Consider the following 135,343-nt stretch of genomic DNA (forward strand, 5'->3'; position numbering starts at 1 on the left):
GGTGCCGGGCCAGGCCATGCTCATCCCAGTTGGCCAGGGCCTCCAGGCCTCTGCCTGAGAGCCTGGCACCCTAACCTGGATGCGCAGCAGCTGCTGCCGGGGCAGGTTTGAAGGCCTGGAGTCCTTATTTCCAGAATGTTCCGGATGCTTGGGGAACAGTAAGGGAGGTGGCCTCTCTCTCTGTGGTGAGGTCAAGGCACACTCTGGGCCCCGGGCTCTGGGCTTCGATCTTCAGCAAAGAGGTGATGAAACCCGGGGAAAGGGCTTCTGCGCTGCTGTGGAGGCCATGATGTCACCGCGCCTCCCGCCCGGGACACACCAGAGCTCCCGCCTCCCGCCGTACGTAGGAAAATCCCCGCAGCTCCCCCCGGTGGGCGGGGCTTATCTCCTTTCTTTGCGTCTGGGCGGGGCCTGCGCTGGCTCTGGCCAGTGGGACGCAGCGGAGGAGCTGTCGTGCGGGACCTCGCCCTCACCCTCTGGCCCTTTTCGCCCGGGCTGGGGACGCTCTCTCCTGGATCCAGGTGCTCACGTGTGACCTGCTCCAGCCACACGGCGAGGCCACAGGAGGGCGCTCTGGATACAGCCGCCCTGGCTCTCAGCTACCACGGGACCCGCCAGAGAAGAATGAGGGTCCCTCAGAGCCACGGGGAGATTTCCAGCAGCCGCGGGTGCGCGACGCACTGGGGACCGAGGCTCCTCTGATCTGATTGGCAGAACCCAGGAGGCAGCCGGGCTGAGGACCACTCAGGTGGATCTAAGGATCTGGGGACGTTGGGACACCATCAGTGCGCACGGCCGCAGAGTCAGGGGGCCGGAGGCGCTTGCTCCTGGGCTTCAGCCGAGTTGGATCCGGGGAGCCTTGGTGTGATGTCTATGCCCAGGAGCTGGCGCGGTGGCGCACGCCTGTCACTCGGCCACTTGGGAGGCTGAGCCAGCCTCAGCCATGTGGTGAGGCCCTAAGCAACTTAGTGAGACCCTGTCTCAAAAATAAAAAGTAAAGGGATGGGGGTGTGGCTCGTGGTAAAGTGCCTCTGGCTTCAGTCCCCTGTACAGGGAGGAGGGAGGGAGGGGTCCCATGAGCCAGGCTGAAGTCAGAGGCGGAGGACCAGGTGGAGTTGTCGGGGAAGACGGGGAGGAGGATTTGGAGGTACCTGTCCTTTCCTTCTCAGTGTTCTTGTTTTGCTCAGGTGGTGTCCACCTTTTGGGGGTCACTGCTCTTCCAGGGCCTGTGACTGATTGATGAGGTGCTGACCCTGCCCCCACCTCCAGGAAGGGAGCAGGTGAGGAGTCCTGGAGGCTGTGCTGATTGGTCCAGGAGTCATCATGTGACTTAAGCAGGTCCAAGGAGATTCAGTCCTGGGACTTTTGTGGGAATAAGGGGGGGGCAGTGCCAGGGGAGACAACTCCTTTTCAGCTGTGGGGATGGTGCAGGTCTGGAGTTGCCACCAGGAGGAGCCCAAGCGTTATTATGCCACACACAGCAGAGGACAGTGAGTTGGAGGTGGCCAGCAGCAGTGGGGGGCAGGATGACATCACAGGGCTTCTGGATCCACCCCTGCCTGAAGCCTGCCGACTTGATTACATGAGCCAACTCACTCTCTCTGGCCACGGCAAACACTCACAACAGGCTCACCCAACGCCACCCCAATCCCCTCCCACTCTACTAGAGCCCGAAAACCTCAATTGTTACTTCCCATCCTCCTCTGCAGCCAGGATGTCACGTGACCTTTATGGCCATGGTGAAGTCCCCGAGGAGGATGTGCCTTCCTGAATGACAGGAAGCCCTCTCAGGGGACCGCAGGCTGGCTTTCCCGCTTCTGGCCCTTCCACTTTCCTGCTGCTTAGAATGTGGAGGGGCTGGGAGGTGCCACCATCTTGCCGCTCCAAGGTGACCCAGCCAGCGCGAGATTCAGGACAAGTGCAGACTGTGGCGGGACCAGAAGGAGCTGGGAGCCCGGGGGCATTCTTGGCTGTCTGCAGTGGGGGGCTCAGTGGGCGGCTCCTGGCGCCTGCAGAGGAGGGCACACGCTGGGGCAGGGGGGTCAGGCCAGGGCGGGGGGCCTTTGAAGGGGAAGTGGCCTCCCACCCTGCCCAGCTCTGCCCCCTTCCTTCCCGAGAGGCTGCCTGCCTCCTGCCCCCTGCAGCGGTGCTCCAGGGGCCCTAGAGCCTGAGGGCGGATCCGTGGAGATGTGGGGGTGCTCTTCTCCTGTGGTCGCTGCTGGCAGGAGGGCCTGAGAGTGGGCCACAGATGGACTGTGTCCCGGCGCCAGGGCACCTGCTCCTGGGGAACGGCAGCAATGGCAGGGTCCTAACCCCTGGGGGCGGTCCTAGTGGTGGGTCTGGGGCGGCCCCTGACTCCTCTCCCGTGTTGCCGTGCCTGCAGCCGCAGCCCCAGGTCAGCTCGGGGGTCTTCTGGGAGCCATGCCTGTGCCCACCCCAGCGGCCACCCCCGGAGCAGGTCGCAGGATTTTTCGAGCACCCAATCCCCTGTGTCAAATCTCCTCCTGCTGAAGGTACCTGGGAGGTGGTTTCTAGTTCCTGCACCCGAACGTTCGTGGCAGAGACCCAGAAGGACCCAGAAGGACCTGAGGTTTAAGAACCTGGACGTCCTAGGTGAGGAGGGGGCACCTCCACTGAGCAGGGGTGAGGGACGGTCACAGTTTGGAGCCCCAATGGAACCCTTTGGCGGTCACAGACTGAGTGGCTCCAACACAGAGTCGCACCGTCCACTGCCCTGGAGGCTGGACGTCCAAGACCAAGGTGTCACAGGGCGTTTCTTCTGCGGCTTCTCTTTTCGGTCCAGATGGCCATCGGCTCCCTGTGTGGCCTCACGTCCCTTCTCACCAGGACGCGGGTGAGACTGACTCGCTCCTCAGTGGGGTGAATCCAAGGTGGTGGGTCCCTGAAGGGGCGGGGCTTGGTGGGAGCTCTTTGGGTCTTGCTGGGGGAGGGGGTGCTACTCTTGAAGAGATTAAGGTGGTCCTCATGGGACCCTGAGCTCCCCTAGGCTCCAGAAGAGCCAGCCTGAGCCAGGCGCGGTGGCACCTGCCTGTAATCCTCGTGACTTGGAAGGCCCAGAATCCCAAGTTCAAGGCCATCCTCAGCAACTGGCAAGACCCTGACTCAAAATAGAAAATTAAAAAGGGGCTGGGGGTGGCTCAGTGGTGGAGTGTTCCTGGGCTCCATCCCATTACCTAAAAAAAGGCCGGCCACTGCCTGGCTGCTCTGACCTCCTGTCTGGCCCTGTGATGGTCCCTTCTTGCATGAGCTTTCACTGTGGTGCCATCCGTCATGAGGCGATGCAGCCAGGGGGCCCTCACGAGAGCTGGTGCCATGCTATTTGGACTTTCAGCCTCCAAAACTGTGAGTCAAATAAACCTCTTTTCTTTACAAGTGCTCAGTGTCCAGTTATTTCGTTATAGTAACGGAAAAGGGCTAAGGCAATGGGAGAGCCAGTGTGTGAGGGGCAGCCCCCCCCCAAAAAAAAAAAGTCGAAGAATATTGGAGAAAGAGCAGAGCAGCCCCCTAGAGAAGGGGAGAGAGATTCAAGACGAAAAGGGAAACAAGACTCAGGCCAACCAACCACAGCCTGACAGTTCGCAACGTCTGGGACTTGCCGGGCTCCTTCTGGGTGTCCACGTCACCTCAGCTCCTTGGGGAGGTGCCGCTGCTTGTTGTGGCCCCACAGCCGGAGAGAGGAGGCGGCAGATGTGAACACAGCCTGCTCGGCCCTGAGTGGGCGAGGAAGGAAGCTGGAGGCTCCTGGGAAGGGTCTGGATGGCGGGAGCCCGTCCGCTCTGCAGGAGGGAACCGGTGGGCGGGGTGGGAGAGCGCCCCCTGCGGGTCAGCGAGGGCCTTGCAGAGGCGGAAGGAGCAGGTGGCCCCGGTACTTCGTCCAGCCACGGGGGGCAGCCGCCCGGGTGCGCGGGAGTGTGCAGGTCTGGATTCCAGGGCAGGGCCCGTCAGCCTGAGGTTGGGCAGGCAAAGAAGTCAGCAGGAAGGGTGACCTGGGAATGGGCTCCTGGCTGGGGTGGAGAGGAAGGGCGGGGAAGGGTGGACCTGGGTGTGGGGCCAGTAAACTGGGGTGAGGGGCGGGGGCTGAGGGCAGGGCTGGGAAGTCTGGAGGGGACATGGATATACTTCCAGGCGCTTCAAACGCTGGGCAACAGGTGTGCAGTGGGAAGCATCCTGCCTCCTGCCCTGGCAGGCCTCAGGTCTGGTATGTGGGGGCTGGTTGTGTCAGGAAGGCCCTGGACAGCCAGCTCAAGGCACAGAAAGGGAGGCCACAGGGCCAGTATCTTCAGCCCTCCAGCCTCTCAGTGACTGTATTTAGTGAGGTTTGTGTAACTATAACAAAATACCTGAGGCAATCAATTTATGAAAAGAAAAGGTTTAGTTTGGCTTCCAGTTCTGGAGATTCCAGTCCAAGATCAGGTGGTTTCGTGACTTTGGGCTTTGATGAGGGCAGGGGTCCCACCATCCCTTTTAAGTCCACATCTAAAACCTCCCCCAAAGCCTCACTTCTCAAGGGCCCACCACCTCCCAGTCAGCCAGAGCAGTTCTGAGCAGCACGAGCCGAGCCGGAGGCCTCAGCCTACCTGAGTTCCCCACCCTGCAGAGCCACTGTCACGGAAGCATGGCCTTAAAACCCCACACCAGGGCCGACAGAGCACCGCGGGGGCCTGGGAGGAGGTCCGTGCATCTGCAGTTAATCGATTTTCCACAAAGTTGCCAACAACACAGGACAGGGCCTCTTCAGTGATGGGGAAACTGGTCTCCACCTGCAGGTGACACGGGAACTCACCTCTGGTGATGCACAATAACGGGCTCCAGGGGATGACAGACTTAAACGTGGAAAACCGCTGGAAGAAAACAGGAGGAGGGCTTGCGGCCTCGGTCTGAGCAGGCCGCGACCCCAAAACTCAGGCAACAAAAGAAAAAAAGAGGCCGATGGCTCTGCTCCAGGATAAAGGGCTTCTGCCCAGCAAAGGGAGGAGCCGACAGAGAGGCCACCTGTGGAACAGGAGAGGGTGCCGCCAACCCGGGCTCATATCCACACACACAAGCCTCACAGTCAGCCGCAGAGAAGGGCCTGAGGAAACGGAGGAGAAAGACTGAAAAGACAGGCCGCCGCGGGGGCGCCCGCCTGTCATCCCAGGGGCTGGGGAGGCTGAGGCAGGAGGATCTCGAGTTCAAAGCCAGCCTCAGCAACAGGCTCTAAGCAACTCAAGGAGACCCTGTCTCTAAATAAAATACAAAAAGGGGCTGGGGACACCGCTCAGTGGTTGAGCACAAGGGGAGAGCCCTTCACCTATGAGAATGGCGATTACTAAACTGATACAGTGTAACAAACGGGCTGAAGGATGTGGAGGAAAGGGGAGCCTTGGGCACTCAACAGTGGGAGTGTGAACTGGTCCAGCTGTCACAGGAAACAGTCCGGAGGTTCCTCAAACTGAAGACAGAATTCCCTTGTGATGCAGCAATTCCACACCTGGGTTGTATCCTAAAGAACACGACATCAGTATGTCAGAGAGACATCTGCCTCCCGTGGTCACAGCTGCACTGTCCACGGTGGCCAAGATGTGGCAGTAACCTAAGTGGCCACCCACTGAAGCCTGGAGGAAGAGAATGTGGAGATAGTGCACAGTGGAATACTATTCAGCCTTAAAAAAAGAAAGACCTCTGTCCTTTGCAACATGTGGATCAACCTGGAGGACACTGGGTCAAGTGAAATCAGCCAGGATGAGAACCCGTGATTGGTATCTGTGGAATCTAGGGAAGAAAAGAGGTGAACTCACAGGAAAAAAGTAGAAGGTGGCTTCCAGGGGCTGAGTGGGGGAGGGAAGGGGAAATAGTGGTCAAGGATGGTACCAAGTCCCTCAGACAGGATGGACGAGGGCTGGGGCTATATTATACATATGGCAACTATGCTTCTATAAATGTGTATTTGAAATTGCTAAGGGATTAGATCCTCACAGAACTCAATATGAGGTGACTGGTATGTTAATGAGCTTGAATTATTCACCTCACTGTGTGTACATATAGCAAAACTTCACAGTGTCCTCTGAAATTAGATACTATTTTAATTTGTCAGTACCTTAATAGAGCTGGGGTAAAATAAATCCCCAATATTATGCCATTTCAATCAATCAATCCGTCAGCCAATCAACACTGTATTAGTCCCTTCAGGCTGCTGTGACAAAATGGCTGGTGGCTCATCAACAACGGAAATTCACTTCTCGCTGTTCTGGGGCTGGAAGTCCAAGATCAGGGTGTTGGGAGTCTGTCTGGAGTCTGTCTGCGAGGGATGGCTGTCTTCTGTCAGTGTCCCCTGTGGTGCTCTTTATGCCAGCACCAATTCTGTTCCGAGGGCTCCATTCACCTCCTGGTGACCTGATCACTTCCCAAAGCCCCTCCTCCAAGTACCGTCCCCTTGGGGGCCAGGTTTCAAGGTGAATTTTTGGAACATAAACATTCAGTTCATAGCAAATGCTCTGCTACCTCGCAGGCTTCTCAACCCAGTGTCCAGGATGGAACCTTGAGACCCCCTCCCTCACCGTCACCGGCTCCTGGTTAGGTGACACCTGCATTTGTCAAGTTGTCAAGAATGAACCTGGAATCGTTCTAGATCCATTAGCAAATCCTTTAGACGCTACGAAATGTATTCTCGGAGCGACCCCATCTTCCGCGGCCAGCTCTGCTCGGGACCCTGCAGCGGGAGCCGCCTGCTCGACCCTCGCACGGCCGCCAGAGGGCGCGTCCGGGTCCGGGCCACGCGGGTTCTCTGCTCCCGGCCCCGGCCGCGCTCCGCCTCGGGCACGTCACCCGGCCCGCCGGGTGGGACCCTGGGGACCCCCAGCTCTTCCCCCCTCAGGGCCTTTGTCCTTGGCAGTTCGGCCGCTCGCAGCGCGGTCCCTTGGCGGAGCTGGAGCTCGGGTTGGTCTCCGCCCGGTCTCCCCTCCGCCGCCAGCCCGTCTCAGCTTCCTCTGCTGCTTCCTTCACGACGCCTGTCCCCGCGGGGCGTCGTCACTGTTTGCCTCTGTCCTGTTTCTTGTCTGTCGCCAGCTGCAAAGAGAGCTCCGCGAGAAGGGACTTCGTTCTGTCCTTACCACGTCGCCGCCAGGGGAGGTGCCGGTGACCAGCTCGCTCCCTCCGCCCAGGCCCGGAGGAAGGTGTCCCCCTCCCCTCCGGAGGCCCAGCCCGCGACCCAACACGTGCACAGGGCAGGGGGAGAAAGGCAGAGCCGGGGGTCCAATGGCCTGGGTCGTCGGGGGGGAGGTCGTTTGGGAGACCAGCCGAGGCCTGGCTCAGCTGTCGGAGGAGACGGGCGCCGGTGCCGGGGCGGAGCCCACCCCAGTCTCCCCGGGCGGCCCAGACCCGCAAAGGCCGCGGTTTCTGGGCGACATCAAGGTTGACAGGAGGCTGGGGCTCTGGGCTGTGCCCCTTGCTTCCTCACGGGGGCCGGGCAGGGCTTAGGGGTGCGGAGGGGCGGGCCCACCGTGGAGGGGGCAGGAAGGGGGCGGGCAGGAGGGGGGCTGGGGGCACACTGGCAGGTGCCGGGGCCAGGTGAGGGCGGCGCCAGGTGAGGGCGGCTCGGAAGAACTTCTGGGGGCGTGGCCAGGGGGTGGCGCCGGGAAGCTCGAGGTGGGGACTCCTGGGGGGGACCTCCCGCCCTAACCACGACAGTGCAGAGGGGGCTTCGCAGAGGGCCAGGGGTCAGCGGAGCTGTTCCGCTCAGGAACTCAGCCCACATCCCCGCGCCCGGCGCCTCTACCTGGAAGGGAGGCGGGCTCCCAGCTGAGGCGGGAGGAGGAGGGGAGGAGGAGGACGAGAGGAGGAGGACGAGGGAGGAGGACGAGGGAGGAGGAGGAAGGAGGAGGGGAGGAGGAAGAGGAGGACGGCGGGAGGAGGAGGACGGGAGGAGGAGGAGGGCGGGAGGAGGAGGAGGAGGACGGGAGGAGGAGGAGGACGGGAGGAGGAGGAGGACGGGGGGAGGAGGAGGACGGGAGGAGGAGGAGGACGGGGGGAGGAGGAGGACGGGAGGAGGAGGAGGACGGGGGGAGGAGGAGGACGAGAGGAGGAGGAGGAAGGAGGAGGGGAGGAGGAGGAGGAAGGAGGAGGGGAGGAGGAGGAGGACGGCGGGAGGAGGAGGGCGGGAGGAGGAGGAGGACGGAGGAGGAGGAGGACGGGAGGAGGAGGAGGACGGGGGGAGGAGGAGGACGGGAGGAGGAGGAGGAAGGAGGAGGGGAGGAGGAGGAGGACGGCGGGGAGGAGGAGGGCGGGAGGAGGAGGAGGACTGGAGGAGGAGGACGGGAGGAGGAGGAGGACGGCGGGAGGAGGAGGACGGGGAGGAGGAGGACGGGAGGAGGAGGAGGACGGGGGGAGGAGGAGGACGGGAGGAGGAGGAGGAAGGAGGAGGGGAGGAGGAGGAGGACGGCGGGAGGAGGAGGGCGGGAGGAGGAGGAGGACGGGAGGAGGAGGAGGGCGGGAGGAGGTCGCAGGGTCAAGAGCTACTTAGGAGAGAGAAGCCCCAGCGCCCTGAGGCTGCCTGGATGTTGGGTCCCCAAGGAGGAAAAGAGCCGGGAGCCCAGCCCTGCCCAGAGCTCCCCGCCACACGCCCGCACACGGTCCGGGCAGCCAGCCGGGCTTGTCGTGGGTGGGAGGACACACGTGACGTTGGACCTGCCCCCGTGGAGGAATGGGACCGTGAGGGAGCGCCAGGCCCGTAGGTGTGGGAGGCCAACCCAGAGAAGAAGCCAGGGAAGGTCTCAGAAATACACCTTCCCAGGGAAGAAGCCGTCTGCGAGGCCCAGTGACCCCAGAAGCCACCGAGAAGGTGCATTCGCTGAGCTGCAGCCCGGGCCTGAGCCCCCCTCGGCCCAGTGGGGGGCGGGGGGCTGCGACTGTCGACAGAAGAAGCGGCTCATTTCCCTAGTATGGAAATTAGTGCTGAGGAGAGGGCAAAGGTGTGAAAACATCCTCCAGGAAGAGGGAAGCACGCTCCTGATCCTGGGCTCTTAGCCCTCCAGGAGACGCTGGCTCCCAGGGAAAGAAATGCAGATGAAGTCACCCGAGTGGCTTTGCAGAGTCAAAAACAGTGCTCCTCCGAAGCTGTCGGTGGGAATGGGGGAGAGGAGTTTCCTCACCCGCGGTGGGAGGACGCACGGCGGCGCGGCTCCCCCAGGGCCATTAGCCACACACCCGCCCCCAGGGCACCGGGTGCGAGGAGCCGCCTGGGCCAAGCGGCGCATGCGCACTGCTAAGCGCAGCTGAGGCTGGGGTCGGGCGGCCCCTCTGCCTTCAACGGGAAGCCCCCCGCCGGCACCGTGGGCCGCTGATCATAGCTCTTGATTCAAGAATCGGGAACAAACTCCAAGGCCCGGGCTAACAACGGAGGCAGAACGCACTGGGGAGAGAGGAAGGGAATAAAGGAGACAGATATTTTCCCTCCGCCGCTGGAAGAGCCCTGGAGGGACAGGACAGGTGGGTAGTGGAGGTGGCGGGAGAGACTTTGTTCCTTTACTTGGAGACCTGCGACCCTACTGTCATTTGAGTGTATTGTGGAAATACTAAAATGTTACCAAAAAACGTTTAGAAAGTATTTAATGCGTGCTGTAGGTCCCAGCTTAGGGGACTGGGCTGGCTGTGTCTGCTTTGCTGGGAGAGGGGGAGATGTTGAGTGTGGGGTGTGGGAGCCACCAGAATGGGGTGGCCTTGGAGGACTGAAGGCAAAAGGCGGGCCCTGGGTCTTGAGCAGCAGGTGGAGGAAGAGGGAGGAGGGGAGGAAGGGGGAGGAGGGGGAAGGGGGGAAGGGGGGAGGAAGGGAGGAGGAGGGGAAGAGGGGAGGAGGAGGGGGAGGAGGGGGGAGGAAGGGGAAGGGGAAGGAGGAGAGGAGGGAGGGAGGAGGGGAGGAGGAGGGACACCTGCTGGGACAGGAGGCTCTTCCTCTACTCCTCACCTGGCCAGAGGTGCCAGTGGAGCTCCCGGCGCTGGCAGAGAGGGCTCCTGGGACCTGGGGACAAGAGGAGCTGGCTGGGCCTGGTGACTGGGCATGTTGGGGACAGAATGCTGGTTTTCTAGATAGGAAAGTCCCTGATGAACAGAGGCCACATTCATGGGGATCTCCTGGGACAGAGTCCCCTCTCTGAGCCCTGAATTTGCCCCAGCAGAGCCTCTCGGGGGAGGGGGAGGTCAGCTCCCCATGGGAGGAGGGAGGAGGTGAGTGGCACCGAAGTGGGGTCTGAGGCAGTTGGCCCAGGGAGCAGGTTGGGGGACAGGGATGTCCCCTGGCCAGTCACACTGGAGAACTCTGAGGCTGGGACCTGACTCCGCCACTGTTACCACTGTTGACCACTGTTGACCAGAGTCCTTGCTTCCCCGATGTTGAAGAATAACACCAAAGAAGCACGCCGAGGCCAGATCAGAGTAGAAATTAGAAGTTTCTTAAAGGTCAGCAGAAAAGACTTCTCCTGGAGGAAGAAGGGGACCCAAGAGGTGGAATCCGTGGAAGTGCGGTTGTTTCCCCTTTTTATAGTTTTGGTGATGGAATGTAGGGGGAAGGGTTGGGACACAGGTGGGCCAAAGAAGTCATCTGGGCAGGAAGGACTTCATTATCACTTCTTGGGATGGGCTATCCCCAAATCTGTTGGGGCTGTTCCCAGGGTTCCATTAACATTTCTTTAAGTGCCAGCTCCCTGTTGGACCTTGAGTATGGTAAAGACCTAACAGGAGTTGGCTGCCATTTTAATGAAAAGTTAAAGTCTTCAGAGAGATGGAATGACGCTCAAGGCGGGTGCATCTGATGATCCCGCTGAAAGGTTTATAAAGCAAAAATCAAAACGTGGTAGAATGATCAGGCGCATAGACTCCCATCATGGCCGCAGATTCAACACGCCGTTCTCCGGAGCTGATAGATGGAGCAAGGTGAAAGTATATCTGTAATAATGTAAAAGTTGTGAAGAGCAAGTTCACATCTCTGATGTGTTAGCCATATATGGAACACAGAATTCATGTCCATTTATGATAAAACAAAAACAACAATAACCACAAAACTCATGCTGGGTCAGGAAGCAAGTCACAACCCACTTCCAAGGGCACTGTCCACAACACCAGTAAATAGCATCCCTTAGACCGCCTGTATTCCTAGAGGCTCGGAGTTCAAGTTCAAAACCAGCCTTAGCCATTTAGCGAGGCCCTAAGTAACTCAGTGAGACCCTGCCTCTAAGTTAAATATAAAGAAAGGACTGGGGATGTGGCTCAGTGGTTAAGCACCCTGGGTTCACTTTCTGGTACCCAAATAAATAAATAAATAAATAAATAAATAAATAATAGAAGCTGTTTCTTCAAAATCAGAAATAAGAGGAGGACTCTGGTCAACGCCAATTCCATTCAGCTCTGTAACAAAGAATTCAGTTGAGCTAAGGAGTTAGATTTATAATGGGAAGGAAGGGGAAAAAAACCAACATTTTCCACAAATGATAAAAACGTCTACATGGTAGTCTTGGATTTACAATGTTAATGGCAAAATCTCTGGGTAAATTATAAGAGGGCCGGGGGTGGAGGGTAGTGCAGAGGTAGGGCCCCAGGCCCAGCAATCACGAGGCCCTGGTGTGATCTCCAGCACGGGGGGCGGGGGACGGGGGGTGTGTGGGGTGTGGGGGACGGGGGGGGGGGTGTGTGGGGGGTGGGGGGGATTTTTAAAGATCTGATGAGGTTTTCATGAGAATTTCCATCCAGATTGCCTTGTGAGTCCAACATGTAAAATGTGACATTTTCCTTACAGAGGGAACAAGCAGAAAATCCATTTTTTAAAAAAGTATGAGTTATGGGCTGGGGTTGTGGCTCAGCGGCAGAGCACTTGGCCCAGCATACGCGAGAGGCCCTGGGTTCGATCCTCAGCACCACGTAAAAAATAATAAACAAAATAAAGATATTGTGTCCATCTACATCAAAAAAATTTTTAAAAAGTATGAGTTATAATGACACTGGGAATCTTTTGAAAAATGTGCATGAACTTTCTGGGGAAAATTAGGAAACTGTACTGAAAGACATAAGGAGAATTTCAGCATGGTCCCGGGCAGGAAGGGCCAGTGCTCCAGAGACGTCGATTCTCCCCGAATTCTGCTACAAATCAACTACCATTTTGATCTGAATCCTGACACCGATTCTTGGAACTTTGATGAGCTTATCTGAAATTTCCATGGACGGCAAAGTGATGAGCGAAGGCTAGAACGATTTTGGAAAAGGCCAAGAGAGGCTGGTTTTCCCTGCTGGATGTAAAGCCCGGATATAGCACCGGGGTCGCTGAGGCTGCTGGGTGGACAGTAGACCCACAGACCCAGCGGCTCGGAGCCAGTCCACACTGCACACTCCTGCAAAGATGGGGGGTGCCCCTGTCCGTAGGTGGTACTGGAACCCTTGGCCATGGGGACCGTTAAACTAAACCCACGTCTCTCAAAAAGTCAAACCCATCCCCGTCTCCCCTCAAATCCACCCCAAGGGTAAGCCCTCCCTATGCAAAGCCAAACGGTAAAACCTTTAGAGGAAAGTACACGACATCTTGATGACCTTGGCTTGAAGTCCTAAGCAAGACTTGCTTTCTCCGTCAGTAGGGAGAACATTTGCGTTTGATACCAAGTTCCGCCCCAAAGTAGCTTCAAGGCCAAGTGTGGCCAAGGGCTCCTGGAGCAGGAGGTAGGACTGTGTGTTGAAGTGAGAGACACAGGTGCCCTTCGGCTCTGCCATCCTCTCTCAGAAACTGTCACATCAGCCCCAGGAGCCCACAGATGTTCACAGAGCGGTTTATGGCTCAGACATCGAAAGTCATTAAGAATTCTTTTGTATTTTTTAGTTGGACACGATATTTATTTTAGTTTTACATGGTGCTGAGGATGGAACCCAGGGCCTTGCATGTGTTAGGCGAGTGCTCTACCACTGAGCCACAACCCCAGCCCTCATTAAGACCTCTTAGCAGCAGGTTGGGTAAAGATATTTCGATACATTCACAGATGGGAATATTATACACCAGAAAAGACAACTCCACGAAGTCCAACATGGACCAGCAAATTCCCCACATCCTAAGGTCTGAGTTGGGAGGAGAGTTAACATTCCGAGTGGCCCCAGGACAAGGACTAGGATCTCTGAGGGCCGATCCAGGGACGTGGATCTGGGCTGAAAAAGAGGAAGGGTTTCTAACAGATGGGGCTAGCCAGGGATGGAAGAGGCTGCCCCGTAAGGGACTGAGCTCCCTGTCACTGGAGGTGTGTGAGCGGGGACGGTGGAGCCAGGGCAGGTCAGGAGTGGAACCAGGCCAGCCCAGGGGCTGCGGTTCTGTGATTCAGTGAATTTGATCAAAAGAAGACAAATAATGAATAACCAAACGTGTCATGTCCGCACTCGGAACAAAACTTCCTAAGAAACGGGCCGGAGAGGCGCAGGCAGCCAGCTGGGCGCTCAGAAACACCTGAGCCAGGAAGCTTCGTGCTGGGGCTGAGCTCCGCCCCGGGCAGCCCACGCCTGTGTCCCACCCTGAGCTGTGCCCCCGGCACGTTCTCTTTTTCTTTAAATAGAGGAGCTGTGCCCCCGGCACGTTCTCTTTTTCTTTAAATAGAGGAGATTTGCCAGGTTAGAAAGAGAGTTCACCAAGGTGAGCTGCACCCAGTGCCCCTTCCTGTGACCACCGGGTGCCCTGGTGGAGACCAAGAAGGGAGCGCTGGTGACAACACTAGGGACCAAGCTCAGACTCCCTCTGGACCCCACTTTCCCACTGGGGTTCGTTTTCCGTTTGCCGCAGTCCAGGAAACCACATGATTAGGCGCCTCCTTTAGGGGTTGGCGAGGGGTTGCTCGGGGTCTGGTAGTGGATGGGAGCAGAGGTGGGCACAGAGGCCAGTGCAGAAGGCCGGGAGGGAGGGTCCCTGGGAGGGGCACCTGGCACCCGCAGGCCCCGCCCTCTGCACCATGCTGAGGGTTTCCTGGCTTGGGGGGGGGGGCTGGAGGCTCCGTCTCTCCCTTCCCTTCTCTTGCCCCTTCTCCTGGAGTTGGAAAGAGGCTGGCTGTGAGCAGTGCCAATAAGGGGGACACACCCTCACCCCAAAGCCTTCGTCCCCACCAGACAGCAGCTCGGTGCCAGAAGTGCCTGGGGTTTGGTCTGGCTTCTCAGACCCTCGGTTTCTTCATCCATGAAATAGGCCGCCGTGCCTTGCTCCAGAGCCCCTGGTCTCCAGGGCAGGCCTGGGCAAGCAGGACGCGCAGCCGCTTTCCTTCCGTCGCTTCTCCACCAGGGACCCCAGCCTCCCCTTCTGGCCTCCTCTCCCCACCTCTCATCTGGGCCCTAGTTTGGGGGACGCCCTGAGTAGGCCCAGGCAGCCCCCACCCTAATTGCTCTCTCCTGGACACCACATTTCAAAGGCAGGCTCAGAGCCACCTGTAGGGCCCCTGCTGTCCCTGTCCCGCCTCTCCCTCTAGGTGAGCCTGAGGTCCCCGCCCTGTAGATCCCTCAGTCCCGTCCTGCCCTGTTTACAGACGCCTGGGGCAAGGCACTTCCTTCTCTACTGGGACGTGCTCTGCCTCTGGCCCCTGGAATCACCAGCTCCTGGTCTTGGGCCTGGTATACAGTAGGCACTCATTAAATGCTCATGCTTCAAACCAAGGCAAACTGAATGTTTGGAAATCCCCTGTTCTTGGAGAACAACTTTGGCCCTGGCCCTGGGTCGGGAAGCCAGTCTCCTGGTGGAGAAGGTACCCAGAGGTGCCCGCGGGGTGGCCAGGGCTCAGCCCCGCACCTGAGGGGCCCCTGCTCCTCTCAGGCTGCACGCCCCGCCCCCTGCAAGGCTGTGGGGGCAGCGGCTTGGGCAAGTTCCCCTTCCGCTTCCTCCTGCTCCTGGGCTGTGGGTGGCTGCTCCTCGCTGCTGCCGGGGCACCTGCCAGCCTCTGCACACCCCTGGCGCCTGGGGAAGCTCTCCTGCCCTGAGCTGTCACTGCCGTCCCTCAGGCCCGGACACAATGCAGGCCATCAAGTGTGTGGTGGTGGGAGATGGGTAGGTACCTGGCTGAACTTCCTACAGCCCCTACCTGCAACCCTCCTGCCTGGTGCCCCGCAGCTGGAAGGAGGCCTCTCCCAGGGTCCAGGGGGCCCACCCCACCCCACCCACCCCCAAAGCCACCTGGGTGGGGTTACAGGACAGTGGGGGGTGCCCAGGGCTGCTGGCCTGCACCCCAGGATCTGGGGGCAGGTGTCCAGGGATGCGAGCCCCTGTCTCCAATTCTGCAGATTGCGGCCAGGAGGAGGGAGCCTGGCTTTTGTCCCCAGGCTGGTGGGGTCTAAGCCCGAGATGGGGGCCGGTGAGGGGATGTGGCCTTGGGCAGGTCCCAGCCCTTCCCTGAACGGCCCCAAGCCCCCTGGGAAGAGGAGGGAGAGGAGCCGGCTGGGTCACTGTGGTGCCTTCCTACCTCCCCGAAGCTTGTAGTGGGGGAGAATGTGCGTGGGGGTGGGGGGCGCAGAATGGGGGGCGCAGGGGGGCGGATTTAGGGAAGGAGAGCGGCAGGAGGGGCAGGGTGACTGTGGGGACCCGAGGGGCCAGCTGGGCCAGGCCCTCCGCAGCGGTTGGAACTCGGTGACCTTGGGCTGTCCTGTCCCTGTGCCCTTCCGTTTCCTCATCTGTAGAATGACAGTTCCCCTGTGACTCACAAGCCTGCCGCACAGGTTGGGAACCAGCCCCAGGTGGCCCGGGTCCATCCCAGGTGTCTGGCTGGCCCTGGCCTCCTGCCCAGCTCCCCATGCAGGGGCCGCCTGGGGATCCTGCCTGGCCCAGTCCTGCCCGAGGCTCCTGGGGGACGGCGTCCACAGGCGCCCTCAGCTGACTGGAGGCCGGTGGCCGTTATCTGGCCGCAGCCGCCGCTCACTTCTGCTTTGCATCTGATCTGAGCAGGCGGGCGGAAGTCAAGGGTAACATTCAAAGGTACTTTGGTGGCAGGCCCCGAGGGCCAGCAGCCTGCTCGGAAGGAACAGGAAGTGACGGAACCAGGCAGAGCTGGGGAAGGCCCAGAGTGGCCCCTGGCCTTTCTGCTCCTGGCTGAGCTACATTTGCCGTCTGCTGGCCCAGCAGGATGGGGGACACCCCACAAGGGCTGTGGCCAGTCATTTTCCGCTGGGTGCCAGCCCTGGGCTTGAGCAGGGCCCCTGCAGACTAAGCTCCCTAATATCAAGTCCACTTTATAGGTGGGAAAACAGAAGCTCAGAGAGGTTAAGTCATTTGCCAAATCTTGCACAGGAATTGGTCCCAGGTCTCTTTGACTTTAAAAAATTCTGTGTCCTTAACTGCCTTGTTCCATGGCAAGGAGGGAGGTACGGGGGTAGTTTCCCTAATGGTCACCACCTGCCGTGGCTGTGACATCTTGCCCAGAGGCTCTATGGCATGGTCCCCGGGCATCCCCCGCTCCTGCTCCTCTGTCCCCATGACCCACACCTCGGGGGCCCCAGCTCCGCCCACACCGTGGACCAGAATCTCCGGGGTCCGAGAGTCTGCACGCACAGGCACCTCGGGGACCCTTGCAGGCTCTGGGGTTGACACTGACGGGGGTGTCACGGTGGGAGACTGAGGCTCAGAGGTCGGGGCTTGGGCAGACTCTGGGCCTTCTTGGGGGACCAGGCAGGCCCCAGACAGAGCCTCGACACGCCCTCTCGCTTCCTGTCTTGCAGAGCCGTGGGAAAGACCTGCCTCCTCATCAGCTACACCACCAACGCCTTCCCAGGAGAGTACATCCCCACCGTGTGAGTGCCAAGGCCCCCCTCCAGGCCCCTCCCATGGGACAGGCCCCTGGGTGCATCCACGGCTCAGGCAGTCAGGTGGCATCAGAGCCAGGTCCCCCTGGGGAGGCGGCAGCCCACGCCAGGCCTGTGGAGGCCCAGGAGGGAGAGACGGAGCGGACGAGGCGGGTGGTGGGGAGGGTGCCAGGGAGCACGTGGGCTCCCCACAGAGGGGCAGGGAGGACAGGGCTGGATGGAGCGGGAGGCAGGGGAGCTGTTGGTGAGGAAGCAGAGGGCGGAGGAGGAGGGCGCTCTGGGCCTCGACACGGCGGCCTGCAGAGGCTGCGGCAGGGGCTGGCGCGGGAGCAGGGCAGTGCCCGCGGTGGCCGTCGGAGGCCACCCTCTGCTGCTAGATGTGCAGGCAGGGCTGCCCCGCGCCGTGGAGGGAGGAGCACGCAGGTGTCAGGTGTCCCTCAGCCAGGCAGCTCCCGGGGCCCAGCATGGCCGTCAAGGACCTGTCTCCACCAGCCGCCCACTCTGTCCATGAGCTCTACTGTGGCACAGACGTCCCGGGCACTCCTACCTCCGGCCTTTGCTTAAGTTCTTCTGCGCGTGCAGTGCCCCCCACGCCCACCTGCCCAAGCCCCCAGGGCCCACCCAGGCCCCTCCTCCAGGAAGCCTCTCAGATCCACTGTGCCCAGGCCTCTCACCCTCCAGAGCGGCTCCCCACCTCTCCATGACCATGTGCAGATGGGCAGCACATCCGGTTCTTCCTGGGCCCACCGCTGTCCCAGCGCAGGGTCCCCCACAGCGTGACATGCACAGTGCTCCACATGCGTCTGTGTGTTGTAAGCTGGCCTCACTGGGCCCGTGGGAGAGGCTGGGAGGACCCACTGAGGACCTACTGTGTGCTGGGAGGACCCACTGAGGACCTACTGCGTGCTGGGTGGACGGGTGCCACAGGCATATAGCACTCTCTGGAGGTGGGTGTTACGGTGGCCAGTGCACCCCTAAGGGACTTGCCCCCAGAGTCAGCCAGGCCTGTCTGGCTTCGGAGTGGGGCTGTGGACAGCAGGGCTGGGCCCTCCCTCTTGGCCTCAGTGTGACCCCCTTTCAGGAGCCGGTTTCAGGTTCTTTCCCGTAGGTGGAGGAGGGGCAGAAGGGAGGACAGTGCCCAGGGGCAGAGGAGGGCCAGCTGTGCCCCTGAGCAGAGAGGCAGTCGGGACCGGAGAGGTGGCTCCCCCGGAGACCACTGTCACCAGGAGTGTGTTGTCCCTGCCGGTGTCCCCGTCCCTGCCTTCTGGCTGGAGACCCTGTCGGCCCCTGTCCTGGCTGGGTTGGAGGACGCACTTGCAAAAGGACTTTGGAGCAGCTGCTCCCCCTTCGGAGCCTGTCAGCCGCAGGTCCCATCTGTGAGAGGCAGGGACAGGGCAGGAGGTCCCAGCCAGGCGGGCACCCTCCCTGTGCAAGGGAACAGGACTGAGGTCGCCGAGGTCAGGCCAGGCCCCCTGCTCTGAGCAACTTGAAGTCCCTGTGGCCCCTAGAGGACTGGGCTGCTGAGGACACTCAGAGGCTGGGCCGGGGCACACCTGTATGGTTCCACAGGCTCCATGCTCAGAAGGGTCCTGCACCTGGTTTAATGCTCCAATGTCCCCTCCCCCATGAATCTCGTGATTATTTTTGTCATCGGGCCCTGAGTTTTCCTTGTCCACTGGGTTCTGCATATTATCTGGGGGCCCTGCATACCGCCCGCCTTCCAGCAAAGTGGCTCGGTCCTGGACAAGACCCCAGAGGGTCTCGCTATCACCAATGCCCGAGCGCCCGTGACAGGAGGGTAAAAGAAGGCACGCTGGGCACTCGGCATTGGAGGGGGTGAAGGAGAGAGGGTGGGTTCGGAAGCGGCCCCAGAGAGCGCGAGAGAGCGCTGGTGCTCGCCAGAAGATCGGGGAGTACTTCTGGGACGGGGGTGGGGTGGGTGGTGGGGTGGTGGGGTGTGGTGGTGGTGTTCCTGGGACCGGCACAAGATGCGATGAGCCTGGGGACTGAGCTCGGGTGGCTGCCAGCGGCTGGGGGGTTAACACCCGGAGGCGACCTGAATCTGTGGCCTCGGAGTGAGTTGCGAGGGCAGCCAGCCAATCAGGAGCCAGGACCAGCAGAGCTGCCCCCCGATTGGCTCCTGCTACCCCCTCCTCCGCATTCCCCTAGAGGCGATCCGCTGCGCGGTGTGGACAGGGACTACAGGGGCAGCCTGGGCGCTGGTCGCCTGGTGGCCGGAAAGGTGGATACTGAAGCCAGCAGGGCCCCTGAGGTCTTGGCACGTTTTCACAAACAGGGAGACTGTAGCTGCTCCCTGGATGGTCCCAAGCTGGGAGTTGGGGACACAAAGACAAGGCAGGACCCTGGCCTCGGGGCCTGTGATGTAGAGGGTCCCGCCCGCGTCACCCCCTTAAGATCACTCTGGAACTGAAGGCCAGGCCAGCTTTCAAAGGTGGAATCCCTCCTGGGGCCCCTTCACACTTAACACCCATCTCCTGTCCGACCCCAGCATCTCCCACCTTCCTCCTCCAGGTTTCAGGCTTCTTTGATGACCTCACAGGGCGGCCTCCCCCAGGCCCTGCACAGGGGCTCCCGACACCCCCTGGACCTTCCTCTGGTCCCCATGGAACTCCATCTCCCTGCTCGTGGGCTGGGCGGCCTTGCTGGGGGGCGCTTCCTGAGGACGGGCCCTGAAACGGTCCAATTTCCTCTTGATTCTGGAACAGAGTAGTAACTTCTAGAACAATTGAGCGCATCACAGGTGCCAATGGCCCGGCACCTGGCAGGGTGGGCAGGCAGAGCCCTGAGAAGTCACTTCGGCCGACTGGTCGGAACCTGGTTTTACCTCCCCCATGATCCTCTCTGTGAGCTGGCCAAGCAAACCTGGGCTTCCCATGGGCAGCAGGACGTCCAGCCTCCAGGAGCCGAGTCCTTGCTGGTTTGATGCCCCTGCTTGCCTGGTCCATCCTCCCCAGTCCCCAAGTCACCAGCCTTGTGTGACTTGTGGTCTTTGGGTTCCTGGAACACACCGTTGATCATACTCAGGGGAGGCTAGGGTGGTGGCCAGGTGACACCTGGCTGCAGACCCCTCCTTCACCTACCCTCCTTCACTGCATGACAGTGGCAGGTTGGGCTGCCGTCAGAGGCCAGGCCTCCGAGCCTGTCCCCACTGTCCTCACTGTCCCCACCTGTCTCCAGTCGTGAAATAGCAGAGATTCTGAGTTGGGTAACAGGACTTTGTCCTTGCTCGGTCACCAGTTGGCTGGGAGACCTTGGGCCTGTCCCTTCCTGCTCGTGAGCCTCGGTTCCTCATCTGGAGAATGGGAGTGGGGTCGTCCAGGGTCCTGCGCAAGGGTCCTCTGGTCCTGGTTGCCTGTGGACCTCATGGGGGGACCCCAGGGATTCACATCATGTCACATCCCTACAGCTGTCCCCTGGGAGGGCCCATGGGAGGCACTTAGGGACACGAGGAATGGCATCACTCAGCTCCCAGCTCCTCCCGGTGAGGGCTACCCGCGGTCCCTTGGGATCCTTCTGTTGGCCCAGGAGGTGGGGACGGGTTGGTTCCCTTCCAGCTGCGTCCGCTGGGCTCAGCCCAAGACAGCGGGGTGAGCAGACCGGGCCTGGCCGACAGGGAGCCCGGCCTTGGAGGGTCAGAGCTGTCACAAATGCCGGCTCATGGTCAGGGTCAAGCCGGGCAGTCAACGAGGGAGGGGTCCCTGGCTCCTTCAGGCTGGGGCAGGGAAGGTCCTCAGGCAGGGGGCAGGGCCTGGGAGGGCTCTGAAGGGGGAATGGAAGCCAGTGCATGTGGGGGGGCGGATTCCAGAGGAGGCCCAGGAGGGAGGCCTGGAGGGTGTGGGAGATGAGGACACTCAGGGCTGTTTGGACCAGCTGAGGCAGGGCTGGGCGTTCTGGGCAGGGGTGCTACCTGGACGGGCACAGGGAGGCGGGCCGTGCGAGCCTTGCCCTGGGAGCAGTCTGGCTGCTGTGCCAGGGGAGACAGGTAGAGGCCAGAGGAGGCCAAGGCCTCAGTGGGCAAGCTCAGGAGATGAGGAGCAGGGCCTGTGTGGGGGACCTCAGTGAGGTGAGGGTGGTCCCCAACCCTCAGGGGCAGGTGATGAGGGCATCCTTGGAGGCACAGCTGGGGCCCGGGGCTGGGAACACTGGATGTGGAGTTATGCCAACGTGGCTTCTCAGCTCGTTGGGTCTCTCATTGGCTGGGTGACCTTGGGCAAGTTGCTATGCCTCTCTGATGCATTTTCTTCTCTCTGGCCTGAGGATTCAGCGTGATCTAGTCGCGTGTGTATTGGGAACTTGCTCTCCCAAGCCTGCCCCAGACACGCTGGAGGCCCCAGGCTGGACCTCCCAGGGCCCCAGGACTTCCCCTTTCCCATCTTCTCAGGCTCCCCACCCTGCCTGGCCTCCTGTCGGGCTTTGCCATGGACCCGTGACTGGGGGGCTCTGTGCACTGCAGGGCCCCAGGGCAGCCCTCTGCCCACAGGAGTCCCAGGTTCCTGCCCCTCAAGGAGGCCCTGCCCCTGGTCCCCACTGTCCCCAGTGTCCCCAGCAGCCTGAGCACCCGAGGCCACGGCGGTCACAGCCCCTGGCACCTCCCAGGCGGCCGCGTCCTTCCTCCTCCTGCGGCTCCCTCCCCACGTCTCCCGGGGCCTCTGCCCCAGGTCGTTGTCTCTGGTGGCTCCTGGGGGTCCCAGCCTAAAACGGGGATGAACATTCATTCAACAGGCACCAGGTGACAACCTCGGTGTGCGGCACAGGAGGCGGGTGACGCTTACACGGATGGAGACCAGGAGGGAGTTTGTGGGGATCTGTCACAGTTGAAGGCAGAGAGACAACGGAGAGGCCATGTTCTCTGTCAGGTTTTGGAACCAGGGGTTGAACTCGGGGGCCCTCGGCCACTGAGCCCGTCCCCAGCGGTACTTTGCATTTATTTAGAGACAGGGTCTCACTGAGCTGCTTACCGCCTCACTTTTGCTGAGGCTGGTTTTGAACTCGCGATTCTCCTGCCTCAGCCTCCGGAGCCGCTGGGATGACAGGCGTGCGCCACCACTCCCAGCCCAGAAAAAAATTTTTTAAATATAATGAATCAGTCATGAAAAAGATCAAGAAAACCCAACTGCACAGTGCTGTGTGACAATGGGCTAGTCGCCGCCCCTCTCTGGTGTTCATCCTCTGAAGGGGACGATGCAGGGCTTCAGTGGATGTCGGGGCTCTGGACTAGAGGCTGACCTGGTCCTGTCGTACCTCCTCCCACAGGTTTGACAACTACTCAGCCAATGTGATGGTGGACAGCAAGCCCGTGAACCTGGGGCTGTGGGACACGGCTGGCCAGGAGGACTACGACCGACTGCGGCCACTTTCCTACCCCCAGACGGTGCGCGGCCCCCGCCCTCCTCGCGCTCCGGGCTCTGTGCTCCCCACTCCTCCGCGAGGAGGCCCTGCCCCTCTGGCCTGGTGGCCCTGGAGGCCGGTTGGTGGAGCCTGCCGGGGCGCAGCTGGGGACGCCCACCGAGGTGCCCAGCCCTGGCCCTCGGCTCTCCCTCCGGGGCAGGCTGGGGACGGGCAGGAGCGTGGACTCTGGGTGGTGACACCCCTCCCTCACCAGGGGCACCTGGGCAAGACCTGGCTCTGCCTTGCTGTCCCCGCCCCGGGCACCCCTCAGCCCCCAGGGCCCGCCCTGCTCCTCCCTCTGGGGGGGCCGGCCGCTCCATGGCTGCCAGGTGGGGCCAGTGGACGCCGTGGCTCACCGGCCTCTCCCTGCAGGACGTCTTCCTCATCTGCTTCTCCCTGGTCAGCCCGGCCTCCTATGAGAATGTGCGCGCCAAGGTGAGCTGGCCAGAGGGGCCTGAGGGGCCTGAGGGGCCTGAGGGGCCGGGGGGGGGGACTGGCAACGGAGGCCCCCGGGCAGCAGAGGCCGGGGCAGAGGCAGGAGGGTCTCTGGTGCCAGCCAGGGCTGGCGGGGTGGCACCGGGTGAGACTGAGGGGCCTGCAGGGGCTGGGCCAGTGACCTCACCCGACCCCCTGACCTGGTCCTGTCCCCGTTGGCCCCTCTCACCTTCTCCCGATGTCCCCTGGCGCTCTTCCTGCTCCCTGCACCCCGCCTCCCGCCACCCGCCCAGTGGTTCCCCGAGGTGCGGCACCACTGCCCCAGCACCCCCATCATCCTGGTGGGCACCAAGCTGGACCTGAGGGACGACAAGGACACCATCGAGAGGCTGAAGGAGAAGAAGCTGGCACCCATCACGTACCCACAGGGCCTGGCCCTGGCCAAGGAGATAGGTACGGGGCTTGGGCTCCGAGAGGGGAGCTGGGTGCAGGGGGCACCCCAAAGCAGCCTTCCCTGGGGCCAGGCCACGTGATCTGAACTCTGGCTGTGCTGTGTGGCCTGGGGCTAGTCGCTTAGCCTCTCTGTGCCTGTCAGACATGGCTCCTGCCTCATCTGGTGGTTGGAACACTGAGTCGAGCAGGCTCCTAGTGCGGCCCCACAGGCAGCAGGCAGTGCCATGTTGGACGATGACCGTGACCACAGGAAGGCCCTGGAAACAAGGGGGTGTGCCAGCCCCAGACAGCAGGAGTGGGTGACGTGGGCTGTGGTCACTTGGGGGACAGGCAGCCAGTCACGTTGGCTTCCTGGGGAGGTGACACATTGCCCTGCTCCTCCTCCCCCCAGCCCTGGCTGCTCGGCCGGCTCCTCTTTGCCCCCAGAGGGATCACTGGGCAGAGGGGACACTGCGTCCTCAGAGTGGCCCCGCCCGAGTGGCCGCGCGGATCTGCAGATCAGATCCTGAAAGGACAGACTGCTGTCCAGGGTGGGGGCGGGTGGGGGTCCTCCTCATGGAGGGCTGCCTGCACCTTGCCCCCGGGGCCAGGCCTGGTGGCTCTGCCCTGTCCCTTGTTGTCCCCGACCAGGCCACTAGCTGGACGGGCCCTCTTGGCCTCGGCCACAGCGTCCTCCGAGGCCCGGGGCTGGCACCTCCCCCTGCCCCTACCCCGTGGGCGGAAATGGGCGGACGCCGTCTTCACAGGAAGAGAAACCGCAGTGGCCCCCCTCCTTCCTGCGCCTGTGGGGACGGCCACCTCCCCCGCTCCGCCACCTCCCCGGGCTCCGCCTGCTGCCCGAGGCCTGGTCTCTGCCCGCCCTGGGCACTAGGCTCTCTCACCATGCGGGGACTTGGCCCTGCCTTCCCCTGCCCCCGGTCCCCGCCCCGGCTGTCCCCTACAGTGCCTCCCGGCTGTCCCCTACAGTGCCTGTCCTGCGTCCTCTCCTGGAGTCCCTTCCCAGAGGGCCCTGGGGGCTGGGTTCTGGTCCTGCTTCAGTGCTGACTGGCGGTGGCCGTGGGCTGGCGGCTGCCCCTGGGCCTCGGTCTGTCCATCTGCACCTCTGGACAGTCCCCACAGGGCCTTGTCCTGTTCAAGGAGACGAGGCAGGGCTCCCCTTGGCCTCCAGCTGGGCTCGGGAGCTGACCCTGGGGGGGACAGGGAGGGGCCTGGGGCCCACAGGGCTGGCTGCCTCTGGCCGCCAGGGTGACCCGGGGACAAGCCCCAGATCCCACTGCAGAGCATGTGGACGCGGGCTGAGCATCGGTGGGTGTCAGGCCTCCCAGCCGCTGGGGGAGGACACTGTCACCCCCCGGTACAGAGGGGACCCTGAGGCTCAGGAGAAGGCCCTGGCTTAAGGCCTCCCAGCCAGGATGTGGCGGGGCCCACCCTGAACCTGGGCCGCCTGGCTGCCCACCACCTTGGCCTGGCCCCTGCCCTGGGCGGCTCCTGTCCCTGTCCTGGGTCAGTGTGTCCTAGAGGGAGCAGGGGCCTGGGGTTGGGGCTGGCCAGTCCTAGGGCGCTCCAGCCCTCTGGCTGGTCCCCTGTTCTGTCCCACTGAGCTGGGGGGTGGGGGAGCGTCCAGCCCGTGACTTGGGGTGAGCGGCGACCCTCTGCAGGCCTCAGTTTCCCTCTGCCGTGGGGACAATGCCAAGGACGCTGTCCCGGGGCCTGGCGGTGGGGGCACAGGTGCCTCCGACTTCCTGGGTGATTTGCATCCTGGGGCGGGACCCAGAGGCCTGCTGTGTAGGTTACAGTGCACAGAGAGGCCCATGCCCTGCCCAGGGTCACACAGCGCCCAGAGGCCTGGCGGGGACTGCACCCCACACTGGACCCCCGGGCAGTTCCCAGCCGGGCGGCCTGGGCGGGGTCGTCAGGAGAGCCCCCCACCCCGGCTCAGCCTCTGCCGTCCCTCCCCAGACTCTGTCAAGTACCTGGAGTGTTCGGCCCTCACCCAGCGGGGCCTGAAGACCGTCTTCGACGAGGCCATCCGCGCCGTCCTGTGCCCCCAGCCCACGCGGCAGCAGAAGCGCCCCTGCAGCCTCCTCTAGGTGAGGCCCTGCCCAGCGGGCCCTGGTGGAAGGGGACGTCCAGCCCCTCAGCGGCGTCCCACGGGTCACTGAGGGGGCCTTCAGGCAGGGACAGCGGGCAGTAGGTAGGGCGGAGCCTCAGTTTCCCGTCCATGTTGTCACTTGCCGGAGCCCAGCCTGCCCTGGGCACTGTTTCCAGGAGGCCTGAGGGCCAGGGCGCCAGGTCGCTGCCCGGCTCAGCGGGCTCTTGCACACGGGGTGGGCGGGAGGAAGGAGGGACGCCGGGTCCTGCCCCGGGAGAGCGTGGGGAGCCCTGAGCTCCAGTCGCATCGGGCGGAGGTGGGACAGGCTGAGCAAGGAGACCCCGGGCGGGGCCAGGCCGGGGGCTGGAGTGTGCTGTGCCTCACCCGGCCCTCTGCCTTCCAGGTGCCCAGCCCTCCCTCCCGGTGGTCCTGACCCTCGGGGGTCCCTGTCCAAAGCCCGAGGGCTCCGTGGCTGGCCTGTCCCCTCCCTGTGACGTTTCTTATGATGGCTGCAGAGCTTGGCTGACCATCTCCGCTGGACAGCCCTGGGCCGGGTCCTGATCCCAGGCTCCTGCCTCCCCAGGGCCAGGGGCCCCAGGTCAAGGGCAGCCCACGCCCACTCGCCCCAGGCCCTCTCCATGTTGACCTTCAGGGCCAGGGTCTCCCTCTGATGCTGAGGTCCTGCTTCTCTGAAAGTCAGGCTGAGCAAAACAGGGCCTTCGAAGCGGCTCCCCTGCCCCTCGTTCTCCTTCTTTGAGATGATGTGAACAGGTCGGTTCTCTTCCTCTCTGTGGTGTCCCCCAAGCCCCTGCCCTCCCCGTGACCTTCCGCTCACTCCGGGACCCTGAGCGCATCCTCCTGGGAGAGCCCTCCGCTGCTCCTGCTCTGCCCGTCAGGACTCTGCTGCCGCAAGTAGAAAACCCCGTTCAAGCTTCTGAAGCAGAAAATAAATATATGGCTCCCGTCTGAAACTGTCATGACTTCAGGTGCAGCTTGATCAGGGGGCCCAGTGACGTCACGGGGGCCTGGTTCCCCGCACTCCTTGGCTCGGCTGCTGCGGGCTGGTTTATTCTCAGCCAAGTCCTGAGGACTTCATCTTTTCAAGTTCAAGTTAAGCCAACAGAGCAAGTGTCTGCCCCAGACTAAATTCTCATGAATTTAGTTTACTCTGGGCAGCTTGAGTGTGAGGCAGTCAATCACGGCGGTCAGAAGGCTCTGGGTGCTGACTGACCGGGCCTGGACCCTGTGGCTGCACTGCGGCCAGCAGCGGAGTCAACCCCGGGGAACTGCAGGAGGGCGGAGGGTTCGTTCCCAAAGGGAAACTGAGAGCCGCGCGGCCCCCTGCACAGAGAGCTACCTCCCTTCTCCAGCCAAACCTTTCACTCCCCCGACACGTGTCCACCGGCCCCACTGTGCGCCCGGAGCTGCTTCAGGTCCGAGTCCCCGGCTGCAGGGGTGGACGCTCCAGAGAGGCCAAGAGACGGAGCCCCCATGCCCACCCGGGACCTGCTCCGCTGCCCCGGAGCTCGGCCACCCTTACACCCCGGGTTCCCAGGCAGGACCCCCAGTCCCCTCTGCTCTGTGCTGGGCCTGGGGATCCATCCCAGACCCTCCCCAGGCCAGGGCCAGGGACCGGCCACCTCACCCCGCCCCCACCCTGCGCTCGCCCTGCTCCCGGGGCTGGACGGTCCTCCCTCCAGCTCCCCTCGGACTCCCAGGCCCCCGCGTGGGCTGGGTCCTCTCCTGGCCCCTGTCCTCTGCCCCTCAAACCTGCTTCTGAGCTGGAAGGGGTCTGGGGTCCCTCTGTGTGAGTGTGGGCCCTAAACCCGCCCAGGGAGATAGTCCTGGCTTTTACGCCCATGGTGGTGTCCGTGGTGAACCCGTCCAGGCGCCCTGGCCACTCCGCCTGTCCTCTGCTCCCCTCTCAGAGCTGCCTTCGGCCAGACCAGGGGCCCCAGTTTGCAGAGAAAGCGGTGGAGGCTCGGGGGGGCCTGGGGTTAGAGCTGGGTAAGGGAGACCCCGAGCTGTTCTCTCCCTGGCTACCACTGCCCCAGGCTGCCGCGCCCGGCAGGCCCTGGACGTGGAGTGAGCTGGCCCCCAGACAGAAAAGGGGAGTCAGAGGAACCTGTTTTAAAGCAGGAAGGAGCTGGGTGTGGGCGGCGGCGGCCCTCCCTTATCCACACCTGCTCCCATCACACTCCCCCCCCCCATGCAGTCATGGCCTGGGGGCGACAGGGCGCCTGCCACACAGGACCAGTCCCTCCAGCTGTCTGTCTTGGAGGCTGGCTGCCGCTGATTCTCAGCATCCCCCGGTTCCCGGCCCAGCCTGGACGACTTGGCCTCCCCAGGCTGCTCCCTGCCCTGGGCCGGGCCCCTCCCTCCTCCTCGTTGACACACAGTCACACTGAGTCACATCGGTCACCCCTGTGTTTTACTCCTGGGGTGGCTCCTGGGGACATTCAGCAGAACCCAGCCTTCTCCACGTGCCTGTGTGAGTCTGTGGCCTGTCCCTGGAGCCACCCCCTCCCACAGCCCCAGCTGTAGGGCTGCTTCCAGAAGGTTCCACGGTGGTGCCAGGGGCTCCCCTCCCCGGGGCCATCTTCGTAGCTGCTCAAGATTCAGCAACGGTGAAACGGGCCTTCGTTAGCGAGACCCCCAGACTGTGAGCTCGGGGACAACAGGGCCTCCCTGGCTGTGCCACCCTTGACACCAATCCCTTGGTGACAGCTGGGCACCCGACAGACGCAGGGCCGAGGTCTGTGGTTCACACAGATGAGGGAACAGGTGGAAGGGCTGGCGGTGGGGACGGAGGGCGCCAACCGTCCCCTGAGCCCAGCCTCCCGACCCTCCTGCCGGGCACCTGGGGCAGGGCCACCTGGATGTGTCTGCCCAGTGGAGTCCCCACGGACGGCAGCCCCAGCCACCCCAGAATGGCCCGAGAGAGGGTGTGGCTGCTGCGGAGGGCCGTGAGGTTTGGTGCCCAGAGACGGTGACCAGAGAGATGCCAGCCACGGACTTGCCGTCGACTCTTTGGTCTCTGTCCCAGGTGTTCTCCCTCCAAATCCCCCACCCCAACATCTGGCTCCCTCCAGGCCTCCAGGGGTGTGGGGGGCAGGGCAGGCGGGGCCCTGGGATGAGGGAGGCCACCAGGACGTCTATAGGAGACCTCTGGGGGGACCTCAAGGGAGGCGAATCGAGCAGCTACCCAAGTGATCCCAAATTCCATTCAGTTCCCACGGGCACTGGGTTCTGCACCCCAAGCTGTGTCCAGGGTGGGCAGTGCAGAGCGGGCGGAAGGGCCCTCTGACCACTCAGGGGAGGAGACAGACCATGAATAACCCCCGATCTCTGTATCACAGACTCATCTGGGGTTCAGAAAGAAGAGCCTCTGGTCTCAGGGGACCGTGGTAGAGATGTTCCCAACCCTGTCTCTGCAGGAAACAGAAACAGAAACGCCCATCTTCAAAGAAACCCACAGACACCGTGACCCCAACCACAGCTGGGAGTGGCCCGAGCAGATGTTGGTGGTGAATGAGGCACCGGAGCCCAGAAAGGCGAACCTGGGCCCCTGTGATGCCCAGGTGGGGGTTTGGGGACCAAAGAGATGCCAGCCACAGCCACCAGTCTCACAGCAGCCTCAGGAGGCTCAGGATCAGAGGACTGGACACCACCGACGGAGGGGCAGGAGGCCAGGGCCAGCGGGGCTGCCAGTGTGACAGTAGGCTCCCAGGGAATGCCCTGCCCTGTGCAGCCCGGCTGTCACCGTCCCTCACCCAGAGAGCTCTGGACGGGGCACCTGCCATGGGCAGGTGGGTGAGAGCCAGACTGACCTTTGTACATCTGGAAGATTCAACTCCCTTTAGTACCCACCCCCCCTGCTGCCCGCTCCCCTAAAGCTAGGCTTGGCCATGAGACGTGCTCGGCCACAGGGACACTGGCACTGGCCTCTGATGGTGCCCAGACCCTTGGGCCTGCCAAAAGAAGAGTGCTCTGCGCGAGGACCCACTGGTGCCAAGAAGCCCAGGGCAGAGCCGTTCTGCTGACCGGCTGTAACCTGATGTGCAGGTGACTTGACGGGCAGGTGCCCAGCTGGCCCGTCCAGGTCCCCCCATCCCCGCTGACCTGAAGGTGTGAGTGAATAAACATCAACTGCTCTGGCCCTCGAGATGCCGTGAGGTTTGTTACGCGGCAGTATCTGCCCGAGGCGGGGGATGAGCGGACAGTGAGATTCTGGACCAGATGGATGTTTCCAGCCCAGTTCAGGGGCACCAGTGGCCAGGAGCACACTCGGCCCAGACGGAAACTGGGACCTGGGCACCCCACAGGAAGGTCTTCCAGGTGCCGGCTTCTGGCGTCCTCGACACAGACCCAGCTGTCCCACGGTGCTCCTGAGCCCCAGCCAGCGCCGTGACGCCTGCTCTGAACAGGAACAGGGGTGAAGGGCGACCAGCTCAGGGGGTCCCTCCCGTGACCAAGCAACACGGAAGGAGAGGGGACCCTGAAGGAACCGTCACTGCTGTCCCCGGAGAGAGAAGGAGGCCCGTGGTCTCCACAGAGCCCAGGACACCACAGCAGAGGGCCCTCACGGGGCACAGCTGGGCGCAGGCGGCCCGACGACAGGGGTTCTGGGAGGAAACTATACAGAAACCCTCCCCAGGATTGAGGAACGCAGCTCTCCAAATTGGAACAGTCCCCTCGGTGCCCCCAACAACGGACGGAAAGCACCCAAACAAAGCGCCTTTATTAGGGGATCTCGGAAATTCTGGGATACAGCGAAAGTTCTAGAAGCTTCCAGAATACAGAAAAGAGTTGCCAAAAGTTACACACAAGGGCTGGGAACAAGCTGGAGGCACCCACAGGTGTCGGCCACCCGTCGAGCCACAGCCTGGAATTCTGTCCCCAACTAGGCCGTGGGGCGAGCAGAGGGGGCCGTCTTAAACCCACAGGCCTCCTGGGAAGTCACTGGGCCTGGGTGCCATCCACAGGCCAGTCGGCCACCAGCGGGGAGGACCTGGAGCCCAGGACCCCGGATGTGCGTGGGGAAGAGGTGAAGGGCTCCCTGCTGGGATACAAAGTGTCCCGGCCCAAGGGACAGCTGGTCCAGAGGAGGGACAATCACAGGTCTCTAAGAACACACTCTGTCTGCACTTGGGCTCTGGAAACTCCTCTGTGGGGTTTTTATGACCCTGTACCCGAGTGTGGGAACAAAAACCAAGACTTTTCTTTTTTTAAGCGAAGTCAATGGAAAAAATGAGGTGATTATTAACTCCGGATTGAACACGAAATCATATTTACATTGCATTAATCCTGGGGACACCGGACAGGCATTTAATGTAGAATTGTGCCTGGGCGGGGGGACTAAAGCCCTGGTCCACCAGAACAGGAAGTCAGAGCCCGGGAATGAGAGACAGGGACACCGACAGGGAAACCGAGCAAGCCGGGTGACAGGGCAGGCCCGGGCCACACCAGCCAGGCGGGTTTTCCGACTGTCAGCATTTTTAGCACAACTGGGTTGCTAAAATTTACTTGCAAACAATGCTTTGATAGAATAAAAGCCATTAAAAAATAATTGTGGGGCTGGGGATGTGGCTCAAGCGGTAGCGCGCTCGCCTGGCATGCGTGCGGCCCGGGTTCCATCCTCAGCACCACATACCAACAAAGATGTTGTGTCCGCCGAGAACTAAAAAATAAATATTAAAAAAAAATTCTCTCTCTCTCTCTCTCTCTCTCCTCTCACTCTCTCTTTAAAAAAAAATAATAATTGTGTTCTGGATAAATAAAACAGGGAGCCCCGAGGAGAGGGGGAGACTGGAGAGCGGGAGGGCGCTGCTGTCCAGGAGCAGCAATGGTGGACAGTGGTGGCTTCAGTGTTTCCTCCTCCTTCTCAGTCTCCAGCCTGACCTGGGAACTAAACTGATGAACGGGGAAGTTCCCGCATTTTCTTAGCAAGCCCCTAGGGAGCCCCCACCCCATGCAGAGCAGGAGGCCCCTCTGCCCTGTGGACCCCCACTCCCGGTCCTGGTAGGGAAGGCGCTGGCCCGGGGCCTCTGTGCCCCGCTGTCAGGGAGAGGGAAGGTCCAGGCGCCCAGAGGGAGGCTGGGCCAGGGGGGGCCACAGAGGCCAGAGAGAGTTCAAGGCCAAGCACTGGGTCAGGGGCCAGCGTTCCCTCCCTTCAGCCCTCTCCAGAAACCCAGGGCCGGGTCGCCAGGTTCAGACATGAGACAGGTGCATCCTATTGAAGTTCCAAGAGGGGTTTCACAGTCACGTGGCTTGATGGGGACAGAGCTGGGGCTCAGACTCCCCTACCCAGTGCCCCAGCCCATGTCCCCTACCAGCGGGAGTTAAGTGGTGCCTTTTCTCATCTCCGCTGGGAACCACTACAGTGTGAAGGAAGGGACTGACTCATTCCATCGTCATGGCAACCCGATGAGTAGGTGTTGAAGATGAGGACTAGGCTCAGAGAGGTTAAGTCACATATCTGAGGCCACACAGCCAAGTAAAACGGCAAAGCTGAGATTCCACCCTAGAGACAGCTGGCAGGGCTGATGAACTGGAGGACACTCTTGATGGGGACTTCAGGGACCCCTGGGCTGAGCTGGGAGGACATTTTATCATCTCTTGTTTGAGAGGACAGACCTTGGGATCAGTAGTTGAGCCCTCCACCTGACCTCGGGTCAGCTCCAGCGTGGGTTATGCCGTGAGAGCAGAGGGACGGAGGAGGCTCTATCCTGGAGGCTGGCGCCCTGGGGCCTCACCGCCAAGTGCTGAGGGCAGATGTGGCTGCCTGAGCCGAGTCTCCTGGGTTGGGTTGGGCCAGCTGGGCAGCGCTGGGAGGTCCAGGGGAGGAAGTACCTCATCCCGGCACCTGGCGACCACTATCTCAGGTGTGGGGACAGGCTGGGTGGGGACCGACTCCGGAGTGGGGACACAGCCTGGGCACCCCTCCTTGGCCTTCTGACCAGACAGTCTCCCTGCCTCTGCCCTGCCCCAGACATGGCACATAGTAGGCACATAGTAGGTGCTCAACAAAGACTCTGCTTCCGGCTTCCCCCTCTTCTCTGACTTTCCCTCCCCTCCCTCTCCTGAGGCAGGGGTGAGCATGGTGTTGGAGAGGCCAAGCGCAGGGATCCTGGCCCCGGGCTGGCCCTGGTCGGTCCTCACTGCCTGCTTTTGTACAGCCCGAGTCAGGAGTGGGTTTTACCGCTGGCCGCTGGCCACCCATCTGTGGCAGGGAACACTAATTTGTCTCCAATTAAGCAAAATATCAGCCCCGAAGAGCTCCGTTCCCCAGTAGATTCATATTAAAAACTGTCCTCGGTTCTCGCTATTATATCTTTAATTTTGTCAAATAAGAACCAGGGGGAACCTCTTCTCTCTCCGCAGGACGCCTCTGCTTTGGCCTCCGCCTGGCTCCGCTCCGTTCTGACCTGTGCGTTGGCCTCTGGCTTGGCGGGGGTCTCTCCCGCTTCCCGGGGCCCGGGGTGAGGACCCGCCGCCCTCCGGCCACGCGACGGCGGGACGCAACTGCGGACAGGACGCCACGGGCACCCGCCCTCCTCTCCGCGGTGCGCAGGGCCACCTGGGTCTCAGCTGGGACGCAGCTGTCGTCGGCGGGGGGCGTCCTGCCCCGCTGGCCGCGGACCTCCCTGGACACCTGCCCCTCTGCAGCTCCGCGTGGGTGGCCGAGTCTCCCGGGTAACCCGTCCCCGCCCCGCCCGGCCCCTGCGCCCCGCCCGCGCCCGCTTCCCGTGTCACATCTGTGGCACCATCCTTCCCTGCCACTCTGCTGGCCACCCCCTCGTCCTCCCCCCTCCCTCCTGGCTCTGTCCCTGCCTCTCCGCAGCTGCTCGGTCCTTCCTCCTGCTTTTCTTTCCCTGTCACGCACCTCCTCTCCCCTCACTCCGCGTTCCGCTTTCCGCCCACCAGGTCCCCTCTCCCTCCCTCCCTCCCTCCCTCCCTCCCTCCCTCTCTCCCCCCTCTCTCTTCCTCCCTCCCCCCCACCGGTCCCCCTCTTTCTCCTTTTCCATTGGCTTCTCCGGTCCCCTCTCCTCTCTGCCCCCCCAGCTCTGCCCGCAGACCCCGTCTGTGCCCCTGCCCATCCCCCCTGCGTCCCGGAGGTGGGGGCGACCCTCCGGCGCAGGTGGGAAGTCAGGCCGGAGTCAGATGGGAGAGGCTCAGGGCACAGATGTGGCCGCGCGCCTAGGAGGGGACCCAAGCCCGCCAGCAGCCTAAAGTGGGACCCAGTTGGGGGTGCCCTGGGAGGGGGCGCAGGATGAGGAGCAGCCTGGCGGCCAGGAGGGGAGGCCTCTGCCCGTGGGCAGGTAAGGAGGTGGCGGGTGGTCCTGGGTGGGATGCCTGGCCCATGGCTGCCCAGGATGAGCTGGGAAGGCCGTGGGGGCTGGCAGAGGGTGGAGTGTCCCACTGCCCAGGGCGGGAGGGCCTCCGTGACCTCTGGGTGGGCTGCTCAGAGTCTTGTGTCGTGATTCCAGAATCTTCGGGTCTAGGAGCAGCAGAATGTCGGAGCTGGACCAGGCCAGATGCATCCTGTGACTCCACATCCTGGGCTTGGGGGGCAGCTCTCCCGAGCTCCTCTGTGCCAGGCACAAGGCCTGGTTCACTGCTGTTTAATCTCTTCACCAACCCTGGGAGGTGGGTACATGTGTCTTCCCTGTAATGGGCATAAATGAGGTCCAGAGAGGAGAAATGACTTGTCCAAGGTCACACAGCAATTTGGCATTGCTTGTGGGGTGTGCTCCAATGGAGGTCAGACCCCCAGCTGAGGGTGGAAATCAGTCAATACCATTAGATGACCCAGGCCTCGGGAGGAAGGCCTGGGGTGCAGAGGCAGAAACAGCAGGGGCGTTCAGCCGGCATCTGCCAGGGCTGCCTCTAGAGAGGCCAGCATGGCCAGGAGGCACTGATGATTTAGGAACAGAAAGAACTGGGCTTGAATCCTGGGTTCCCACTCACCAGCTGGGTGACCTTCTCCTGGTTACTTAACCTCTCTGACCCTCTGCTTCCTCCTCCCTCCTACCTCCTGGACTTCCTGAGCATTCCCTGCTGCAGCTCCAGGCCTCTGCCCAGGAACAGTGTTGCAGTTTGAGCTTTGTTGCTTCTGTTAGCGTCTACTGAGTGCTGGGTGATGGACCCAGAGGGGTCCAGGCCGAGGGACAAGGGAATGAGAGGGACAGGGTGTCTGGCTTCCCGAGGGGCTGTCCTTGATTACTGCAGGGCTGGGAGCAGCTACTCACTCTCTCTTGCCTCTCTCCTCTCCAGAGCCTTCTGAGGAGTCCGCCCCCGGCTTTCAGCCCAGCTTGTGCCAAAGATAAACCAGACAGCGAGGAAAAGTCCTTCCCTCCCCAAAATGAGCTGATCACGCCCAGGATTCCACTCCTTCAAGAAAAGACGGCACCGAAATTGCAGGTCTGGCTTCCCCACGTGGAAAGCTGTCATTTCCCGGCTTGTGGTGCCTGGGAAACCTGGACAGAGAGGGTGGGTGGAGGCGAAGTGGAGGCAGGGAGTCTCAGGGAGGCCGGGGCCGGGAGGGGCTGCTTCATCCCTGGGATGAGGAGGGTCTGCCTGGCAGGTTTGCGCATGTGGGTTCGCACATGTGCGGGGCTGCAGGGCGCTGGACTCCGAGCTCCCCTCAACCCCCCCCCCCCGCTTCCCCGGAGGGCATCTGTCCCTGAAGCCTGGAAATTAGGCCTGCTGGCTCCCTGCCCCTCTGGGGAGCCTGGTGCTCCCCTGCCTCCTGCAGCCCTGGGCTGTGATTGGCCGCAATGGGTCCTCTGTACAGAGGCTCTGCCACCAGCAGTGGATGGCGAGGTGGACAGTGACGTCGGGCACTCCCCTCCCGCAGGCCCAGGAAGCAGGACTTTAAGGTCCTAGATGCCACCGTTCCCTGGCTGCTGCTGGCCTTTGGAATTCAGTGTTCTCTGATTCAAGGACATGAGCTTAAAGATCCACGAGTCCCAGTCCCCGGGCTCTGTCCTAGGAGTCTAACAGCCCAGGAGTAGGCCGGAGAGGTCTGCAGAGGCCAGGGAGCTGCGGCGCCCCCCTCCTGACCTGGCCTTAGTCTGGGAGCCTGTGAAATGGAGGCCGGTGGTCACGGGAGTCTTCCTGGATGTGCCTTTTCTTAGCTGTGCACCAGAGCCTGGGGCCTCGTCTTCTCCCTCCCTCCCTCTCATTTGCTTGTCCCTCTCAGTCCTTGTGACGCTACAGGCACCAGCTTTGCATGGAGGGTGGCACAGTTGGATTCAGCGGTACACAGCCGGTGGCACTGAGCGCCCTGTAGCCCACGTCCAGATTCCCTGGCTCAGGAGACCCATGAGAGCCTGGGGGGTGGGGCGGGTTGAGGACAGGCTGGGGGCTCCCCCATTCTGGAATCCTGGAGCCGGGAGGGTGCCGGGAGCTCAGGCAGCCTGGGCTGAAGCAGGAGGAGATGTGGCTCAGGGGTCCTTAGCCACCCTTGATGCCCGATGCCCAGCTGGCACCAGGAGCCGGCTCCATGCTCACCCGCCCTGAGGCGGTGGCTGGGGGTAGGGACCTCCCCGGTCCCAGGAGCCGTGCACCTTCCAGTGGGGCCATGCAGGCACCGGTCCCACGGGAGGGACTTCAGGCCTGGTGCCGGTCAGCCTCAGGAGGGGGAGGAAGGGTGGTGGCTGAGAGGTGTCCTCCCCCTCAGGGTGTCTGCAGGGGAATCAGAGACAGCCAGGGCCGTCACTAGGAAGGAGGGGCGCAGTGGAGAGTCCAGGCCAGAGACAGTCAAGCGCTCAGCCTTGGCCAGGCCTCCCTGGAGCCGGAAGTGCTGCGGAGGCTGCCAAGGCCGAGTCCCCTCCCCAGGGACCTGCAGTGCCATTCCCAGCAGTCCCAGTTCTTCACGCTGAGGACAGTGCCCTGGGTTCCTCTGACTGACTCAGAGGGAGTGGCTGCTGTGTGAAGTGACAGGTAGGGGACAAAGCCAGATGGGGGTCTCCACGCTACGGAGACCACAGTCTGCCCCGGGGGAGCCTGGGGGAGCCTGGGCTGCTGAGGCCAGACGGAGGCTGCCCGGGCCCCAGGATGGCAGGTGCCTGCGGTGCAGGGGATGCCCTCCTGCCCGCGCTTCCAGACCCACCTGGGAGGTCCTGTGCCCCTGCCTGCAGCTGGGGAGGTGCTCTGTCCAGCGCCCACCACACGTGCGCTAGGGCCTTCCCAGTCGCCCTGGAGGAGAAGGGCACACGGGCACCCATGCCGCCCACAGCCTCCTCCTGGCCGGGCCTCTGAGCACAGTGGACCCAGGCAGAGGGTTGCTCCTGGCTCTGACTCCCAGGGGAGGGGCACCTCAGAATCTAGCTCTTCACTTCATTTGATGTCAGGAATCTTCCAGAAAAGACCCAGACATGGTCAATTCTTTTTTCCCTGGTACCAGAGGTTGACCCAGGGGCGCTTAACCCGAGCCCCATCCCCAACCCACTTCTGTATATTTTGAGACAGGGTCCCACTACGTTTCTCAGGGCCTGGCTCAACTGCTGAGGCTGGCCTTGAACTTGGAATCCTTGGGGCATGGAGGATTTCACCTGGAGTTCTGGAGGTTCATGGATCCTCTGAGGTTCATCTGGGGACCCGGGTTGCAGGTTGAGGATTTGAGATGTGCAAAAGAGTGTTTTCCAGATGAGGGGACAGAGACCTGTAAGTGCATCGCACCCAGGTGTCCTCTGTGGGCAGCAGGAATTGTTTCACGTTCCACCGCCACTCAGGCGCGTGACCGAGCACAGTCACTTTTCTCAGTTTCTCATCTGAGAAACGGGACAGCACCGTTCAATCCTGCTGGGCTGGCAGAGTGACCGAGGAGAAGGTGCATCAGGCCCTGGGCGCCGCTGCGGGAGGTCTCCCAGGTCACCACAATGGGGGAGGGGCGGCACAGAGCCCTCCATCCCTTGCCATGACTGAGCAGTGTCCTCCTCTCCAGGCCACTAGCTGACCATTGCCCGGCTTCCCTTGGCTATGGACACCCCTGGCTATCCTTCACTGGTGCCCACGACCTCGGACCCGGGGAACACCTCCTTGTCCTGGCTCCTGGATGTCACTGCGGGCAACGCCTCCTCGGGCCCTGGCCCTGCAGGGCTGGCCGTCAGCGGTGTTTTGGTCCCTCTGGTCTACCTGGTGGTGTGCGTGGTGGGGCTACTGGGCAACTCGCTGGTCATCTACGTGGTCCTGCGGCACACGGCCAGCCCGTCGGTCACCAGCGTCTACATCCTCAACCTGGCGCTGGCCGACGAGCTCTTCATGCTGGGGCTGCCCTTCCTGGCCGCCCAGAACGCCCTGTCCTACTGGCCCTTTGGTTCCTTCATGTGCCGCCTGGTCATGGCGGTGGACGGCATCAACCAGTTCACCAGCATCTTCTGCCTCACGGTCATGAGCGTGGACCGCTACCTGGCCGTGGTGCACCCCGCGCGCTCCGCCCGCTGGCGCACAGCGCCCGTGGCGCGCACGGTCAGCGCGGCCGTCTGGGTGGCCTCGGCCGTGGTGGTGCTGCCCGTGGTGGTCTTTTCGGGCGTGCCGCGGGGCATGAGCACCTGCCACATGCAGTGGCCGGAGCCGGCGGCCGCCTGGCGGGCGGGCTTCATCATCTACACGGCGGCGCTCGGCTTCTTCGGGCCGCTGCTGGTCATCTGCCTGTGCTACCTGCTCATCGTGGTGAAGGTGCGCTCGGCGGCGCGCAGGGTGCGGGCGCCCTCGTGCCCGCGGCTGCAGGCGCCCTCGTGCCCGCGGCGGCGGCGCTCGGAGCGCAGGGTCACGCGCATGGTGGTGGCGGTAGTGGCGCTCTTCGTCCTCTGCTGGATGCCCTTCTACGTGCTCAACATCGTCAACGTGCTGTGCCCGCTGCCCGAGGAGCCCGCCTTCTTCGGCTTGTACTTCCTGGTGGTGGCGCTGCCCTATGCCAACAGCTGTGCCAACCCCATCCTCTACGGCTTCCTCTCCTACCGCTTCAAGCAGGGCTTCCGCAGGGTCCTGCTGCGGCCGTCCCGCAGAGTGCGGAGCCAGGAGCCCGCGGGCCCCGAGAAGACGGAGGAGGAGGAGGAGGAGGGAGAGGAGGGCGGGGAGGAGGAGGAGCGGGGAGGGAGGAAAGGCCAGGAGATGAATGGCAGGGTCAGCCAGGTGGCGAAGCCCGGCACCAGCAGGCAGGAGCAGCTGCCCGGCAGAGCGGCCAGCAAGGAGCAGCAGTTCCTGCCCCAGGAGCCCTCGGTGGGGGAGAAGTCTAGTACCCCACACATCAGCTACCTGTAAGGGTCCTGGGAGGAAGGGCGGGGCCTGCCGCCAGTCGAGGGCATCCTGTCTGAGGTCTCAGAGGCCCAACATGGGACGTTCAGAGGCCTGTAGTGGGATCCCACTGCTGGGTGGCCTTGGCAGGTCGCTTACCCTCTCTGGGCCTTATTTCCTTGTCTGTAACTCAGGGGTGGGAATACTGAGCCTGGTTGAGCTCTGTTAGATTGAGGGGTCTGGAGGGCGTGGCTACTGGGCTGACCTTCTTGAGTGGGGCCCAGGTTAGGGGGCTCTGCAGCCTGTCCCTCAGACATGGAGCCTCCTGGGGATGAGCCTGCACCTTGGCCCTCAGAGGGACAAACCAGGCCTGAACTTTCTGGGCTCACACTCAGGGATGTGGGAGATGCTGGGGAGCAGACAGGAGCCCCAACAGAAGAAGTGGAAGTCTGGGGGAGGGGCAGCGGAACTGCTCAGGCCCCAGGTCAGTTCTCCCTGGCCCTTGAGGCCCCCTTCACCTCTGGCCTCACATGCTGCCAACTCAGTGACCTCCAGGCCCTTGTGGCCCAAGTGGTCAGCGCCGGACCTCGCGTGCTGCCGAGCGTGACGAGAGGAGGCAGATTTTCCAGGAAGTCCAGCTTCAGGGTGTCTTGCTGCCTGGGCCCTTTTGAGGCCCCAGGTCTAATCTTGTCCTTGTGATTTACATTCCTTTCCTTGGGGAGGGACTCCACGCTTGGGCCACCCAGAGCCTAGCGGGGTCCTGTTGAGGTCAGCCACTGACTTCAGGCAGCTCACTGTAGGGGCTCCAGAGCTGCCCAGGTCATGGAGGGCTGCAGGCATCTCCTACAGGACCAGCCCCGTCCTCCTCCTTTTGACCCATGTCCCCTCACAGACAAGACGGACATGACCCACACAGATGGCGCAGGAAGGCAGAGTTTCTATGGAGCAGAGCTGGGAGGGTCACAGGGGAGGAGGTTAGGGGAGAAGAGGAGGAGGGGGAGGGACAGGAAGAGAAGGAGGAGGACAGGTCTGTTTGGGACCTTGGAGCCGTCCTTGGCTCCTCTGGGCTGGACCCAGGCCCTGGGAGTGGAGCTGGCTCCCAGGGCAGCGGAAGGTTGGAGAACTTCTGCAGGCTGCGGGAGCTGGCCTCCCTGCTTTCTGTATTCCATGGGGGAATACAGGGAGCAGCCGCTGTCCAGGTCCCTCCCAGAGCTGACCCTGTAGGGCCACCATGAGGCTGGCCCTGGGGAGGGGGGTCCTTCTGCTAAGCCCCCCCTGCCCCCACAGAGGGCAGGCGCTCCTCAGGGAAAACACAGGAGCCAGGAGAGTGGAGAGCTGGTCTCTGGCTCACCTCAGGACCCTTACTGGCCTTGACCTCTCTGGGCCTCAGTTTCCCCATCATGAAACAGAGGTGGCATCCAGCTGGCTGCCTGCTGGGATCTGGAGAGACAAACAAGTGAGTGGGTGGGTTACCGAGCTCCTGCCAGGGACACCTTGGATCACGGAGCGGGCGCACCTCCACCCCCAGGGCTGGCCTGCACCCTCCTCTTTTAGCAAGTGGCCTCTGTATTGGGGTTTTGGAGGTGAGAACACCGTAGGCCACGAAGAATGGGGATTAGGAGGCCAGAGGTCAAGGGTCAGGGAGGCAGGGCTAAGAGAAGGGAAGTTCCCACACCCAGACCTCCTGGTGGTTGGAGGTCAAACACCCAGCTCTGGGGCTCAGTCTGGGGTTCCCCTGAGGAGAATCTGAGGGTCTTCCCTGGCTGACTCTGCTCCCCAACTCCTGGCGCAGGTCAGCAATGGGTCTGGGGACTGGTTAAGACATCTTTTACTGCTTCTGCCCCTAGCACTTGTCAATAAAGACGGTGACACACGACAAGAGCAATGGTCTGGGCCAATTCTTCTGCTGGCTGCTGTGTGTTCAGATGGGTGTGAATGTGTGGGTGTCGGGAGCCCACATTTTTTTTCTGAACTGGGGATTGAACCCAGGGGTGCTCTACCCCTGAGCCACACCTGCAGCCCTTTTAGTTTTTATTTTGAGACACTGTCTCACTAAGTTGCAGAGTCTGGCCTTGAACTTGCAATCCTCCTGTCTCAGGCCCCCGAGCTGTTGGGATTACAGGTGTGTGCCCACATTATTACTTTATGGAACAACATGACTTCACGTCCCAAGCACCTTCCAGTTTCATGAAGATGCTCGCTTTACTTCCTTGAACTTGGTGTCTTAGCTGAGAAAAGGGACAACTTGCTGGATTTGGTACATCAAGCTCTTGGCTGGGGTACAGGAGGTCTCCAAGAGAGTGGTGGCACAGAGACAGCCATCTCTGGCCATGAAGGAGCTGTGCCCTCCCTCCCCCAGGTCACTGCTGACGTTGACAAGCCTCCTCTTGATCACGGACCCCTGCTTATCCACCGGGTGCACGTGAGCTGGGAACACAGTGTGCTCTACATACCCGCTTCTTTTTGTGTGACTTCCCAGAGTTCAGGTCCTTCAAGGGGCCTAGCAAATGCCAGGCCTGGGCCACATCCTTACAGATGTTGATCCCAAGGCCGCAGGTACCATTTCTTCCTATTTTCCAATTAGCAAATCTCATAGAAGAAAGCCGATTGGCTTCAACTGAGTCACATGATGGTTCCTTGGGCCAATTACCAAAGACAAGGTGACAGGGTTCCATGACTGGCCAAATGCGGGTCCATGTGTCTCCGCCTCCAGCCAGAGAAAGGCGAGGCGCTGTGGGGGGACACCGGCTAAGGCGGGGGAGGGAGGCCAGGGACATATTAGTGATGGAGGAGAAGGCAGGCCAGGCATCCAGAACGGAGCCGCAGGGCTCGCTGGGCGCGGTGGTGAAGGTCTGGTGAGCGCAGTGCAGGGCCGAGTAGGTGCTCGGGACCTCTCAGGTGAGCGTGTCTCGGGCGTTCCCTGTGGCAGGCCTGCGTGGAGTGAGCGCGGAGGACTCCGGGAGCCAGGGCACCGTGTGGGAGCCGGGCCACCTCGTCGGGTCCCTCCTCTGGCCCCTTCAGTTCCATACTTCTCCATACCATGTCACTGCCTATGTGTGCCCCCAGGCACGCATGTGTGTTGGTGTCCTTATCCCATGAATCTGACAGCCTTGTCCCTCCCAGGGCAGGACGTCCCAGGGCCTGCATCTCGGGCCTAGTCTCGCCGCTGCGCGCTCTCCCTGTGCCTGGAATCAAAGCACGAGCAGGACCATTGCGCTTCACACCTGCAGGGGGCGCTGCGCACACCGTGCCGCTAAGCCTCCTTTGGAGTTCTGCATGGCAGAACTGAATAATGGTGGCAATTGAATAAATGGGTGTGTGGGGCTGCGGAGGGGATTGGCTGGGGAGACTGAAGGGGCTCCATTTGGCATTTGGGCTAGAATCTATGGGGGAGGGGAGCCCAGGGGCTCCAGGATGAGGGGAGGGTCCATGGCTGAGAGGTGGAGTGGGAAGGGAGGGACCACCCACTCTATCTGAGTCGTCCTCTCTAGCCATCCAAGTTGTCAGACTGGAGCCCTTACCTTGAACTTGTCCCTCAGAAGTGGTTGCCAGGCAACAGCCCACGTCCACCAGGCTCTGGGCCACAACTTGTCGTGTTGGCATCCGCATTGCCAGAGAGCCTCTGGGAGTCACAGGACCCGTGGGAGGGGAGGCGGAGGCCCTCAGTCTTTGGGCTCCTCCTTGCTTGGAAGGGGTGATAGAGGCCACCGACCCAAGGGTAGGTGACAGCCTGGAATGTATGGGACTCCTGACTCAGAAAAAACTCTCAGGAAGCCAGAATCCCAGACAGCGAGCGGCTCACATGGCTTCCTGGAGTTGTGCAAGGCCACAGGCCACCAAGGCCTCAGGCACTCCTTGTCATTGGCAGCCCTGCTGAGAGTCTTGGTGGCTCCACTGTGGGGCAACGAATGCCCTGAAAGTCCCAGGACCCAAAGTCAGGAGTCCCAGGTCCTAGGCCCCTCTCTGCCATAAGCCTCGTGTGGCCTCCAGCCATTTATGTCACCTGTATGCACATAGTTCATTTTGTTAACGAAGGTTTTTCTGGCCACCAGCTATATGATGGGCCCGACACAGGGTTGGAAACCAGGAGGCCATGGACACAGGACTGTGCCCCAGCACTCATGAGCAGCCACCTGTGGGTCACTATGCTGTGGGCTGTGGGCGAGCAGAGCTGGGCTGCACTGACCCGGATGTTGCAGCCTAAGGCAGGGATCAGACAGCAGCAGGGTTTTCTCCTGATCCAATGGGACTGGTGCCAAGGAGAGGAGAGATTTGGACACAGAGGTGCACACAGGGAGAATGCCACAAAAATACGGAGGTGAGGTGATGCCTCTCCAGCCAAGGACGCGAGCGATGGCCAGCCAGCCACCAGAGGCCGGGAGAGGAGCATGGACCAGGATGCCTCCATCTGCACTGCCAGCCTCCAGAAGCCCGAGGCAGGCCTTTGTGGTGTGGAAGCCTGCGGGCCTGCCGTGCTTCGTCAAGGCTGCCCTAGCACATGGAGACCATCCCGCCTGCCCTCCCCGGTCCCTGGAGGATTCCTTCCCTCCTTCCACAGGTGACTTATCGGGTGCTGTCAACTGCCCAGGATGGCGAGCAGAGATGGACAAGGCCTGTCTTCTAAGAGCCCAGGACGTTCCAGGGAAGAGGCAGTTCTGAAGCCCATGACTCCTGTTCCGGGTGGGAAAACAGACCTGGGATGGGAGGTGATGCGTACAGAGCTCTGCAGAGGAGGGACAGGGCATGGCCTCTCTGCCTTGCTTTCTGCTTTAATGGCCAGGAAATGTGTCAATATTTACTCATGGGAATGGCAGGCCCTGCCACGCTGGGTCAGCACACCCAGAGCAGGCTTCGTGTCTCCATATGCAAGACCACAACGGTCTCTACTCTCTGCTATGTCCCTACCACCTCCTCACAGGGCCGGGAGGGTCTCGCCCTGCTCTGGCCATACTCAATGGCCCCTATCTATTATGGGATGAGGGAAGCATAGGCTTGCCTGTTTACCTGGGCAAAATGGCAGGTGGGCTCTTGGCCACGCAACATTTGAACCTAGCTGCAACCCTTCTTAGCTCTAAGTGCCTCTGAGCTAGCCTTGGAACCTCTCTGAGCCTCAGTTTCCTCATCGGCGAAATGGGCTCCACAACCCCATCTCACAGGACCAGGAGGCGGAGGCTTTTTGGCTCCCACCGGGGTCAGCTCTGAGCCTTCTGTCCGGCAGGGGGCGCCACGGGACCTCAGGCACGTCCCTTTTCCCCTCGGCGCCCGCCCCGCTCGGACTCAGCCCGACTCAGCTCGACTCGGCCCCGCTCGGATCCACTAGGCCAGGCTCGGCTCTATTCGTTTGGAGCCGTCTGGGCTCGGCTGGACTCGGCTCTATTCGGCTGCACGCGACCAGACTCGGTTCTGCTTAGGCAAGCCCGGCCTCGTTCGGATGTGCTCGGCTCGGCTCGGCTCGGTGCTGGCCACCGGGAGCTTACGGCTGTTTGCGCTCCACGTGTCGGGCTTCCGGGGTGCAGCCCCTGGCGCGGGGACCGAGCTGCTTGCTAGCCCTCGCGCAGGCTGGTCCTTGCGGGTGGATCCCATGTGGCTGGGTGCCGAGGGTGCCCTGAGCGTGGCCGCTGTCGTGGAGATGAAGTTCCGTCAGGGTCACTCAGTGTTGGGGACTCGGTGGAGCCGACCGGGGCTCCCCCAGCTGGAGGCCAGGCGGAGTGGTGCTGCTGGCGAGAGGGACCCTGCCACTTTGCAGGGAATGCTGGCCCTGAGGAGGAAGTGGGTGGAAGGGCGCCCCAACCAGCCCCGAGCGTCCCTTCCTGTCCCCTGACCTCTTCCTTGGGAGGTGGGACGGGGCTGGTGGGGTGCGCGGCTGCCCCTGTCCGGGTCGCAGTGCGGGCTGCGGTGCACAGCGGCTCTCCCCAGCAGGTGGCGCTCACGCTTCCCTTTGTGTAGTGATCAAATTGGCTGATGACCTTGAACAAGTCGCATCTGTAACTGGCCTTTTCTGACTTACATCGTTGACCCCAGGAGTCATCGTGGCTGCCTTCTAAGTGGGGGTGGGGGAAGGTTGGGGTGGCAGGGGGAGCACAGCTCTCATCTTCACAGGGGTCAGGCCTTCTGCACTGGGGTTACGCCTGTGCCATGGCAGAGTGCAGAGGACATGCCAGGGACCCTAGGCTTCCACACGGGGGTGTGTGGGAGGAGAGTGGGCACATAGTTCACCATATTCCGGATTTAGCCGGGGAAGCCCTGGTGGCAGCCATAGGCAGCGACCCTGCTGCCTGTCCACCTGGTGCTCAGGTTCTTTGTTTTCTCATGCCATCTGGCCAGGGGACTCCAGGGCTCAGGTATGGAAACCCGCCCAAGGCCACCCAGCTAGAAGGAGGTGGAAGTAAGCCACAACCCGAGTTTGTCTGCCCCAGGGCCAGCACTGTCTCCAAGCCACCTGCCGAGGAGACCCTCATGGCTCAGAGGCCACAGGTTGATGCCCCAATTCAGGGATCTGCAGGGCAGAAAGAGTGAGAAGAAGACTGTTGAGGTCGGAAAGTCCCAAGCTCTGCTTTCTTGTCTTGCTCTATCCCGAGCAGCTGCTCTGGACCCAGGGGACAAGGCCCCTTCTCTGGGGCGTCACATGGCTGGAAACCCATGATGCTCACCCTGGGACTGGCCAGCCCTCCCCTCCCCAGACCTCAGCCTCCTCCTCTGTCAAGTGGATGGGCAGCTTCGCCCTGCAGAGGGCACACGCGCTCACACACGCCCCACCTGCCTCCCCCCTTCTCTCCATCCCCCTTCCAAACAAGCCCCAGGCTCTGAGACAGCCCAATGCTTCCCCACCCCCATCCTGCTGACTCAGCCCTTTCCCCTGGTGGCGGCAGTGTGGGGAGGGTGGCCGCCCGCAGCGGCCCTGGCTCTGTGCCCTGGGAATGCTGCCGGAGGCAGAGCCCTGCAGACAGCGTGGCCAGAGTGGGCCTGACGTGGGTGCCTGTGGCCATAGTCCCTCCAACTGCTTTCCTCGGGTCCCTGGTGGCCCTCAATAGACCTCGGGCTCCACGGCGCTTTGTGGAGGGGTGGGTGGGTTGGTGGCTGGGGGGACAGCACAAGGCTGGGAGTCAGCGGAGTCTGGCTCCCATCCCAGCCTGGACTCCACTCTGCTCTGTGGCCTTGAGCCAAAGCCTTGGCCTTCCCGGGCCCCAGAGTCCCTGCCAGTCAGATTAAAGAATCGGCTTAGCTCATCTGCGAGGCTTCTCCCAGGCCTGACATTCTGCTGTATGACTGTCCCTAGAGATGACCGTGGTCACGGGCACACAGCCCAGGGGCTGCTCCGTCTTCTCACTGGGCACCGTGAGTGTGGACTGGGTTTAACCTGCAAAGCCCAGATGTCACTGTGTCCCCTCGGGGCCCTCCCCTGCCCATGCATGCCACAGTGGGCACTCTGGTTGGCTGAAGAGCACTCGGGTTCTGCAGGGCCTGGGGTCCTGTCCACTGGCTGTGTGGAAGTCCCCCGGACTGCAGGACTCCAGCTCCCTCGGGAGCCTGGGGGAGCACCAGTTGAAATGACTAGTAAAAATGTCCCTTGGGAACAAAGGCTCCTAGAGAGACAGCGCCTGGCCCAGGCCGTAGGTACTCAGTAAACGTGGAACAGGAGGTAGGAAGGGTCTTTGCATCCGGGTCTGTAGCCCCAGGAAGCCAGGTGCCAGAGCGGTAGCCTTGGCCGGACTCCCCTCGCTTAGCCAGAAGGAAACTGAGGCAGGAGCCGGTCACACAGGCTGCTCTCCTGTGGATTTGGGGGATCTTCTCTGTGGGGGTTGGCCCTAGGAGACCAGGAGGCTGGAAGGGCTTTGTACACATGGGCAGAGGGACCTGGGGAGGTCATGTCTGTCCAGCCTTTACCAAGCTGTCCCATGGGCCTCCTATGGAGGGTCTGAGAGGTGAGGTCACTGATGGGTAGCAGGGCAAGGGTTTGAGCCCATGGTCCAAAGGACAGTGCCAGCACCCTCACCTCTAGCCACCCTTCTTCTGTGGCTTGCAGACGGCTCAGGCTCCTCAGGGGGACCCCGGGTAGGGCTGGAAGTCTGCAGTGTCACCTCCCCACTTCCAAGCATCTTGGGGACTCCCGCTCCCCTCCTGTCTCGGTTCCAGTCCGCTCGGAGGGTGGAGGGGCCGTGGACTCCCCTCTGCTCTGACTTTGCAGGCCCTGACTCCCCCAGAACCCCACCGGACCAGCAAAGAGTTAAGCCAAGGAAATCCCAGCCCCCCTATCTGGTGGAATCCAGGGCGGCAGGGGAGGGCCGGAGGAGGGGCAGTGGGAAGCCAGCTGGCTCCTCCGCCCTCCGCCTGCGCCCTCCTCCATCCCGCCGCCCGCCCGCCCACTGGGGCCTGGGGGTCTGGGCCAGCAACAAGTTATGATCGCAGCCATGGGCCAAGGAGCCAGAGGCCGCCCAGAGGCCCAGGGTCCGTGAGCCGCAGGGCGAGGCCTCAGGACACAGGGTGAGTGTGGCCACAGGCTCCTCGGCTTCTGCCCGGGGCTGAGGGGCCTGGGGTCAGAGCCTGGGGTTCTTCTTCTCTCCCCTCCTCCTGGACAGGCCCTGCTCCCCACCCCCTGACCAGGCCAGCCCCTGGGGCATCCCCTCCCCTCCTGCTGGCCGTGGCCAGGGGCTCCCCTCAACGGCGCTGGCTCAGCTCCAGCCCTCGGTCTAGCCCAGCCCACCTGGTCCCCCTGCCACCCACCCAGAAGACCCAGCTCCCCAGCGGAGGCAGCAGAGACCCCTACAGTCACCCTCGATGCCATGGCTCCCACACTGGGTCCGTGCCTGGCAGCCTCCCCGGGGCGGCCAGCAATTCTAGCTGTGGCCACCGCTGCTGCTCTGCTTCCTGCTTCCTGCTCCCTGGCCCCGCTCTGCGGCTGGTTGTCATTCCCATCTGGCTGGGCCAATAGGGAACAAAGCTGTCTCCAAGCCTTGCCAGCCCTCTGGAAAAGTTGTGAGCCTCCGGCCCGCGCTGGCACACGGAAGAGGCTGCCCCAGGCAGAGGAAGGAAGAGATTCTTACAAGTCTTTGACAGGACAGGCACTCTCCCTGCCTATGGGCCTCTCAAATAGTCGTCTCCCTGGCAGGGAGGTGCTGGCAGAGAACAGGAAACCCAGAGAGGTTAAGTCAGTAGTCTTGGGTTGCACACCTTGTGAACGACTCAGATCTCAGTTCTGAATCTAAGGGCTCAGCTTTTCCCACAGGATGAGGCCACACCTATGGCCAGAGAGAAGGGGAATCTGTTCAGAGCTGTAGTTTATAACTGAAAGGGGAGGGCGATAAATCGAGGAGTGCAAGCCTGTTGAGCCAATTCAGGAAGACCCCACCCCAGGGTGGGCAGAGAAGAGCTTGGGAAGGGTCACCTCCCGGAGGTGGGGTGGCTCTGGAGACTCCAGGCTTCTGCCTCCCCTGGCCCCCAGGGCTCCTGCCCCTTCAAAACCCAGCTCCTCCCTCTGTGCTCGGCTGAGCTAGCATGGCATTTCAAAAGACCGCTTTACCCTCTCTGGGTGTATTAACCGCAGAAAAATATTTTTGAATTGTACTAAATGTTAAGGGAGAGCATAAAGGAAATAAACAAACAAGAGCCGGAGTGTAAAAACCAGTCTGGTTTCAAAAGCCGAGTTTCTGAGTTTCTGATCCTGCGATAACTGGGTGGCGCCAGCCCCCAAGGAGGCTGCCACCACCTCAAAGGCTTGCTGCCTGGCTTCCTGCCCACCCGTCCCCAAGCCGTCTCCTTTGGCTGGTGGCCAGGCTACTTCCTGCCCTGCTCCTGCCACTCTGGACCTCTGTCAAAGACAGATCCTCACACCAATCCTTGGACTTTCCTAGTCCTGCTTCTTCATTCCAATTTACCACCCTGGCAGCTGATTGGCAGGTCTACGATGATTGACACAACCACCTTCCAATGACCTAACTCGCTCTGAGCTTTCTCTGCAGAGCTCAGGGTAGGGTTGAGTTGCCCAGGTTGCTGACTGCGCAGAGATGCTGTGTGAGACGGGCTTACACCAGCCTTGCTAAGTCGCACACCTGTACAGTGGCGTTTCCCCAAAGGGGACGTCTTGGTTTCTAATTTGTCCATCCAGAGGGTGCCTTCTCTACTTCACAGAAAGGTGCTACAAAGGCTAGGATGGCCTGCAGCCTCCACTCAGCATGCCAACCTGGGTCCTCCAGGATTCAATACCCATCACCACGCGTGACCCCTGCGTCTCTTGTGTACCCTCCTTGCCACCTGCCCGAGGAGCACTCCTGTTCCCTTTGCTGGGACCGTGGAGTTTCCAGGCAGAGCAGGGCCAACCACCCCTCTTCTCTCCTGAGAAGCCGCGTGCAGGATCCCTTGGGCTTGTCCCCAGTGGCTCTGACTCCCTCCTGCTGCCCCGGGCGGGGCAGAGGGTCCAGAGTAGGCGGATGGAGGGGAGAGGGGTGTTTTCTGGTCTCCTTGGTTACCGTGCACGGGGCACTGGGGCATCCTCCTCACCCTCCCCCAGCCCCGCCAAGGCCCCTGGGACCGTCATGCGCTTGGGTCTTCAGAGGGGCATCCTCCGGTCCTGCCAGCGTGTGGCAGAAGCCACATGGACAGGCGCCCACTGGGAGACTCAGTGTCCAGGCCGCAAGTCAGTGTCCTCAGGGAGCTGGCGTCCCTGTGTGACCTCAGTCTTCGTGTCTGTTAAATGGGGGCCCACCCGTGGCTCCCCGAGTTCTGCAGCAGCAGCCACCATGGGCACCGCACATGGAGATGTTAAGTGAGATGCGGTTTCTGTTCCTCCTTCCTCTTTCCAGGTCACCATGGGGACACCTACCCTGGGTCCCCTCTGGGCAGTACTCCTGCTCCCTCTTGTGGTGTCTGGGGTCCCCACTGAGGAGCCCACCTCCGGGGAAGCTGTGGCCTCCAACCCCTCTGGGGGCTGCCGACAGTGCTGTGACTCCGAGGACCCCCTGGCGGATGCCGCGGAGGTGTCCCCAGCCTCTCCCTCTGCCCTTCCCTACCTCCTGCCCGAGGTCAGGCCCTACATCAACATCACCATCCTGAAGGGTGAGTCCCACAGGTGGCTGGGGGGGACTATAGGGGACAGGGGGGCCTGGGGGGAGGTGGTGGAGCGGGAGAAGCCAGGGCAGGTCTTTCTGTCACTCACATGTGTGTGGAGCACCCAGTGTGTGCGGGGGGCTCCGAGTGCAGAGGCCGGAGCAGGGGCAGGGGCCACAGCACGGGCCGAGGCCCCAGGGCAGGGGCTGAAGAAGCAGGGAAGGGGGCGGGAAGCAGGCCACACCCCCGAGCCCGTCCCTGCCAGTCCCCATCAGCACCCTGCTTGTCCCCCAGAGGGGCAGGTGGCGTTGAGATGAGGAACCTGATTCTACTCAGGCTTCAGGTGGATCCTGCTCATGTCATGTGCAGAACAAGTGGCAGGGGACAAAGGTGCAAGCCGGAAGCCTGTGGGGGCCACAGGGCCATCCAGGAGAGGGCTGGCTTCCTGCCCTCTACCATCAGCCATGAAGGACATTACGCGGGGCTCTGAGCGGTGACACCCTGGCCAGGCCCTCTGCCTCCTTGTCTCCCTCTTTGCGCACACTGACCCCACGAGGCGGTACTTTATCATCCCGCCCACTTGGCAGATGAGGAGACCGAGTCTCCCATGGGAGAGAAGCTCTCCTGGGATCACACAGCTTCCAGGACAGACTGGGATATGTCGCGGAGTTCTTCACAGGGCTGTCCCCCTCTGGTGGTCAGCTGGCCTCTGAGGCCTCTGCCCCAGATGTCACCTTCTGGTCTTATGTTCGGGTCAGCCTGGAGCAAGGACTGGGAGGTGTGCCTGCCTGGGGACTTGGTTACAGTCTACTGGCCCCCAGGGCAGGTGGAGACGGACTGGGGGGGGGGGTGTTACAGGGCAGGTGGCCCTGCCCCTAATTGCAGAGTTTGCCTTGCGTGTGTCCCATGTCCCCATGCTTTGTGGGGGGCTCACCAGCTGGCCTGTGAGGCCCGTCAAGGTACAGACAGGAGAAGCGAAGCCCACCCAGGACCTGCCCCACGTCACTGCATGCGCAGTAGGACCGCACGCAGTAGGACCGGGGCTGTTGGATTCTGTGGTTTTCCGGGAGGGGGGGGGCGGTTCTTGGTTCCTTCTCTGGGTCACTAAGGAGTGCACCCCCACGCCCCACCTGCCTGCCAGCCTGGACAGTGTGGGCCTCCCTGCTGGGGAGGAGGAGCAGGCTGGTCTGGGAACGGACCATGTCTTGAGTTGTGGAGATGGTCGCGGCTTCTCCTCTAAGGAGGCTCTTGGGGAGGTGACGTCGGGCGCTCAAGGGGTCACCATCAGTGCCGGGGCTTCCCGGGGCCCACGCAGGGGCGGAGCCTTCTAGAGAAGAGTCCTGGCGCACAGCTCGCTCATCCTGACGCTTCCCCTTAACATCTCCACAGGTGACAAAGGGGACCGTGGCCCGCTGGGCACCCCGGGGAAACTGGGCAAAGAGGGTCCCCGAGGGGACCGTGGCCCGCAGGGTGCCAAGGGCGCCAAGGGGCAGGCCGGCAGCCCGGGCAGCCCGTGCCAGACGCGCTCCTCCGCCTTCTCCGTGGGCCGCAAGACGGCGCTGCACAGCAGCGAGGGCTTCCAGCCGCTGCTCTTCGACACGGTCTTCGTGAACCCCGACGGCCACTTCGACATGGCGGCCGGCCGCTTCGTGGCGCCCCTGCGCGGCCTCTACTTCTTCAGCCTCAACGTGCACAGCTGGAACTTCAAGGAGACCTACGTGCACGTGGTGCACAACGAGGCGGCCGCCGTCATCCTGTACGCGCAGCCCAGCGACCGCAGCATCATGCAGAGCCAGAGCGTGATGCTGGCGCTGGCGCCCGGCGACCACGTCTGGGTGCGGCTCTTCAAGCGCGAGCGCGAGAACGCCGTGTACAGCGACGACGTGGACACCTACATCACCTTCAGCGGCCACCTCATCAAGCCCGAGGACGACTGAGCGCCTCCTGGGGCCGCAGGCTGCCGGCTCCTCTGGGAACAGGGTCTCTCCTCACTGCCACCTCCACCCGTGCCCCCAGCTGCTCCTGTCCCTCTATCCTCTCCTGGACTCACTTTCTGACCTGAGTTTTCTAGGCCTCTTCCAACCTGGAAGCCCAGCGCGTCCACCCCGGGGACCTCCTTGAATTGCAGATTCTTGCTCCCTGGGTCTGGGCCAGGGCTCTGGCTTATTATCTGGATCCTGGTTGATGCTGATGCTGCTGGTCTGAGGACCATGTTGGAGTCATCAGGTTCTAGAACTTTCCCAACATTCTAGTCCTTCTGATCATTCTGGAATCCCCCCCTCCTAGGATTCTCCCAACATCCTCAGATTCTCTCGTCACTCTGCACTCTCCCCTCCTCTGTTCTCTGTGCCCTTTCCCCTCTCCACCCCCATCTCTGCACCCACCTTTCATTTATTCATTCATCAAACACTGAGCACTCACTCGGCCCGGCCCTGGGAAAGCTGAGGCAGTCAGACCCTGGCCCTGCCCCCTGCTCCTTCCCAGTGTCCCCTGCCCCTGGTGAGCCCCCAGTCTAGCCCTGGTGGGGGTGGGGGAAGACACCATGGATGCTCTGGGGGTCTGAACCAGATCCTGCAAGGCCGAGAGCTGTGCCCACACAGGCCGGTGTCCTCATTTTCCACTGCTCCCTGGGGGCACAGGGTCCCCAGGGTGGAAATGGAATCCTCCTGTGTGTGCCCTGCTGTCCAATGCCCGTCAGAGCAAACCCCAGGGGGGCCTTGCCCAGTTCAAGGGTCCTGTGAAAAGACCCAGGGATTGGGAGCATTTGGGGGTAAAGCACCCTGTGGAATGACACCAGGCTCCTGGCTTCCCACAGAGCTGGTGTAGGGACCCAGGAGGACTCCCCAACTTGTCCCTGGCTCTCCCTCCCTGTCCTGTCCCAGGGCTCTGCCAGGGCCTCGCTCAGCCCCTCTTGCCAAAGGCATCTGAGCCTGTTTCCCAGAACTTCCAGCCACTGGCAGACACCCATGTCTGTCCCCAGGTGCTCTCCAACGCTCTAGGTCCCTCTCGCTAGCCCAATGTCCCTGACTCACCAGGCTCTGAAAGGTGCTCAGGCCCCAGGGGGCAGCTCCTGCCTGCATAGCCCCTGCCAGCCTGGCAATGGGCCAGGACGGAAGGCTCGGGCTGTGGGGCCCTCAGCAGGTCTGGGAGCAGGGGCAGCAGTGTTCAGGTCATTGGTCCCCCACCCCAGCCACGCCGCCAAGAGAGGCCCTGGAGAGGCCAAAGGAAAGCAGGACATCAGGCCTCTATCCCTCTCCCTTCTCCAGGGCGTGTGGCCTGGTGGCTGCCAGCCTTCCTCTGCCCCAACCCAGGTAGCCTGACCGTCTCCCCAGAGGGGGGTCGCCTCTGCCCACTGGTGCTTCTGCAGATTCTGGGGCAGAGGTGGCCTTGCGGGGTGGTCTCTGGTGCTCACAGCCAAGGGAGCTGTGGCCACGTGGGCAGGCCACGGGAGCAGGGCCTGCCATGTGCCACAAAGGCTGGTGCTATAAAACCACCCAGCCCTGCTGTGCCCTGCCCGCTTGCCCAGCGCGATTAAAGGATGCTGCGTTCTCCTGGCGGCTCGGGCTGATTCTTTCTGTCTGCGCCCCTGGCCCTCCTCCAAGAGCAGCTGTTCCTGGTCCTGCTGGGGCCTGGATCCAAGATGCAAAGAGACTGGGGCAGCCCCAGGCTTCACTCTGTGCGCTCCCTGCCCACATAGAAACTGGCCCCTGGTCACTCATAGCCAGTGTGCCCTGGAGTTGGAACCAGCTCAGAGACCGCGGTGACCTAGGGAGTCCCCACCCTGAGCCTTAGTTCACTCAATATACCTGGGGCTGATGGCAGTTGACCACAGGGGGTGACCACAGGCTTAGAGGGGTGCCAGCATTTATTGAGCACCTGTGGTGTGCACAGAGGCCACAGTGAAAGCACAGCGCCTTGCTTCCTTGGAGAATATCCAAGGAGGTGCGTCCGAGCCAGTCACTTGGGTGCCACACAAGCCCCAGCCCCTCACCTGGGACTCTGCCTCATTACTGCTGGGTTTGGTGGCTTTCTGAGCACTGGGAGGAAGATGCATGCTAGAAGGAGCCAACCACCTGCAGCTGCCCCAGGCCTGCCCAGCCCAGCAGGGGAGGACACAAGGGTCCATGTCCTTGGGCCACCTGCACCTGATGCCCTCCAGTGTCTCTGAGAGACCCCCACTGTCAGAAGCTACAGCGGGAGACCCCAGTCGCTTTGTCTGGGCTCCAGTTATTCATAACCAGCCTGCCAGCACCCAGCTCAGGCCCTGGGCTCCGGGGGAGGAGGCTGCCCCAGGGCCGGGAGCCTTTTGTCCTGGGTGTCCCTGGGGCTGGCAGTAGGCGAGGTGGCCAACAGTGGTCAGCAAAGCGTCTGAAACGTCTTGCCAGGCACCCGCGAGGGGACTGATGTTTGTCCTTTGCAAACTGAAGCCAGATTCTCTAGACGTCTCCAGGCCACGTTGGTCCAGGGCACCCAGCCCAGCACCCAGCCCACCTCGGCCTCCCCTCTGACCCCTGCATTGGCTTCCTCCAGCTGCGCTTCAGACTCGGTCTCTGGACTGGCCAGTTTCACACTGAGCCTCGGACTTTGTGCCACCTGCCTTGGTGGCCTCGCTCTGACAGTGTAGGAGCCACTGACGTTGAGGAAGAAGGCGCAGGATAGGTAGGGGGCAGACTTGCGGTGCAGCACAAGTGACCAGAACGCTTTTGCCCAACACAGCAGCTGCTCAAATTCACAAAGCAGAACCACAGACCCCCAGGGGGGAGTTAATAGATTTTCCACCAAAAACAAAGAAAAGGAACAACCCAGGAAGGTAATGACGGGCAGGGGGAGAGGCCGACCCCAAGTCAGCTAAGAACCCACTCTTAGATCCACGTCTACACCCTGAGGTTCACACCTGTGAACACGCCACCCGAGGTGAGGCCCGCCCGGCCTCTCCAAGGCCCCCACCCGGCCTGACTCTCGGTGGGTGTCCCCTCCTTCCTCTTAATAAAATCCATGGGTGCCGCACCTTGACCCCTCCTTAAGTTGCTTTCTGCAGCACCAGGGACCCTCATGGCCTGAGCTGGGGTCCACCTCCCTTTGGGGACCTCCTTGGGATCCCTGTCCGGGTGACATCCTTTGGTGACCACGGAGGGACCATGAGCCACAGCACTGACTTGGGTTTAGCCAAATGCCGAATTCCGTTTCCTTCGGCTCTTGCCTGGTGGTTGCCCTCTCTGTCGACTCCCTGCACGTCCAGTCTCTCACCGCTGCGGCCTGAGGCCCCCGCACCCCAGGAAATGAGGGCTCCTTTACAAAGGCCCCGGAGAGACGGGGCGGGGGGCTGATCCCTTTGGCAAAAACAAATCGGTCCAAGGAAAGGAGTCCCAGACTCCAACCAGCAGCCGCTCCCGGGGTGGTCCCTCCTGCAGCACCCCCCCCCCCAGTCCAGGGCCCTGCCTCCGGCCTCCCTTCCTCAGGGGTGACCTGCTCTGCTGGTCCCTGGCACCTCCAGCCCTTGGACTGTCTTGTCATTTTCTTTTGAAACGGTGCTGGGGGGGGCAGGGGGCTACAAACGTTCTGATTGTTTCCCCATGAAAGACCCCGTCCTGCCCGCTCCAAGGCCCATGGAGAGCACTGGCCAGCGCAGGGTGTGAGGGTCACTGGCGGAACTGTCCCTTTACCCCATCCCACACGTGGTCCTGACTCAAACACCAAGTGGATCCGCCAGGTCCACCGTCCTTGACCCAGAGGACGCGGTCTGTTCTCTGTATGTTCCCTTCCTCCTCCCTCCCCTCTCCCTCCTTCCCCTCTCTCTCTCTCTCTCTCTCTCTCTCTCTCTCTCTCTCTCTCTCTCTCTCTCCTTGATGCTGGGACTTGAGCCCAGGGACACCGTACCCCTAAGCTACGTTCACAGTCCTTTTTATTTGAGACAGGGTCTCACTAAGTTGCCGAGGGTCTGGATAAGTGGCCCAGGCTGGCCTTGAACTTGTGATCCTCCTGCCTCCACCTCCACTGGACTCACACGGGTACCACCACACCTGGCATCTGCTCGCCTCTGAGTGGACAGATGCTGACACTGAGTCACCTAGCACCCGCCGACGGTGCCGCCCAGGGATCTGGAGACGCCTCAGCGCAGGAGTTAAGACCTCCGACTGCAGACCCCTGGGCTTTGCTCCAGCCTGTGGCCGGGGTCTGCAGCCCCTGGAAGCTGAGCTCTGGCGAGGATGCTCCCAAGGCTGTCCATGTCCTCGGAGCCGGAGCCGCGAGCTACCAGGGTCTCCACAAAGCCTCAGGCTTCCCAGGAACAAGGGAGACATTTCCTAACCCCAGGGGATGGACTCTCACTCCTGAGAGAAAAGAAGTTCTTTTGAAATCTGGGACCAGAGACAGCCCGGGACTGCCCGGGAGGCCGGGTTCAGGAAACGCGGATGCTGTTGGGGACCAAAGCCAAACCACTGCACAAAGCCACACGAGGACCCAATTACGAGCCCTGGGACGGGACGGGAGATACAGGGAGCTTTTTGGAGACTCAGGACTTGTGGCTGTGTCCCAGCCTGGGGGACTCAGGACTTAGAAAGACAAGGTGTGGCACTGGGGGGTCCTCACTCAAAAACCGGGGGACGTGCCACAGCCAGTGGCTCTCATTTCTAAACCACCAGAGCCCTGGCGTGCAGATGGTCTGGCGCCTGGAGCTGTCACTGCCACAGCTTCTCTGTGACAGAAATGACTTAAAGTGACCTCAGGATCTTGTTGGAGGCCCTGATCCCCACCAAGCTCAAATGGTGTTAAATTATAAATGCAGGGCGCCAGGCCCAGCGGGAGGACGACTCTGAACGGGAAGGCCTGCCTCTGAGAGTCCCCGGAGCCACTCCCAGCCTCGGCCAGCCCACGCCCGGGCCTTGCTTCCCGCCCCAGGGAAAGAGGGGACTGGCCCCCTCCTGCGTGGAAACCATGCGGCAGGTTCACCTCACCAGACCCCATCTTCATGCCCGGCCTTGGACCAACCCTGATGATGGTGGTTTACAGACAGAAGCAGCCACAGGAAAGAAGGACGCACAGGACAGCAGTGACCGCCCCCGGGAGGCAGTGCCCAGGTAGCAAGCAGTAAGGCGTTGCACGGGACAGCAAAAGGGCAGTGCCCTGTAGTCCAGGTCAAATTCTGCTCGACAAGCAGCACCTCGAGGTGTTTTAGAAATGGCCCTCATACCCAGACCCCAAATTCAGATGTGAGTCCATGTTGTTCAAACGTTGAGGAGGAACGGGGAGCCTGGGGAGGTGTCGGCCAACGGGACGGCGCTGTCACACACGTGCACGGCCACAGGTCGATCAGCGCAAAGGTATGAAAGGGACCCGGGCCTCATGCTACTGGGGAGAGATGCCTTAGCCACCTTGGTCACTCATGCTCTCTGAGAGGTCACAAAAGCGTGTCCCCTTGTCCCCATAACAATCGGGGGGTGGGTGAACCCAGCCACCACCTTAACTTAACCTGACACGAGGCCGAGGCACATTCCCTGCAGAAGACTGGCAGCGGGAGTTCACCTGGGTGCCTCCGGGTCAAGGATGTAAGGTCTCGCTGACCCTTTTTCTGGTTGGATGGAAGCAAAAAGACCAGGAAGTTGCCAAGACTTTATCAGATGAAATCGTTCTAGGTGTGGACTTCACTTCACAGTGACAGTGAACCTTCTTGTCTCCAAGGTGACATAAGATTTGGGGAGGGGGTACCAGGGAATGAACTCAGGGGCACCCCACCACGGAGCCCCATCCCCAGCCCTATTTTGTATTTTATTTAGAGACAGGGTCTCTCTGACTTGTTTAGGGCCTCGCTGTTGCTGAGGCTGGCTTTGAACTCCCGATCCTCCTGCCTCAGCCTCCTGAGCTGCTGGGATGACAGGCCTGTGCCACGGTGCCTGGAGGGAGTGGCTTACTCTCTTGTACCTTCCGGCTTCCCCCATCATCAGAGGTTAAGAGGGGTGATTTACACGTTAAAGCCACGTTGGCAAAACTGGACTGGAAACTTCAGCGCTTTGGTTACGTCTGTTAAGAATCTGAATTTCCCTCGAGGAAGCCCCCATGACACACTGTTTGCTACTTCACTGCAGGCCACTTAGGGATCCTAGGACACGCGGTGATTAGATATGTAATCAACTGAGGCCAAGTACAAAAGGCCTGGATCAAATAAGATTACCATTCTCTGCTCCTAATCATGTAACTTACCCGCCAAGGTGCAACCTGGGGATCTGGTCTTACGGAAGACCTGGAAACAGATGCGCTCTCAGATCAGCCTCTCCCAGGACTGAAAGGCCCTTGGCCAGTCCCTCTGTGCCACACAGCAGTGAAGCCACGGGCCATGCTTTGAGGATGCTGTGTCAAGGACAGACATGGTCTCCCTTAAGTCTTCACAGTACCTAGAACCAATCAAAGGTCTGTCTCCTCTTCCTGCAAGCCTTTGAGAGACTTGAAAAAGGGCAAAGAAAAGTCGCTGGTCATCAGGACTCGGGCTGAGTCGCGTGAGTCCTACGTGACCATTGTTTTGGTGCCGGGTTTGAACTCAGGGGCACTTAACACCGAGCCACATCCCCAGCCCCTTTTTGTATTTTATTAGAGACAGGGTGTCACTGCATTGCTTAGGGCCTTGCCAAGTGGCTGAGGCTGGCTTTGAACTTGGGATCCTCCTGCCTCAGCCTCCAGAGCTCCTGGGATGACAGGCGTGTGCCACCGTGCCTGGCCCTACCTTACCATTAACATTAATACTCCCATTTATATTTTTTTCTTCTTGTTTGCTCTTTGGGAATCATGTGACATGTTAGACAAGCCACCCTGTGTTTGGCTCTGTTAATGTATTCACCTGTGGGTTTTCTCTGGGGGATGATGGTCTTAGGTGTGATTCCTCATCCGTCGGTGTCTGAGCGAGGCCCTGGTGTGTCACGTGGCAGGGTCAGGGTGGCTTTCTGCATGAGGAACGCTTGTTCTCTTGGTCCTGGGAGAAGTGACACTCTCTCAGCTCTGCCACGTGTGGGAATTTGCTTTGGTCTTGGGGTGTTTGCTCTGCTGCCCACGTAATGTGCACGCTCCCCACAGCTTCAGTGCCACTGGGTGCGTGTCCGTAAGACCCACCTTGGTCCTTCTTATCTTTTCCTGTGAAGAACTGAACTCCCCCCTTGACTGGGCCCTGAACTATGCAAAAGATATAAACAGGGTGGATGGCTGGACTTGGGGCCCGTTTCCCACCTCTGTTCTTCGGGGGTACCTTGGTGGGTGTCGCGGTTAAGTCTTCAAACATTTGTAATAGAACAATGGCCCAGTCCCCCGTGTGGTCGGTGCCACGGATTGAAAGGACCCCGGGGGCCGTTAATGCAACCTTCCCTACAGGGCCACAGGGAAGCGTCTTCTGTCTCGGATTCACAAGCCCAAATCATGCAAAACCCCATGCAAAACCTCTGAGGAGAGAGAACACCCACAGGAACCTAGCAGGCTGTCCCCAGGTGCGGGTGACGGCACCCGGCTGACGCCCACCGAGACAACCTTGTCTAGTGGCTTCTCTCTGCAGGGGACAAAGAAACCATTTGTTGGGTCACTGGAAAAACTCAGCCTGAAGTTTGGGTTGGACATAAAGAAAATCGTCACATCGTTGTACGATTACAGGACATGGGTGAGTTTACAGCAGGGGGGACCTGGGGCCAGGAGCACCCAGTGGCACCCACTGGCTTGCTGGTGCTAGCCTGTGGCCTTGGTTGCTGCCCAGCTGGTCAGGAAGATGCACAACAGGGACCTGTGGGTACAGGGACAGTGGACTGAGGTTCCGACAAGCCGCCATTCTCCCCTCTGTTCTCTTTGGCCCATGGGCCTCTTCCTCTGACGCAGGACTAGAGGAGGTTCCTGGCGCCGTGGATCTCTTACCAGGTTCACCCCAAAGGGAAATCCAAGGGGGACAGTCCGAGGTATTCCGAGATTGGATTCTGAGGTCCGGATGGTGAGAAATGCCATCTACAAACACAGTGGCTCCTGACATCTTGGCAGAGGCACCCCGGGAGCCTGTGCAGTTGCTAATGCAGAATGTGGCTCGTGACCCGGGCCACCTGCCCTGGTGCTCCTTGGCTTACGCCCACAGACGGGCGCCCTGGCTGTCCTGTCTTAGGCTCTCTTTGGGGGTTTCAGGAGCCTCCTGGTGGAAGAAAAGCCTTCTCTTCCCGGCTCCTAACGTGACGTTGGGACATTGGTGTGGCACGCGGGCTGCACCAGGGACTTCCATGCCTGAGCCCTCTTCTCCAGAACACCAGCAGCTGATGGCTCCGAGCCCGGCGTGCTGGCGCCTGCCTGTGATCCCAGCGACTAGGGAGGGTGAAGCAGGAGGATCGCAAGTTCAAGGCCAGCCTCAGCCACTTAAGGAGATACTGACTCAAAATAAAAAGTAAAGCAGGGCTGGGGACACGGCTCAGCGGCAGAGTGAACCCGAGTAACCTCCTTTCCCCAAGTTGAACAGCAGGCCCCAGCCCTCCCTGGTCTCTTTGGATCAGTCAGGCGGAGGTTTCCCGTCCCTGGCTGGGCAGGGGCCGCACCCCCGTCAGCTCGCAGAAGACTCACAAGACGAACTTTCAGCCCACCTTTTCCCTTAAGAGAAAGCCATCGGCGCTGGGGCAGGGGGAGGTGAGGTAGAAGACCTGAGGACAGGTAGGGGAGCCTGGGGGGACAGTTGAGGGCGTGACTGAAGTCTAGAGCTGAAGTCCCTCCCTGCCGGCCACACTGTTCTGCGAATCAGCAGCCCTCGGGCTGCGGAGGCCCCTCAGCACCCTCCCTCCTGACCTGGGCCTGAAGAGAAACAGTCCATAGGTCGAGGGGCGGCACACAGGGAAGCTGAGGAGCCGCTCTCAGATGGGCGTCTGCACCTGGAGTGGACGCCTGGACACTCCCACGGTGAAGCCAGCCTGGGCCTCTGCAGTGCCCACACCGGGCCTGTCCAGGTGCGTCCCTGGCCTCCCCTTAATAAAATCCACCTTGACCCCTCCTTCACACCACACCAAGGACCCTCATGGCCTGAGCCGAGGTCCACCTCCTTTGGGGGACCTCCCTGGGACACCCATCCCAGTGACGGTCTTTGTGATGGAGACTCTGCCAACAGACGAGGCGTGGTATGGCTTGGGCAAGGGTCAGGGGAACCGGAGGCCCTCAGCCTGCTGCAGCCTGTTGTGTTAGGGCTCCGTTTGAGAAGGAAGGAGAGAGAGAGAGAGAGAGAGAGAGAGAGAGAGAGAGAGAGAGAGAGAGCGCGCTCACCGGGTCCAGTTTGAGACGGGAAAGGCAGAACAAGCTTCGGAGGCCTTCAGTGTCAGGGGAAGCATGAGACCGACTTTCTAGGTGCTGGGGAGCCTTTAAGAGGTAGGTCCTGCTGGGTGTGGTGCCCTAATTCCAGCTACTCGAGAGGCAGAGGTAGGAGGATCATAAATTGGAGGCCAGCCTCTGCAACTTAGCAAGACTCTCCAAACAAGTTTTTTAAAAAAATGTGTGGCCATGGAGCTCAGTGGCAGAGTGCCCAGCACGTGCCAGGTCCTGGGTTCCATCCCCAGTTCTGCTGGGTGTGGGGGAGGCAGGTCACTCCTGGGCCAGGTGGGGCACAGAGGGTGGGGGGGACGGGAGGGGTGTGTGCTGCAGGCCAGGTGAATTAGGGGTGCCATCCTGGAGTTTGAAGGAGGACAGGGAGGTGGAGGGGAGGGAGGCGGCAGCCAGGCGGGAGGTCCGACCTGGAACAGGGCCTCTGTTGCTCCCCTCAGACGTTTCTCCGGCAGTGGGCAGGGTGGGCCTGGGTGTGCTGAGGTGCCTCTGCCCTGGTTCTGCCTGGTTCTGCCTGCTTCTGCCCTGGAGAGCCTCTGTGTGGCTGGAGGCTGGAGGCTGCTGGGAACGCTCAGCCTCTTTGGACCTGCGTGGTCTTTATTTGCATCAGATTCAGAGTCCCCCTCCTCTACCCACTGAGGACTGTACCCTGCTGAGGTCCCCGGTCTGTAGGGAGCGCCTGTAGTTTTCAGAGCCCATGGGGGAGTGCCAACAGAGTAGAAAACATGAAATTACTGCCCAGTGTCCCAGAAAATAGGAAGCGTACGTGGCAGGGGCTTGGGAGATTCAGGGCGGGTCCAGGAGCCAGGCTGGGGGCTCCGGAGCCAGCCCACCCTCCCCTGAGCCCAGAGCACGGCAGCTCTGGTTCCCTAGTGTGTGACCCGGCTTGCTGCGCCCGCTGGGTGATCCTCGGTTTTGCTGAGATTGGGGATGGGAGGCATCCGCGGGGAGGAGCCCAGGGTGCCCACAGGACATTGGGTGGGGGGGTGAACGGCTTTCGCAGGCGTCTGGGGAAGAGCCCTCTGGGCAGCGGGAAGCAGGAGTCCCTGGCCCCGCGGGGAGACCCTGCGGCCCTCTCCCTGCCCAGCTCCAGCCGCGGGCCTGTCACGGTGGCCACAGGCTGCCACGTGGGCGCCTGGGGACCAGGAAGCAGCCAAACTCCACGGGAACAGAACAGATGTGGAGAAGTGTGTGGGTGGGGCTGGCAGGGGACCTGGAGCCAGCGGCAGTGGCAGGAGCCAGAGAGGAAGGAGGGATTTCCAGGACACGAGTCAGGAGTTCACAGGGCTGGCCATGTGGCCTGGGGCAGCTGGCCTGCGAGGCGGGGGAGGCTGACCAGGCAGCAGAGGCAGGGTGGGGGAGGTCCAGACACACCGAGGAAGCAGGTGACCCTCTGCAGGTCACAACAGGATGGGGCTAGGGGCAGGAGCAGGCCAGCACGTCCCTGTGGGTGGCTGATTTTTATCGCTGACCACTGACCACTGGTGACAGCCACCACAGACTCAGATGTAGTGACATGGGACTTGCTGGCGTCCGTTTTCATGGGCCGCTTCCCTCTGCTGATGTCGGGGAAATGTTTCTGGGGTCCAGCCGGGGTCCCTCTCCCCGCGTTTCCTTGTGGTACCGGCCCGGTGCCTCCCGGGGAGCAGAGGGGCAGCTTCTCATGACCTGGCTTCTTCTGCTAAATCTGGCAGAGTCCCCTCTGCCTCGGGCTCTGGGTCTGTTCACTATCTGCTGAATCATGCTGGGTCCCGCGGAGCCTCCTGGGTCCTGGTCCCTCTGGGGCCGCCTAGGTCCTCTCTGCATACCCCTGTGTCCTCGGAAGATGGGCCTGGGTAGACCACGTGGCCGTTTCTCCCCGAGGTCTCAGGCGGCTGCCCGAGCTGGAGGCTCCTCTCCATCTCAGGAGCCCCAAACCTGTGCAGGGGAGGGGGGTCTTCTCTGAGGCCCCGCCGGGCTGAGACTGGGGCAGAGGGGACAGGACTGCTTGAGCCTCTCCTCACTTCTCATTGGCCACAATGGCGTCACATGACCTTCCCTGACCCAACTCTGGGGAGGAGACTGGGACGATGGGAAGCCAGACTCACCCCTGAGCCCCAAGAGGCTGGGCTGGGCTTCAGCAAAATCAGACTCTCCCGGGAGGTCGGGCCCCGGGAGGCGTGGGACCCAGGAGACTCCAGCCGCCGCAGGGGCATGGCCACCGCCCGGGCGCTCCCCGCCCTTAGCCTAGAGCCCGTGGTCAAGGCAGGGGCGGCTGCGGCACTGCCTGGGTTCAAGTTCAACTGAGCCCCCGAGGACAGGCTCTGTGATGGGCTGTCGTTTCTCAGAGGATGGCTGGGGACGTGGCCTCTCCTGAAGTCAGCCGGGCGCGTCCCATGGAAGCGCCTCACGCCCTTGAGCCTGGACACCCACAACCCCCGGAGCCTGGTGTGGTCCCCTTCTCACCCACGTGAAGCCGGCCCTGGGGGTCATGGCGGCAGCGTTGACACCACGGTGATGGGCAGACGCACCCCGGGCCAAGTTCTAGTCCATTTGATTTTACAGACCAAGGCTTCCATGCGCCCCCACTCCCGAGCCCCAGTGCCCACAAGGTGCTCTGCAGGGCGTCTGGCGGCGGTGAGGTCCCTCAGGCAGGAGTGGGGCAGTCCGCGTGTGGCCCCAGGCCCCTCTTTTCCTGGAACCTCTGGCCACGGCCACCCTCCAAGCCTCCAGCCCTTTCCCCGCCTCAAGCCCTGCTCTACCTCACCAGCGCTGCTGGCCAGGCCAGGCGATGGCTATGGGGCCCCCAGGGCCAGCAGGGCCAGCCAGAGTCCCGCTCCTGCGATTTGGAAAGCAGAACCTCGGCAGGAGCCAGGCCTGCACACAGCAGGGAGACGGCGCAGCCCGCGCCAAGGTCCTGGGGCCGCCCGGTTTTGACTGGGGTTTGACTGAGCTCCAGACCTCTGCTCCCATTCCCAGCATCACTTACTGAAATTTTTTGTCTTTGTTTTTGTTTTGTTTGTTTGTTTGTTTGTTTTTTCCCCAACAAGAGTTGACTTCTCTTGCTCACAAACCAAAAGAACCTCAACAAATAGACTTCGGCTCCTTAGCAGGGCAAACAGCTGGCTTCCGAGGGAGGAGGAAGGGGCCGCGGGTCATTTTACTTCTGTCACCCAAGACACCTGGAGCAGGGTGGGTCCCCTCAAGAGCTCCCCGTCCAGGGGAGATCCTGGACCTGCAGAAAAAGGAGAAGAGTGCATTGCTCTGGGGCTACAAAAAAAAGTCGGTAGCAGGTGCAAGGGGCCTAGCCAAGGGAGGGAGCGGCCCCCTCTGCCGCAGGAGTTGGGGTCCTGAAGGGCGAGGAGGAGTTTTCTGGGAGGAGAAGTCAAGAGGACGTGCAGTGGCATTCCATTCTGTACAATATGATCTAAAAATCCCACAAATGCCCGAATACGGTTCCTCTTTTTGTGGTGCTGGGGAGGAACTAGAGCCTGGGGCAGGGGAGGCACCGCGTGGCCCATTCTGGAGAGTTCTAAATGGTCAGGCAAGTTCAGGAGGCCTTCCGTGTGTTGGTCCTTCCTGCCGTTCTGCCCGGCTCCTCCTTCCTTCCTGTGTGCCCGGCACCTTCTCATGAGGTCCACTGAGACCACCGGGTTCAGATGGTGCCTGATTCCCACGATGCTCTTCTTCCTTTGCTTCTCCTAAGGTCCTGGGACGTTTCCTTGGTCCTCATCCGTCTCCCCCTCCCACTGGACTGTGAGCGCCACACGGGCAGCATCTCAGTTCACTACTGTTTCCCAAGCCTGGCACATAGTAGGTCCTCAGTAAACATTAGTTGACTGAAGGAGCGGGAGTCCTGGGCCTGGCAGAGGCTGTGTGTGGAGGGATTTGCATGAATCCATGTCTGTCCATAACCTGTCCCCAGGAGGGCAAAGCCTCCAGCCGGGTGCCCACTTCCAGCCCCAGAAAGGGGCTGCGGGACGCTGCAGGGTCCCCTTGCATCTGCTGCAGGCTGGGCCTTGTGGTTACTCTCTCTCTGTGTCGTGGTACCTTCTGTGGTCCCGTCTGTAGTCGGGCGGTGTGGGGGGGTGACGAGTCACGTTCAGCGGGGACTGGAGGCGGCGGCTGCGCTGGGTCTGCACAGCCACCCTGGGAGGCAGGGATTCTTCCGATGCTTCCAGTGTGGAAACAGAGCTCAGAGAGGTCTGGGAGCTTACCCCAGGTCACACAGCTGGGAAGTGGCCAGATGTGGATCGGGACCCAGCTGTAACGGCCTTTGCCTGTTCCCACACATGAAGAGACGTTTCCTTGGTTAAGCGAGCTCCGAACCCCAATGTCCTTGTAAGTCCCAGTGTGGAGCCACCCAGTAGGTGCCTGGTACAGCCCTTCTGACCTAGAGGGAGAAGGGCTAGTCCTCGGCTCCACGCCAAGACCCCCCCAGGCAGCCCTCCACCCACCCTCCCTCCTTCCCTCCCTCCCTCCCTCCCTCATTCTTCCATCTGTCCATCCTGAGCCGCACCTGGCTTTAGGGGTGGGAGACGCTGTACCCTGGACTTCACCTATGACCTTGACGCTCCTCGTCCAGCAGGAGGACGGACCCTGAGCAAGCTCCCCCGCCAAAGCCCAGCCCGCTGGAAACAAGAGCAAGAGCTCAGCCCGAGGCCGCGATGCCGCAGGCAGGAGACGGCTGTCCATCAGACCCATGGGTCCAGTCCGCCCTGGGGCAGGAACAGTTGCCACCACCCAGGGTTACGGCAAAGACGCTGGAGGAGCCGTGGTTTGGGTCCAGGGCTGTCTCAGGAACCCTGACCCTCAGGGCTGGGAGAAGGGTGTGAACCTGTCTCTGATCCGCTCCAACTTGGGGAGGGGAGGAGGTGCCTGGGTTGTTTCCTGCTCTGAATCTCAAGGTCAGGCGGGATGAGGGGACTGGGGAGGCTGGTGGCCAGAGTTCACACCGTGACCTGCTGTGTGACCTAAGACTAATAACTGCCCCTCTCTGAACCCAGACTCATCATCTGTACAGGGCGAAGCTGGACCCGGGAGCTCCCAGGAGTCTTGTGGTCTTGCTGGTCCTGCCATTCTCTTTCCTTGGACTGCCTCATGCTGTCGTCCCGAAACCTGGGCTGCAGTTGTGCCACCTCTTTTCCTGGGCACTTGGAACTCCTGGGTAGGAGACAGATGCTGTCCCAGGGGGGCTCAGGGGTTGCCTTCCCTTCACAGCCCCAGAACCAGCGCTGCTTAGAGGCTGGGGAGGGGTGCACACTGCCCTCTGGTGGCCACTGCTGGTCCCTCTCATCCCTGTGCCCTGCTGTAGCTGACCTCAATGGTACTTCAACCAGCTGTTGGGCACCTTTTGTGCATGAAGTCCCCAGGTAGGCGTGACCAGGGGGGCAGTTGGGGTAAGGAGGGACCCCTAGTAGCAGGGGCGTTCCAAGGAGCTGGGACTTCACGGGGACCCTGCTGCCCAGTGCGGCTGGACTGGATCTGCATGGCCCAGGCTTGTGGAAGGAGGCCCCTCTGCACACAGGTGTGCTGAGGACTCACCTGTGAGCAGACGCATGGCACACGGCACACCCGGGAGAACCTGCGCGCCTCCTAGTCCCCGGGAGTTCCAGGCATTGGGTCACATGGGGGCCGGGGGGTGGGGGAGACCCTGGAGACGCAGCTGGCAGCAGATTGGAGTTGGGCTCAGGGTGTCTGGACTCCAGCCCGATGGGCCTGCTGGCCCCTGTCTGCTTCCGTGCTCTGTCCCTGCGCCCTCGACCCTTGTCCTGGAGGGCAGCTGGCTCCAAGCCCTCTCCTCCAGGAAGCCCCCTGGAAGGGGGGCTGCCACGGCCAGTCTGGCCAGCCCGTGGACGCCAGGTGGGATTCTCCTGTATTCCTCCGGCGCCCACTTCCTGTCTCCGCAGGCGCGGCTGGTCTCCTTGGGGGCCAGTGAGTCATGGAAACTTCGTGGTCACCAGGGCGCCCAGCCTAGCTGCTCAACAAGTGTGCCTTCTGCTGGTTTCACCTTCTGTGCCTCCGAGCAGCAAGACTTGGGTCAGAGGAACCTTGGGAAGAGCAGAGAGGGTTCTGGAAGGCCGGAAATGCTCAGCCAGGCAGGCTCAGTGAGACTGCCAGTGCCCAGGTCTTCCCATCCCAAAGGTGGTGGCCACCCAGTGGACTGCTCTGGAGCCGATGGCCTGGGCTCAGGTCCAGTGCAACACGTCCTGCTGTGGCCTTCAGCCAGTTATTTGGCTCCCGTGCCTCAGTCTCCTCACCAAACGACAGTCTCAGAATCCCCCTCTGAGCCGGGCGCGTGGCGCAGGCCTGCAATCCCCGGGACTGAGGCTGAAGCAGGAGGATCACAAGTTCAAGGCCAGCCTCAGCAACTTAGCGAGACCGTGTCCCAAAATTAAAAATAAAAAGGGCCAGGGACGCAGCTCAGTGGTAGTGTACCCCTGAATTCCCCGACTCCCCCCAGAAAGAAGAATCCTGAAGGCATTGTCGTCAGGTTAGATGAGTTAAAACACAGCTTTCACATCTCTTTCTGTGTGCACAGGGGTCCTGGGGGGTCTCCATGAGGCGGAGACTCGGACCCGGCAGGGCGGCTGGACAGCCTCACTGGGCCCAGTCAGGAAACAGCCTCGGGGCTTGGAGGGGGCCTGGGGGCTGGTGGGCAGTGAGGCCTGGGAAGTGTGAGCTGCGTGACCTGGCACCTCCGGGGGAGGCTGTGGCTTCTAGAACATTCTGCCCTCTGATGGCTTGTGGGGTTCTGCTCTGTTTGGTGACGCTGTGGCCTCTCACGTCTTTGGGGTGGCTGTAGGTTTGGCTCTGGGACCTGACAGGGGACAGGTGTTGGGGGCAGGCGGGAGGTGAGGACAGGAAGAGGGCAGTGCTGAGGGGGGACTCGAGGCCACTCCCCGAGTGACCATGCCCACTCTGCTGCGAGCTGCGGTCTAAACCGCACACTTCTCGCTTCCACCGCCCCCGCCGCTCGCTCCTGCCACCCCCTGCTTCCTGCAGGAGGGGCTCAGGTGACTGCAGCCAGGGTGGCAGCAGCACTCCTGGGCTGGACCCACAGGCCTGAAGCCACTGGCCACATCCTCCCCACTGAGGTGCCCCCGCACCCCTCCACTCCACCCCTCCAGGCCCCTGAGCACTGGCCGGGCCTGGCTTGGTCCCTGACCCCCTGGTCTGGGGAAGAGCAGGCTGGGTGGAGGGGTTGGGTGGGGGGTGGCAGGGCTGGGGCAGGGGTGTAGAGGGAGGCCGTGGCCCAGTGCGTGTGGCTCTGCCCGGGGAGCGGCCTCTCCGGCTGCACCCGGTCAGCGAGCCTGCTGGGAGTCTCAGGGTAGTTCCAAGACACCCCACGCAGTGACCTGGGGAGAGCATCAGGATTCCGGATGCGGCCAGAGCTCCAGGGTCCCTTCTCAGGGAGCAGCTCAGCGCTGATGTCTGGGGCTCTCAGTGACCTCGGACTTGCCCCAGGAGTGGGGTGGGGCCAGCTTCCTTCTGCTCTGGGGGCAGCCTGACCCTGCTGGGCCTTCTCCTAAGTGGGGGGCTTTGGGGTAGGGGTGCGGGCATCCTCATGCCAGGGTCTGAGAGGGTCCCAGGAGGCCCAGCTTGGATCCCCCCAGTCAGAGGCTGCCTCTCCTGGGAAGGCTTTGGAGATCACCCGGTTGGGACTCAGTGTCCTCGCGGGGCTGGGCTGGCCTGGCCAAAGCTGGGCGCTGGTGCCTGTGGCCCCCTTGCTCTGCAAGCTCTGCCCCCGTCCTTCTGGAAAGGGCACCGTTTCCCTCTGGAGAGCTGCTCGCTGCCTGTGGCGTCGGCCTGGTGAGCTGTCGGTCCAAGTTCCAGCCAGGGCTCGGCATCCTGGGCAGCCTTGGCCAACGGGACTCTGAGTTCTAGTGGGTGCCTGGAAGGGCGAACCACTCCAGATCCTTCTGGCAAGTTCTGTCTGGTTCAGGTTAACCACAGCCCGTTCCTGTGACAGGCCAGGGACCACTGCAGGGAGAAACAGGGCCTATCGAGTGGGTGGCACTGCTGGGACTCAGTCCCAGTCTCCACTCTCTGGTCCAGGGCTCCCGGGCCCTGGGAGGAGCCTCTGGGCCGGGCGTCGTGTGGGAGTGAGATGAAGTGGAGCGGAAGAGTGTTGGAGGGAGTGCCATCTTTTGGCTGGGTGCTGGGGTGGTGGGTGTTGGTGGTTGGACTGTTGAGCAGAGTGTGGGGAGGTGACAGAAACCCGGCAGGGGTGGGTGGAGTAGGTCAGCCGGTGAGGCTGGCGTCGCCCTGCGGGGCCCTGGCCGTGTGTCACCCCAACACATGCCGAGAACCCTGCAGGGTCTGGGGAGAGGTGAGGGGTGGGGGCGAGGGGCGCAGGCCCCCTGGAGAGGCAGATTTGGTCAGCAGGCTGCCCTGACCTCGTTCCCACAGGCCAGATGGCTCTGTGAGCCTGGGGTGGAGGAGGCTCACCCGCGGCGTCTCTAACTCACTTTGAAAGTGAAACCTGCCGCCCACCAAACCCGGGGCCCCGCTGGTGCTGGGAGCTTGCAGCCTGTCCCTGAAGCAGCCACCCAGGCGGAAAGCAGCCGGTGAGGCAGAGTCAAGGTCAGCAGCCTCACGGAGGCCTCAGGGGGCCCTGGGCGACGGCCTTCAACCACGTGGTCTGCCCGGAGGACGAAGTTTGGGTGCAGGGTCACCCCACGCCCTTGGTGGGCCACCTGTGCTAGGTGCCAAGAGCTTTGATCTTGGACCCTCCTGTGCTGCCCCTGGCTGAGCGCCCATGGGCCTGCGTCACAACACTGATGTCACTCTAGGGACCTGGCAGAGGGCACCCAGGGGCTGCCTTGCTTCTGCTTGCTGCCCTCCCTGGGTTCCAACCTCGCCAGAGCCCACAAATCTGTGCCAGATGCATGTGGCCCCGCTTGACAGAGTCACCCGTGTTGGCCAGGAATTGCAGTTGTCAAACCACAGAGCCCCACAGGCTCATGTCACCAGCAAAGGGAGTCTTCAGGGGTACGGGGTTCTATGCCTCCCTCCCCTGCCTCCTGGACCCCTGACCTCCCTTATCCCAGGTCACTCCCTCCCAGAGGCCTGGGGTGAGGCTTCTGATTGGAGCAAGCCGGTCACATGCTCAGCCCCAACCTGAACCTAGATCTCTGATTGGAGGGGGCCAGTCACATGACCACCCTACCAAATCTCAGGCCTGGAACTGAGATTTCTGCGAGTGCTCATTCTTTTTTATGGAATGAAGTATTAAGAGTCTGGGAGAATCAAGAAAGGAGCCAATTAAGACTCTAAGTTGTTATGATTCTGTTCTGGACTCACAGACGTTCTTGTGAGCAGGAGCTCCCGGGGAAGAGTCTGGGCTCTGAGTGGCGCTGCCCGAGTGGGACCCCAGCTCCATCGCTCCCGAGTCAACTTTGGGAAAGTTTTCTCCACATCTCTGGGCCTCAGGTTCCTCTTCTGTGCAAAGGAGGCCTGGTGGTAGTTCTTACCCTGGAGATGTGGAGGATTAAATCGTGCGCTGTTGTCAGACTCTTAGATCAGGCCCCGGGGAAGCATCAGTGCTGTCTAGATCTGAGCGAGTCGACCATTGAACAGTACTTCATTGGCCCTGTGTGCCAAGGGCTGCGGTTTGTTAGAACCGTCTCCTCCCGTGGGCCTCGCCTGGTCCCGCGTGAGGGATGGGACAGAGGAGGAATCGTCTCGTAGAGTTTAGGAACAAAGTCTCCCAGCCAGGGATGCTTGCAGTGGAGGGACACACCAGGTGGCCTGGCTCTGGGGGGCGAGTCCACCCTGAGCACTGCCTGAGGAGAATCAGGGTCTTAGGCCCTCCACCCTCCCGCTCTTGGCCACGGCAGCCTGGGTGGCTCCGGGCTCTGGCCCCTCCAGGATCTGGGGTAGGGAGAGGCACCGAGGGCCCTTTAAGATCCTGAAGAATGAGGCTGGGCGCGGGCCACCCCAGGCTCCTGGGAGCACACTAGGCCGCTTTCTATTATTGTAGCAGATTCCAGAGGCGCTCATAGAAACGAGAGTCGGCTTTGGCCTGCGGTTTTGGAGCCTTGGTCTGCGTCCAGCTGGCCCGTTGCTTTGGGCCCGGGCAGCACATCATGGTGAGTAGAACCCTCACCTCAGGGCAGCAGAACAGAGGGAGAAGAGGGGGCCAGGGTCCCACAGCTCCTCAGGGGCCACCCAGTGACCTAAAGGCCTCTCCCGAGGCCCCGCCTCTTAGAGGGTTCACTACTTCCCAAAGCAGCAAGCAGGGACCCAGACTTTAACCCGAGGGCCTCGGGGGACGCTCAAGATGCGAACCACAGCAACGGAGAGGGACCTCACAGGCTTGCTCTTTAGACAGACAAGTCCAGCAGCCGACGGGGAACAGATTGGGGTTCCGGGGACCATTTGGGAAGCCATGTTGGTAAGGAAAGTGGGAGACTCGATTGGTCTGAATGAGAAGAGGACGGGGAAGAGCTGTGACCTCAGAGGCACCCGGGGAGGGGGTTTGTGTTCACTGAAAACGTGTGGCGGCGGGAGAGTTGCTTGGATTGTTGGGGGCCCCAGACTCCAAGAAGGAGCTCCGTCCCCCCCAGCAGAGGTCTGCCAGGCGCTCTGGGGCCAGCTGGTCCCGCGTGCATCAGGGGCAGCGGCTGAGAAGGGACCCCTGAGGGAGGGTCCTCGTCACCCTGGTCCTCGGGTCACTCTTCCTCTGAAGCGCCTCCCTGGTGGAGCGGCAGGTGGCCGCGGGTTTGGGTGGCAGGAGGCTGTGGCCTTGGTTCTAAGTTAGCGGAATGGCCTGTCCTTTAAGTGGGAGGACTTCACCTTGTTTCAATCCCAATTTTCAGTATCTCTTCAAACTCAGAATTTCCCGGCAGAATCGAGTGGCCATTCCAGGTTCCCAGCAGGTGGATCCTCCCGTCCCCACGGCCCCCCGTCCACCAGGTTGGATTCGCTTCTTACCTGGTGCCTGTGGACACCTTCAGGGGCCCCTGCCTGAACCCGCCTCTGGAGAGACCGGCCTCCCCCACATGGCCGCGGGCCTCCTCCCGCGCCACCGTGCTGCCTGCTGAAGGTCACACTGGAAGGGCTCCCTGGTCACTGAGCCCACCATTCCTTCTTCAAAGGCCACGTCACTGCCCCGACCAGCCAGTGACCTGCCAGGCTGACGCTGCTGTCACTGCACAGGGTGCGGGGTTTCCTCTGAGGGGGCCCCGAGAACAGGGCCTCGACTTTAGCTAACTGTTGAGCGTCCCCAGGTGCCATTTGGTCCCCAGGTGCCATTTGGTCTTTGGGAGGCAGTTGGGTGGTCCTTGGGACGCTCCTACCAACCTACGGGCTAGAAGTGACCTCAGGCCACCAATGGGCCTGGGCCCCTGTGGGGAAGGCAGATGCAGGGCCAGGAGGTAGTGGCAGTGGCCCCACACCTTCATGTGTCCCCATGTGTCCCTGTGTGCCACCCTTTGCCAAGAATCCTCATCAGTGGCCGGGCACTGTGGGGGCTTCATGCCAGCCCCGGACTTGCCTTCCTCAGACTCAGTTCAACCTCCTGGTTATGGGCCCTCTGCACCCCACTGGGACATAGTTCCAGGTGGGGTGACCTGCAGCCTCCTCTGCTCCCTCGTCCTCGCCTTGTTTAGATCCCAGGGTCAGCGAGGGCAGGACCCCGCAGGGCAGGGGACTCCTTGCTTCTGCGTGCGTTGTAGGGCCAGGTGGCACCCACACCGACCTGCAGGGGCACTTTGCCTGCTCAGGGGGCTTCAGAGACCCTGTGCTCTGGGATCCGGGGTCTCTGGCCCCTGGAGCCGCAGTTTGGGGGTCCCTGCTCCAGAGCGGGAGCAGATTCCCACCCCGTTTTCTGCCTTCCCTCCAGCAGACACCGCAGGCCCGGGGGACAGCCACCACCGTCTCAGAGGGACATTATTTTTTTTTTCCGATTCTTTAATAAAAACACAAAGACAGGAAAAAGCAAGCCGGTGTAGATGGTAGAGAGGAACTTGTCACGGACACCGTGCAGCTCACGGGCCCCTTTCCTTGAGGTGACACCTAGGCTGGGTTCTGAGAAAGATCACAGATCTCAGTGAAACCTGCCAGGCGCGAGCCCGCCAGGGGAGCGGCTCCCCAACCCGTTTCCCACGGGAAAGGGGGACCGTCATGGCTCTGCTAGAGGTCCTCACGGACTTCCTGACGGTCCCCCAAAGGGGGCTCTGGCCGGGTAGGAAGGAGACCCCAGTCAGGAGCCAGCCTTGCCGTGGATCGCGCTGCGACGGGACAAAACACCTTCTTCCCCGGCCGCCACCCAGGGAGTCCCTCAGACATGGCTCCTTGGGGACATTCCCAGGTCCCCATGGAGTGGTTAGAGAAGATCAGGGTGTAGGAAAGCGGGTGTTCGGGGGCCTTGGGGGGCTCAGGCCCACCAAGGGCACCCTACTGTTTTTAGGCTTTCCTGCTGATTCCCCCCATTCATGAGGAGGCCTCCTGTTCCTGGGGACACGGGTCAGGCAGCCCCACGGCCGTCCCTGCCGCTGTTCCCTGAGTCTCCCTGGAGGCTGTGGCCATCAGCAGGGCCTGGGGCTCCTCCGGGGGCTGCTGGGCTGCCACGCTCACTCACAGACACGCACGGGCTTGGCACGGGCTTGGCACGGGCACGGCACGGGCACACTCACGTCACCCCGTACTCGTGCACCAGCCTGCCATGCTCTTCTGAATGTTGGTTTTGTCATCGTGCCCTCATTGTGAGGACTGTCCCGAGTCAGATCTTGTGGGTCCCGGAGGTTCAGAGGAGGATTCCCGCTCTGGCCGGTTCCCTTCCTGCCCTGCTCGTCAACACAGTGGGTACCAGGTCCGTCCCCAAGTTCTGCAGGACACTCAGTCTCAGAACTCCTAACACAGGCACAAAGCAAGATGGTGACATGGGGCACGGTCACCAGCACAGGCCCCGAATCCAAGCTGCCGGGCCTAGCGGGTCAGGGGGACTGGTCTGTATTTGGGGGGTGATCGGCCTAGAGAAGAGGGGTGGCAAGAGGTGACCAGCTCTGTTCTGATGGCAGCCTTGAGAGACCCCATGTCTGGGAAGCCCCAGCTCCGTGGGGTGGGACAGCCGGTCACCATGGAGCAATCCTGGAAGAGCCAGAGGTGACTCTAGGTGAAGTGGCTTCGGGAGACCGAGGCGCTCCAGGCCCTGCAGTGGCCGGTGGGGTGGGCGCTCCTGGAGGCCGGGAGGGGACTAGTCTTCAGGTTTGGAGCCGGGGACTGGCGAGGAGGTGGCTTCTGCGGTATGTGGACATGACAGAGGATGGCTTTGGGGGGGTGGGGAGAGGCTTGGGGACGACGGCAGCCTGTCCCTCTGCTAGCCAGCAGACTGCTCTCTCTGTCCTGCTCTGGTCTCTGTGAGGTCCCTTCCTACCTCGTGGCCCAGGTTGGACGTGAGGGGCACCCTGCTTTCCTGGGCTGGGAGTCAGATGCCAAGTTACATGGGACAGCACCCTCCTGGCCAGGGACCGAGATTCCAATCCTCGCCACCAGCGAGGCCTGGCCCATGGGGGTGGGACTTTCTCCAGATGAGGACTCAGCCACCTGCTGACTGGAGGTGTGTGGTGCTGTCACCTAGGTGGGTGACATGCCTTGTTCCCAGAGGGAAGGCTGGCCCAGAACACGCTGGCATCTTCATGATGGCAGAGGATGGACGGTGCCAGAGGATGGACGGTGGCAGAGAGGGTAAAGGAGTCCCAAACCCGTTCTCCCCTGCCCCATGTCCTCTATTTATAGCAAAGCACTTCTCCCAGCCTCCTTTGGCAGGAGCTTGGTCACGTGACTCAGTTGTAGCCAAGGGGATGTTAAAAGTAGCTAGGACAACTTTAGGGAGGCTCCTGGACAGACAGAGGCAGGCCCTTCTTCCCTCCTTCCTCCACCTTCCAGCTGCAGGAATAATGATGTGATGGGTGGCGCTTGAACAGCCCCCTTGGACTTTGAGGAGGTAGGAGAGACCCTGAGGATGCCCCAGTAGCTGGACAGCTTTAGCTCCGGATCCGACAGGAGAAGCCACCTGGCAGCCCAGACTGCTTGCCTCCGGACTTCTTTCCTGTGAAACAGAAATAAAGTCCTCTCCTATTTTGGCCCACTGTTTTCTTTTGACACTTACCCCTGCATCGAACCCAACTGAGAGCTGCCGTGGGGTGGAAGGGGTTGGGGAGGCGGTTTGAGGGGTCTGTTGACCAGGTCAGTGAGGACGAGGGGACAGTGTGGGCCTGGCGTGGGCACGGATGCAGAGGGGGCAGAGGCTCACCAGGAGGCACCTGGAGGCTGCCCTTCGGACCCTGCTCCTCTCCCCGGAGCTGGAGTGAAGAGCAGCTGGGACCGCAGCCGAGCGCCAGGACACGGGGGACTTCCGGTAGATGCCAGGGCCGGGCAGGGTGCAGCCTGGCTCTGTCTCCAAACAAGGGGGCCCCGGATGGGCAAGGGGAAAAGTCACAGTCGGGAGGGGACACTGTGGACAGGGGAGCCGGGGACACAGCCCTGTGGCAGGGGGTCCTCGGGGAGGGCCGGGTGCGCTGGCTGAGCTGGGGGCTCCTCTGTAGGGGAAGGTGCGGGCACTGGGTAGCAGCGGGGCTCTGTGGGGGGGCGGGGTGCACAGGGCACCGAGAAGCGGTGCCAGGGACGTGGGTTTGGGCACTGGGCGGGGGACAGGCCTGGGAGGAAGCACGTCCAGTGGTCCTGAGACACTGGTCTGGGCAGGCCTGGGTGGGCTCTGCAGGTCTCCGCCATCAGAGAAGCTTCTGGATTCTTCTTCAGGGTGCCTCAGAGAGAACCACTCGTTCTCTGGGACAGACCCGGGGTGTCCACTGGCCCCACAGCCTCGGGAGGGAAGGAGCCCTTGCTGGGGGACGGGGAGAAGGGGGCAGGCGGTCCCAGCCCTGGACGTGCGTGGAGGAGCGGCCGAGCAGGACGGGGTGGCCCGAGTCGTGCTCAGCCGTGGAGGCAGGACGGGCCCTGCAGGACCCCGAGGCCAGGTTGAGCCTGGGTTTGTGGGGACAGTGGGCTGGGGACAGCCGCAAGGTGCTGGGGGCCGCGAGGGCCGCGAGATGGTCTGGTTTGGGAAAGACAGCTCTGGCCACGAGTGGACCGTGTGGGGTCTGGGAGCGGAAACGGGAGGCCAGGAGCGGGCCTGGGGTCCTAGCTGGGGAGAGGTGAGGCTGGCATCCTGCAGCCCCCTCCTCACCTGCTCTACCCCCACTCGGGCCCTGGGGCGGTTGCAAGTCGGGACGAAGCCACTAACTGCCCAGACCAGGAGCCTCCCGCCCAGAGGCCAGGTTGGGGACGCCTCTGTCACTCCTCCGGTCTGGGTGGATGTCCTGCCGGAGCTGGTGAGGGTCTGTCCTCGGGTCCCTGCCACCCCCAGGGCTCCCTGGTCCTCAGCTGGCTGGGGGTGGGGATGTGGAGGGGAGGACAGAGCAGCAGGGGGTCAGTGTGGGTCTTCCTAGGCCTGGAGGTTGAATGATCCCTTCCTCTGTTGGCCAGACTCTGCCGCGGCCCCACCTCACCACAGGGGAGGCTGGGAAGGGAGGCTGGGGGCCACCAGGGGGAAGGGCACTTTGGGACATCGGGGCACCCCCCTGCCCTCTCCCTCTTTCCACTCTCTGCCTTTCTACCTGTCCCCACGGTCATGGTTTTACACAGAGGATGCAGACACGGAGAAACACGTCTGTTGTCCCCACCGAGGGCAGCCCGGGTGGCCTTGCCACCTGAGGGGTCCTGGGCAGGGCCTCAGGGGAAGCAGGAGCCCCTGTCCCCCGCTCTCCTCCACAGATGAGGCCGCCCAGCTGCTGTGTCCCCGATGGGCAAGGGGCAGGTGAGTGGCCCGGCTCTGGCCCTGTGGAGCCCCGTCAGCCCTCCACATGGGGCCTGGCCTTGAACCCGTGCTGGGTGCTCAGTGAGCACTCGCTTAACGGATGAAGGAAGGAGGGAGGATGGAGAGGCAGCGTCCCCGGTGGACCTGGCCGGCCAGGCCGGGGCGATTTCTCCCAGCAAAGCTGTGTGGACAGGTGCCGGGGCTGGGGTTTCTGGCTTTCTGTGTTGTTTTCTTTGTGTTTTAAAGTGTGCAGATGAAGCCACTGGACTGGCTAGTTCCAGGGGTGCCAAAGAGTCGATGAATCACAGCTTCCTTCCAATCTGTTCACCTGGCCTTCCTCCCTGGGAGACCCGAGGTCCTGGTTCCCTAGAAAACTTCCAGAAGTATTCTGTGTTTCATGAATCATGGCTGCGCGTCATGTTGTGATGGCCGTAAGCTTCTTAGTCAATCTTCTGTTGCTAGAAGCAAATACCACAGGCTGGGTAACTTACGGAGACTAGAGGTCGATTTGGCTGACAGTTCCGGAGGCAGGGAAGTCCAGGAGCACAGCGCAGCGTCCGGTGACAGCCTTGTGCTGCCTGTCACAGGGAGACATCCCAAAGTGTGCTAGCTCAGGGCTCCTCCTCTTCTGATAAGGTCACTGGTGCCATCTTGGGCCCCCCCCATGACCTCGTCTCATCCTAATGACATCCCAAAGGTCCACCTCAAAGTGCCATGGGCATATGAATCGGGGGGCTACGTTTCCAGTGTGTGACTTTTGGGGCATTTACACCAAAGCGGGTTTTTCTTGCAAACCTTCCACTTGTCGCCACATTTGGGGCTCCACACACACCTGGTCCCGTCCCCTTGGCACACCCAGAGGGACTGTGGTCCCTCGTTCCATCTCTCAGGCAAGGGCACTGAGCCCGGGGGGGCCAAGGCCACCAGCTGCTGGGCAGCCCGACTCCGCCCTCCTCCCGGCCCAGTTCTGGGGTTGGCGGGAGGGACGCCCCGGCTCCTCTCTCTGGGGTCTTCTGCCCGTTCCGCCCGCTGCGCAGACTGGAGGGTCTGCGGAGCTGCCCTGCCGACCTTGCCTCTCCCCTTCTCCAGGAGGCTGCAGCTTCCTGTGCAACCCGCGGGGGGCAGGGGCGTGAAGATCGGGAGAGAAGGGAAAGCAAGGTCCCGGGGACGGAACTGCAGGTCCCGGGGGCTGGTGACACTGCACACGAAGCAGACGGAGAGTTTTCATCATTTAAAAGAAATCCATGATCTGAACCACCCCTCCATCTCCCAAAATGAGGAAAGGAAAGGGATTAGGAATGCTGGCTTCAGCAGAAGAGAGAGTTCTAGAATGTTCTGTAGTGGCCATCAGAGGACCTGCCAAGGCCCCGTCTGCAATCACCTCTGAGGGCCTCGTGGGAGGCTAGGGGGCGGCGGAGGTCTCTGAGAGAGGGGGTGGGCAGCCGTGGGGGCCCCCGGGAGGGCCGTGTTTGTGTGGGGCCTGGGGCCGTGGGTGGGTCCTGTGACCGGATGAGGATGAGGCTCGGGGGGCCTGGGCGAGATGGGGGGGCAGGGCTGCCCCCGGGCTCCCGTGCACAGTGAGGCCCCTCCGGGAGTGTGCGATTGCACGCGTGTGAGTGTGCCGCCCCCAGCGTAGGAGGGAGATCTTATCACCCGGTGCCTGGGACTTTCAGGCTTTCTCACCATCCCCAGCTCCCCGCCTCCCACCGGCCTGGCCCCCATCCCCTGCACAGGAAGTGGGCTGGCCCTGGGGTTTCAGTCTCTGCGGGCCCAGCAGCCCTGCTACCTGGGCTGCCAGAGCCTGTGATGGCCACGGTCCCGGCAGCAGCGGGGACCCGAGGGAGCACAGCAGCACGGCCCCATGTCCCAGCCAGGTGAGTCCCTGGCCCTGTCCTGAGGGCACCCTGGGCAGCCCAGTGTCTCCCTGCCACCCCCTGCTGGTCACCCAGGGGCGCTGGGCGGGACGGTCCCTGGGAGGTGCCGCTGAGTCGGACTCCAGGGGTCGCCTGAACCTTGACCCCAACCTATCTGGGAACCCCCCCCCCCCCCGGGAACGGGTGGGCCCTGCTCTCCTGATGGAGAAGGAGCTGGTCCCCAGAGCCAGGCCACCTCCTTTCCAGTCCTCCCAGGAAGCCTGGGGCTGCTGTGGCCCGAGGGGCTTCCCTGGGCCCTGCGCGCTGGGCCTTCAACTCAGAGGGGCAGAGGTGGCTGTGGGAGGCTGGCCTGGGGGCCCAGAGCGGGGGCCAGTGTGTGGTGGGACAGGGCAGCCACCTTCTGGCCCTGGAAAGGGACCCAGACTAGAGAGGCACCCAGGACAAATGCTCCTTAGGAGGCTCGTGGGGTGAGGGGGCGAGGGTCCCCTCGGGGACCTGTCGTGAGGATGGGGTGCTGAGAGTCTCTGGGAGCTCCTGGCTGGATTTGTCCCTCACTTGGCGTGGGACTCTTGGGGTCAGTAGACATGGGCTGGGGCTGGGCTCTATCTCTGCTGCTGCTGGGGCTCTGGCTGCCCCACCCTTAGCTGGATTTGTCGCACCTTGTCACGGAGCAGATGGCTGAGAGGGGTCCCCTTCCTCCCCTACAGCCAGGATGCCCTCCCGCTGGCTGGGAGATGCGGAGTCGTGTGTGAGTGTGTGAGTGTGTGTGTGTGTGTGTGTGTGTGTGTGTGTGTGTGTCAGAGAGGACCAGGGAAGGTGGTCTGTGAGTTCAGAGCCAGGTGGGCCACATGCCCAGGTACCCGGCTCCTGTTCACTGTCCTGCTCCGGCCCACAGTCCCCACAGACCAGGGGCCCTCAGGCAGCGGCGGCTGGTTTCAGGCCCAGCCCCAGCCCCGTCCAGCTGGGCAAGAGGCTGGCCTGTGGCCGGCTTTCCCCACGTGGAAAGAGGAGCGGAGCTAGAACACCTCGGGGTGCTGAGGAGTAACTGCTGTGGCAGGATGGTGACAGTGACGGGAAGGGGAGCTGGTGCCAGCCCCCGCGGGCGCCCGCATCCTCACCATCTAGCTGGAAGCCAGGTGCCCGGGCTCTGAGCGTCAGCATTGGAACCAATCTGTGGGGCCAGGGGCCTCACCTCAAGCCTTGTGACGGGGACATGCAAGTCAAAGGCTGGGAGGGTCTCCAGTCCCAAGGGGCAGGCCGGCGCCTGTGGGCGGGCCCAGGAGGGAGAGGCTTAGACTCGGGTCCTGCCTGGGCGCGCTGGTCTGCAGCTGGGCCTCGCTGTGCTCCGAGCAGGTCCTCAGCCTTCCTGAGTCTCAGGGTCCTCCTGGCAGAATGAGGGACGCGGCCAGGCTCCCAGCCCTGAGCCCTGGGGTGGCTAGCCTCCTGGCCTTGGCCGAGCCCTCTCAGTGGCATTCCTGAGCGTTCTCCCGCCCAGTGCCAAGGCCTGTGGGGCCCTGACTTCCTGTGATCTTGCACCCTTTGTCCCGGGGTTCCTGTCCCAGATGCTCAGGGCGTGAGGTGGCCCTGAGGGCTGGAGCTGATCTGAGCAGCACCTTCAGCAAGGACCCCCTGCGCCCTGGCCCAGAGCCAGGCTGACGGGTGGACCTGGCGGGAGCCCCTCTGCTGGGCCCTGCCCTCTCTGGGGTCCCCACCCATGCCCTGAGCTACTGCAGGGAACAGGAAGATGCGCTCCCCTCTGGGCTGGGTCTGGGGGCAGGTCTGTGCAGTGGAGACAACGTGAGGGACCGGCCCTGGGGACACTGGGCTGTCCTGTCCGTGGCCTCAGGGTGCATCCGGGCCTGGAATGTAAGTGACGTGAGTCTCCTTATCTGGGGAGGGGGACGGTGAGGGCAGACGCCCTGGGCTGTGTGCGGGTGAGATGAGTCAGGGGCCTGGCGCGGGACAGAGCTGCGTGTGTCACAGTGAGAGCCAGAGGGGGGCAGAGAGGAGGGTGAATGGAGGTGACAGGGGAGTGGAGCCCGGGGCCTGAGGCTCCTGCTGCAGATGAGACCAGGCCAGGTCCCGGCTGGAAGGACGCCAGCTGACCTTCGGGGTGGAGAGGAGGAGTCAGGCGGGGACCTGGGCTGTCCTGTCCATGGGCTATGGATGGGTGGTGTGGGGACCCAGGAGAGGGGCCTGGGGACAGCTAAGACATCCAGTGGGAGGAGTGTGGGGTGAGCTGGGCCCTCCCTGGGCCCGGGGGGTCCAGGCGGAGGCTTGGGGGCGCTGACCAGGGGAAGACCCCTAGGAGGTGGGGCGGGGTTGATGGGAGATTCAGGGCAAAGGGGAAGGGGACACGGGAGGGAGCTGGGGACAAGGAGGAAGGGGCAGGAGAGCCCGGTGCCCTGAGGACTCGGACCAAAGATGGGAGGCTGGAGGGAGGCCAGGCCTCCCCGCACCCCTCACCACCCCTCGCCACCCCTCGCCACCCCTCCTCTCCCCTCCCCTGCACTTGGGCTGCCAGACGCTCACCCAGGGGTCCCCCGGCCCCGACCCCTCTCTGTCTCCTTCTTGCGTCACTGGGCCTCAAGGGCAGGCGCCTGGGCAGGGCTCCTTCCAACCCCTGGGCGGGGGGACGGGGGTCTTGAGCTGCCAAGCAGCGTCCGGGCTGGGGGTCGGCCGCAGGGCTCCCAGGTGCAGTCTTGGAAGCTGGGGACAGGAGCTGTGACCTGGGTCCATGCCCATGAAAGCACTGGCCAGGGCCATGTGTAATGGCCACTCAGGGAAACCTGGTCTCTGCAGAGGCTGGGAGGGGGATTTCCCGCTCTCTGGGCAAAGCCAGGTGGCCCTGTCCTCCTGCGGGGCTTCAGCTGGGCAGCGGGCTCAGGGCACAATCAGGTCCTGGTGAGGGTCGGGGCAGCCCCCTGCCTCTTCCTTAAGGCCAAGTGGGGACAATAAAAGGGCCAGGATTGTGGGTGAAGGGAGGCCGCACCTGGAAGGTGCGTCCCTGGCCTCTGCCAGCCATGGGGTGACACTGTTGTCATGACCTCCTGTCCAGCTGCCCAGGGCACTGCAGCCACTTCAGAGCTGCGTCTTAAGATCCACGTTAGAAACCCACCTGGTCACCGGGGAGCGTCCTGCCGGCTGTGCCTGGCCCTCTGCCTCTGCTGCCCCAGCTGTGCGGCTGGACCCCCAACAGGGTGGAGGGCGTCCCCCTGCCCCAGCCTGCTCCTCGATGACCCTGGAGGGGACGCGGGGTCTGTCCTGGAGACGGAGGGCTGACTCGGGCTGGGCTCTAGGGGGCCACCAGGCTGGACCCAGGAACACAGAACTGCTTTTGCAGGACCTTGGGGAAGGACAAGGATTCGCCTTCTAGAAGGATCCTCTCCTGCTCCCAGCACCACAGGGCAGGTCAACCTGGCCCTTGGGGGCTCTGGGGCACAGCTCCCAGCCCTGGGGGGCTGCTCTCTCTAACAGGACTCGCTGCTGTCAGATCTCGTCTTCAGTCCCCTCCGTGAAGGGCAAAGGGCAGGGGCAGGCCAGAGAGCCTCTGCAGACCCCTGGCCAGCAGGTCCACCTCTGTCCCGTGTTCCTTCACAGGTTCATTCAAAAACCTGAGTGTGTGTGCGTGTGCGTGTGCGTGTGCATGCATGCGTGTGTGTGTGTGTGTGTGTGTGTAGGCAGAAAACAGACAGGAGGACAATCGCTCCTTCCTACATGCGGGTTTGATTTCCATCATTTCAGCCACCCATGGTGGGAAAAGACTAAATAGAAAATTCCAGAAAGAAACAATTCAGAAGCTTTAACTTGCACACAGTTGTGAATAGCATGATAAACCTGCACGCTGTCCTTCCGTCTGTCCGAAGTCACCCCTTGTCCAGGGTTCCCATGAGGCCACAACTGGCTGGGTGGTCACTTAGTAGCTGTCTGGGTTATCACATTGACTGGGGACACATCACAGTGCGATGCCACAGCCTGGCTGCGTCTCCTCACCTAGGCACTGTGTCACCGCACAGCCTCTGAAGGGTGGGGACCGTGGTGCAAGGAGGAGAGAGAGAGAGAGAGAGAGAGAGAGAGAGAGAGAGAGAGAGAGAGGGAGAGAGGGAGAGAGGGAGAGAGGGAGAGAGGGAGAGAGGGAGAGAGGGAGAGAGGGAGAGAGAGAGAGAGAGAGAGAGAGAGAGAGAGAGAGAGAGAGAGAGAGGGAGAGAGAGGGAGAGAGGGAGAGAGAGAGGGAGACCACATTCAAATAACGTTTGCTGTGGTTCATTGTTAGGACTAAACATCTGTCTTTCTTCACTGTTGCTAATCTCTGACGCGCCGATGTCCACCTCAGACTTTCTCATAGATGTGCGGCACAGGACAAGCAGAGACTGTGTAGAGGTTGGCTGCGATTTCAGGCACCCACCAGGGGTCTTGGAACACATTTCCCAAGGATAGAGATTTATTTACTATTGTCAACAAACAATGCTGGGTGGCAAGTAACAGGTGCTCAGGGAGGACCTCTCCAAGGAGGTGACATCTGAGCAGGAATGCAAAGGACAGGAGTGGCCTGTGTGGGGGCGGGGCCAGCAAGTGCAAAGGCCCTGGGGCTGCGAGGGCAGGTGGGGAGCAGGGTACCCGAGGGGTGGTGTTCACTTTCTCGCTCTCTCCCCCTAGCGCCAGGGCTCCCTGCCCCAGCTCCACCTCATGAAGGTGATGGCAGCCCCTACTCTGTCCTGGTGTCTGCTCCTCCTCCTCCTCCTGCCTCTGGCGTCTGCAGTGGAGAATGGTGAGGACCCTGGCATCTGGCTGTGCTTTCCCTGGGGAGGGGGCCCAGGCCTCTAGAACCCTTCCCAGGTCCCTGCTTCTGGGTCGCAGGAGGCAGGGGAGGAGGGACGGGGCAGTGGGGACCCGGAAGCAGGCGTCCACCTCCCCGCTGGGCCCTGGGCTGGTCCCTGCTGCAGGACCTGCCTGTCCAAGCCACAGAGAGGCTGCTTCCTCGCCACGGACCGGGCAGGCTCTGAATCCCTTCTCCTCGGGCCAGAGTCGCCCCCTCCTCCTCTGGCAGGCGCAGGGAGCGGGAGCGGGAGCAGGGTGGTGGTGCCCGCGTCCCCCTGCGACCCTCCGCTCACCGCCCGCCTGCCCACAGACACGTCGCAGCTCTCGTGCTTCTACAACTCCAAAGCCAACGTCTCCTGTGAGTGGAGCCGGGAGGGGGGCCCGCAGGGCGCGACCTGCCAGCTCCACGCCAAGTCCAACGTCCGGTGAGTGTGGCCCCTGGAATCGCGGCAGGACCTCGGGCCTGGGATCTCACAGCCACCGAGTCCTGCATATCGGCCCCAGGAAGCCACTGAGAACCTCGAGCCAACAGGACCCGGCAGGCTCGAGTCACGGGGTCGGACGGTCGCTGTGGCCAGTCAGCTGTTCGCACCTGGAGCCTGGCCAGGGTCCAGGCCGCAGCCTTGGGGTGGCCCTGAGCTGGACAGGTGTCTGGGGTCGACGGAAGGCCTCCTGCTCCCCGAGGCCGGGCTCCATTATGGGCTGGGATTTTGAGAGGACTCCCCCACCTTGGGCAGCTGGGGGACAGGGAACCATTAGCTGGACCAGTGCTGTCTTGCGGGACAGGGAAAGGGAGTGCCTGGGGACCCGGGGGCTGGGAGGGAGCTGGTGAGGGTGTCTCTGGGTGCAGCCTGGTCCCCGCAGGCTGGGGAGGCAGGGAGGCTGGGCAGAGTGGGCTCTTGGGGCGGGGTGGGCAGCGGGAGGCCGGCGGAGCCTGGGCCTGGCTCCTGGTGGCCCTGAGTCCTGGGGCTCTGGAGGCCAAGTTCAGGACGGCACCGGGACGGCTCGCGAGGGCCGGGAAGGCGCTGGCCCCAGGGAGCTCTGGGGGGCAGATGGGGGTCGGGTCCTCTCCAGGCGGCAGAAGAGCTGCCCAGGACGGAGAGGAGTCCCCCCAGCGCGGGCCCTTCCCTCTTCCTCAGGACGCCCTCTTGCCTTGCAGGCCCTGGAACAAGACCTGCGAGCTGTCCCCGGGCGGGCAGGCGTCCTGGGCCTGCGACCTGGTCCTCGGGAAGCCGGATGTGAGTAGCCCAGCCGTGAAGCTGGGGTCCAGCTCCGGACGGGGTCTCCAGAGGCCCTGGAGCCGACACGCGTGGCCAGGCCACCTCCACGGCTCCCGGGCTGAGGAGGCGGCGGCAGGAGGGAGGGGACCCGGGTCAGAGCTCAGCCTGGCCTGGCTTGCCCTGGACGAGTGAGGCCATGTGCCTCTGTCCAGGCCGTGTCCCCCACGCTCTGTGGGTCCTGCAACACGCCCATGGTCCCTGTCGAATGGGGACAGCCCCAGTAACGGGACACCCACAGGGGACTCGTGCGAGGGCTGGGCACGCAGGGTGATAGGGACGTCTGGGGACTGAGCTGGACACCAGGGCTGGTGGCATCGTCCCCCAGATGGATGACCTTGGGCAACTTCAGGGCCCTGGTGTCCCCTCTGTGAAATGGGAGCAGTAATGGCGGCTCCCCGGAGGGAACGCGTGAGGCTGGAGCGCGTGGACGGCGCTGGGCTTTGTTGCTGTCCACGGGTCCTTACACCGTGAGTGGCCCAGCACCGTCCCTCTCACTCATGAAGAAAAGAGGGTCAGAGGGGTGGCCCCTGCCCGAGGCCACAGCCAGGGAGGGCACAGCTGGACACAGCTGGCCCTGGCCCTGGGGGCTGCCGGCCTGGCTGCCTCTGGGGGGCTCATGGCCGTTTCCCGGGTGGCATCTGGGCACTCTCCATCAGGGACGCCCAGGCCTCATTTTCCTTGGCTTCTGTGGGTTCTCGAGGGTCAGGGGACAGGCGATGTGGCCACAGGTCACAGTGAGGAAGGCGTGGCCTCTGCAGCCACACGCAGGCCACCTGGGAGCAGTGTGGGAGGCTTTGACCTGAGGTGGGTCCCTGCCCCCCTGCGGCTGGCAGCCACACGGCCCCTCTTCCCCGCAGTCCCAGCCCGTGAACGCGGTGGACATCCTCAACATCAGTGTGGTCTGCTGGGAGGACGGGCGGTGGCGCCTGCTGAAGAGCCAGGCCTTCAGGCCCTTCCACAGCAGTGAGTGAGGGCTCTGTCCCCGTCACCACCCGCCCTCGGCTCCCGCCCTGGGCTCAGGGGTGGCCCTGGCTGTCCTCCCTGGCCCCCGCCCTGCAGCCTGTCCCTGAACCCGGGCCACCAGCAGTGCCTCTGAGCCCCGGGCGTGCTGGGCGCACCTGGAAGGCCACCCACCCGGGAGGTCCCCAACCCTGAAGGCCGCGAGGGTCCCCTCTTCCAGCCACCCACCCGACGCCCAGCCCTGAGCTCCGCCATCTGACGTGTCACTGCCTCGCCGGCCCTGGGCTCCCCGAGGGCACAGTGGCTGCCCTCCCCATCTCCTCTCTGAGCACCAGGCACCAGGCCTGTGCCCAGCAGGGCTCTGGGAAGGTTGGCTGGAAGTGGCCGGTGGCCGCCCCCTTCCCTGACCTGGGGGACCTCTCTAGGGGAGAGCTGGGTGGCGAGAACCAGGGTGCAGCCCCGTCCCCTCCTCCGGAGGTACCCAGAGCCTCCTGGCCACAGTCGTGTGAGGGACTCTGAGCCCAGTGGAGGAAGCCGCTCGGCACGTAGTGGGCCCGGACCTGAGGCTAGAGAGGAGGGTCAGCGGGGCTTCAGAATCCCCTGTGACCATCACACGGAAAACCAGGGGCCATTCCAGGCCCCGGGCCCCGGGCACCTCAGGTCCTGCCCTCTGCGGGGCTGAGACAGAAAAGGGAGCCACAGTGGACACTAGCGCCGTGGGTGGTCAGTGCTGGAGGGACAGCAGCAGGCGGGTGGCCAGGAGGCCCAGGAGGCTCTGAGCAGGGACCTGCAGGAGGGGACAGCCCTGAGCATGGGGGAGGGGAGGGACGGCGGCCAGGAGGGAGGGTCAGCGGTGCGGGGGTGCCGGTGAGGTCCGGCCTGACGGTCTGCTGTCACCACCAGAGGCACCCAGCTGTCCCTTCTTCTCTCCTGTCCCCAGTGCGCCTCTTGGCCCCCGACTCCCTCCAGGTCCTCGAGGTCGGGACCCACACGTGCAACGTGACCTGGCGCACCTCCCTGGTCTCCCACTACATAGAGTCCTACCTGGAGTTCCAGGTCCGCACGCGGTCCCCGGGCCACAGCTGGGAGGTAGGAGGCGCCCGGCCCGGCCCACCCGGCTCCTCCCTGTCCTGCTGCACGTCCACTTCCTGTCTGTCCTCCAGCTCAGCCACGTCCCGGCAGCCCCAGGCAGGGGCGGGTGGCTGAGTTGTCCCCACCTCCCCGCTGCGTGGTGCTGCCCACCACCTGGGGATGCAGTGGGGGTGCATCCAGGCAGCCCCCAGGGCAAGACCCATGAAGCCAAGGGGCAGCTGCCGCCCACCCCGTCTGCCCGTGTGGCTTCAGAGGGCAACGAAGCAGCCTCTCCACGCTCCAGAGTGCCCTGTCCGTGGTGCCGCGGGTCCCCACTTCCTCCTCTGTTCACTTGATCCCTCTCTGCACTCGTTTACTGAGCACCTACTACGCCGGGGAGAGCCTGGGAGGCCAGGCTGGGAGCTGGCCACTCTCGGGGACTCCGACACACGCTCCCAGGGAGGGCGGTAGGCAGACACGAGGATGCGAGATGGGGACATGGATTGACAAGGGCCATCAAGGGAACTACAGGGACAGACATTTGAGAGAGACCATGAGGGCCACTTGGAACTCTGGTGTTTTCCAAACACAGAGGACGTCATGCCTCTCACAGGCAGGACACAGCCCACGTGTCTGGGGACAGGAAGAAGGGAAAGAGGCGTCCCAGGCGGTGGACACCTGTGGAGCCACCCCTCTTCCTCGAAGAGATGGGACTCCAGTGGAGGTCCCCAGGTGGCCTCTGGTGGAGACACCCACGGGCAGATGGCTCAGTGTGGGGGTTGCAGGGAGTCAGGGTGACCCTGGGGCTCGGGGACCCAGCAGCTGGGCAGTCCGGGAGCCATCGGGAAGTCTGGGAGACGGGTGGCAGATCAGGGCGGGCGCTGCTGGGCCAGCGTCCTGGCTCAGCCGTGGGAGGTGCCGTGGGCAGTGGGGACCGTCCCCCCACGCTGACCGCCCTGCCCCTGCCCAGGAGGCCGCCCTGCTGAGCCTCAGGCAGCAGCAGCAATGGATCTGGCTGGAGCAGCTCACCCCGCACACCCCGTATGAGCTGCAGGTGCGGGTCAGGCCCCGGCGAGGCGACCACACGGTGTGGAGCCCCTGGAGCCAGCCGCTGGCCTTCAGGACGAGGCCTGCAGGTACCGGGGCTGCGGGCACCTGGGGGTGGCTCTGGGGCTGGCTCTTGCTGCAGCCGGCGGGGACAGGGCTCACCCAGGGAGGGACTTCCATGGCCCGTGGCAGGTGCAGGGCGGGTTGGCACCCTGTGACGTTCAGGCTCCAGCCAGGCCGGGCCCCCTGTGTGCCCCCAGGTGGGCCCGTGGGATGGGCCGAGCCCAGGGGCTCTGGAGCGTCATGTCCTTTAAGCGTCTCGCCTGGCTTCCTGGAGGGGTGGCCTTAAGTGGACCCCAGCCCCCAACTCAGGCGCCGGGCAGGATGCGGGCCTCTTCTCTGACCCGTCTCCTGCTTCCCTCCCCCTGGGCAGCCCCTGGGAAGGACACCCTGCCGCTGCCCTGGTTCAGCCACACCATCCTGGGCCTCGGGGTCGCTGTGGGCCTCATGGTCTCCGTCTACTTCCTGGCCAACTTCGGGTACATCGGGCCGTGGTAAGAAAGCGGGCACTCCCCCAGCTGGCTCTGCCCTGAGCCCCTGCCCCTGACCCACCTGCACCTGCTCCCAAGGGCCGGCCCCACCGACACCTGGCCTGGCCCTGCAACTTGGCCCCAGGTGGGGCCTCAGGGAGGCACGGCCTCCAGGGAGAGCCCCCGAGCCCTGCCCTGTCCTGCCGGGTCTGCCCAGGCTGCGCGTCCACTCATCCAGCCCTCTCTGTGCTGGGAACACGAGGGCAAGACACAAGGGGCCTGTTCCCCGCTCCCAGGGCAGCCAGTGAGGAGGCGGGTGCTTCCTAACCAACAGGCAATGACGCAGGCAGGGACGGCAGGTACCAGGAGTCAGGAGCAGGTGACAGGGAGAGGGACCTCGGCGGGGGGTGCAGGGGTCGTGTCCCCCAGGAGGGGATGATGCCCTTGGAATCTGAGGAGGAGCTTCCCAGGTGGGGCGGAGGGGACGGGGAACCCTGCAGGCAGAGGAACGGCAGGTGCAAAGGCCCTGGGCAGGAAGAGGGAGGAACCCCAGGAACACAACGCCGGGAGGCCCGATGTGGCCAGAGCCCAGAGGGAGGCTGACCTTGAACCTGGACTTGTGGGCCGTGTTTGCTTTCTGGGGTCTTAAAAATGGCCACAGTGAGGACCTGGTGCTGTGTGCCTGGTGGCCTGGGACCAGGGCTGTTGGCTGTGGTGCTCGCTGCTGTGTGGAAGGGTAGTGAGGAGGCCACCCTTCTATCCAGGGACACTGCCCCCTGAGGTCAGCCCTGGTGCTACTGAAAGGAGAGACAGCCCTTGACTGTGCCCAAAATGTGTCCATTTGCAACATCCCTCTTGGCAGCGAGTCAGGGGCTGCCACTAGATTTTAAGCAGTGCAGGGACGGCTCAGAGAAGTCAGATAACCTGCCTGAGGTCACACAGCCAGTTAGCAGTGAGGCTGGGGTGGAAGCCCAACTCTCCTGATCTGGGCCCAGTGTGGCGGTTCTGACATTCTCAGTCCCCTCAGTCCATTCCTGTGTCATGCTCTAACACTCTTCAGAGACTTCCCACTGTCCCTGGAGTACACCCTGACGGTCCAGGGCCTCCACCAGCCATTTGGAACTTTAATGCAAATAAGAAAGCCGTGCCCTTTTCCTCAGGCAGATGCACACAGATCTCTGACACTCAGCTTGGCAAACAACAGGCCTGGAATTCAGCCCCCCACTCACTGTCCAGTCCACCCACCAAAGCCAGATGCCCTTGGACAGTGCACAACCTGAACCATTACCCATGGCATCCCTGACTAGGAGGACTCTCTCCTACTTCCCTTCTCATGCCTCACTCTGTGCCAGCCACCTCCAACCCTGACCACTCTGGCTTGTGTGGTCTCTGCCCACCTCTACGTCCTCTTGAGTGCACTCTGCTCCACAGGATGGTGGTACTGTGACATGCCTGGTATATGTCTGTCTCCTCCTCAGAATGTCAGCCCCTAGAAGTCAGGGACCTTCTCTGGTGGCCATTCCTGTGTCCCCAGAGCCCGCCCAGCGTCCTCCTGCAGTGGGGCCTTGATCGTATTGGCTGCAGGACTGGGTGCATGTGGACTGGCCTGTGACCTGCCCGCAGAGCTGTGGGCTCTGGCAGGGGACACTGCGGCCACTTCCTGCCCTCACCCTCCTTCCTCTCCCTGGTCCAGGCTGAAGAAGGTTCTGAAGTGTCGCATCCCAGACCCCTCAGAGTTCTTCTCCCAGCTGAGCTCCGAGCACGGAGGAGACCTGCAGGTAGGAGCGGAGGCATGCAGTGTGGACAGTGGGGTGAGGCGGTGGCACAGCCAAAGTGTGATGTCCCCAGTCAGGTGCAGGCTCCTGTCCCTGTCTCTGGCACGGGCACCCTCAGGCTGTGGTACCTGCCATCCACATGGCTGTGTGACCTTGGGCTCACTGTAGAACCTCTCTGTGCCACAGCTTCCTCACCTGTATGGTGGGGAGCAAACAGGATTGTGTGACCCAGGGAAGTGCTCCAGGGACCAGGGGGACGACTGTCTGCCGCCCTGGCCCCTGGGCAGCCTGCCACTTATCACAGACATCAACAGGTCCTCAGCCACCTGGGGTCCTAGATCCTGGTTTCTTTGAAGAGGCAGCCCAGAGGGGGGTCAGGGGACACCTGAGCTTCACCTGCAGCCCCAGCCCCGCCCTCCCCAGCCCCCAGCTGCTTTAGGAGCCCGGGGACTGGGAGGGGCTTCTGCTCCCCCCCATCCAATGTGGGCCCCAGATCAGGAGGTCAGAGGGCGGTGGGGGACAGGAGGGCCATGCGGGGCCCGCTGTCAGGAGCCGCTGTGTGTCCTCAGGAATGAGCAGGGGTCCCTCCTGGAACCTGCAAAACTCCTGCTACCCCACCCCTGAGGGGGGCGTGGGGTCACCCTTAGAGCCCTTCCCCCGCCGTCAAGGTAGCAGGATCCCATCAACAAAGGCCAGGCTGGCGGGCGGGCGTGTCCGACTACAGCAGGGGCTGCCATGGGCTGGGGCTGCCATGGGCTGGGGCTGCCATGGGCTGGGGGCTGCCATGGGCTGGGGGCTGCCATGGGCTGGGGCTGCCATGGGCTGGGGGCTGCCATGGGCTGGGGGCTGCCATGGGCTGGGGGCTGCCATGGGCTGGGGCTGCTCCTGGGCTGGGGGCTGCCATGGGCTGGGGCTGCCATGGGCTGGGGGCTGCCATGGGCTGGGGCTGCCATGGGCTGGGGCTGCCATGGGCTGGGGCTGCCATGGGCTGGGGCTGCCATGGGCTGGGGGCTGCCATGGGCTGGGGCTGCGACTGGGTTGGGGGCTGCGACTGGGTTGGGGGCTGCTCCTGGGCTGGGGCTGCCATGGGCTGGGGCTGCTCCTGGGCTGGGGCTGCCATGGGCTGGGGGCCGCTGTCCCCGTACCCCCACGCCTCTTCCAGCCAAAGCCCCGATTCGGAGGGCCTAGGGTGCCCGGAGTCAGCTCCTTCCTGGAGAGGGAGGCCAGGCGGTCATCCCTGGGGCTAGGTCCATGGCCCAGGCCTGGCATGGAGAGGGGACATCCCTAGGAGGCCCAGGGCTAGCCAGGCTTCCCCTCAGCTCCTGGGGGAGAAGCCGGTCCTGCCCCGTCTACCCCAGGCCCCAGCCCCAGGGTTACCAGGCCTCAGGGCCACAGGGCCACTACTGGCCAGGCCCACAGATCAGCTTGTGCACGTGGGCGTGTGCAAGTGGGCGTGTGCATGGGCTGGGCTTCTCCTAGGTGTCCTGCAGGCCTGCAGGCGGAGCGAAGGCCCAGGAGAGCCAGGCTCTCTGCTGCTCTGTCAGTCCCCTGAGTAGGAGGTCTGGGCCCTCGGGCCTGTCAGGGGCAGAGCAGCTCAGAGGGGTGTAGTGGCCTGCCTGGGGTCACACAGCGGGGAAGTGCCAGGATCGGGGCTGGAACCTGGGTCTCCCCACTCCACGCCAGGACTGTGTGGGCTTCTGAGCGGCTGGGACCTGTGGGTGGGCACTTGCTTTCAACAGGGAGGGCGAGGGGCTGCGGGGCACTGGGAGGGAGAAGAAAATGAGGGCCCGCTGTCCCTCCCATTAACAGAGATGTTTCCTGGGTCCCAGCTCTGCCCCAGCTGGCCTGTGACAGGCAGCCTGGACCCTGGGCCATCTGGACTGTGTCCTTGGCCCAGGCCTGGCGTGGGGAGGGGAAGTGTACCCTCATGCACACACCAGTAGGCACAAGCCCAATCAGTGGGCAGGCCAGTAGTGGCCCCATGGCCCCGTGGCCTGGTAACCCTGGGGCTGGAGCCTGGGGTAGACGGGGCAGGACCAGCTTCTCCCCAGGATGTGCCCTTGGGCCCTGCTGCTATTAAGTTGGACGGCACTCTGGGGATTCTGTCCCCTGCTGTGGCAGCTGGACACAAGCAGGTGCCCACACCGAACCCCAAAGTCCCCTGGGCCCTTGTGAGCCAGGGTTGAGCAGAGCCCAGGGGTGGGGTGGGCCTCCTGGGGGCCCGTGGGGACAACCGCGGCCTCACCCTAGCGGGGCCTTCTCCCTGCAGAAGTGGCTCTGCTCGCCCCTGCCCTCCACCTCCTTCAGCCCGGGCGGCCCCGCGGCCGAGATCTCGCCGCTGGAAGTGCTGGACAAGGACGCCAAGGCCACACAGCTGCTCCTGCTGCAGCAGGACAAGGCGCCCTCGCCCAGCGGTCACTCGCAGACCAGCTGCTTCACCAACCAGGGCTACTTCTTCTTCCACCTTCCCGACGCCCTGGAGATCGAGCCCTGTCAGGTGTACTTCACCTTTGACCCCTGCGCGGAGGAGGAGCCCGAAGAGGGCGGGCCTGGGGTGCCCACGGGGTCCCCCCTGCCGCCCCTGCCGCCCGCGAACGGGGACGAGGATGCCTACTGCACCTTCCCCCCAGGGGATGACCTGCTGCTCTTCTCGCCCGGTCTCCTCGGAGGCTCCCCCAACACTGTCCCCGGGGTCCGTGGGGCCAGCGCAGAGAGGCCGCCCTCCTCCCTGCAGGAGGGAGTCCCCCAAGACTGGGGCACCCCGTCCCTAGGGCCTCTTGTCCGGGCAGCCCCCAACCTGGTGGGTTCCCAGTCCTCCCTGGAGCTAGTCCTGGGAGAGGCTGGGAGGGAGGACCCTGCCCCTGGCCCCAGGGAAGGAGCCGACTCCTGCCGGGCCAGCCCTCCTGGGCAAGGCTGGGTCAGAGCCCCTACCTCCGGCCTGGCCCTGAACACGGATGCCTACCTGTCCCTCCAAGAACTCCAGGATCAGGACCCAGCTCACCTGGTGTAGACTGACGGCCAGTGGGGGAAGGCCAGCCAGCCACTGCGCCAGGCCGCAGAGGGGCCCATTCTGTCCTTGAGGACAATCCACTGCTGAGGATGCTTATGTCCAGCTGCTCCCAGATATCTCCATCCAGATGGCCCCACCCAGCCCCACATACTCAATTGCTGCTCCCTGGTCCCCCTGTCCATCCTCCACAGGACAAGTGCGCATCCACAATACAAATGTAGCCAGGTCCCTCCCCTGCTCCAGACCTGCTGTGGCTCCCCATTGCCCAGCTCCATTTCTTGGCCTGGCACTTGCCCCTCCAGCATCATATCAGGATTTTCCCATCTGGACCCTCACCAGGGTCCTACTGAGCCACTTGGAGCTGCTTTGTGTCCCAAAACTTTGCATGTGGTATTTCCTGCACCTGGTCTGGCCTCCGCTGCATCCTTCAATGCCAGTGCCAGTTCTGCTTCTGCCTGGGGAGAAACACCGCCTTCCTGAATGTGCCCAAATCTCCAGATTCCACCGGAAAAGACCCACTCTCAGGAGCACGAGGTGGCTGGAGAAAGAGGCCCTGTTACTTATTTGGGGGGGCTTTCTCCTGAGCCCAGAATGCTTGCAGGCTGCATCCTAAATGTGGCCCAAGTACGGACAAAGCGCCCCTGCAGAATGTCCGCTGCCGATCTTTCCACGGTGGCCTCACGGACTCACCAGGGAGGCCTGCTGGAAAGTAAACCCTGGCGCTGCCAAGGGGCGCTGCGCGGGGGCCGCCTGCTCCGCGCTGAGCTGTCCTCCAGAAAGCGGGCCCTCAGTGTCTCTTCACTGCACTTGATACCCTACCCCGCACCCCCTGGGCTCCCTGGACGAGCTGATGAAGGGCAGGATCCCGCACAGAGGCCAAGCCCGCCCCAGCAAGAGGCGCAGCCCTCCCAGCCCACTCAAGTGGCTCGGTCCTTCCCAGTGCTCCTGCCACTCCTCTGCTTCTCTGCCCTCTGCCCTGGGCACTGGTCACACGGGGGTGACCACAGCCTCGCTCCTCCAAATAGCAGAGGCCAGGCCGCAGCCGGCTCGCGCTTCTTATGGGTCCCGCTCGCAGCTGATTGGGTGCCTGACCACAAGCCCACCCATAGGCTGAAGCTCTGTCCAATCAGGGAGACGTAGCCTTATCTAGCCAATCAGATAACCTCTCAGTCTGAATTCCCGGAGGGAGGGCGGCCTCTGGGAGCAGGTGCTTCTGGATGAGCCTCCCAGGAGTGGAACCACGTGAGCTGAGGGCATCGGGATCCTGACACAGAAACTCTAACTGCCCAGGGCCCTCTTGACCATTTCTGTTTCTTTAGGCCAAAATAAACTCCCTTCCCTGAGGTTGTGAGTCTTGGATCTTCACTGTGGAAAGGGCTGAATCACATGGGTGTCGTTTCCCACCTGCTGCCTTAAATTGCTGTGTGTCCTGGGCTGCAGGTCCTGGTCTGGTCACTCCTGAGCTCCCCGTTGGCACTCTGCTGTGTGTTCCAGGGCAAAATACAAACCTCTCTGCGTTCAGTTTCCTTATCCCCACAATGGTAATAGCATTGGCCCTCACAGCTTTGAAGAGTCCTTGGGAAGGTTCTGTTTCTCAAGTCCTGGCCGTTCGTGTGTATCTCTTTCTCTTCATGACCTCGCTCGGCCATCATCATATTTTTTTTTCTTTAAATCATTTCACTATTTTTGTTCAAATTCATTTATTTAAGGAAAACTGCTTCTGTAAATGGGGAAAATGGGTTTCATTGTAAATAAAAGCTAACTGTAAAAAGTAAAAAACAATAAAACAAAATAGTATTTAAATCCATTGCCTGATGGAAATCTGTTGTCTCAGTTCAGTCTAGAGGGGGAAGTTGAAGACCAAATGGAAATTTGCTGCCTGAGCCGAAGCAAAAGGGTTATAAAGGGCATGTCTCAGGAGCAGGGTTTTCTACTCTGTGTCCAGCACCCTCAGCCCATCCTGCACAGGTCTGTGCTTAGGGAAGGGTTTACTTGATTGATGGCTTTATATCTATCTGTATGTGCATGCATGGGCTTGCATGCTTGTGTGTGTGTGTGCGCACACACACACACACATCTATTTCAGTGCCCTGAAAAAATAAAAATAAAAATGAAGACCAGGCTGTGGGTGGCCATCCCTGACATTCATAAAACTCCACTCGTGGCAGACATTGCTAATGGATCACAGATCTTCCTGCAGAGCCTGGATGCAGCTTTCGATCCTACAGTGCCGTTCCAGAGGCAACCTCCTGTTGATCAGAGGTGGCACCCGGTGACACCTGTGGGCCACATCACCTCTTAGGTTCCTTCGTTCTTATTTTTCCTGATTCCTGTTTCCCAGGCAGGGAGCGCTGTGGGCTGAGGGTGTGGGGACTGGAAGGCTGACAGGTGTCTCTGAGCAGGCAAGCCCAGGGAGCCCAGCTGTCCCGTCGGGTCTGGTGAGAGACCTGAGCTGGTGGGGAGTCCAGAAAGGTGTCACCCTATACCAGGTGGTGATGGAGTGATGGGCCACAGTCACCTTGTGTCACATCTAGTGGGGATTAGAGCATGGGCCTTGGGGAGAAGGGACAGGAGGAGGCAGCTGGCAACTGTGGGAGCAGTGAGGCAGAGACAGGTCCCCTGGGTTGGATTGCAGGAGAAAGGCCGGCACCAGCTGGGGACCAGGCACCAGCTGGGGAAGCAGGAGGCCCTCAGGCAGATCTGGGGATGGGGGAAAAGGGGGGGAGGGCTTCCAGCCGGTCCTGTTTCCTTCCTGTGGAGCTGGATCGCTCCTTCGCCCCCCATCTCTGCTCCTCCTCCACCTCCCAGATCCCGTCTAGGCAACTCTGAGCGCCCACAATTCCCAAGCAGATTACCGTCAATTTTCCCAAGAAAATTATAGGTCTAAGTCTGGGGTGAATAATCCCCTCTGCCTTTCTCCCTGCTGAGTCCCAGCCGACCGGCAAAAGAACCCCAAACCAAACCCCAGATGACCAAGGGGCCCACTGTAAAGGGCTCAGGGCACTTGTTCCGGGCACTCCCCAGGCGCCTCTCATCACCCGACCCCGAGGGCAGTTCTTTGCTTCTCATTCTAAGGATGAGGAAACCGAGGCTCCGGGAGGTGAAGAAGGGAACTGGTGGTCGACAGAGTCCAGATTCACTGAGCTGCTTGGGGCTGCAGAGCTTTTGGCCCACGGCAAACACAGCGCTGCCTCAGAGATCCTGCCCACGGCAGAAAACTAGCAGAATTCCATCTGTGTTCTGGCAGCCAACTTAGAAAAAGCAAAAAACGCCCTGGTCCATAGCTGTGATTGGGAAAGGGGAAGGCCCGTCTGAGCTCAGCGCATCTGGGGATGAACGTGGCCACAGGGTCCCTATTTAGCCTCTTCCCGGGCCCTCCTGTCCCCACTACCTGCCCCTCCACTCTTGCCACTCTGGGCCCTTCCGGGGTGGTCTTGCTAAGAGCCACACTTGGCCATGTCACACCCTGTTTAGCCTGCCGTGACTCCCTGTTGTCCTGGCTCCTTAAGGCTGTGGTGCCCCACCTGGGAGACACAGGTGCCCCCTTGGCTCTAGTGCCTCCATGGCCCCACTGGTGACTGGGCAGGCAGCCTGGATGGTCTCTAATTGTCATCCTAGACCTGGTAGCGGTGAGTCCATGTGCTGCACAGATTGTGGCGTGAGCTTGGGACTCTGGGTTTCACTTCCCAGCCAGGTGTGGGGGGTGAGAGTGGGAGCCACAACTGACTCAGGCTTGGTGCCTGCTGATCCCCGGGTCTGAGGTCATCTGCACCCAGACAATCCACCCGGACTCCTACCCACACCTCAGGACCCCATGTGGACATGCCCACTTCCAGGAGCCTCTCCGATATGCCCCAAGTCGGCTGATCATGGCCCCTGCTGGAGCTATCTCTGTCAGAACCACCCAGGATGCCACCTGTGCCCAGACCCTGGGAAGGTTCAGGAGCATGGCAGCTATGTGGAGAGTCGGCCCCACGGTGCAGCCTGCATGGAGAAACACCAGGCTCAAGAGACTCTGCAGACTTCTGTCCAGGGAAGGAGGACCGGGTGTGGGACCTGGGCAGGGGGCACTCCCCTGGGCTCCTGCACTTTCAGAAATGGGTGGTTGGCTGTGGTGCTTGGAAGAGGCAGGGATTGATCACGCAGTTTCTCAGCCACCATTTGGCCATGGGGGTTTATCAACAGGCAGTGGAAGAGGGGCTAGGTGTGGGGACCAGGATCTGTGAGGGTCACGGTGGAGTATTCTCACCTACGTGCTGTGGACGCTGTGCTCAGCATCAGGCTAACTGGCTGGTCCTTACAACACGGCCTGAGGGAGGTCCTCTTCTAAGGCTCAGAGTTGTCCAGTGACTTGCCTGAGGTCACACAGCCCAGAACATGGTGGAGCAAGGATTCGAACCCATAATCTGTAGCACTCAGAGGGGCCCAGGTCTTTCCGGATTTTAAAGCACGTGCAGGTCTAATACCTCAGCTGACCTCACGGCAGCAGAAGACGGAGAGAGGCAGATTCTGAGTCCTGTTTCACAGTGAGGAACAGGAGGCCCCTAGAGCCTGGCGTCATGTCTCAGGCCACCCATTGAGTTTGGCTGCGAGGGGGGGGGGAGTTGATTCAACTGGAGCTCACCACCACCTGGCCCCATGACAGCCCCGGGACGTCCCCTTGGCTGACTGGCTCAGAGATATTTTCCACCCTCGGGGTTGTGACGCACCTGCTGCTCCTGTCCCGGGGCGGGGGCAGGAGGCAGGAAGCCCTGAGCTGAGGAGTGCAGGGTGCGGGGAGGGACCTGGCTTGATTCCAGGAAACCAGGACGCAGCGAGGAGCAGGCGCCAGGACCCCGCGTCCCGCACTCCTCTGTGCACCTGGCTGGCTGGGCCCTGGTGCTGCCCTCTCCACAGTCTCAGCCTGATGAGGGGAGGAAGTGACTGAGGGCGCTGCCCAGTGAGCAAGTGGACAGTCACAAACCCCCTCCGCTGTGTGACAGCAAACCAATGGGGTCCGTCGGGACGAAGTTTCTTAGCAAATTCTGTGTCCCTTGGACCTTTTTAAAAATCTGCTTTGAGAATTTATTTTTGGACAGCACATTGGGAATCAGGGCCCTGGGAATCAGGTCGCCTGGGTTCCCGTCCTCACCCTGCCTCGGCCTTGCTGTGTGACCTTGGGCAGGCCCCACCCCTCTCTGAGACACAGGCAGAGTTTCACTCTGGGTCCCCTCGAGGATGGCGTCAGCACCTCCCCAACCTCTAGCCCCCGACCAGCAGCTGCTGCCCTGACCACGCAGCCTGGTCAGACAGAGGCCCGAGCCAAGGCCCCCGAGCGGTGGCGTGGGATGGGGAAGGGACACAGAGACGGGAGAGCCACGGGCTGGTTAGCGGGGCCTCAGGGCCCTCAGGGACCGTGAGTCCTGTGCAGCTGGAGAAGGTGGCCTCCCTCCAGGTCTCCTTCCTGATCTGTCCCCAGGTTTCGCTGGGTCCCCTGCCCTCTGGGTCCAGTGTGGAGGCAGGGCCACCTGCCTCTGTCCCCAGGCTCTGTGCTCCTCTGGGTGGGAGGTGCCTTGCCCCTCAGTGGCCTGGGGGCTGCCCTGTGGGTGGCTCCGCCTAGAGACTCAACACCTGTTGCATGGATGAGTCAGTGGGTTGCAGTTGGGCGCTGGACAGAGGTGACAGAGGTGGCCTCTGGGGACTTGGGGGAAAGGCACATCCAGGAAACGGCGCATTTCCCTTCCCGGTCGCAGCAGAGTGGCTCCCTCCCCTGTCCCAGTGCCGGTGACACCTGCATTTCTGTGGGAGGGCTGAGGGGTGGCAGAGAGAGCAGGCTTCTGAAGTGACGAGGACCCAGGGTCCCAGGGGACCCCCGGAGCACCCAGCAGCCGCCGGCTCCTGTCCCCACCCTGCCTGTTACTGGGCTGAACCGTCCCCAAAGTACACACAAGTCCTAACCTCAGCCCCGAGTGTGGCCTCGTTTGGAAACGGCGTCTTTGCAGATGTGAGCGGGTTAAGACAGGGTCACCCTGATGAGGGGCCACCCTGGGACACCTTGACGGACAGGGACAAGGCCGTGTGACCGGAGCCACCAGGAACTGGGAAGAGACAAGGGGGGACTTCAGAAGGACCACGGACGCTGCCAATTTGACCTCAGCTTCTGGCCTCCGGAACTTTGCGAAATAAACGGTGGCTCTTGTGCGACACGCAGCTGGGGGCCGTTTGCAGGCCGCGGCAGCCCTGGGAGACGGCTCTGCTCCCACCCATGGGTGGAGGGCCCGCAGGTCAGCTTCTCCCAGAACCTCAGCTCCTCTTTGGCCGAGTGGAGACGCCGTTCCCCTCCGGAGCCCGGCGGCCTGGCTGTGAGCTGCGCAGGACATGTCCTCAAAGGAGTTGACAGCAACGTCCTTCCTTCACTCGCCCACTGTTGGCCCCTCCTGGGTGCCAGGCGCTGTCCCCCTGCCTCCAGGGTGCCCGAGAGGCCACGAGTCCATCCCTGGCTTCTGTCCTGAGGCTGGAAGGCCCTGATGGAGAGGGTGCAGACTTCTTGGCTGTGCGCCCTCTTTGGTGGACGACAAGTAGGCACCTGCTGTGTGCAGGGCTCCAGGGAGAAGCTGGGGTGTGGCATTGCCCAGCACCCGCTCATGCGGCCACGCGTGCACTCGCTCAGGATGCGGAGAGGAGCGCCTGCAGGGTGGCCGGGCCAGCACAGTGTGGCCTCCAATCCTGGAGGCTGGCGGCTTACAGGCCGGCTGCTCCCGCGGTGGCTGTGAGCAAGCTCCTGTCCCAGGCCCCCTCCGGTGGCTCCTTGGCTCCAGAGCTGCTGTGTGAGCTGCCACCATCTTTACCCGGCGTCCTTGTGTGCAGGGTCCCAGGTCCAAGTCCCCCATTTTATCAGAACACAAGTCCCAGTGGACTGAAGGTCCACGTTACACCCTCTGCCTCCAACCATCCGGCTGTCACCCCCTTCCTGAGGACATGAGGTGGCAGCCCGGGGAGGTGACATTTCTTGCTGGGTCACCAGCCCGTGGAGGGACTGGGATGTCAGCCAGGTCCTCTGGCTCCCCAACCCTCAGATCTGTCACCTGAGTGTGGCACTACATCAGGTCGAGGCCTGTCCCTGTCCCACTAGGCCAGGCCTGCTGTGTCCCCTGCTGGCCACCCACCCACACTGAGCAGGCCTCTAAGAAGCTTCTCTGGCCCTTGGGACAAGAGGGCCGCAGAGGCTGAGGGTCAGCATCGGTGTGAAACACAGGTGCCCAGGGAGCCGCGAGGCCTTCACCCCACTGTGTGTGAGCGCGTCCCCCTGCTGTGGGGACAGCTGTCTGTCTAGATCCTTGGCAGACCTTGTGGGGCAGGCTGCCCGAGCCCACGGCTCACTGGGACCCCTGTGCTGGGACCCCCGTGCTCCCCGAGCCTCCTCAGCATTTGCTGCCCTCCCCGGGGACCTGGCGCCACCCCCTTCCCAGGCTGGGCGGGTCGATGGCTGGGCAGCCACGAGGCACAGAGGACATCGATTGTGCAAGAGCTGCTTTCCAGACCGCCCAGCTGCCAGCCTGTGGGGCCAGGGGCCTGGGCCACTTGACCTGCTAGAGGACAGGTGGACACACAGGCGGGGCTCGGGGTGTCTTTGCCTGCGACCACACGGGTCCCTGCTCCTGTCCCCAGCTCCAGTCCCCCTGGGAAGTCTGAGGTGGGGGCTGGGCCTGGGGAGGGGGTTTGCAGGGAGGAAGGAGAAACCCCCTGGCAGGGACGGTGGGGACAGTGAGGTCAGGAGAGGCAGGGCCTGGGCAGGAGTCGAGGGAGGTGCCCGCCCCATCCTGTGTCCGCCGGCCACGCCCACCTCACACTCCCTCCCACGCTTCCACACTCACACACCTGCCCCTGGCCCTCGACCCTCACTCTGCACCCCAGATACACCTTAATCCATGTGCCTTGCACACTCATTGTGCACCCCACAGCCTACACACCACCCACACGCACCCCCCGTGCTGCACACGCACCCTGAGCCCATGTGTCCACAGCATGTGGGTGCCAGGTGGGGACGCCACATGCTTCGACACACCCAGAAGTCCTTGTGCACAGCCGGAGCCCTGGTGCCCACTCAAGGGACACTCAGCTCTGCGGTGCCCCGTTCCCTGGAATCACGAGTGAGCGGCACCTGGCATTTAAGTGTCCCCCGAAGTCACATTTGAAAGCACAGGTCCTTTGGATCAGACAGAGGGGAGTGGAGGGAGGGCAGGGGCACAGGGGTAGGAAGGACAGCCGAACGGATGGGACGCCGTGACCCCGCGTGCGCCTGTGACTCAGCACCGGTGTGACTCAGGTCGTGTGCAGCCAGGAGGAGGCGCTGTGCCTTCTGCCGTCTGAGGTGCCCTGTGCCTCCTCTGCCGCGTGCCTCCTCCGATGGGAACAGATGGACACAAGGCAGGAAGGCGGGTGACACTGATTTAATAATGAATTTGATTTCTCCCGAGAGTGAGAATGTGATTTCAGGATGTGGTGGACAGAGACTCGAGGGGGGGCGCCGCCTTCTTTGTTCTGCGTCTTGCAAATCTGGTGCCGTCTTCTCTGTGAGCCCGTCTCAGTTCACACTGGCCACATCCCAGGCACTCAAGAGCCACCTGTGGCCACCATCATGGACAGCAGGGCTCCCTAAAATATGTACGGATTCCCAGAAGGCCCAGCTTGGCGGAGAAGGCATCCAGCCCGCCCCTCCCTTCCTCCTCCCTGTGCCCGGGCCGCGGCACCGGCCTCCTTTTCTGTTGGGCCGGTGGCTTCTCTGGTCTCACTGTCCAGGTGAGTGGACTGGTATGGACTCCCGTGCCTCCCTGCCTGGGTCTCTGCACAGCCCCCAGTCCTCAGCCCCCACCCCCTTCTTGCTCTTGGGGACAGGGCTGCAGTCAGGGAGGAGTGTCACCAGGCAACGGTCCCCCGGGAGAGCTCGGTCTCCTGCACCTGCCTGCCAGCCTCCGGGCGCCTGGGGGCGGGCCTGGGCGGCGGGGCGGGCGGTGTGTCTCCAGCCTCCTGCCTGATCACCTGTGCGCAGTCACAGCGCTGTCCCACACCAGCAGGAGCCCTATGGAGCCTGGGGCCACAGGCCACAGGGGACAAGGGCCAGGCACCCCAGCCATGGCTCTGGGCCATTGATCCACCCCAGGCTGGCCAGGAGGGGGAGGAGAGACCTTGGCCTGGACAAACAGAGGAGCCGGCGGCCTGAGTGCGGGCCCAGCACCCACCTGCCCCGCCTGAAGGTAAGGGGCCTGGGGCTGGGGAGCCAGGATTCATGAATGGCCTGGGGAGCAGGTGCCCCCGAGAGCCAGGACCCGCTTCCGGGGGCTGGAGCCACAGCTCTGCTCCGAGGCTGGCCTGCAGGGCCTCCGGCTGCGGCACCTGCGAGCAGAGGCCAGGGGTGCTCGGAGCCGGGCAGCCAGGGAAGCCTCAGGGGCAGTGCAGGCCCCAGGGCTGGCTGGCCCGGACCAGGTGGGCAGGGGCAGGGAGAGGCCCGGCTTCTCGGGTGACCACTCTCCCCACCCTGCCGTCTGAACACGCTGCCCCCTCCACCTCTGGCTGCCCTGGGGCTTTCCTGAGTGTCACCCTCTCCAGAGCCCTGCTGCCCCTGTGGCTGAGCGCAGTCCAGGCCCCTGCACGGCTCCAAGCTGGCCTCAGCCGCTGCGTCCGTGCGAGAGGCCAGGCTGTGCGTCTCAGTCTGCGTGCGGTGGACGGGTGTGGCCCGCGTGCCTCCACTGTGCCCGTGTGGGTGTTGGTGGGCTGTCGCCTGGCAGCGTGGCAGTCCGTGCCCTGCACTCAGCCCAGGGGCTCCCGCAGGGGTGTCCTCCAGGCCCCGAGGCCCCGACCACGCCTCCTGGATGCAGGGCAGAGCACCCGCTGGGCCCTTCTCTGTGCTGCCCTGGCTGGTGAGTCCACTCCTGTGCCCTGGTGTCCCCAGCCCTCAAGTAGCGACAGCCGGCCGCAGAGCTGGAAGAGGGGGCGCCGGGTGGTGCTGCGGGGTCCAGGCTGTGTGCAGTCGGCTCGCAGGTGGGGGTCGATCCAGGTCAGCCCGCCTGCTGCGGGAGGCGCTGCCCCACCCCAGTGGGCACGGTGTCCAGTGGGCAGACAGAGGGCCTTCTCCTGGTCAGGAGGGAGGAGAGAGTGAGGAGCGGAGCCAGGGTGGGGTCCAGGTGCTCCTGCAAGGAGAAGGTTGCCATGGCAACCAGGACCGGGTCCTCCTTCCAGCGTGAGGGGAAAGAGGTGCCCGTTGGGTGACGGTGCAGGGAAGAGGGGGTTCCCCTCTTTTGATACCTGGGGGAGCGGCGGAAGGTGGAGGGAGAGGGCAGCTCAGCAGCAGAGGAGAAGTGCGCGGGCGGCAGAGCCACCCATGGTCCTGCCCAGGGCTTGCCCCTCCTCGTCCATTAATACAGTTCATAAGCAAGATCAGGCCGGTGTCACACGGATGGGAAGGTGGCAGGGAACAAGGAGGAGGGAGGAGTGGGCTGGCCACACGGCACCTGGGGGCTGTGTGGGAGGGAACTGGGATACAACCCTTCACTCCTTTGAAAACAACGGAGGCTTGGTGTGTTGGCGCATGACGTGGGAGGCTGAGGTAGGAGGATCGCAAGTTTGAGGCCAGCCTCAGCAACTTAGTAAGACTAAAACAAAAAAGAGGTTGGGGCATGGCTTAGTGATGGGGCGTCTGCCTAGCATGCACGAGGCCCTGGGTGCTGTCCCCAGGACTGCAGAGCAAAACCAAACACCCACATTGAGTGTCCGCTCCCTGCCCAGTCCTGCATGGGACGGGCCGTGCAGCTGGACCAAAGCCCTGCTCTTACAAAGCCTGCAGCCGGGATGGGACACGGGACACAGAGCCCACCCGCGACTCAGGTCTCAAGGGCTATAAAGATTCAGTGAGAGAAGGGAGTGGGCAGGGACGGTGGCCCTGGAGAGGTGGCCTTGAGCCAAGACCTGAGGAGGGAGAGTCGCGGCCCGGGCCAGCTGAGGGAAGAGGAGACGGCGGGGGTCAGGCGGGGCCCCCGCGGAACGCGCTCTGGGCAGGTGGGGGCGTGAGGCTCGTGAGCTGGGGTGTGTGGGGAAGACACTTTGGCGGTTTGTGTGAATCTGTGGTCAGGTAACTGGCGGCTGTCGGAGTCACAGTGACAGATGACGTGACCAGGGTGACATGAGGTGAGAGCCTAGTGGCGTGGATGGTCATGGAGGTGTCAGGCAGGGAGGGTTCTGGGGCACGTGGAAAGGTGAGCCATGGACTCTCCTGGTGGGTGGCCCCCGGGAACTGCGGGTGCTGCTGTGTGACCGTGGGGGCTGCGTGGTCACCCTCACAACTGGCCGACACCCCTGGAGCGTGGGGACGGGGTCTCCCTGTTCACCGTGAGCCCCTGGTGCCCAGCACAGTCTGGCTCCCAGCAGGTGCTCAGTAAAAACCAAGTGATGGGGACGGAATCGGGCTGCGCAGACCAGCCTGTCCCCAGGCCTGGCCCGGAGCTGCCCACGCCTGTTCCAGGCGCAGTGAGGTGCAGGGGCGCGCCCGGCGCTGGGCTGCGGAGGCCTGGCTGCTCCGTCCGAGGCAGGCCCTGGGTGGGTTCCCCGCGGTGGCCGTGACCTAGGCCTTTCTCTCTGTGGAGCTCTGGGGGGAGGCAGGGCCTGGCACAGACCTGAGCCACCCCCCATGTCCCTGCTTTCCCTCCAGGGACAGGGCGGGCTGTGGGTCTGATCCAGGGCTGCCCAGGGAGGGGGTGCCTGAGGGAGCCAGGGCCCCGGAGCCCTGGGACATGGCCAGTGGTGACCCAGGAAGGGCTCCCCAAGGTCCAGCACAGGGAGTGGTGGCACTGAGCCAGACTCCACGGCCTGAGAGGTGACCATCCGGTGGGCGTTTGGGCCGTGAGAGAGGAGGGCAGGAGCCAGCCCCGGAGGGCCCTGGACGTCCCGGCGAGGGGGTGGATGGGAGGAGGTTGGGGGCCATGCAAGGGTCTGAGCAGGCGAGTGATTGTCACCTTGTCTGGTGACAAGGTGCAGGATGCGCTGGAGGACAGGCTGAGAGGCAGGGAGACCTCTGGGCCTCTCCAGGAGGCCGCTGCTGACCGGGCGGGAGGTGTCGGGAACGTGGGTGAATCCCCAGCAGCTTCTGCCAACGCTGATTCTGAGGGTGCTTTTGAAAGTCCCAGTGGCATTTATGGGGCCCTAAGAGGAGACCCGCGCTCCAGGGTCTGGCACTGCTAGACGGCCGAGGGTCTTCGCCGGACCACAGGAAAGCTGCCTGAGAAGCCAAGCAGTCGGCACTTTGCCTTGGAGCATCTGAAGATAGGTAGAGCTGCAGCCTGCGGCACCGAGGGGCGACACACCATTGTTGATCATGATTCGTTAATTAACAGCTCATTTACAGAGTAGGGAAAGGAGCAGAGCGGTGGACACCTGGGCTCAACCCCTGCTTGCCTGCTGTGTGACTTTGGGCCATGGGCTCAGCCTCTCTGGGCTTTTTTTTTTTTTTTCAAAATGTCAGATATTCAAATCACAATGAGAAAACCCTGGACTGAATTGTTGGCGGGTGACACTGGGTGTCAGTTTCCTCATCTGTACAATGGGTGCAGAATATTGAGTGTCATTTGGAGGTTTAAATGAGAAACCTCTGTGTGAGAGGCCCATGCAGAGTGGGCCTGGTGCGGGGAGGGCACACGGGGACCACGGTCCCATATCCAAGGTGACCCCAGGATTAAGTGAGGTGACGGGCGATGTCTCCTGTGGACACTCGATGGTTTCTAGCTTTTGTTCCCTTCCTCGGCCCCGGGGCTGGGAGTGAGGGGACAGAGATGGTGCTCCCTGCAGGAGGCGGGTCCCTGTCCAGCACAGCGCTGGCTCGGGCTCCGGGGACCCTCCTGCATGGGGTTTCGGGGAGCTCTGCCGCAGGACCAGGAGGCAGGGAGCGCGTGGTTCCCCTCTGACCATCGGTGGCTGGGCCAGGCCTGGGCCAGCTGTGCCACTGTCCTCTGAGGCTTGCCTCCCTCCCCCGAGCTACCCAGCACCCACCTTGGGTGACGGTCACAGGGAAACCGGGGGTCGTTTCCCTCCCACTCAGGAGGCAGGGGCATGCCCTGCTGGGGCTCCCTGGAGAAGGCCAGTCTGTGTCCAGCTCTGCTCTGTCCCCTCAGGATGCCGGTGGCCGAGGCCCCCCAGGCAGCGGGCGGCCAGGGCGATGGAGGTGACGGTGAGGACGCGGAGCCAGAGGGGACGTTCCAGGGCCCTGAGGACTCCAAGAGGAAGGTCCGGGACTCCCTCCGCCTGGCGCCCCTGGGGCTGGCCCTGGTGGCGCTGGCCTCCGTGGGGGTGATGCTCTGGTATTTCCTAGGTAACAGCTGGGCCCCAGGGGGGGGCACACCCGGGAGGACTGGGGTGGCCGGGGGACCGCAGGACAGACCAGGGCTCCAGGCTCAGCAGTGCCACTCCCCGCGTGACCTGGGCAGGCTTTTCTCTCTGGGTCCCCTGCGTCCTGCCCAGGGGTCCTGCTGGCCGGCCCTTGGCTGGTCCTGGGGCTGGGAAGGGGGCTCCCCCGCTCCCGGGTCTTGGGAACCCACAGACCTGGCTGTCAACACGCCTTCCCTGGCGCTGGCCTCCTGGGTGGCCCTGAGCCTGGCAGCTGGCCGCACTCCCAGCGCAGGAGGCCCAGAGGGGCTCGTGGTGGCTGCCACCAATTAGTGCCTCTGCTCACTTGAGCCCGGCCATGTGTCCTTCAGGGAGGGACCAGGGTTCGTGACCTCTGGGTCTCCAGGCCCCAGCGTGTGGGTGCAGTGAGGGGGCAGCTGAGAGGCCAGTTTGGGGACGCCATCCTGATCCCTGCCCGACAGCGTGGCCCTCGGTTGTCCCCCCGGAGCCTGGGGCCCTGCTCTGGGTGCAGCTCTCCACCCTCCACCACCCCCCGGTGCCCCTGAGCGTCTTCCGGGTCTTTCCCTGAAACCGGTGGAGATCGAATCAGCGTCCAGCTCTCAACAGCAGGAAGAAGCGGTTCACTGCGGTCGAGCCGCCGGGCAACCCCGGGACGCGCAGGGGACGCGTCCCCCATCCACCCACTCAGTGAGGGCGCCTCCCTCGTGGGGGCTCGGGGCCGGCTTCTGGGGACAGCTCTGGTGATCATGCGTGGAGCCAGACAGGACAGTGCAGGCAGCGTGTGCCAGGGTCGCGGGAGCCGGGGGCCCAGGAGCCCCAGAGGGGTCAGCCTGGCCTGCCTGGTGACCATGACACAGTCCGCAGAGGTGGCCTGGGGTGGCTCCATCCCGGGGCGGAACTTAGGCCCACTGAGAGGAACTGGGCCCACTCTGGAGCAGCCGTCGGGGAGCTGGGTCTACCTGGGCCCTGCTCAGCGAGGCCTGGGGGACGGTGGTCTGGAACCAGCTCCCGGGGGACCCGCGTCCCTGGGTCTGACTCATAGATTCTGCTCAGAGCCGAGCAGCGGGAGGGAGCCTCAGGGTGGGCAGGAAGCCAGCGCCCCACAGAGCCCAGGGCTGGGAGGCCTCTTGGGCGGCGGGTAATTAGTCCTCGGGGTAAACCCGAGCCCCAGGCTGGGGACAGGAGCTCACCTGCCAGTCCTCCTCTCCGCAAGGAGCCTGTTCCTCCAGCCCCGGGTGCTGGCCGGGAGGACCCAGGGCTGAGAGCTGGAGGGGGGAGGGCCGCCCCCCGCGGGGATCAGGGTGCAGGAGCGTTGGAGTGCTCCTCCCCCTGGACCGGCAGCCCCACAGACAGGGCACGGGCCAGGGAGGTGGGTCACAGTGGTGCCCTGACATCTGGAAGTGGCCAGTGGCCAGGGACACAGAGCAGGACCAGCTCCTGAGGAGCCAAGAGCCGACCCAGAGCCAGGGGAGGCAGAGCTGGCTCCCGGGCTCCCCGCTGCCCCTGAGTCGCCTGTCAGTGCCACCAGCCCCAGTCCCCAGCCTCTCCCCATCCAGGGCAGCCCACGCCCTCTCCCCAGACACCGGCCCCAACTGCCCACTGGCCGCTGCTTTGGTGGGAGCACAAACCCCCAGAAGAGACGCCCTCAGGTGACAGTGGCCCTCAGGTGACGGTGGCCCTCTGGCTGCAGGTGCTCTGCCTCCTCCTGGCCCTGCACCCAGAGGCCAACCCTCCCTGCCCCGTCCAAGGCCAGCTCTCCTGGGGGCCCCTGAGCCCACACAGTGGCCCCAGAGGGGGTCCATCAGAGCCCCCACCCCATTTCTCCACTCCCTCCCACCTTGTGACGGCAGAGTCCTGGGAGGGGCTGAGAGGGACCCCGGCTCCACTCCCCTCCCTCTGGCTCCACCCTCCCCAGCTCCAACCGCTGTCCCTGACAGAGTGTGCCTCGGTGCCCTGGTTTGTACCCCTGTGCAGGGACTCCAGGGACGCTGACTGAGCACCTATCGTGTGCAGAAATGGGTCTAAAGAGTTGCTGAATCCAGGGTCCGGGTCTCGGTCCTCTGTGTGCATTGCTGGGCCCAAGGCTCATGCCCTCCTCTGGACCCGGTTCCTTCCCCTCAGCGCCCTCCTCTCTGGGTCCTCTGCTCTGGGGCCTCTCCTCCCCCCCTCCCCCACTTTCCCCACTCTCCCCCCTGACCTGAGCCGTCAATGTCCTTCGTGACAGTGACCCCCGTGTGCCTGTGCAGGTCTCCTCGCCTCCTCCTGGAGGTCCGGGGCCTCGCAGCCCCTCACTGCAGAACGCACACATTCCCCCAGCCTGGCCCGCGTCCACCTGCCAGGTTCTGACTCTCCCCTCGTCCCCCCCAGCACCAATGTCCCAGAAACCGGACAAGCCCCCAAACAAGCCCCCAGCCAGCCCATGTCCCACTCTCCACCGCCACAGCGGGGTCCGGCTGCCCTCGCCTGGAGGACTCCCTCCTGGGCCCTCGGAGGGGCCTCCTGGGGTCTCCCTGCTTGGCCTGCCACTCCACAGAGCCCTTCCCCACAGCACAGCAGAGGGACCATGGCAGATGGCGAATCAAATCACCCCACACGCCCCCGCCCTACTCAAAGGCAAACCCAATCCTCCCGGGCTTGCAAGCCCTTGGTGGCTCTCCTCTCCCCAGCTCACCTCCTGCCCCGCCCTCAGTCCCTCGGCTGCTCCTGAAACACACCCAGGAAGCTCCTGCCTGGGGGCCTTTGCACCTGCTGGCCCCTCTCTGGGCTGCTCTGGGCACACACGTGCATCCTGGCCCACCCTGCCAGCGTCTCCCCTGGTCTCTGTATTGCAACACCAGCCCCCGAGTTGGCAGCAATTGCTCCCTCCGGAGTGTTCTGGGTGGTTCATTGTCCTCATTGCCAGGTGACTCGTTCTTAGGGGCAGGATGTGTCCTTCATGGTTTTGTTCATTGTTATAGTGACATATTCACAAGTGCTTTAGGCCAGTTTCTAGTAGGTTCTCAGTAAATATTTGTTGAGCTAATGAACAGGAGTACAGACCAGGGCTGTGAACCGCACTCGACACCAGTCAAAACAGTCTGTGCCAAATGGAAACTTGCTGTCGTCACCTTGATTGAAGGCTTTCATGGTTTCCTCCGTTTGTGGGCTAAGACTCCAGCCCGCCCGCCCGCTGACGGCGCAGCCTCCTGCTGCTCCCCCCGCCGCCCCCCCCCCCCCCCCCGCCATGGCTCAGCCAAAAGGGCTCTGAGCCTGGCCCTTACCAGGACCCTCTGCCTTAGGGCCTTTGCACATGCTGTAACCCCACCCCGGCCACGCTGTACTTCTTCCCAGTTCACGTTACCCAGTCCTCACAGCTCAGCCAGAGGGTCACTGTGGCCCAGGCCTGTGTCCTGTGTCACGTTGCCCGGGTCACACCTTGTGCTTATTGGTGGGACGCCGTTTTGGGCGGCTCCTGCCTGCTGGGCGGTCCTGGAGCAGTGTCTGTCTTTCCCGGAGCTGTCAGTCAGGGGAGGTGCGCCCGTCTGGGTTCCCCGAGGGCCCAGGAGGTGGGGCTTGGCACAGACCTGCGGCATCCAGGACAGCTGGTGCGCGGAGGGTGCCCAGGGGCGCTGACCATGACCTTGACCTCACCCACGAGGGTTTCCTGGCCTTCTCGCTGTCCAGGGTCGGTCCCGGGGTCATCCTGTCACTGGGAGCCTTTGGGACAGCATCTGTCTGTGGGCCTTGTCCTCCCTGGCACCTGGGAGCTAGTTTGTCATCGGATAAGCTCTGGAGGACAGGGATGACGATGACCGTGACAAAGGCCACACTGATGATGGTGACGACATCTCAGACGGAGCCCAGGACCCTGGGGCTGGGCGGAGGGTCGGAAGGCAGGGGTCAGAGGACAGGCCTCCGAGGTCACGCTGCTGGCTCTCCCGGGCAGGGTACCGGGCGGAGGTGACGGTCAGCCAGGTGTACTCGGGCAGCTTCCGCGTGCTCAATCGCCACTTCTCCCAGGACCTCGCCCGCAGGGAGTCCAGTGTCTTCCGCAGTGAGACCGCCAGAGCCCAGAGGATGGTAGGGAGGGCTGCGGGGGCTGTGGGCGCGGGCGGCGGGGCCTGGCCAGCTGGCGGATCACTCAGGGCACAGCCCCGGCCTGTGAGGGACCTGCTGCAGACGGGCGAGTTAGTGGCTCCCGGGTCCAATGCCCGAGGACTGGACCCTGACTGGGCCTCTTCCCGGGGTCGGTGGCTCTCACTGCTCCTGCCCAGCAGGGCCGTGGAGTGTGCCTGCCTCAGCCAGGGCAGCTGGACGGGACGAGGGAGTCCCAGCTTCCTGGGCCTGGTGGGGACAGTCCCCAGGCTGCTCACACCATGTCCCATCATCGCTGGTGGGAGGGCCCAGGAGCTGAGGGGGCTTTTCAGTGTGGAGGGGTGGCTTGCAGGGGGCAGAAGGTCCCTCGGGGCAGGTGGGGTGACAGCCGGGCCTGGGGAGGGCAGCAGGTGGAGCGAGGTGAGGTGGTGCCCGGGCAGGGCCCTGGCCGCTGTGTGACCACAGCAAAGTCCCTCCCGGAGACCCCAGGGAGCAGGGCTGGGAGGGGAAGGGGCACCCAGGCCTGCACCGCGGGTGCCCAGGCTGTGTCTCCCCGCAGCTGGCGGAGCTCATCACCAGCACCCAGCTGGGCGCCTTCTACAACGCCAGCTCCATCTACTCCTTCGGGTGAGTGGCCCCCGCCCCGCGGCCCCTGCCGGGACCTCAGACCCAGAGAATGGGCAGGAGCACCCCGGGTTTCTCATGCTTCTAATGGGGACACCAAGGCCCCGAGGGGGAACCCCACTTCCCCCAGCGCGTGACCCCAGCCCTGCCCACCTGGCCCCGTCCGGGGCTGCTGCCTGCCCTGGTCGGTGCCATGCAGCTCAGCCCCCGCCCCGTGTCCTCGCCTGCGGGGGGTGGTGGCCGAGGACCTCCCTCACTGGCAGGTAGGTGGCTCCCAGGCGAGATCGGGAGCCACGCCCAGGAGGTGACGGGCGCTCGGGGTCCCTGGGCCACCGCTGGCTGGTGCAGGGGGCTGGGGCCAGACCCGCCTCTCACGCCCGCCTCTCCTAGGGAGGGACCCCTCACCTGCTTCTTCTGGTTCATCCTCCAAGTCCCCGAGCGCCGCCGGCCGTCCCTGAGCCCCGAGGTGGTGCGGGCGCTGCTGGTGGAGGAGCTGCTCTCCAACGGCTCGGCGCTGGCCCCCTACCGGGCGGAGTACGAGGTGGACCCCGAGGGCCTGGTCATCCTGGGTCAGTCGGGCACGGGAGACCGGGGTCCAGGCGGGGCCCCGCTGGGGCCGGGCTGCTGTTGGCGGGGCCCCCCGGGGACCCAGGAGCCAGGACAGCGGGCGGGTGGGGCACTGGGGACACTCAGCAGAGGCACCAGCCGTCGTCCCCAGGCTGGTCCTGGACCCGCCGCGCTCTGCTTCACTCCCGCTGCTGACTGTCCATTTCCTTTAACAGAAGCCAGCGTGAAGGACGTGGGCGCTCTGAACGCCTCGCTCGGTACGGCCTCTGCCCCGCGGTCCCTCCCGCTCCCCCGGGGACTCGGGTTTTCTCGGTCCAGTGCTGGGCACGTGGCTTCCCTCGTGGGTGCAGGGAGCCCTGGCCTGGCCACCCAGGGTGCCGTGGGGGGAGGGAGGGCCCCCGCGTGGCCTGTGGGGAGGGGGCTCCGGCCGTGTGGACAGTGCCACAGCTGCCTGCAGGGGGGCGCACAGCGCGTGACTCTGCTTCTCTGTCACGGAGTTGGACCCACCGGCCGTGGTCCCGGGAGGTGGCTGTGCCAGGGCAGAGGCGTGGGGTTAAACTTGGTCTTCTGGAGGCAACGGTTCTGCTGGGTCACCCTCCCCTCCCGTCCTGCCTGGTGCTGCGATGCCACAGTCGCCTGTCTCTCTCCCCCAGTCTTCCTGCCCAGTCCTCAGAAGCCCCGTGCCAGCTGGGCCACCCGGTTGCACAGGGCTGGGGCGCTGTCCACAGTGTTGTCCGTGGACTGGTTGCTCCTGGGGTCGTGCCATGCACTACCTGGGCCACCGTACCTGATGGTCCCGAGCACAAACCCCTGAATTCTCAGATTCCTCCTCCACTGGCCAGAGTTTCCACCAGCCCGGACGTCGAGGTGCGCGCCTCAGCCCCTTCTCAGAGAGGAAGCAGAGCTGAAATCCCAGTCACACCTTTCCTGACCCTCCCTTGTCCTGCTGCTCAGCTGCTTAGTGGGTGGGCTGGAGGCCAAGCACGATTTTCAAAAAGTTTAAATGATGATTCTCATACAGAGACATAGTGAGCACGCATCTCATTAATAAGGCTCATTAATAAGGGATCAAGAAAGTGATCTGTCATCCATCTCTCTCCATCCATCCATCGCCTCTCTATCCCTATCTCTCTATTTACCCACCTCTCTCTCTACCTACCTGCCTACCATCATCTGTGAAAAGCTGGAATTCTGGTCTGGGGTCACCAGGTTAGACCAAGCCGGTTGCCGTCCACCAGGCAGTAGAACGGTCACCTCTGGGTTGAGTGCTTTGGTGGAACCCAAATCATTTGCAGCCTATCAGTCTTCCAGGGTCGTCCTGCAACCTCACGGGGGCTGGGACTGGGTCCTCACAGTCCTGGGAGGTCGGGGCCACCTCTCCCGGCACACGCCGGTGGACAGGGGTGGGCGAGCCCCACCTGCTCACCCCCTCGGGCCTACTGCCGCCTGGAGTGTGGCCCGTGGGTGGGGAACTTGCCTCTTTCCTTGTCCTGGAAGTACCGGTGTACAGCCTCTCGCTCGCAGAGCCTGGAAGGCTCACTCTCTGGCCTCCACGGTCCCCCCCCCAGGGCCTCGCCGGCCAAGGCTTTGCTCTCAGGACTCCTTGAGGCTTTTAGAAATGATTGGGGACTGCAAAGGGCTTTCATTTACATGGGTTGTGGGTGACAAATTATTAAAATGGTTTGTCACTTCATCTTAAATGTATTATAATACAAAATAAGCCATTGATATCAACTGAATATTTTTTATAGAAGATAACTATTTTCCCCCAAGTGACTGTAACTGGGACAGTGACCCAGGGGACTCTGGTGGCCTCCCGGTGTCCACTAGGGGAAGGCTGCCGGGTGTTCGTGTGGGATGCTCCACTGTGATGTTCCGGACCCCATGACCCTGGCGGCCTCACTGCAGAGGACCCCAGCAACCCCTTCCCCTAGTGTTATTCCAAACAGGGCTTTGACCTGACCCCAGAGGGACCCTGGGCTCCACTTCAGAAGCTCTGCTCTAGCCTGCTCTCAGGTGACTCTCCGTCCAGTAGTCCTTTTGCTTTCTTTCTGTGTTTGGTGACTTAATTTCTGGTCAGGGAAAGGATGCTTTTACAGCTCCACGCCAGTGGTTCTCAAACTCGGGGCTCTCTGGAACCCCCGCGGGCCCTCCTGGGTGGCGCCCACAGGTCTTGTCCGCAGCTCAGGAAGGTGTGTCACAATGAGCAGCCCCGGGGTGCTGATGCTCAAGGAGGGCCCTGCACCCCGAGATACACTGGTGACCGTGCAGACCTAGAAGCAGGTGGACGGCCGAGGCTGCTCGTCCCCAGGGCTCGGGCGCACGCAGCCTGTGGTCTAGAAGAAACCTCCTCTCTAAAGGGCTTCAGAGAGACCTTGGCCTTCTCAGGGTCCGGCTTTCGCAAGGGGAAACCCGAGGTTTCCGTCAGTTGTCTGTTTAGAGTGACCTCTTTTTAAGGTCACAGACAGCAAGCCCCTCTGTTGCTCCGTGCACTTGGGGTGGCCTCCAGGGTAGCTGTCTGTGGGCGTCGGTTGGGGAAAGCGAGTGGGGGGACTGGAGAGAAGAACGTCAGTGCACGACAAGGCCCACCGTCCCGGCCTGGCCCGGCCTTGATTCTATGCCCTGGGCCCTGCGTCCTGCGTGCCCAGGTGCCCGCGTGCCAGCACACTCTGCCTGGCGCGCTCACCCTGGCACTGTACTCTGTGCTGGGTTCAGGGCACACTGAATTATTAGCCTCAAATTAAAAGGAATTATTAAAATAGCAAGAGCAAAGCATCGGGTGGGAGCAGGACTTAAAGGGCACAGTGTCCAGGAGCCGCCAGGGGCCTGGCGCCAGTTGGGGAGGCAGAGGGCCGAGGCCTGTTGCTCCCCCAGGCTGATACCCCAGCTCTTTGTCTGGGGAGGTCAGAGGTGGCAGGGGTGGGGGACAGTGAGCTGAGCCACCGGCTGCAGCCTCAGAGCAGAGCACTGGCCTCTGTTCCCCTCCGAGTCCTCAGAGCCACCAGGAAAGGAGGCGTGACAGGGACTATGACTGGGTCCTTTTACCAGGACACAGAGTGGCTAAGCCACTGGCCCAGGGTCACCAGGGTTCATTCCTCAGTCCCTCCACCTCCTGGCAGAGCCCCAGCTCCCTGCCTGTGAGGCTCACGGAGGTTTAAATGAGATAGTGTGTGCCCTGTGGGGGACGCTGACGGAGCCCGCGTGGTGCTCAGTAGCCACTGGATGATGGCGGGAGGAGGTGCCAGGTCCCGCTCCGCCAGCTCTGGAGTCACAGCAGAGCTCGTGGATGAAATGTCAGCCAAGAGGCCCTGGGGTGGGCGTGGGCCCGGGAAGACCGGGTGACGGAGGAGGAGGGGGTGTCAAGTGGGGGCACCTGAGGGCGACGGGTCACAGGACTTCTCCCCACTGCCACCTCCTCCCCTCCCCCACACCCACCTGCCTTTATTGGGCACCTACTGTGTGCACGGCGCCCAACATCCTCTTGAGCCCGGGAAGTCCCTGCAGGCGGCATTGTCCTCTGTCTCCCGATGGGGACATGGAGGCCCAGGGACTTGGGCAGTGAGCAGAGGACCCCAGACCCAAGGCTCTGTGAGCTGCTGTGGCAGGAGCTGCTGCGACGGCTCCCCTGGCCAGCAGCCCAGCAGGTCGTGAAGGATGGTGATGGGGAGGCAGCGGGGGGACTGCAGAGGGGAGCGGCAGGAGCCGGGCACAGGGACCCCCGGGCACAGGGACCCCCGGGCACAGGGACCCCCGGCCGGGCCAGCCCACCCAGCTCCTCCCCACCCCACGCAGCTCGGGGCCTCCCGGCTGACCGGGGCCAGGGCTCTCCCCTCTCCCCCTCCAGGTTGTTACCGCTACAGCTACGTGGGCCGGGGCCAGGCGCTGAGGCTGAAGGGGCCCGACCACCTGGCCTCCAGCTGCCTGTGGCACCTGCAGGGCCCCCAGGACCTCATGCTCAAACTGCGGCTCGAGTGGACCCTGCCCGAGTGCCGCGACAGGCTGGCCGTGTACGATGCGCCCGGGCCCCTGGAGAAGAGGCTCATCACCTCGTGAGTCCCGGGTGTGTGTGTGTGTGTGTGTGTGTGTAAAGGTCAAGGGTCATGCTCAGCTGAGTCGGGGGCTGTTGTGACCTTGGGAAAGCAAGACTAGACGCAGGGGTGGAGGAAGGAGAGGCAGTGGGCAGTCCCCTCCCCCTCCCAGAGCCTCAGTTTCCCCATCGGTAACAAAACAGTGGTTCTAGGTGACCCCTAAGGTCCACTCTGGAAGGCCACATGTCTTGTTAGAAGATTTCAGTCTGGCAGCAGCCTGGACTTCCAACACCCCCACTCTGCTGTTTCCTGGCTGTGTGCCCTAAGGCAAGTTAAGTTGCCTTTCTCTGAGACTCAGTTGTCTCACCTGTAAAGAGAGTACAAACAGGCTTGTCTTTCAGAATGTTTATGAGAACTTAAATCAGACCTTCTGTGCCGCGATCCTCACACCGCCCCAATGCACGCCATCATCACGTTCTGCAAGGTCTCTTCTAGTAGTGATATTATACTATTAGGGACTAGGTTCTATATGGTCTGGAGGACCCACCTGTTACGGTCACTGAGTCCCAGACCAGTCTGGACTTTAATATTTGATCAGTAGGAGCTACTGCAAGTTCTTGAGCAGAGGTCTTAGCACATGGGCACAGCAGAGGGCAGGGCTAGTGGGCAGGGAGGAGGACTGGAAGTGGCCTTGGCCTCCAGAGGTCTGGCGACCTCCACCAGGAGAACAGAGGTGTGTGGGTGTGCGAGGCTCTGCACGAGGTGGGGACACTGGCTGGGCAGCGGGGCCACTGAGTTGTGCCAGACCCAGGCTGGGGCCGTTTCTGTGTCCCTGGCAAACGTCAGCTTCTCAGCAGAGGAGGGACCTGGTGCTCAGCTCTAGGGCGGGCCTTGGGTGAGCCGGGCGCCGCCCCTCCTCAGGGCGGCTGAGTCTCCAGCTCTGAGGCTGCACCCTCCCCCCCCCCCCCCCCCGCTGCACCCCCCCCCCTCGCCTGCAGAGGTGACCTCAATCTGGGTGTGCGTGGGCTGGTTCCTGCAGGGCTCTGGGAAGTGAGAGGAGCCAGACACCATCTGACTTGCAGGTCCAGGGTGGGGACCATCCTGGGCTTCCCCTGGGGTTCTCTGGGTGTCCCCCTCCCCCAGGCGGCTGCTGGGGAGGAGGCCTGGCTGCCGGCTCAGCCCTGTCCCCATCTGGGATCCTGGGGGAAGATCTCAGTGACCCGGGTCCTCAATCTTCCACCCCAGGGCTGAGCTGGGGGCGGGGGCGGGGGGACCTTGGCGGTGACAGAGGCGGGTGGGCCTCCTCCAGTGTGACCAGGCTTGTTTCTGACCTTCATGGTTCATTTATAAGAGCTCCGCTGACAGTCAGGTAGCCCCCGCGATGAAGGCTGAAGCACCATTAAGAGGAGAGACCTTGGCGTCTCTTCACCTCCTTTTATCCCACCCCACACCCCAGAGACAGGAACCTGCTAGGTGACCAGGGTGGACGGGGACAGGGAGGCAGAAAAGGCCACCAGCCAGGAAGGGGGCAGGGAGGGGCGCCTGGGACAGGAGCTGCCCCGTCCCCTGCAAGAGCTGCGGCAGGGCCAGGGGAACCCACCCCCGGGCCCTGGGCTCATTCCTCCCGCCCCAGGCCAGCTGCAGGCTGGAGCTGCCCGTGCTGGCCGCTTGGCAGACTCCCTGCCCAGGAGCTGCCACACCCGGACCACGTCCCGTCTCCACCAGGCCATGTGGCTGCACACAGTAGGCATGCAGTCAGTACCTTGCACACAGTAGGCATGAGCCAGTACCTGGGGGGACATCGGGAGGCCAGTGATTAGCTTCCTGGGACTTGGTCCATGGGGTAACGAGGACTCTAGAGGCTGGTGAGCTGGGGACACCCCTGTCTGAGAGGGGCGTGATGGGGCCACCGACGTCCTGGGAAGGGCCCGCTGTCACAGCTATGCCCAGGGCCTGTCCCTGCCATCGCAGTGGGGCCTCGGTTCCCCTCTGGAAGCAGTCGGTGGCCCCGGCAGCCCCCGAAGCACCGTCAGGGCTGACCTTCTGGACTTCTGAAGCTGTGGCTCTAAGATGCCGTCACCTGCCCGAGTCTTCAGGCAAAGGGCTCCGGGGACGCCTGAGGTGCCCCAGAATCCCTGGAGCACACTCACCTCCTGCCCGGCCCAGAGCAAGGCCAGGAGGCAGGGTGTGGGGGGTCTCAGGGGCCCGCTGGCTGCTGTCAGTATCACCCGGGTATCACGGGAATTCCGAGGCGGTGGCCCGGGCTGTGGACCTGGGGTGCTCTCAGGGAGGAGCCGCAAGCATCGTCTGGGGGACCCCTGCCTCTTTACCCCAGACACTGGCCTGACTTGCAGGGCCTCTGGTCAGCCCCCCGAGCCCAGAGAGGGACAGGCCCCTGACCATGTGCATACAGCAGCCATCACAACCTGGGCCTGGAACCACTGTCCAGACCCCTGTGCACCCTCCTCTAGCCTCCAGCAGCCGCCTGCAGGCCCCCTGGCCCCGTGCCCACGACCCTGGCCCGCCATGGCCACCCTTCTCTCCGCAGGGCCTATGGCTGCAGCCGCCAGGAGCCCGTGCTGGAGGTGCTGGCGTCGGGCGCCGTCATGGCGGTGGTCTGGAAGAAGGGCCTGCACAGCTACTATGACCCCTTCCTGCTCTCTGTGCAGCCGGTGGCCTTCCAGGGTGAGAGGCCGGCGGACAGAAGCCCAGGGCCCTCCCGGTGGCCTCGTCACCTTAGTGGGGCTGGGTCGGGAGGAAGGTTCTGGAAGCCCCTCTGCTCTCCACCCCCTCTCCTCTACCTCATTCCCCCTTCATTTCCCCTCTTTTACGGCCCATCCCTCCCCAGCCCCCCGACCCCTGCTCACTGTGGACCAGGTCTGTTTCCAGCAAGGCCGAGCCCTGGCCATCCCGGCCCACAGCAGGGCGACTGCTCAGGCCACCCCAGGCGCCCACTGACCCTCCCCAGCACCCTCCCCCCCCCCGCTGCCCTGGCTCTCCCTCCCCACCCCCACCCCACGGCTGTCCCCTGGCCCCCAGAGCCCACTGCCCCGTTCCCATGGCTGGGGATGGGTGGCCGGCAGAGAGGGGGCCACTGGCCCATGACTCCTCCTCCCTACCTGTCCCCCCTCTGCTCCTTCCCACTCAGGGTCCCCTGCCTCTCCTGGTCAACCTCGGGGTCTCTGACAGTGACCCGGGTCCCCAGCTGGCCCTGTGGGGGTGTGAGAGCTGGCTGGGTTTTCTTGGGAGCCTCTGGCACAGTGTGGGGGGGAACTGGGGGGTTAGAAACTGGCCCCCAGGAGAGATGGCCAGGGCAGCTGAGCCCTCTGGCCCTGCTCCTGGGCCCTGGCCCTCAGCCTCTCACAGAGGGGCTCCAACAAGTAGCTGCTGTCCTGCGATCCTCTTCCTTCATATTTTGAGAAGCTGGGAATGAAACGCAGGGCTTCCTGCCCGCTAGGCAAGGCTCTCTCCCTGAGCTACACCCAGCCCCTCTGGACCTCACCTCTGAAGAGGGGAAAGTGCCCCTCACATCATAACCGTGAGGCTGGCGCAGTCGTGAACACATTCTGTGAACTGTTGAGTGCTGGGTACTGACGTCAGTGTCTAACGTTTACTGAGCACTTACTACGTGCCAGGCTGTTTGGGCATTTCCTGTCTATATAATCTATCCAGCTGCCCTATGAACTACGAATGCCCTCGCTTTACAGACGAGGAGTCTGAGGCTCATGCTCACCTAAGCACAAGGGTGGGGGCTAGGTGTAGGTTGCAAGCTGCCCCCTCCCCATGGGAAGTACAGGGGTTCCTGGCCAGGGACTCTGCCTAATACCTGTTTTCCTGCCCAGCCTGCCAGGTCAACGTCACGCTGGAGGGCCGTCTGGACGCGCAGGGCGTGCTGAGCACACCCTACTTCCCCAGCTACTACTCTCCCAGCACCCACTGCTCCTGGCACATCACGGTGAGCCCTGCCCCCACTGCCGCCCGCCCTCGGTCCAGAGCACTCCACAGGCCTCTGGGACCAGGGCAGGACGGGCAGGGTCTGGTCCTGCTCAAGGCCCACAGGTTGAGGTCTGGGTACCAATCCTGCCAGAGTGGGGTGTGGCGTAGCCAGGGTCTCTCTGATGGTCACCGGGATATCTGTCGAGTGACTGTCTGCGGCGGGGACTGCCAGTGGCCGGCCCTCCCCCAGTGTGGTCTGGGGAGCTGGCGTCCCGGCGTGGTCCCTCCCACGGGACGCGTGATGACCCACTCCTTCCTCCCAGGTGCCCTCTCTGGACTACGGCCTGGCCCTCTGGTTTGATGCCTACGCGCTTCGGAGGCAGAAGTACGACCTGCCGTGTACCCAGGGCCAGTGGACCATCCAGAACCGGAGGTACCCCTCCCAGGACTCTCCCCCTCCCCCCAGGTACCCCCTGGGAGCCCAAGTTGGAGCCTCGAGGGGCAGTTGAGGGAAGCCCGTGGAGGCTGGAGCTGGTGCAGGCCGGAGCTGGTTCTGGACCTTGTCCCGCCCCGGCCCCTCCCTGGTCCCTCCCCAGCCCCCCCAGCCATGTCCCAGCCACGCCCCGGCCCTACCAGGCCACGCCCCTTCCCCGCCCCGGCCCCGCCCCGGCCCCGCCCCTGCCCACCTCTCCTGCTGCAGGGTCTCAGTCACACACTTGTCCTCAGAAGCCGCAGGGTGCGTCTCCGCGGGTGCTGAAGTCCTGGGCCAGGCACCTTGAGTTCATCTCCGGGATGAGGCGGGAGACAGGTCCCCAGGCACTCAGGGGCCCCCAGACCCACACAAGTGCCTGCGAGGCACCTCATCCCTCTTCCCACTCCCCACGCACAGCCAAAGACAGACACTCTCTCTGGTGCTGACCGCTGCTCCCAGAGAGACCCGGGTCACTCAGGGACGCGTGGGTCCCCTGCAGGACACTCACCTGTTCTCTGCTTCCACCCTCGGCCCCTCTTTTAGTAAGGAAGCAGCCAGCCCCTCTGGGGGGCGGGGAACAGTAGACAGAGGGATCTGGCTAAGAGAGGGGTGTCACCAGGGTCAGAGTGGCTGGGGTTTAGCAGAATGCAGGTCAGTGCTCCCTGGGGTAGCCACCCGGGGCCCCTGCTGGTCCTGAGGGTGGGTGGGGCAGGCGCTGGGAGGCAGGGAGCCCATGAACGTTCCTCTTCATCTGGGAGAGGAGGGAACGGGAACTCCTGAGGGACAATCCAGAGGGTGGGGCTCAGCGTCTAAACAGGGCCATGGGGAACATCCTGTCCAGGGAGGGAAGCAAGGTCCAGGCTGGGGGAAGGGCCGGAGGGGAGGGAGCCCACTGGAGGGAAGGAGGCCCTCCCCCTCCTCTGTGGGAGAGAAAAGGACCAGGAGGGAGGAGGGACCTGGAGCCGCCTTTGCAGAGCCCTGGATGCTTCCCTCCCTGTGAGAAGGGCCATTGTCCAGGGACCTTGACAGAGACTCTACGTCTAATAGCAGGGGGCCTCTGCCTTCCCAGCCCATGCGGGACTCTGGGGATCTCACAGGTGGGGACTTTTTTAGGACGCCATTCTGGAATTCTTTTATTTTATTTTTTAGTTGTAAATGGACACACTACGTTTATTTTCTATTATATTTACTTTTATGTGGTGCCGAGGATCGAACCCAGTGCCTCACATGCACAAGGCAAGTGCTCTGCCACTGAGCCCCAGCCCCAGCCCCAATTCTAGAATTCTTGATTTCTGGGCTTCACAGATTTTGAGCACCTGATGTTCCCCTCTTCCATTTGGAAGTTTCTGGAATGCTAGGATTCTCGGGTTCTGCAGTTGGTGTCCCCGTGGCCAACACTTGCGCTCTGCTTGTTGGTTGATCCCATCAGACAGGACCGTCCTGACAAAAGTAACGGGATTGACAATGCTCAAGGGACATGACCTTCCTGTCCAGGCTTTTTGCAGTTTATCAGGGACCATGACTAAAAGAAAGGGCAAGAAATGCCCGTGGTGTGACCAGGGCCAGGGCTGTCTGGGGAGCAGAGGCACCTCCTAGCAAGGGGACCAGGGGCGTTCCTAGGCATGGCTGCCCGGCTCCTTCACGGAGCTCCCTCAGGGGCCCTCCTTCCTCACTCAAGCTGATAAGGGGGAGGTCACCACCAGTGTCCCCAGAGTAACCCTAAGATGGGCCGATGATTCACAGTTCTGTGAATGAAGGTGACGTGTTTTCCTGCCACTAGAGCTGACTCTGATATCTCAGGGAGGCCTGGGAAGGAGGGCGGATGGACCTGGGTCCACGCCCCGGGTCCACTCCCTAGCCCCACCCCAGGGCAGCTCCACCCGCCAGGCACCAGGACCAGCACAGGTGCTCGGTGCTCAGCACAGGGCGAGTCCTTTGGCCCCACACCTGGGGGATGGCACTGCTCTGTCTCCCAGAGCCAGGGGAGTCTCAGCAGGATTAGATGGCACCCAGAGGGGTCCAGTCAGGCCTCCCCCCACCCATCCCAGGCCACGAACAGTGGGATGCAGGATAGAGGGGCACACCCTGCCCCTGTGGGGGCCTGCTTCCTGTGCCCGAGCAGGCAGGCAGAGGGCTGGCTGCTGGGGGCTCAGAACTCACGAGCTTCCGTGGTAATGGGGGCGTGTGGAGTGGGAACAGAGATGGGGAAAGTCTGTTTGAAATGGACGATGCTCTAATGGCCCAGCTGTGGGCAGCAGGACAGGTGCAGTGGGATAGGGGGCCACTGAACTGGGGACGAGTGGGCTGGACGGGCAGTTGAGCCAACCCTCCCCTCTGTCCAGTGGAGACCCTGAGGCCAGGAGGCTCAGGACTCGGCCTCTTGTGCTGCTCCGTGTTGGGAGGGACTTTGGGTGTGGCCAAGTGGGGGCTGGTAGGAGGGGGAAGCTTGGCAGGTCCCCACACCCTCACTCCCAGCTCCCGGGCCTCCTGTGGGTGGAAGGTGCTGGAACTCTGGAAGTCCCGTCCTCACCTGGGAAGCACAAGGGTCGGGCAGCCCAGGCCCCAATTTCAGGTGTTTGCCCAGCAGAAAGCCGTCGCTGATCTCAAGTCCCCAAGCAACCTCATTCCGGCTGGGGGCCGTGAGGTGGAAGGGGCTGGAGTGGGAGGCTGCCGGCCAGGGCCCTCTGCTTTCTGCTTGGGTGAGGTCTTCCCTCTCAGCACTCAGAACTCAGCTCAAAAATGTGCCCCAAGCTGGGGGCGTGGCTGGGTGGCAGAGCACTTGCCCGGTTTGCATGAGGCTCACATTCTATCCCAGCACTGCCTATAAAAGGGTGGGGATGGGAAACAGATCCCCCTGTGCTGAAGATTAAATGAGACAATGCATAGAGAATGTTGGCACACACAGGTCTCGATAATGAAGCATCGTGTGACACCCACCATTCGTTAATACCTGGCTCTCACTGTACTAGTTGGGCACTGAGGCTTATAAGGGCCATGGTACTGTCTTCTTCAGTCCCATCAACCCAATGAGAAAGTAGGTGCTTATACCAGTGTCCTACTCTGTTTTCTCTGACTGTATCAAAATACCTGAGACAGGATAATTCCTAAAGAAAAAAGGTTTATTTGGCTCACAGTTCTGGATGCTGGAAGTCCCAGAGCATGGCACCAGCACCTGGTGAGGGCCTCGTATGGCATCATAACATGGTGGAGGGTGTCACATGGAGACAACTGCTCTCAAGGTGACCCATTAAACAATTAATTAATTAATCCGTGAATCCATTCATGAGAATGGAACCCGCTTTACCCAATCACCTCCTGAAGGTCCCACCTCCAAATACCATTAACACATGAATTCCAGGAACTCACCCCAAACCACAGAGAGGCAAAGTCATTAATGCAAAAACACCCAGCTTGTAAGCCAGAGTTGAGCCCAGGCAGCCTGCTGCAGAGCGTGTGGGCACAGGTCTGCGGATCTGCGTGGCCCGTGCCACCGGCCTCCCCCTCGGCTGAGCTGTCCCCCATGCTCTGTGCTGGTGGGAGCCGTGGCAGTGCCAGAGTCCCTCTTGTCCTTTCTTCTGAGAGCAACCCCGGGATGCCACAGCCCTGTCTTCCAGACCGTAACTCAGGGCCAGGGTCTCCCAGTGGAGCCTCGTCCCCTCCCAGGCTCCTGCATGCCCATGGGAAGGGAGGGCAGAGGGGTCGCTGCCTCCCAGGAGCCTGGCCGCTGTCCTGGTCGTCCCTGGGTCTTGGTTTTGTTCTGAGGCTCAGGGATGGATGGGCCCCGTGTGCGGGGAGTGCTGTGCCCCGGCTGCTTGGGTGCTGATAACGATCGCTCTCGATCACTCTGGGCTGATGCTGGGAAATTCTCTGCCTGAGCGTTGGTTGGGAAACCTGGTGTGGGTGGAGAGGTGGGCGGGTCTGGGGGGGCAGGCGTGGGGCACGGGGTGTAGGGTGGGGAGGCCCAGCCCTTTGGCTTCTTGGTGAGGAGGCAAGGGGTGGTCAGGGGAGAGGGGGCCTGAGCCCTCAGGGCAAGTGGACAGGAAATGCCCGCCGGGCCTCCAGAGGCTGGGCCTGCCCTGTCGCCTGTGACCTCTCTAGACCCAGTGTCTCCTGGTGCTGGGATCCACTGAGCCCCCGATCCTGCTGGTGGCCTGGGGGCAGTGGAGGGACCCGTCCTCCTGAGGTGCAGCCGCAGCCTGCTGGGTTTCACAGAAGCCACCTCCCTGGGTGCCACCGCAGTGCAGGCTTCCCCCTTTCCGGGAACCTGTCCCTCACTGGCTTCCTCTCCTGTGATGTCACTTCTCCTCTGACCTGCAGAGCCGTTTCCACTCCCTCCCAGCCCTGGAGGCCAGGCCGGGGTCAGGCGGCTGGGCTGACAGGGCCCCTGTGGCCAGCCTGGCTCTGGGGGCCTCTCTGCTCCCCACCCAGGCCCTGGGCGGCCAGCGTGCCTGTGGCCACCCTGTGCTGGTGCTGGCCGTGGTGGAGGCTGGGTCCCCTGTTCCCAGATGGCCACAGCCTGCCTGTCAGCCCTGTGCTGTCCCAGTCATTGCTCCTGAAACACGGCACGAGGGGTCTGTCGCCCGGTTTACTGACGAGACCTAAAGCTGTCTGAGGCAGGGTCCTGTCCCCAAGGCCACACAGGCCATTCAGGTGCCAAACCTCGAACTCAGTTCTGCAAGGCCAGGTCCAGGGCTCTGGCCACCGGGCGGGACACTGCCGTCCCCACGTTGGTGCCTGCCTTCCTGTCCCTCTTTCCCTTTAGCCTGTCCTTAGGAAGGACGGAACGAGTGTTCCCTCCTCTCCACCCACCCAGGAGTCTCCCATTCTTGCGGTTGCCGGCAGGCAAGGTGGACAGGGTCCCTGCTCACCATCTGGTGAGGCAAGGACAGAATCCCCCAAGCCAGAGAGGCGGGACAGCAGGGCGCAGGGCAGCAGCACCTCCCTCACCCAGCGCTCAGCCCCGGGGCACAGGGCGTGCAGCCGCTGCTCTTTCTGGGTGCTCCTGGGCGGCCTTGGTGGGTGGCAGGAAGGGGAGCCAGAGGCCAGGCGTCCCCCAGGAGCCTCCGAGGCAGGAGCAGGATGAGCCACTGGCCAGGCGGGGACCAGGCTCTGGGAGGCAGGCTGCTTGGGGAGAAGAGGGCCCAGGCTCACGGGGTCACACGGGCCCTGGCTATTCGTCCCAGCTAGTGTTTCAGGGTTATCATGTGAAGTAGCTGCTAACTTAAACTAACTGTAGCCCTGCACGGGCAGGGTAGGCTGTGTCCAGGGTGCACCACGCAGAGGCCGTGGACAGGGCCTCTTGGATGCTGGTCTGGCCCCCGGTAAGGAGAGGCTTTTCCCACGACCCCAGCCCAGCCCCTGCTCCACCGCAAGCACCAAAGGCTGCCGTGATGGACAGGTTCCTGCGGGGTGCAGGAACCCGGGGAAGGGAGCGCGGCCGCGGCCCATTGCCAGCAGAGGGGACATCCTGCTTGTGGCACTGGTGCCTCAGGCCCTGCCCAAGGCCCAGGCAACCACGCAGCTTCTCTAGGTTGAAATGTTCGGTTCCCTTCAACAGGGCTCTGTTTTCTCCCTGGGTCCCACAGCTTCTCCATGGGATCAATGACCTGACATCCCCGAATCTACGTTTCTTAGGGATCCATTTGACTCCTTGTTCCCCTGCCCTTATTCCATCCCCTAGTGTCTCTGTCCACTTCCTGGGCAGCCTCAGGGGTAACAACCCGTGGTAGCCCGCTGGTCCCACTGAAAACCACGCACGGGTTGGTGTCTTAGCATGAAAAGGGCTGGGCTTGCTCCTGGGCGCCCCCTGGTGGTGCCAGGTGCCCCTCAGGTGCAGCTGAGGCTGGGGGCATCTAGGTGCAAGACCTTGGTTTTCTATCATCGTTTTCTATCTTGGGACCCCTTTACTCCAATTAAAATTAGGGAGCACCCTGCAGAGGTCTTGCATGTGAAGGTCATACCGCTATAATTACAATGCTAGAAATCCACCCAAGGTCATTTAAAATAGTCATTACATTTGTTTCCTCTTGCTCCTCGTTTCAGCTACCCACTGTCACAAGGTCTGAAAATATCAAGTGGAAAATTCCAGAAATAATTCCTGAGCTTTAAGTAACTTAATTTTGGCATATTGATGCGACTTTTCTAGTTTATTATTAGTTATCGTTAATCTTTCACTGTGCCTAATTTACAGTTTAACTTCATCTAAGTATGAACAGGGAGGAAGGGCATCGAGGGCTTGGTACTATCTATGATTTTAGGTACCCATGGGGTCCTGGAAGGGACCCCAGTGGAGAAGGGGGACTACCATGACTCCTTTAAAACAATAATCAGCCTATTATGTGTTCATGTGGAAAACATCTGTGGAAAATTAGTTACGTTTTCTCAAGCCAAAAACCGTTGGCGACAGGGAAGAGTCATTTACACATTTTGCAACTTTCTTTAATGAGTGGCTTAAGAGCCCACACTGACCCTGGCAACTGCTTCTGCCCGCACTCGATGATATTATGTCTCACGTGGCGTCTGGAAAGTTCCGCCGTATCACTGTGACAGAAGCCAACAACAGGGTCTCACTATGACAATGACTTTGGATCCTCAGGGGTCCCCGGATGGCACCCTGGGGACTGCTCGTGGGTGCACGGTCAAGAACAAGGCCGCGGTGTCTGGAGATGGACTCTCAGGAGGCCTGAGTCTAGGCCAGGCCCTGGAGGGGCATTCGAGGGGCTCGGTCCCTAGAGCTCATGGTGGGGGGTGAGCCAGGGGGCTCCATGCCCAGCAGGCCAGCGGTCTCTGCTCCACCTCAACAGCGCCCTGTGGAAAAGTGGGCTAGAGCAGGTCCTCCCGGCAGGTGGGTGCGGGGAGGCCGGGCCTGCTGCCCCGGAGGCTCGTTGGGGGTTGGCTGGTGGTTGATTGACTGATTGCTGTTGAGTGTCCGGCTCGCGGTGTTCCGGAAGTTCCGGCTCTGGGCATGAGGTGGCCAGCTGGCGGGGGCGTGTGTGTTGTGGGGTGTCCCCCCATACTTTGGGGCTGTCCCTGGCCTCTGGTCTCCACTACGCTCCTGGCTGAGCATTTCATCCCTCTCTGGAGGTCTCGGGCCTGGGTTCCTTGTGGGACCCCGCTGCAAACAGCTTCTCTCTGTGCCTGTTGGGGCATCCCGTGAGCGGACCGGCTGTCCCCGTTTGTATTGTGAGGGTATCCCACCGGGGACGGAGGGACCCCACTGCTCTGGGGAGGGCCCCATCTCCCAGGGCCGCCTGCACCTGCTCTGTGAGGGCAGGTGTGCGGCCTGTTCTCTGGGGCCGGCTCCACCTCCCGTGGGGGCTGTCCCACCTGGCCTTCCAACTGAGCACCCTCCCGATGGGGAGGGCTTTGGTAGGACGTGAGGGAGCCCCTGGGCAGGTGTGTTCCCACCTGAGTGTGGCTGTGCCTGGAGAATGTCCATCAGCCCCAGACTAGGAGTCCTCGTGGGAGGACCGTCCTTCCATCAAGCCCAGAGGGCCCTGGGGAGCCTGCCAGCAGCCCCAGCAGGCGGACAAGGTGGACTGGGGAACGCTGCCTCTCAGGCCTTTCCAGGCACAAGGGGAGTGACCTCCCCTGTCAGAGACTGGTCAGCCAAGACGGTTTGCCCTTGCTGACACACAGGAGCCTTTTGTTGGATCCAAGGTCAGCAGGAATCATTTATAATAAGGAAGGAAAGCGAGACTCCGGGAAGGACCCTGACTGGCCAGAGTCTCAGAGCTCCTGGTGCCTGGGAGAATCTAGACTTTGACTGTTATTCCCTAGGCAATAGGGAGCCATTGAACCTTCTGGAGCAGGGGAGGAACATAGCTGGCTGCTTTCTAGAGGTGACTTGAGGGTGAACAGACACCCCCAGGAGGAATCAAGACAGGATCTGGGGCAGGTGCAGCTCCTGTCCCTGCTGGCAGCCCCGTCCTTGCCCTATCTGTGCACAGGGGCCCAGACTGTGCCTTCCCTTGAACTGGGAAACCAGCCGTGTATCCCTGAGTTGTCTCTGGTCCCCCCCAGGTTGTGTGGCTTGCGCACCCTGCAGCCCTATGCCGAGAGGATCCCCGTGGTGACAACGGCTGGCATCACCATCAACTTCACCTCCCAGATCTCCCTCACGGGCCCCGGGGTGCGGGTGCACTACGGCCTGTACAACCAGTCAGACCGTGAGTACGGCCAGCAGCTTGCAGCAGGGACCCAGGACCCCGTGCCTCTCCCTGCTGCTTACCAGGCTGGCCGACTGTGCGTGCGTGTGCGTGTAGCTCGCGTGCCCGTGCTTGGCTGCCACACGTCCTCAGGCACATGCATGCTCACGCCTGCCCACCCGTGTGCGCCTGCGCCTGTCTGGGTATGGACACCGGCCTGTACCTGTTCATGCACGTGTATGCACATGCGTGTGGGTGCATCCTTGTGCTAACGGTGCCCTCCTTGCTTCCGTGGCCTCCTGTGGCCCAGCCTGCCCTGGAGAGTTCCTCTGCTCTGTGAACGGCCTCTGTGTCCCGGCCTGTGACGGGATCAAGGACTGCCCCACCGGCCTGGACGAGAGGAACTGTGGTGAGCCTCCATCCGCCCCCGGTCGCCTGCCTGCCCTGCGCAGCGCCAGCTGAGGCCCCGACACCTGGCACCTGCAGTTCCCCTGTTGGCACCCGAGAGTCAGGGCTCTCACTGAGCTGAGATGGCAGGAGCCTCACCAGGGCCACCCTGTGGGGCCGTGGCAGGGACAACTTGGGACTCGGGTCTCCCAACTCTCAACTCAGGGCTTCTGACCACCAGGCCAACACCCGGCTGTCGGTCTGGCCAGATGTCAGGAAGGACCAGAGAGGGCGGGGGGCATCAGGAAGGGCAGGCACTGTCAGGGCAGCCTGGGGACAAGTCTTCACCACTCTCAGATGGAGTCCTCGTCCCTTTTCTCCAGGGCCCAGGCTGCCAGCTCTGGTGCCCAGCCCGGGGAGGACTCCTGGTGGTCCCCTAGGCCAGGGCTTTCTTGGAAAAACACCTGAGCCCTGAATCCTGCTGCTGTCCCCCTCCACTGCCATCAGAGTTTGGGAGAGGAGCAGGAGGAGGCGGAGAAGCCCCCCTGTAGGCTGACCCGGCCGCGATGCTGGGGAGGGGCCTCCTCCCTGAACACTGACTATCCAGGTGCCAGTTCTAGCTCAGCCAGGGGATGCTGGGCAAGTCACTTCATTCTGCTTGTACCCACGAAATGGGGTGTCTCCTGGGGTTGTGGTGACACTCAAGCGCACAGTAGCTGGGAAAGAGCTGTGACCTCTCCCAGGACACACACGCTCCATGGGCACCACGGCCAAGTCCCAGCCTGGTCCTCGGGTGTCCTCCCACTGGCCCTTCTCTGTCCCCTCAGTGTGCAGAGCCACATTCCAGTGCCAAGAGGACAGCACGTGTGTCTCACTGTCCAGGGTCTGTGATCGGCAGCCTGACTGTCTCAATGGCAGTGACGAAGAGCAGTGCCAAGAAGGTAGGCGGGGCCCACGGGGATCTGGAGGGACACCCAAGGGGCAGCCGGGCTCCCAGCCCTCAGCACATGTCCCCAGCGAGGGCTTCTGCTCTCGGGACCAATCAATCAACTTTCTGTACCTGTGCCAGTTCCTCCATCAGTGTCTGTGCACTCACCCGCCCATCCTGTCCAACTGTCCATCCGTCTGTCCATCCATCCATCCATCCATCCATCTTCTGGTCTCCCCCATCACCATGTTTATCCATTGATTGATAAAATCATTCATTTATCCACTGAGTCATCCAACCATCTCTCCCCCTATCCACTGAACTACGCATTTATTGGTTTTCCTAATGACTGTTCTGGGAGTTCACTGTTGAATCCACCCATCCACCCACCCACCTACCCACCCATCCATCATCCACCCATTCATCCTCCACCCACCCATCCATCCATCTATCCATCCACTCACTCACCCACCATCCATCCACCCACCCATCCATCCACCAACATACCCATCCATCATCCACCCATCTATCCATCCACCCACCCACCCACTCACCCACCCATCCATCATCCACCCATTCATCCTCCACCCACCCACCTACCCTTTCACCCATGCACCCACCCACCCATCCATCCATCCACCCATCCATCCACTCATCACCCACCCATCCACACACCCATCCATCATCCACCCATTCATCCTCCACCTACCCACCCATCCATCCATCCTTCCATTCATCATCTATCCACCAACTTACTCATCCACCCACCCACCTACCCACCTATCCATCTGCCAATCCGCCCACCCACCCATGTATCCGCCCATCCTTGTAACTGACCAGCCAACCAACCCTGCAGCCTGCCCAGTGATAGACAAGGCGGGGCTTAGGGGAGTGGGAATAAAAATCACTGGGGACATGGCCCCCGCCCTCCAGGGGCACCTGTCAGTAGGAGGACATGACTGGTGACTCCTCTGACCAGAACCTGGACATGGTGTCCGTCCAGTGATGTGGGAAGCCTGGGGCGTGGTGGGCTCCCTAGGGCAGGCAGGCTCCAGGCCTTGGGGAGGGCTGGAGTTTAAACGGGGAGAGGCGGCGGGGGGCGGGGCAAGCAGCGGGAGCCGCGGGCTCGAGGTGAAGTGCAGCCAGGAGCAAGTGGGCGCTGGGCAGGGACAGGGCAGGGACAGGGAGCCTTCACGGGTCGGCCAAGGCTGACCCTGCTCTGGGGACCCTAGTCTAAAAGTGGAGCCCAGTTCCACCTTCAGGGTCCGCACAGGAGGAGGGGCGCCACGCTGTGGCCAGGGGCTCTGCTCCTAGAGGAGACACAGCTCTGTTCTGGGAGAGGCAGGGGACCCTCAGTGCACACACCCACCTCCCAAGCTCCTCCTGGCTCTCCCCACACCGTCCTCCTGGACCCACTCTGGGAGGTCCCTTGGGGCTCCATGACGTGCCCTCCTTGGCCTCCCCCGTCCCCCCCCAGGAGTGCCATGTGGGACGTTCACCTTCCGGTGTGAGGATGGGAGCTGCGTGAAGAAGCCCAACCCTCAGTGTGACGGGCAGCCCGACTGCAGGGACGGCTCGGATGAGCGCCACTGCGGTGAGCTGCCCACCAGCACCTGCGCACGGACGGGGCCTCAGGGAGGCTGGAGGCCCCGTGGGGAGGCTGGGAGGGACTCCTGCCCTTGTGTCTCTTCCTCCGTCCGGTCTCACTGGCTCCCCACCCCCTCCAGACTGTGGCCTCCAGGGCCCCTCCAGCCGCATTGTGGGTGGGGCCGTGTCCTCCGAGGGTGAGTGGCCGTGGCAGGCCAGCCTCCAGGTTCGGGGTCGGCACATCTGCGGGGGGGCCCTCATCGCTGACCGCTGGGTGGTCACAGCTGCGCACTGCTTCCAGGAAGACAGGTGAGGAGGCCACACGGTCTAGACCAGAAGAGCTGGGGGCGGGGAGGCCGAGTGGGAGCTGGACACAGAGGCTGTTGTGACCCTTGCGACCTGGCTCCGGCTCCACCAGGAACCCCTGGCTGCTGGGCACCTGCCTCAAGTCCCGTGCTTCCCTTTGGTGTCTTTAAGTTGGGTCTGTGAGTCATTCACTCACTTAGCAATGTTTGCTGTGCTCCTACTACGTGCCCGGGGCTGAGCTGGAGGCTGGGGATTGAGCAGAGGATGGGGCGGCCTGAGCCGGGCATCAGCCTTGACACCCCGGCCACAATCTGAGCTGGGAAGGGGGTGGTAGGCAGGGCAGGAAGCCCCGCATCACTTTCCCCGGCCCCTCTGCCCTCTTTCCCGTCTGTGTGGCAGGTGGAACCCTCTCCCGCAGGCCCCTCGAGCTGCAGAGGCCCGCTCTCTTGTCCTCTGCTGGGCAGGGAGGTACCTACCCTCTCTGGGTGCACTCTGACCACCAGGCTCCCTTGAGCCCCTCCCAGGCGCCTCAGTGCCCTCAGGGTGAAGGAAGGCTGTGGACCTACCCTTCAGGGGGCCTGGCACCGCTCGCTGATTCCTCCGCACAGATCCACCCCTCCCCACAAGCAAGCCGAGTTCCCGGGGCCCTCTGCAAAGTGGGCACACACGAAAAAGGAAATATTGTCCAGTGCTTGGCTAATACTTCACCTGCATTCTCCTGGGGACATGAGAGTGGAAAAAGCCATTCCCATCTCACAGATGAGGGCGTGAGGCCTGGACAGGCGCACTTGTCCACGGAGGGAAGAGGCTGGGGCTGGAGCCCAGGCCAGGGCAGCGCAGGCCAGCGCTCAGCTCCGACCACCACCGACCAGGATGGGAGGGCAGGGAGGGCGGGCGTGGGCCAGGCGTCCCAGGTGGGAAGCTGCTGTCTCAGGGCTCTCTGATGCCAGGCAGCGCTGAGCCACACCTTCCCCACCCGCCCCGAAGCATGGCCTCCCCAGCGCTGTGGACCGTGTTCCTGGGCAAGGTGCGGCAGAACTCGCGCTGGCCCGGCGAGGTGTCCTTCAAGGTGAGCCGCCTGGTCCTGCATCCGTACCACGAGGAGGACAGCCACGACTACGACGTGGCCCTGCTGCAGCTCGACCACCCGGTGGTGCGCTCGGCCACCGTGCGCCCCGTCTGCCTGCCCGCGCGCTCCCACTTCTTCGAGCCCGGCCTGCACTGCTGGATCACCGGCTGGGGCGCCCTGCGCGAGGGGGGTGAGCAGGGACCCGCGGTGGGCGGGGCACGGAGTGAGGGTAGGTCTCCCGCCCCATTGGGGCCTGAAGGAGGGCGGAGCAGGTGCCCCAGGGCCCCGCCCCCAGGCCTCCAGGTCTGGGGTTCAGTCAGGCTGGATTTTCATCATTTAATATGACCGGGCCTCTCCCTTCCCTTTGGAAAGGCTTTTAAGGAAAACTAGGTCATGGGCGTCTGTGTGGGCGAAGGAGCAGGCCGGATGCCACCCCTCCTGCTCACGCCTCCTGCGCAAATCCTGGGGGCAGGGCATGTCGGGGAGGTTCTTAATGTTTAGCATTTCCCACGTGTAGACTGAATTTGGGGGACGTGATTTCATATAGTCCACCCCATTCAGGGGAGGGTGCAATGGCTCCATTTTAGGAATGAGGAAACTGAGGCCCAGAGTCACTTAGCAGTTGCTCAAAATCACCTGGCCAGAGGGGATTGCAGACTAGAACCCAGGACTGCCTGCCTCCAGGGCCCTGGTTCTTCCTGCCGCTCTCGGAAATGGGCTTCTCCCTTCCCGACCTCAGTGAGGGGAGCTGGCCCTCTCTGGAGCCCCTCGGTTTTGTGCACAGAGGATCAGCCGGCATAGCCACAGCCTTGCCCTCATTTGGTGGTGCTGGCTGCAAAATGTCTACATTGATCGACGGCATGGAGGCAGGAGGGAGGGAGGGTGCCCCCGCCCCCGCCGTGCTGGGGATGGAACCCAGGGCCTCACACATTCTAGGCAAGAGTTCTACCACGAAGCCACATCCCCGGGCCCCTAGAAATATTTTAAAGATGAGGAAACTGAGGCTCAGGTGAAAAGTCGCATGTCCTAGCTGCTCACAGAACAGTGGCAAAGTTAGGCTTGGTTCACTGATTTGTTCAAGCAAGGACATAGATGAGCACCCACTACACACCAGACATCAAGCTGGGCACAGGGATCGAAACTGAAAGCACGTTCTTGGAGGAGGGGTGGTGTGGCTGACATGGACGTGGAGGCGCAGGGTGGGAGGGCTGGGGCCTGGAGGAGTGGTCAGCAGCGTCCAGGGGAACTGGAGGTGTTCTCAGTGAAGGCGCAGGTATCAGGCTGGAAGACTGTGGGACAGACCAGCAACCAGCCAGGGGGACGGGGTGGGGGGCAGGCATTGTGACCTGGCAAGGGCTGTGGGGGGACAGCAGGGGTTTGCAGGCCACTGTGGGAATCTTGGGCCACTGGCTCCTCAAACGCATTTCACAACCACCTGGGGGCGTCAGAACCCCAACACTTGGGCCCTGCCCCAGACGAATGAGACCAAGTCGCTGAGGACTCCAGTGCTGGTCAGGGATCCCGGGAGGTCAGGACAGCCCTCCCGGAGAGGCTCTGGGCTGGGAAGGGCTCGCCTGGGTGGGTGCTTCGAAGCCCCACCAGGGGGCGCAACAGAGCAGGGCCAGACAGGCTTGGGGGCTTAGCCCCGCAGAGGAGCCAGGACCAGGGGATGGCAGAGCAGCTGGGTGCAAGGAGACGGTGGAAGGTGAATGGGGCTTCTGGGCACTCACATCTCTCCCCCGCCCTTGGCCCCTTGGCAGGCCCCACCAGCAACGTCCTGCAGAAGGTGGACGTGCAGCTGGTCCCGCAGGACCTGTGCGGCGAGGCCTACCACTACCAGGTGACACCCCGCATGCTGTGCGCCGGCTACCGCAAAGGCCAGAAGGACGCCTGCCAGGTGACTCCCGGCCCCTGGGCCAGAGGCAGGAGGGTGATGCTCATGTCACCGGCCATTTGCCACCTGCCACCCAGGTCATGGCCCTTCACGCACATCAGCCTGCTGGGGCCTCAGAGCCTCCCAGCAAAGATGGCTGTCCCCACCTTATAGATGAGGAGACGGAGGCCCAGGAGGCTGCCCCTGCCCGCCACAAGGCTGGGGCCCGGGTGGTACAGTGGACACTAGGAGGCTGGGAGGGTGGGTGAGGGATGAGGACTCAGCCACATTCCCACGACAGGCAGGACCCCACGGAGGCCAGGCAGGGCCGGGCTGTCCCCAACAGTTTCCAAAGGAATGTGCCTTCCTATCACCTGGCAAACCTTACCCTGATGCGCCTGCCTCCTCTCTCCCCCTCAGGGTGACTCTGGTGGTCCCCTGGTTTGCAAGGAGCTCAGTGGCCGCTGGTTCCTGGCAGGACTGGTCAGCTGGGGCCTGGGCTGTGGCCGGCCCAACTACTTCGGCGTCTACACTCGGATCACAGGAGTGATCGGCTGGATCCAGCAGGCACTGGCCTGAGGGGCTGCTGTGTGCCCAGTGGGGGCCATCTCCTGCCTAGGACAGAGCCCAGGGCGCCCCCTGGACAAGGCGTCGAGTATTCTGGGGGCAAAGAGATGGCATCCTGCCTCCCAGCCTGCTCCCTGCCATTTGCCCCAGTGAGAGGCACAAGGGGGCAGGAGGCCACCAGCAGGGGCCAGGACTTCCCGAGGGCCCAGGCCCTTCACCTTGATCAGTGTCCTCTCCTCACTGTGGACTTGGTGGGGAGGGGCTCAGCAGCCAAGATGCTGGCTCCTAGGTCCCTGGTAGGAGTATGAGACCCCACCCCAGGCAGAGGCCACCTGGGTGACACTGGTTCCACAGGGCAGATTCAGCTAAGAAGCTTCTGGTGTCCCTTGGGGGTGAGGGTAGAAAGTGCCTGGTTGGAGGGGACCCTCAGAGACTGGGAGACTGACTGCCAAGTGGGACAGCAGCCACCATAAGCCAAAGGGTGGG

The 135,343-nt window shown here is 62.6% G+C and overlaps 5 protein-coding genes across 5 annotated transcripts in view; all 5 read left to right on the forward strand.

The window, feature by feature from the left end:
* Nucleotides 1-14,886: 14,886 nt before the first annotated feature.
* Rac2 (Rac family small GTPase 2) lies at nt 14,887-25,661 on the forward strand. The gene is made up of 7 exons (XM_026410182.2): nt 14,887-15,037; nt 16,699-16,770; nt 22,057-22,174; nt 22,564-22,626; nt 22,920-23,079; nt 25,039-25,169; nt 25,575-25,661. Exons 1-6 carry the CDS (start codon nt 15,003-15,005, stop codon nt 25,167-25,169), a joined length of 579 nt encoding a protein of 192 aa, XP_026265967.1. The 5' UTR covers nt 14,887-15,002; the 3' UTR covers nt 25,575-25,661.
* Nucleotides 25,662-37,156: 11,495 nt separating this feature from the next.
* On the forward strand, nt 37,157-38,440 carry Sstr3 (somatostatin receptor 3). The gene has a single exon (XM_026410174.2). The coding sequence runs from the start codon at nt 37,157-37,159 to the stop codon at nt 38,438-38,440; it is 1,284 nt and encodes a 427-aa protein (XP_026265959.2).
* An 8,366-nt stretch (nt 38,441-46,806) lies between these two features.
* On the forward strand, nt 46,807-51,390 carry C1qtnf6 (C1q and TNF related 6). Its single transcript, XM_026410181.2, has 3 exons — nt 46,807-46,894; nt 49,210-49,462; nt 50,843-51,390. The coding sequence occupies exons 2-3, from the start codon at nt 49,216-49,218 to the stop codon at nt 51,388-51,390; spliced, it is 795 nt and encodes a 264-aa protein (XP_026265966.2). The 5' UTR covers nt 46,807-46,894; nt 49,210-49,215.
* A 26,985-nt stretch (nt 51,391-78,375) lies between these two features.
* Il2rb (interleukin 2 receptor subunit beta) lies at nt 78,376-93,922 on the forward strand. Its single transcript, XM_026410173.2, has 10 exons — nt 78,376-78,433; nt 83,090-83,201; nt 83,562-83,676; nt 84,411-84,489; nt 85,389-85,494; nt 86,432-86,580; nt 87,533-87,698; nt 88,043-88,163; nt 89,833-89,917; nt 92,184-93,922. The coding sequence occupies exons 2-10, from the start codon at nt 83,120-83,122 to the stop codon at nt 92,922-92,924; spliced, it is 1,644 nt and encodes a 547-aa protein (XP_026265958.2). The 5' UTR covers nt 78,376-78,433; nt 83,090-83,119; the 3' UTR covers nt 92,925-93,922.
* An 8,175-nt stretch (nt 93,923-102,097) lies between these two features.
* Nucleotides 102,098-135,343, forward strand: part of Tmprss6 (transmembrane serine protease 6) — a 33,296-nt gene continuing 50 nt past the window's right edge. The window contains exons 1-18 of the mRNA XM_026410170.2: nt 102,098-102,157; nt 106,061-106,257; nt 110,218-110,351; nt 110,926-110,993; nt 111,381-111,559; nt 111,773-111,814; nt 115,402-115,606; nt 118,134-118,270; nt 119,428-119,540; nt 119,845-119,954; nt 128,016-128,161; nt 128,451-128,549; nt 129,355-129,468; nt 130,933-131,049; nt 131,183-131,351; nt 132,336-132,607; nt 134,178-134,314; nt 134,711-135,343. The exon at nt 134,711-135,343 is cut by the window's right edge and continues 50 nt beyond it. Coding sequence (XP_026265955.2) covers nt 106,062-106,257; nt 110,218-110,351; nt 110,926-110,993; nt 111,381-111,559; nt 111,773-111,814; nt 115,402-115,606; nt 118,134-118,270; nt 119,428-119,540; nt 119,845-119,954; nt 128,016-128,161; nt 128,451-128,549; nt 129,355-129,468; nt 130,933-131,049; nt 131,183-131,351; nt 132,336-132,607; nt 134,178-134,314; nt 134,711-134,869 — 2,397 coding nt within the window. The 5' untranslated portion in view covers nt 102,098-102,157; nt 106,061 and the 3' untranslated portion in view covers nt 134,870-135,343. The remainder of the gene's footprint in view (nt 102,158-106,060; nt 106,258-110,217; nt 110,352-110,925; nt 110,994-111,380; nt 111,560-111,772; nt 111,815-115,401; nt 115,607-118,133; nt 118,271-119,427; nt 119,541-119,844; nt 119,955-128,015; nt 128,162-128,450; nt 128,550-129,354; nt 129,469-130,932; nt 131,050-131,182; nt 131,352-132,335; nt 132,608-134,177; nt 134,315-134,710) is intronic.

Source organism: Urocitellus parryii, chromosome 5, assembly GCF_045843805.1.
Source record: "Urocitellus parryii isolate mUroPar1 chromosome 5, mUroPar1.hap1, whole genome shotgun sequence".
Taxonomy (NCBI): domain Eukaryota; kingdom Metazoa; phylum Chordata; class Mammalia; order Rodentia; family Sciuridae; genus Urocitellus; species Urocitellus parryii.

Coding starts and splice junctions, on each gene's coding strand:
- Rac2 (XM_026410182.2), top strand. CDS start 15,003: ATGCAGGCCATCAAGTGTGTGGTGGTGGGAGATGG. Junction 22,175..22,563: donor CACTTTCCTACCCCCAGACG/GTGCGCGGCCCC, acceptor CTCTCCCTGCAG/GACGTCTTCCTCATCTGCTT. Junction 23,080..25,038: donor GGCCCTGGCCAAGGAGATAG/GTACGGGGCTTG, acceptor GTCCCTCCCCAG/ACTCTGTCAAGTACCTGGAG.
- Sstr3 (XM_026410174.2), top strand. CDS start 37,157: ATGGACACCCCTGGCTATCCTTCACTGGTGCCCACGACCTCGGACCCG.
- C1qtnf6 (XM_026410181.2), top strand. CDS start 49,216: ATGGGGACACCTACCCTGGGTCCCCTCTGGGCAGTACTCCTGCTCCCT. Junction 49,463..50,842: donor CAACATCACCATCCTGAAGG/GTGAGTCCCACA, acceptor ACATCTCCACAG/GTGACAAAGGGGACCGTGGC.
- Il2rb (XM_026410173.2), top strand. CDS start 83,120: ATGAAGGTGATGGCAGCCCCTACTCTGTCCTGGTGTCTGCTCCTCCTC. Junction 84,490..85,388: donor TGGTCCTCGGGAAGCCGGAT/GTGAGTAGCCCA, acceptor TCTTCCCCGCAG/TCCCAGCCCGTGAACGCGGT. Junction 88,164..89,832: donor TTCGGGTACATCGGGCCGTG/GTAAGAAAGCGG, acceptor TCCCTGGTCCAG/GCTGAAGAAGGTTCTGAAGT.